Source organism: Mauremys mutica, chromosome 12 (assembly GCF_020497125.1).
Source record: "Mauremys mutica isolate MM-2020 ecotype Southern chromosome 12, ASM2049712v1, whole genome shotgun sequence".
In the NCBI taxonomy this organism is placed as follows: Eukaryota; Metazoa; Chordata; order Testudines; family Geoemydidae; genus Mauremys; species Mauremys mutica.
The window spans coordinates 7,185,238-7,323,647 of NC_059083.1; the positions used below are offsets into that span (position 1 = coordinate 7,185,238).

Consider the following 138,410-nt stretch of genomic DNA (forward strand, 5'->3'; position numbering starts at 1 on the left):
AAAGTTCAACATACAAAAATATGAAGTAGGAGATAAAACAGAAATGTATAAGTCAAAAAAGAAATGTTAAAAGTGTCCAAAGGTCTTAAGTAAGCATCACACACTTCAGCCGTTCAGCAGCCTCGGGGCCAGCACTTTGCAGTCTGGAAGTCCCCCTGGGATTTTTCCTTGCTTGTTGCAGATCAGAACAAGCCACCTACACTCCCTGATTGGTCCCTCGACAGGACCCGCGTGATCCGGATCCTGTGCGCCCTTGCCCAGCTCGGCCCAGCAGGTAAGTGGAGCTGCCAAGCGCCTCTCGGCTGAGTCGCTCGCCCCACCGCGGAGCCTCAGAGCCTGGCCAGGAAGGGTGACAGAGCAAGGCCCCAGCTCCCTGCCGTGGGGAGGGGGAGAGGCCTGCAGGGAGGCACTGACTGACGGGCTGGTGTTGCGTCCCGGGCCTCAGTGGCAGATTAGGAATCTCTTGCTGTATAATCTCCTGATTCTTCTATACTTACATATAAACTTAAAATATGGCTTTAATTGGTGTTTTTCTATATTTTTATCTTTCTTTACATAGGAATTAGGGCTGTGAAGTGATTAAAAAAATGTATTGCGCGATTAATCGTGCTGTTAAACAATAATAGAATACCATTTATTTAAATATTTTTGGATGTTTTCTACATTTTCAAATATATTGATTTCAATTACAACACAGAATACAAAGTGTGCAGTGCTCACTTTAGATTTATTTTTTATTACAAACATTTGTACTGTAAAAAAGAAACTACAATTCGCCTCATTTAAGGACTGTTGTGCAATCTCTTTATCATGACAATTAAACTTACAAATGTAGAGTTATGTAAAAAAGAATAACTGCACGTAACCATCAAACAATGTAGAATTTTAGAGCCTACAAGTCCACTCAGTCCTACTTCTTGTTCAGCCAGTCACTCAGAACACACATTCAGTGCTGGGGGAGGATGGGGAGTGGGGAAGTAAGCAATGACTTGTGCAGGAGGAGGGTTAGGGAGGTGTCTTGCTGCTGCTTCTGGAATGGTGGTTTCTGGTACTAAGCTCGCCAGTCTCGCCTCCTTTTACTGAGCTAGTTGGTCTCCCTTCCACTGAGTGAGCCCTTGTTTGCAAGGGTGGGTTTTACTTCAGGGACTTCCATACTGCAGGGGAGCAGAAGCTGGTGCAGAGAGGGTGAGCTCGCCAGGCCATGTTCTCTATGGGATACCCCGGAGCGAGCAGCCAGCTAGGGGCAATGGGGCACGACACAGGGGGGTTGGTCCTGGGAGTCAGAGGCTGACTGGGAACAACAGGGCCTGGCTGGGTAGGGTGACGATACGTCCCATTTTGGCCAGTACAGGGCCCTTTCCCAGCTCAGTCCCGGCCGTCCCTACTTCTTCACCAAACTGGGCATTGTCCCGGCGGCCAGGCAGAGCAGAGAGAGGCGGCTGCTGCCTGGGGGTCACCTGAAGGCAGCGATGCCCCTGCCCGCCAGCAGAACAATGGGGACATTTGCTGCTGGCAGGAGATGCTGGCTTCAGAGCTGACCCCTGGGTAGTGCAGAGTTTCGGGGGGGGGGGGTGTCAGCCCCAATCCCGGGCACCACGGGGCCTGAGGGGGGTGTCAGCCCCAACTGCGGGCAGCACGTGCTGGGGGGAAGTCAGTCCCAGCCCCGGGAGGCATGGGGAGGGGGGGTGAGCCCTACAAGTGTGTGGGGGGGGGCACTCCGGCGAGCCCCTGGCCGTCCTGTTTTTACTTTAAAAATGCGGGGATGAGAACTACCTCACTCTCTGTAGCCTCTTCTCTTACCGCCCTCTGGTGGCGGCTTGTGTTAGTGCCCCTGACCAGACAGGTTTTTCGGAGCCGCTCCTGCTGCTCTCCCGCCCAGTGTGTCTGTGATTAATGCACGTTAACAAATGTCACGCGTTAATTGTGCCGTGCATTATGGCAGTTAATTGACAGCCCTTATAGGAATTAGACACAGTGTCCTGTCAGCTAATTTCTAAGTAATAATCTGCAAAAAACCTCTATAGTTTTCAGGTGCCTAAGTAGCTCCCGGAATCACAGTTAAAGTTGCCCCCCCCCCACCAAAATCTGAAATGGCCCCTTTGGGCTCTTACCATGGCCTGCTTCAGGCCTGGCTGGGGGTGGGGCCTCGGGGAGAGAGGAGCAGCAGGGGGTGGGGCCCCGTGGCGAAAGGGGCTAAGGCCCACCTCAGCCCCGCACTGGGAAGATGCTTCCTCTGCCAATCCATGTCTGCCCCAGGTAGGGGTGACCTGATGTCCCGATTTTATAGGGACAGTCCTGATTTTTGGGTCTTTTTCTTATATAGGCTCCTATTACCCCCCACCCCCGTCCCGATTTTTCACACTTGCTGTCTGGTCACCCTAGCCCCAGGCTACTCCGCTTGTGTTAAGAAATGGGTTGCCACGAGGGGCCATTGATGAAATCACCCCACGCAGAGTATTTTTAAGAAGGTTGAGTTGTTGGACCCACACCACCTCCCTCATTCAGCTAAAGCTCTGATACCCCTTTCTGCTGGTGGCACAGGGTGTGGAGTGTGTGAAAGGGGAGGCCACATGGCCCTATCACAGGAGCGGAGACCTGAAGCAGTTGGCATCTCTGGGGGCTGTTTACAGTATTCAGTGACTCCCCTTAATCCCTCTCCCACCCACACACCCTTTCGAGTTCCTGGAGGACTTGTGGGACCCTCCCCCATGGAGTAAGACACAATCACACATAAACCTTTCATCAATGTCATACAGTGGTCACCAAAGATACTGCGTGGGGTTGCAATGTATGTCACAACATGATGTCTAATGGCCAATCAGAACACAGGACTTCCTAATGCTGTTTTTTAACTTCCCATAAATTATAGACTCACCCTTCTCCAAGAACAGGGGTAGGCTGGACTTCGGACATCAGATTAGCAGTGATACAGTTAGATAGAATTATAATACACATGAACTCTTGCCACACACTATGACAATTACTGATCATATTAGCTCCATCCTCAGAATGAAACCTCCCAACACAAAGTGGAAACTTGAGTGGCTTGTGTTGTTTTAACATTTGGAAGAGCAGCTCGGAGACCTCTCTCCTTAATTTAAGAATAGAAGCTTGTGGCAGCCTGCATGAAAAGGTGCTCAGGGCAGACAGGAAATTGCAAAGCACGACCTATGGGATCCCCCTAGAAAGGACAAAGCCACTCGAGTGTAGCACTATGAGCTACAATTCACCATAGTCAGTGTATCAAAGACGTCTGACAGATGTACAAGGGTCAGCGTGATTGACTTGATCTTCACCCATGATCTGGAGAAGGTCCATTACCAATGTAGTCTGTGCGCTAAACGCTGGCTAACAACCAGACTGACAGGAATCAAGGAAGTCTGAGGTCCCCCAACTAGCACTAGAGTGGCCTTGACAAAAGATTCTTGATGACCTTTCCCTTAAAAAGGAGATAATAGACAGGGCAATAACTGAGAACATTTTTACTGTCAAAAAAGGATGTCTTTAGTAAGGGCCTATTGGTCACTTTCTTGCCCTAAATCTCTTCAGATAATAGTCCCAATGTCTCCCAGCTGGATTTTATTAGTGTCTAACTCACGGGTTATAACCCAAAGAGCAGTAGGAACTTCCACTCCCTTGGCAAGTGACAGTGGCTCATACTCAAGCAGAGATGACAGTGTTTGTCCCCCACAGATAAGTCCACCGCTCTGGAGTCTGAAAACTTGGTCTGAATCTGCAGGTTATTTTCTGAGAAATGGGTTAAAACCCCCTCACAGTGAAAACTACTTGGTATCATATGTCACTGGAAGCAACACAGATCCACCAGGCCTTTTTGTCACTTGGAACAGCTTTGCTGATCAGGACTTTGTAGAAGTTAGATGGAGGCTAAGAAGCCCAGTGGTGCCTCATGCAAAGCCCTTGGCACAAGATATCAAAATGTTCTCATGCTGCAGTTGGTGAGAATCAGGGAGTGACTCCGGCCCCCATTGTTCCAGCCCCGTTTCCCCTCTTCCTCAGTCGCAGACCATGTGTCTATCCCCTGCTGACCTGTGAGAACATGGCTAGGAAGACGGTATTTAGAAATTATTGTATCAATTGCAGAGGGCAAATATTAAGCAGAAAAAAAGATGGTTAATGCCACAGTTATTGGATTGGAGGTACATGACTCTAGGATCCTCCCCTTCTAAAGGCTGGAATACCACCAGCAGCCCACAGTACTTTGTAAATTTTCCCAGAACCACCTGCTGCAGAGAGCTGTGCCATGAGCTAGGCTGTAGGTCCCTCTGGAGTCCCACAATACAGGGACACAGCAATGGCGGGAAGAAATGCTGTATAGAGCGGAGTGTGGATGTGGCAGGTGCTGTTTTTCAAACAACTGTCCTGCAGAGTGGCCAGGCTGCACCATTGCAGGGACTGACAGCGTCAGGTGCTGCCTCTCCACAGTCTTTCGTGGTAGAGCCTCCCCTTGCCAACTGAGACGACAAGGTGTTTCTGGACTCCCAAGAGTAACATGAAACAATAAATACACAGGAAGTGCCTGTTTGGTGTGCAACGTTCAGAATCAGCCCATTTCTGAGAACAGGAAAATGAAACTAAATTTGTCTCTTCTCTACAGAAGCAGCCATGGCTGCTGTGAATCCAGCAGAAAAGCTCCTAGCTGAACTGACTTGTTCAGTGTGTACAGATTATTTTAAAGATCCAGTGTGTCTAGATTGTGGCCACAATTTCTGCCAGGCCTGCATCACTCGCTGGTGGAAGGGATCGACTACAAACTTCCGCTGTCCTGAGTGCAGAAAAACCTTTTCCCAGAGAAACTTCAAACGAAACAGACATCTAAGGAATATTGTAGAAGCTTCCAGAACACTTACATTGGAGTCAGCAAAAGAACCAGAAGTTGAGAGAGTGGGTGAAAAACGCAAGAGGACTTTAGATGTCTTCTGCCAAGAAGATCAAATACCCATTTCTGTGGTTTACCATCTGCCCCGAGATCACAGAGAACACACTGTGGTTCCCATAGATGAGGCTGCCAAGGATTACAAGGTAAGAAATTAAGAAGACAGTGTAAAAGTTGGAATGGCCAGGAACGGCATTTTAATAAAAAAAAAATTGCAAAAAAGAGCGGATAATGTTAGAGACCCTTAAGAACAATATTTTAGCAATGAGAACAATCATATAAGACACTGTTATTAACCTGTTCTGGCCCCAAACCATTTTTAACACCAATAAGGACTCAGAAAAGTCAGTTCCGAACTGGTCACGGGCTGAAATTTATACATATTGCACAGAACTATTACATTGGAACTGCTGCTGACCTCGGACACATATTTTGCTAGAAATTATAAATACATCTTTTATATAGTTGCCCAATTTTGGTTGGAAATATTCCTGGAGGTGTCATAACCTAATCTTTAACTAATCCTGGAAGGTTGGCAACCCTATTCTTGTGTGCATGTGTTGTGCACATGTCATGAGTCGGTGTAGCCTCAGGAACGGCTGGATTTTCGTCCAAAAAAGGCACATCAATGGGGAGAGGAAAAGTTTCCTAGCTGAAACATGGCATATGAAAGAAGTGTAGTTGGCTTCAATATTGTCACCTCTTAAAAAATACCAGTAACTTCTGGAAGATCCAAACTTACAGAGATTTCAGGGACCTGAGTGTACTGACACACAAATCCTTCCAGAGCATAATGAAGGTCCTACTCACCACATAAATCATTGTGACTGATTCTGCTTTTCATGTTATTTTGTATTTGTTGTGTATTTTTGGGAAGAGTCACTCGCATATATGGAGGTGAGACTTTCGAGTCTGTTATTTTTCAGTGGTAATTTTTAGATAGGCCTAAATATTTCTGCTCCACAACTTTTGACAGTGTTAGAACGTGGTTCTAGGCTGAAATGAGTTAATATGCGTCTGCTACTAATTGGTTCTCATTCCGAAAATATTGTCCTCAAGGTAATATGCTAGATGGATACATTTAATCCTCTGGGTCACTTTGGAACCATGTGTTCCAGGTCCTATTTGGTGTTTAAAAAACGGTTCTGGGCTGGAATGGGTTGATGATAGGGTGCTAGAAATCAGTTCTCATTGGTAAGATATTGTCCTCAAGGTGTTTTTTGGTGTTTAAAATATGGTTCTGGGCCAAAACAGAGTATCACAATTCGTTATGAGTCTGTTCTCTTAAGTGTCTGTAACAGCACCTGCTGGTTTTTGCAACAATTTTATTGATTAAAATGCCATTCTGGGCGTTACTGGCTCGTTCCAGCTTTTACACCATCATCATCCCTATATTTCTGCCTCTGGGCATGCACCCTGCTGTCTCTTTCTAGGTATCCAGATGCCTATTTCTCACTTAAGCCCCAGACTGATTCACAATCTGGAGGAAGACAGACGTTTGGCTGCCTGGCTAGAGTGTGCGGTCTGACCTGGCAGGTGACCTCTGAGCACACCTCCCGGATCAGCCTCACCCTTCTAACTTTTAGCCCAGGGGTTGCGGTGCTCACCTGATATGTAGGAAACACTGGTTCAAGTCCCTCCTCCACCTGTTGGGAAGGGATTCGAATGGGGATCAGCCACCTCTCAGGTGAGTGCCCTAACCATGGGCTATGGTGATGTGGGGCTCCCTCCATCTCCTCTGTCAAAGCTGTTCCACTGGGGATAAAGAGTCATTTGGACCAGAGAGAGAGACCACAAGCATGAGAATGACTGTCTAGCCAGGTAGTTAGAGCACTCACCCATTTTATTATGTATTTAATATTCTTGAAAATATAAAAAATGTGGGGAAACCCTCCAAAAGCACCAAAACTAAACCAGTTTTTCTTTTTTTTAGGACCAAGTTCGGAGCCATTTGGAGATTTTGAAGAAAGAGAGAGAGGAGATTCGGTCATTTAAATTGAGTGGGGAAAGTAAAAGCCAGGAACTGCTGGTAGGTGCCATTATTACTGAGAAGCAAATGTGCCCAGGGACATTATCAACACACGGCTTAGCCTGAGGCCTGGTCCACACTAGGTGGGGGATTGATCTAAGTTACACAACTTCAGCTACGTGAATAACGTCGCTGAAGTCGATGTACTTACATCTACTTACCATGGTGTTTTCACTGCAGTAAGTCGACAGTTGATGCTCTCCCATTGACTCCGCCTGCACCTCTCGCCCTGGTGGAGTACCGGAGTTGATGGGAGAGCACTCGGTGGTCGATTTATCTTGTCTAGACTAGATGTGATAAATCGAACCCCACTTGATCAATCACCGCCCGTTGATCCGGCGGGCAGGGGCAGCTCTAGCTTTTTTGCTGCCCCAAGCACGGCAGTCAGGCTGCCTTCAGTGGCATGCCTGCGGGAGGTCCGCCTGTCCCGCGGCTTCAGCATACCTGCCGCCAAATTGCCGCTGAATCTGTGGGATCGGCGGCCCTCCCACAGGCATGCCGCCGAAGGCTGCCTGACTGCTGCCCTCGAAGCGAACAGCAGGGCACCCCCTGCGGCTTTACGCCCCAGGCACGTGCTTGGAGCACTGGTGCCTGGAGCCGCCGCTGCTGGCGGGTGCTGTAGACAAGCCCTATGTGTCATAAGAAGAATAGTGAGCAACATGTTCCCTTTTGAGAGAGACTATTACTTATTTATTGTCATTGTAAAGAGAAATTTCTAGTTTATGGAAAATAGAGCATTAAAGAAAGAGTTTTAATAATCCTAATATTTTCACTGATAATGTGAGCGTAATTTGTAATTTGGTTACTTAACAGTAGTTTCTCCTTTAGTCTTTCAACTACGTCTGGTCAACATTTTTCAACCAAAAAACCTTCCTGAAGATAGATGGGGTTTAGTAGAAAACAACTTTTTTCATGGAAAAAAAACATTTGCAACAAAATTTTCATTTTTGACAGGCAATTTCAAAATGAAGCAAACATTTTTGTGTCATTTCCTTCTGAAATTTTAATTTTGGTTTTAAAAAGCTGACAAACTTTCAAAATTTCAGATTTTTTAAAATCCTTTTCTTGCCCTTTTTATTCACTCCTTTTAGCCAATGAGTACACAAAAATGAATAAATTCCAGGGTTTTTTTTACCTAGTTTTTATTTTTGTCGCTTTTTGGAAAAAGGGAGAATTTTGAAGGGGTACAGAGAAAAATAAATAAAAAGAAAAAAGGGGGGAATGAACATTATTTTGTTGCATTTTGGGAAAAGAGAGGGAACGGGAGAAACAAAAATGTGAAAATTTTCAAAAGTTATTTTAAGGTATTTTTCAGAGAAATTAAAACTAGTTCCATTTTGAATATTGAGAAACAGAAACAAGTTTGAAATTTCAATTATTTTTGCAAATTCGCCCCACGCCCCAATTTTTTGGCCAACTTTACTTTCCACTGAAATAACCACAACAGGACAATCAGTGCAGCTGCTATAAGAATCGGCTGCCCCACAGGCTGGTCACTTAAGGCCTAAAACAAAGCACAAGGACGTCATTGGAACGACTCCGGGTCAGTTCAGTGAGCTTTGGAACAGCCCTTAATGGTATCACTGATAGACACTGACATGGAGAAGATCTGGGTTCCAAATCTGGTCTGATTTCCTTGCTCCTAGGGCATCAGGGGCCAGAGAGTGCTCCAGAAACAGCATGAATTGGTGGACATCTGTCCAGTTCACATGCACTCATTCCTAAGCAACCTGCAAACTCAGATTTGCATGTACAAAAAGGGGTCTTCTCAGCAGCCCAATTTGTGCTCAAGGTCACTGTGTGGCTTAAAATTCAAGATTTATGATTTGCCAAATTTTATGTATCCAAAACTGTTTTCAGAACTCATGAGAGCAAATGATAGAGCTCAAATTTTAGTACCTTTTTTTTTAAGGCCCTTTATGTCTATATGTATTTTGTGGACAGCTTGTGTTCCCCAGTTCAAGTCTAGTGCTTCTTAGTTTGGGTTCTGCTGTTTCCTCTACTAAAATTATCCTTGCCAGTCAGTTCTGAATCCCACACCTGCTGTGCTTCCTGTTACTAGAAGGATCTGGTTTTCTACAAGCCACAGATCACAGATTATCCAATTAATGCGAGAAAAATTCATATTCTAAACACCAGTTAGGACTCTTGAAAATCTATTGGAAAATCTTCTCTCTGCATAGCATAGAGTATGTTCTCCATAAAATGTCAGAAGTTAAATTCTGTGGGGTTGCAATGACATGCTACCATGTGCAAAAAATGTCCCATGGCTCACTCCGTATTCTTGTCCTTCACCTGTGCTTTTCCTGTTCGTATCTTGTCATTTCAGAAACAGCTACAAACTGAGAAGCAGAAGATTGTGTCTGAATTTCAGCTACTGCACCAGTTTCTGAAGGAACAAAAGCGACTCTGGCTGGCCCAGTTGGAAGAGCTGAATAAGGAAATTAAAAAGAGGAGGGATGAGTATGTTACCAAATTATCTGAGGAAATATCTTCTATCAGTTCCCTGATCCGGGAGATGGAGAAGAAGTGCCAGCAGCCAGTGAGTGAATTCCTGCAGGTGAGACGGTGTTAGAAACACCCCAGATCCTTTCACAGTTAAAGAAAGTCTCCTAACTCTTCACTTTTGGAGTGTACGAATGAATGGTCATAACATAGAGTATTGCTACAATATACATTATTTTTTCATTAAAGTCAATGGAAATATACTTCTTGAGTACAATGAGCATTGGATCGAGCCCTAAATGAAAAGAAATTCCTCTTTTGAATTCTACTGGGAGAAAACTCCTCCAAAAATGGCAAACTCCAAATTCTGTTCTCCCTGTCTCCTAATGCAAGAACAAAGGGACATTCAATAAAATTAGAATTCAAAATTGATCCAACTAACACTTTTTCACACATCACATAATTAGACCATGGAACTCATTGTCACCGGATGTTGTTTAGACAAAGCATTTAGCAAAACTCAAAAAGTGATCGGATATTTATATGGATAACAAGAATATGCAGAGTGATATTAAACCTCATGCTTCATTGCTTCAACTAGTCGCTAACTATTAGAGAGAAGGATGAGAATGTGGGAGGCAGATTATTTTACACCTTCCTCTGAAGCATCTGATATTGTCCTCTTTTGGAGACAGAATACTGACCAGATGGACCTCCTGTCTGATCCAGACTGGCATTTTCTGTGTTCCAAACACTAACTTCTGAAGATCTAAGATGGAACCTATCATTAATTATGGAAATAGCTAAGAAGCTGAGTTTCCATTTAAAGCCTCATTTTGCCACTCTTCCTACCTACCACAAAAAGGGAATATATTGGCCTTAACATTGATACATGAGGTCTGAGGCTGTGGTGATTTTTCTGACAGAACTGAAGTTTGTTAGGGAAGCTGTTCATTTCTTATGGTACCCTGAAAGTATAAGTAGTCGTTAGAATTCCAAAAGCCTTCTAATGACTTTAATTTTCAAAAAATGCCTCCAACTAGGAAAAAAAGAAAAAAAAGATGAGAAATAAAACAAATCATACTGGACTTCTGAGGCTGATATCTAGGGTCAAATTCTCTGTTGCAACCAATATCTGCTGTGGGCAGCATTCTTCACTCCTCAGGTTTCCTGCATTCATCCTGGGGCTTGGAATAGTGAATGGCCCTCTGTTACTCTGTACCCCACACCCATTGTTCTCAGCCAGCCCCAGCTTCCTGTGGATGTCAAGAAGCCCACAGGACCGGCCTTCAGAGTGTTTGTGGGCGAGTGGGTAGAGAGTTTACAGCATGGGGGCAGCACAGCACGGGGGCATCCCTCCCTCTGGACCCACTGGAGTCTGCAGGAGGGGATCTTCTCCACACCTGTGAGTGTTAGGAAGATCCTTGTTCAATACTGAGCCCTCTGATTCCGTGTGCCAGCTGATTATCCAAATGTCATTACACGAAGAGTTGGTGTGCCTCCTTATAGAAACTTTCTAGGCCCAGATCCTGCAGTCAGAGCACTTCTCCAAAAGAACAAAGGTAACACATTTAATGCTTTTGTTTGCATTAATAAATAACAAATAATTTCTCTTTGAACCTCAAACTGTGAAGACAGAGTGAGTCCCCTCCAGAGCAGGAGGGATCCTTGATATGAGATATGAGACTGAATTTCCTTTTATCTTTCTCCTCTAGGACATCAAAGGCACCGTGAGCAGGTAGGTGGCTCCTTCTCACTCTCCCTTTCACTTCCCAATGCAGAGAAGGGATTTTAAACATGAGACATTTCTCCCCATGGTCCAGCAGTGCAGAGTGTGGGGCTGGTTCCCAATCTCCCTCCCTTAAATCTAATCTTGGGGCTGTTGTCATTTTGACTAGACTCTAGAATAGAGCAGCCTGAGAAAAGAGTAATTGACCTACAGACGGGTATTGATTTGTAGTGTGGCTGGTGAAATGGAGACCTCAGAGGATTGGGGATGGAGAATGAGTCTTTCATTTCTAGGTCATAGATTCCAAACTCCACCCAGGTCGGTAGGGATGGAAAGTCAGTGCCATCTGATGACTATTCAATGAGCTGTTATTATGCAGTGAGCTCTAGCCATGTGCTGGGCGTGGCAACAGATCTGATGGAAGAGACGTTCCCTGCTCTGAGGAGTTTATAATGTGCTGTTATCAGTAGTGCTATGGCAGTGCCTGGAGGCTCAAGGCAAAATCAGGGCCCAACATGCCGGGTGCTGCACAGACACACAGACAGAGACAGTCCCTGCCCCAGGGAGGTTACAGTCTAAATAGACACAAGAGACACAGGGCGGAGGGAGGAAGGATTAAAATCAATTTAAGGGGACATTCAATAAAGTCAAAGTGCTGCACTTTGGAAGGAAAAATCAAACATACAACTATGAAATGGGGAATCACTGGGGAGGCAGCAGGACTGCGGGAAAAGCTCTGGGGGTTGCAGTGGGTCACACAGTGAAGGAGGCGGCAGTGTGATGCTCTTGTAAAAAAGGCAAATGTCATTGTGGGATGTTGTCCCAGGTTGCTGTATTCACCGCAGGTGGTGCCTCCTTCTGGCTGCTCTGGGGATTAGCTCTTCCAGGGCCAACCCCTCCCCTTGCGTCTCTCCGCCGTTTTCTCTCTCTCACTCTGCAGCCTCATCTCTCACTCCAGGAACTGCAGCTTCCTCTGCGTGACTCAGCCTCCAGCCAGGTCACTGAATGGTTTCCCCTTCTGGGGTGCAGAGTCTCACTGGTCCCATTGCCCAGGCAGGAGCGCTGCCAGCTTTTTTGCCGCCCTAGGCGGCGGAAGGTCCCGTCCCTGAAATGCCGCCCCCGACAGAGGTGGCCGAAGATCCGGTCGCCGCCCCCCAAATGTTAGTGCCCTAGGCGACCGCCTAGGTTGCCTAATGGGTTGTGCCGGCCCTGTGCCCAGGCATTGCCGCTCCATCCGTGGCTGGTAGGGGAACTCGAGCCCACCCACTGCTCCAGGGTCCAGCCCAGGGACCCTACCACACGCAGGCAAGGTCTGCTGTCTCCCTGGGCTGCTTCCTACTCACCTCCCATAGGCTTTCTTCTCCACCCTTCTCTCTTAGGCCTGGTCTACACTAAGGGGGGGGGTCGAACTAAGGTATGCAAGTTCAGCTATGCAAATAGCGTAGCTGACCTCGAACTACCTTAGTTCAAACTACTCACCCGTCCAGACGCCGCGGGATCGAAGTCCGCGGCTCCCCCGTCGACTCCGCCACTGCCGTTCACGGTGGTGGAGTTCTGGAGTCGACGGGAGCGCGTTCGGAGTTCGATATATCGCATCTAGATTAGACGCGATATATCGAACTCCGAGAAGTCGAACGCTACCCGCCGACCCGGGGGGGTAGTATGGACGTACCCTTACAGGGGTTAGGCTAGGTGACCCTGGCAGTCCCCTCTAGCCCTATGATTCTAAGTACGCCGTTCCCTCAGGGCCCAGCTTCTAGCATGCTATTCTTTCCCTGGGTTCCCTCCTTCCCTTTCGAATGCACAGAGGGGGGCTGCAGACTTCCTCACTGCAGCCATTTCTGTTGTCAGCTTCCGGGCTTTATACTAGACCAGCCCCCACCTGCTCAGCTGAGCTTCATCGTCCAATCAGGGGTTACTTCTCTGGCCTAAACCCCCCATGTGTGGCCTGTCTCACTAATCTCCTCTTCCTCTGCTTCCTTCACTTTTTTCGGGGGCTGATGTGGGGTGAACACCCCACCACATATGTATTAACAGGAGTGTCGTATGTAAGACACAGGAGGACATTGTTCCACCCTTCTTGCCACAGTGCGGCCTCAGCTGGAAAGCTGTCCGGTTTGGGGCATCACACTTTAAGAAAGATGTGGACAAATTGGAGAAAGTTCAGAGGAGAACAACACAAATGATCAGAGGCTTAGAATGGATGAGCTGTGAGGAAAGGTAGAAATAAATGGGTGTGTTTAGTTTAGAGAAGAGAAGACTCAGGGAGGGCCTGATAACAGTCTTTAGATCTGTCTGAGGCTGTTCTACAGAGAGCGGTGATCAGTTGTTCTTCACGTCCCTTGAGGGCAGAACAAGAAGTAATTTATACCCCACACTCAAGTGCTAGGGATCTCTCAGTGCAAGGCATTTTTACAAGCCCTCAAATCATTTTTGTGGGTCTTCTCTGCACCGTCTCCACTTTCTAAATGTCCATTTTAAAATGGGGACACCAGAACTGGATGCAGTTTTCCAATATCGGTCTCACCAGAATGAAGGGGAAGCTTGTAGTGTCAAAACTGGTTGGACCTATTCCTGGGGCAATAGAGGATTTAAACCTCCAGGGTCTGCTGAGCTACAGCCATTCACAAGAGTAAAATACATTTTAGTAAAACACAAATATGAACGAACTCCACACCGAGTAACACTGAGTTGTTCTTCAGATGCAAGAGGGAGAAGTTTGAGAACCCAGTGGCCTTTTCTTCTGACCTGAAATGGAGAATCTGGGAATCTTCTCAAAACTCTGCGGTTCTGGTGACCATAGTGAAGAAATTCAAAGGTAATAAACAGTCACCTGGGGAATTTTCTCACATATATTACACTGATAATTGACAGAGCTGGGGAAATCTCTGAGGGAAAATAACTGTGGATGGAGATAGTCAGCTAATCATTTGGAACCTATGAATTCCCTACTCAGCTCTCAATACAGCACATACACACTGGGTTAGAGTCCTAAATTCAGACTGCTTGGGGGTTTTCCTTTCTTAGCAGCTATGAACGTTAACCTGAGCTTGAGCTTCCTGCTGAATTAACTGTTTCTGGAGTATGTTTGTTTGGATTTTTTGTCTGCAAGTCCTCCTGGGTCATCACAGTCCCTCTCTTGCTTTAGAGCGGGTGGCGTGGGGAACCTTTTTCTGTCACGGGCCACTGACCCACAGAAAAAAAACAATGGCGGGCCACTCACCCACGGGGGGATAGAGAGGGAATGTGGAGGCTCATGGCTTCCCCCCCGCAGGAAGCCGAGCTGGTATTCGCGGCTCCAGCCCCGCGGAGGGAGCAGAGGAAATGGCACTAGGACAATTTTTACAGTGGGGGTGCCGAAAGCCAGTGGTCCCAAAACTTTTTCCCTGGCAGCCCCCTTACCCCTGTCTGTGCCCCCTCTCCCCAAAGCTGGTGCCAAGACTGGACCATGGCTCCGGGGTGGCGGGGGAGAGACGCAGACAGGGGTAAGGGGGCTGAGGCTGGGACCACAGCTGGGGGGCAGGAGCAGGGGCCCAGGTGCGGGGCCACCAGACAAGACCCCGCGTGTGGTGCTGGGGGCAGAGCCTGGGAGTGGGGCCGGTGGCTGGGACCCCCGCGCAAAACCTGGGCCTTCTAAAGCAGCATCCTCTGCACTGCTAGTTCCCGTGGCTAGTCGGCACTCGCGGCTCCAACCCTGCGGTGGGGGGTTGGTCCTGCGGGCTGGATGAAATTTAGCAACAGGCTGGATCTGGACCACGGGCCATAGGTTCCTCACTCCACCTTTTATTCTCCTGAGCTGGAGATAATGAGACATCAGTTCTGTCAGGAAGGATGAGCCAGATTTACTGAGTACTAGTGGTTCAGGGGCAGATTTAAAGGTGATTGAATGCTAATCAGTGAAAAAGTGTCTGTGTATTGGTCTGTCTGTGAATGATGTGTTGGTTTCAGAGGGTTTGTCTACACAGCAATTAAACACCCATGGCTGACCCGTGTCCGCTGACTCCGGCTCACAAGGCTCGGGCTGGAGCCTGGGCTCTGTGACCTTCTCCCGTCATAGAGTCCCAGAGCCGAGGCCTCTGCCCAAGCCTGAGCATCTACACCGCAATTAAACAGCCCCATTGCCCGAGCCCTGCGAGTTTGTCAGGTGTCAGCTGTCATGGGCCAGCCACAAATGTATAATTGCTGTAAAACATCTCTGGGTCTATCATGTAACCTTAGGTCATGTCCTTAGTTTTTAATGTTTGGGGTTTATTTTTTAGTGAGGTGTGTAATGGTGTGAATTGCACTTAGCCTCCTTAACTATAACTTAATAAAGTTTGTTTTCTTTTCATTTTGCTTTTGTGTTAGAACGTGAACAATGTGAATATATCCCTAAACATGACAACCTGACATTTCATCTTTTCCCCCCATTTCTTCCTCTAGACTCACTGTCGTCTAGACAGCAGTTGGACATAGGTAAATTTCTTGGATCAAAGGGGGAATGAAAACTTTCCTATGAATTATGGTGGCTCATTGGCAGCACCATAGTTCAGGTTTTGTTTCAATTTTGCATTTGACAGGAGCTGAACATGATATTAGTGGTGGCTACACAGATCTTTCCTAAAAACAGAAAAGTCGATTATTTTCTCTGTTACCATTTAGAATTAAGCCTCACTCATGATCTCGCAATAGAACTGTAGCTCATGAAAAATCCCGATATTTGACAGTTCTAAAAATGAGGCTTAATTTTGCTTATAAATCCTGTCAGCTGCCCTGGGTGCAACTGGGGCTCCCGCTGTCACCACCCCAGTGCGGCTGCTCCCCTGCCAGCCTGGGAAGTGGGAGAGGGGTAGCTCACTGTAGCCCCCAGGCCTAGGGAGGGTGAAGAAGGAGGAGCAGAGGTGAGGCTGGGAGGGCTTTATTATGGCCTGGGGGCTGCAGGGGGCCTGAAGTGATTCGGGGGGCTGATGGGGGCTGTATTGATGGTGGGTTCTGAGCAGAGAGGGTGAGTGCTGGGAGGGTGAACTGAGGGCAGTGGGGTAGGGGTGCTGAACTGACGGGGCGGTGATGATGGGAGCTGGGAGACTGAATTGGGGGGGTTGGATGGGGACAGAACTGATGGGGGCTGGGAAACAGGATTAATTGCTGGGCAGGAGACGGGCAGATGTGGGGTGAGAGCTCCTGCAGCAGGAGCCAAAATCCCCTTCTCCAGTGCATGTGGGAGAGTGGGCAGCACTGATTGTCACATGCGCAAACCTGGGGAGGGGCCAGGGGAGTTCAAACATCAAGAGACTGAGCTAAAACCCACAACAGAATCTTTCTTAAAATGTCATGATTTTGGGGCAAATCTCATGAGATTTGATCTCTTGAAGTTGGCAGTACTGTATTAGCCACTGCATAGCTTTGGGGCCAGCAGTGTGGGCTTTGGAAAGTCCCCCTGATAGACCAGCACAAGCCGAGCAGCCATGCAGGAAGTGTGCGGTGTCCTCAACCACACCGCAGCAACACAGAGTCATGGTGGGGCAGTGGTGTCTCTATAAAAGCAGTTTTTATATTGCTCAGCTGGCTGATCGTTAGGAGGGAGGGGGCTCTGCAAGGAGACGGGCTGTGCAGAGTTGCATCATTGGACAGGGGGACTTTGGATTCCCTGTGATCTGCTGGAAGCCTCCTATGATGCCAGGGTCTCTAATCACACCTGTGGGGCGAGGTGGGTGCAGGTGGGGAAAGATTCCATGGGCCTGATTGTCAGGCCCTTTTATGCTGCTCTGTCAGAGCAAAAGGGCCTTAATGTGCGTGGAAAAACTCCCAGAAAATAGCTCCGGTGCAAGGCTGCCCCCCACCCGTCCCCCTCACCCCCGTCCGTGTGAAGTTGGCATTGGAGCTCTTCAGCAACTCTGCTCCCAGCCGTTATTGTAGGAGTGGGTTGGGGCCATGCTGGGGGCCAGGGCCAGCCCTAGGGGGCTGCAAGGTCCAGGGTGGAAGTAGCAGATTAGTTTCTTCCGGGACCGACTGCGCCAGCCAATAGCACTGGCCTGGGGGCCCCCCAAAGCGCAGGGCCGGCACAGTCGCCCCGATTCGCCCTTCCCAGGGGGCGGCTCTACTGGGGGCACAGACAGGAGGCATCACACTCTGGCTGCTCTCTGCTTCGCAGCCCTGAGGCCCCTGGAGCGAGGGGCCAGGCAGACTGAAGGAAGGACAAAGGTGGCTTAAAACCAGCTCCCTCTGACCCCCCTCGTCTTCCCCCGCCAGCACAAGGATGGAATCACTGAGACTCAGACTCTGGGTCTGGGGCCTGGCTCAGCCGAGCTGATCCTTTCGCTCTGTCCCTGAACTGGCTCTGTCAGGGTGTGAATCCCTCCTGCCCATGGCTGAGATCTCAGCGCTGCTCCCCAGGCAGAGCTGGGTAAATCCGGGAGGGGGGAGGTTGCCTGGTTCACCCCCCAGCTGGGGCAGGTTCTGTCACTGACACGATCAGACCCTCCCCGAGGGCTGAGCTCTGCCCCTCACGCTCTGATTTTCTCTCTGCAGTGAACATGACTCTGGATCCAGACACGGCCCATCCCGACCTCACCGTCTCTGCAGATCAGAAAACTGTGAGATTGGGATGCACACGGCAGGCTCTGCCCGACAACCCTGAGAGATTTGACACTGCGCCCTGTGTGCTGGGCTTCGAGGGATTCACCTCCGGCAGACATTCCTGGGAGGTGGAGGTGGAGGAGATGGGAGTCTGTGCTGTGGGGGTGGCCAGAGAGTCTGTGAGCAGGAAGGGAGGGATCCAGGTTAACCCTGAGCAGGGGATCTGGGCTGTGGAGGGCTGGGGGGATCAGTACTGGGCTCTCATGTCTGCTGAGCAGCGCATCCGCTTGTCCCTGAGCCAGGCACCCCGCAGGATCCGGGTGTATCTGGACTATGAACGGGGGCAGGTGATGTTTTTCGATGCTGGTCACAGGGACCCGATCTTCACTTTCCCACCAGCCTCTTTCGCCGGGGAGAGAATCCGCCCGTTCTTCCAGGCTGGTGTTAGTGTCCCGGTCTTTGGGGTTCTTGGTACTGTGCGGCTCACACTGTGTCCCTGAAGTGCCAGGTCTGTCCCCATGAAACAGGCTCCTCTAGCCCCCACCCTCCTGATCTCTATGACCCTGGAGGACTCAGCCAGTCTCCCTCCGCACAGACAGGGCTGAAGGGGGGTGACTCTCTACCCTTAGCTCTATGGCTGTGGAGGTCTGTGTATGGCTCTAGGCTGGGTCTCTATGCTCCTAGGAGGCCAATTTAGTGTGGAGTGGGATGGGGGGAATCTCACCAAGGAAGGAGGGAGACCCCTGTGGGAGGGACCAAGCCGAGGGCCAGGGAGAGACCCCTCAACGGGGGATAGGGGAGAGCAGGGAGGAGACCTGGCTGAAGAAGCTGAGGGGGGGAGTGTTTAAAATAATTTTAGTTGATTGTTATTTAGCCACAACCAGCTAATATATACTTAAATACAACTGTTAGCGTGTGTACGAGGTGCGAAGGCTGGAATTTTCAAATGAACCGAAGTGACGTAAGACTCATTGATTTTCAGTGGAACTTGTGCTGCTAAGTAATTTCAAGTGGGATTTTCAAAAGCACCTAAGTCATGGAAAGCACCTTAACCTTATTAAAATCCCTCCGTAAATGGACCTGAGAGGGAAATTTGTCTGTTTAAAACTTTCTGGAAAACACTGGTTTGCTGTGTGAGGTGAATTTTGAGACAGAAACAAAAGGTCAGTTTCCATATGAATTTTACCAAAAGTTTTTTAAAATGAACAGAGCCCTGAAAGCCCAATCAATTCCCTTGTGTCTGCTGCCCAATATAGGATGTAAAAGCAAAACCAGATGAGAAATGTAGGATTGATGACAAATATACAAATGATGCTGGATTCCATCATACACTACATTTTCTGCTAGATCATCTCTCCCACCCCCATTATACTGTCAAGTAAATCATCTAAGGGTACGTCTACACTATTTAATTAGGTCGATTATATAGAAGTTGATTTTTAGAAATTGATTTTATACAGTTGATTGCGTATGTCCCCACTAAGCACATTAAGTCGGCGGAGTGGGTCCTCATGACCACGGCTAGCATCGACTTACGGAGCAGTGCACTTTGGGTAGCTATCCCACAGTTCCCGCAGTCTCCGCCGCCCATTGGAATTCTGGGTTAAGCTCCCAATGCCTGATGGGGCAAAAACATTGCCGTGGGTGGTTTTGGATACATGTCGTCAGTGAAAGCAATGGCAGACAATCGTTTCATGCCTTTTTCCTGGGTTACCCATGCAGACGCCATATCATGGCAAGCATGGAGCCCGCTTAGCTCACCGTCACCACTGCTGTTCTGGACAAGTCTACTGTGGGGAGTGCTGTGATCCAAGCAGCCAATGCAATCATTGACGTTCTGTTATCAAGGGCAGTGACTCTGGGAAATGTGTGGGCCTTTTTAGATTTTAGGTGCATCATCTTCCTGTCCTTTGTCACTGGTGAAGAAGTCTTGCAGCCAAACATTCCAGTCCAGTCGGTGCTGTAACACCCAATAGCACTTCTTTGGTTGACACATGTAACAGCTCCAGGGCTCTTGCTCTTTTGCCTTTTCCGAGGTACCTTGCCCTACCAGGACCGCCAAGCATTCGACACAGAAGCACCTGCAGCAGCTGGCATTGCTACACAGCAGCGGCTCCTTGCCTTTGCAGCAGACAGTGCAGTAGGACTGGTACCCGTCCTCGTCGGATATGTAGCTTGGCCGGGTTCTGGGAACATCTTCCCTGCCCAGCTCCTAGCAACCTCCAGGGCATGGTGTACAGCTCCACCACTTTCCCTGCAACTCAGTTCTCCCTCTCTCCTGCAACTCAGCTCTCCTGCTCTCCTGCAACTCAGCTCTCCTGCTCCCCAGCAATGAGCTCAGGGGATCCATTTTGGTCCTTTTGGGAGCTGCTGGCGGACATGGTACTGCTGCTCCGGGAGGACTCCTTGGAATCCCCCTCAGTGAGGTCGATCAGGGACACCTGGACAGACATGGCCATCTTCCTCTTAGAGCACCGAATGGCAGTCTTCTGTTGCTTGGGCCATCCTCTGGAGTGGAGTGGTTGGGTGCCCAGAGTCGTCTCCCCGCTCCCCCCACCCCGGCCGCGTTGTTGGGCATCTGGGTGAGGAGGGTATAGAACATGGGAAGGAGGGCAGGCGATTATACAGTGGATGCAGCAGGGGTCTGTGCTCTTGTTGGCTTTCCTGCGGCTCCAACAGACACTTCATCATGTCCGTTTGCTCCCCCATTAGCCTCAGCATCGCGTCCTGCCTCCACTCTTTACGCTCACTTAATTCTTTCCTGGCCTCTGCCACTGAATGCCTCCATGCATTAAGCTGTGCCCTATCAGTGCGGGAGGACTGCCTGAGCTCGACAAACGCGTCATCACGAGTGCATTTTTTTGCACTTCTAATCTGCGATAACCTCAGGGACAGAGATGACAGGGGAGCATAGAAATATTCTACGCTCGATGATTCTGGGGGGACTGCATGGTCACCTGTGCTGCTGAGTTCATCACGCTGACCAAACAGGAAATGAAATTCAAAAGTTCCCGGGGCTTTTCCTGTGTACCTGGCTAGTGCGTCAGAGTTCAAAGTGCTGTCCAGAGCAGTCACATTGGAGCACTCTGGGATAGCTCCCGGAGACCAATAACGTCCATTTGTGTCCACACTACCCCAAATTCGACCCAGCAAGGTCAATTTTAGTGCTACTCCCCTCATCGGGGAGGAGTACAGAAGTCGATTTTAAGAGCCCTTTAGGTCGACGGAACGGGGTTGGTTGTGTGGACGCATCCATTTTTAAATTGACCTAACGCGACTAAATTCAACCCAACCCCTTAGTGTAGACCAGAGCTATCTGTAAGGGTGGGAATTACTCTGGCAATACCAGGAATGTGAAATAAAAATGAACAGATCATATGGAAAACCCCTTAAGATGCACAGAGTTCAAACTAAAGTGTCCAGCATCTGTCACATCAGAGTTATTTTCATGAGGTGTATAAAAAAATTACCATATTTGTTCTTCATGTATCTCATTTTTCTTTTAGAAATCTCCCTGATTTTGCTGTCAGCAATTGATTGTATCTGACTTTCCTCCCAAAGTGGTCTTTCTAAAATGTGGATAAATGCATATTTGGATGGTGTATGTTCATATTATTAAATTTGCTGACAGTAGAATTGTCACTGGTGTGATTGTTGCCTGGTTTGAATCACCACTGAGAATGCCCAATTAGGGACAGGGCAGATTCACCCCAAAAACTGGTGGTTTATTCTGTAATTAGATTCACCAAAACAGTAACAGAATGAGCTTTTATATCCCCACACCAGTTAACAGGAAGCCAAAGCACAGTCCCCTCTCGGCATTCCAGCTCCTGGCTTGTCCACCCAAACTGGTCTTTTGTGATAAATGATTCCTAAAACCAGAAATCACATATAAAATTCTTTCAATCCCAAAGCCACTGTCCTCAGGTCAATATATATTTTAGATCTTATCAAAAATCACACTGCAGCCAATCCCTTAGTAACTAAAAACGAAAGTGATACATCTGATGAAGTGGATTTTAGCCCACGAAAGCTTATGCCCAAATAAATTTGTTAGTCTCTAAGGTGCCACAAGGCCTCCTCGTTGTTTTCACTGATACAGACTAACACAGCTACCACGCTGAAACCTAAAAACCAAAGGTTTATTAATAAAAAAGAAAAGGAGTTAGTAAATGGTTAAAAGAATCATCTACATTACAATTGATGTAGAGAGTCTGTAGATCTGGATCGTAGCAGAGATGGTCATTCTGCTACTTTGCAATGAGTATTTCTGGATCATCCAAAAGGTTAGATACCAAATGGCAGTTTAGATGTAAAAACAACAAGGAGTCCTTGTAGCACCTTAGAGACTAACAAATGTATTTGGGCATAAACTTTCGTGGGCTAAAACCCACTTCATCAGATGCATGGAGTGGAAAATACAGTAACAGGTATAAATACACAGCACATGAAAAGATAGGAGTTGCCTTATCAAGTAGGGTGTCAGTCTAACGAGACAATTCAATTAAAAGTAGAATATCAAGGGAGGAAAAAATAACTTTTGTTGTGGTAATGAGGGTGGCCCATTTCAAACAGTTGACAAGAAGGTGTGAGTAACAGTAGGGGAAATTAGTATGGGGTCACCCCCCACCCTCGAGCAGTCAGAGGCACTGCTCAACCCCTCCCTTTAGGTGTGGGAGGGGAATCCACGGGAATGCACCCCTTTATTTTGGGACTTTGCGGATTTTGGACAACCAGTTGCTAGTGGTTTGCAGCAGAGGGAAAGGGGAGTGGTGCGTTAAAGGGACATTTGTCTGTCAGACTTAGAGTGACCAGACAGCACATGTGAAAAATTGGGACAGGGTGTGGGGGGTAATAGGAACCTATATAAGAAAAAGACCTAAAAATCGGGACTGTCTCTATAAAATCGGGACATCTGATCACCCTAGTCAGACTGTCACGCTGCAATGTGGGAAACTGAGGCAAAGGACACTCCCCAACTGACTGTGAGGTGAGTGTTTCCTTATGATTTGCAAACTTTTGAATCATTGTTGTGGTGTCTTCCCAAATTAACACTGAGCTCTCTGTGTTATCACAAATCATAAACGTTGAGACCAGGACATTTAATCTCTTTCGCCTTTTTTTCCTCTAGACACACTGTCATCCGGGCAGCACGTGGACAAAGGTAAATGTCTGGGATCAAGTGAAAGTTTTCATATGAATGATGGTGGCTCAGCAGAAGCCCCACAGTTGAGGTTTTGTTTCAATTTTGCATTTGACAGGAGCTGAGCACCATATTACTGGTGGCTACACAGGTCTTTGCTAAAAACAGAAAAGTAGATTCTTTTCTCTGTCATGATTTAGAATGTTTTAATAGTGGTTGGGGCTGACCAGATGGCCTGGGGAGAGGAGGGCAGTGTGTCTCAGTAGGGATCTGAGGGTTTACAAATGAGCCTTTTAGAAAATCAGAGATGGACGTCTCACCTTTTTCAGAGCTCTTTATCAGGGCCGGCTCCAGGCACCAGCTTATCAAGCAGGTGCTTAGGGCGGCAACTCCGGACCGGGCGGCACTTTCAGGTATTCGGCGGCAATTCGGCAGAGGGTCCCTCACTCCTGCTCGGAGCGAAGGACCTCCTGCTGAATTGCCACAGATCGCGATCGTGGCTTTTTTTTTTTGGCTGCTTGGGGCAGCAAAACCCCTGGAGCCGGCCCTGCTCTTTATATGCATATCACATCCCCTGGCTACAATATTAGTGAATGCACAAGTGGTACAATAAAGATGGGAAAAAGTTCAACATACAAAAATATGAAGTACAGAGATAAAACAGAAATGTATAAGTCAAAAGAAGAACTGTTAAAAGTGTCCAAAGGTCTTAAGTAAGCATCACACACTTCAGCCATTCAGCAGCCTCAGGGCCAGCACTTTGCACTTTGCAGTCTGGAAGTCCCCCTGGGATTTTTCCTTGCTTGTTGCAGATCAGAACAAGCCACCTGCACTCCTTGATTGGTCCCTCTACAGGACCCGCGTGATCCGGATCCTGTGCACCCTCGCCCAGCTCGGCCCAGCAGGTGAGTGGAGCTGCCAAGCGCCTCCCGGCTGGGTCGCTCGCCCCACCACGGAGCCTCAGAGCCTGGCTGGGACGGGTGACAGGGCAAGACCCCAGCTCCCTGCCGTGGGGAGGGGCAGAGGCCTGCAGGGAGGCACTGACTGACGGGCTGGTGTTGCATCCCGGGCCTCAGTGGCAGATTAGGAATATCTTGCTGTATAATCTCCTGATTCTTCTATGCTGATGTAAGCAGAGTCAGGATGAGCTCTACCCTGACATCTGGTGGTAAATTATGAGGAGTGGGAAAAGGAATTTCAAGCATTTGCATTGGAGTGGGGAAAGGAATTTCAGGAATTTACATTTGCATTGGCAAACCCACCCCACTTAGCATAGCTAACAGCAGCCTGGGATGGTTATTTTCCCAGCCGTGGGATCCCCAATTTCTTTGTTATTGGGGCAGGAGGAATAAAATGTTGTCACCCTGATTAAGTAAATGAGGAACTATAAGACTGCTTTATGATAGAAATGACTCAACCTACATTAAATAGCACTTGCTAGACAAGGGACATGGGTTCCAAAACCCAGTAAATTGAGAGAGGTTGGAGATTGGTGTGTGTACTTGATGGTATGAGCCCCCTTTTGAGGGCCTGGTACACCAATTACACATCCTTCTCTCTCCACTGTTAAAGAGCAGAGCTAATTTTGAATCCTTTAGGAGTCCATCTAGAGGCTGCTGACCTGAATTCATGTTGGGCCAACGGTGCACCAGCACTGGGGCTCCCCTACTACAAGCTGAAATCACTAAAAGAGCTAAGCTTACTGAGCTGAGATCACTGAGTGCTGTGTTAGCTAGTGCGGGAGCCTGAAGATCTATCGCTAAGCGGCTGGCAGAGCGGAGCAGTTTGCAGTGTGTTGGAGCAGCCCATGGAACAGTGAGCAGTGTGGAGCGGTTTGTGGGGATGGCTGAAGCGGTTCACGGGTCGGCTGGAGGAGCGGCACAGCCGGTGTAGTGGAGCTAGTCGTGGTGAAGGCTGCAGCAGAACTCCACGGAGAGGCGGATCAGTCGGCTCTGGCCCACGTAAGGTGCCCCTTAACACCCTGTGTGCGCCCCCCCCATTTCCACCCAGGCTGGGGGGGTAAAACTCTGCAGATAAACTTTTGAACTCTGGGGTGGCACTGACCAGAGACAGAGACTTTTGGGTTGTTGGACTTTGGGGTGATTGGACTTAAGACCCTAAGGGGGAAAGGACAGTGCCAAACGTACTTGGAGGTGGGTTTTTTGCTTATGGTTTGTGTATAGTCCTGTTTGTGGTGTCTCTCCAATGTGATGCCGCATTGTTTCCCTCCTTTATTAAAAGGATTTTGCTACACTCGGACTCTGTGCTTGCGAGTGGGGAGGTATTGCCTCCTAGAGGCGCCTGGGGGTGGGGGGTGGGGTGGTATGTAATTGTCCCAGGTCACTGGGTGGGGGCACGAGCCGGTTTTGCATTGTGTTATTGAAACGGAACCCCTGGATACTGAACCCGGCCCTTGTTGCTGCCAACTCAGAGGGGCAGAAGGGCTACACTTACATATAAACTTAAAATATGGCTTTAATTGGGGTTTTTATATATTTTTATCTTTCTTTACATAGGAATTAGGACTGTCAAGTGATTAAAAAAATGTATTGCGTGATTAATCGTGCTGTTAAACAATATTAGAATACCATTTATTTAAATATTTTGGATGTTTTCTACATTTTCAAATATATTGATTTCAATTACAACACAGAATACAAAGTGTGCAGTGCTCACTTTATATTTATTTTTTATTACAAACATTTGCACTGTAAAAAAGAAACTACAATTCGCCTCATTGAAGAACTGTTGTGCAATCTCTTTATCATGACAATTGAACTTACAAATGTAGAATTATGTAAAAAAGAATAACTGCACGTAACCATCAAACAATGTAGAATTTTAGAGCCTACAAGTCCACTCAGTCCTACTTCTTGTTCAGCCAATCGCGCAAACACGCATTCAGTGCTGGGGGAGGACAGGGGAGGGGAGAAGTAAGCAATGACATGTGCAGGAGGAGGGTGAGGGAGGTGTCTTGCTGCTGCTTTTGGAACGGTGGTTTCTGGTACTGGGCTCACCAGTCTCGCCTCCTTTTACTGAGCTAGGTGGGCTCCCTTCTGCTGAGTGAGCCCTTGTTTGCAAGGGAGGGTGGATTTTACCTCGGGGACTCCCATACTGCAGGGGAGGAGAAGCTGGTGCAGAGAGGGTGAGCTCATCAGGCCATGTTCTCTATGGGGTACCCCGGAGCGAGCAGCCGGCTAGGGGCAATGGGGCACAACGCAGGGGGGTTGCTCCTGGGAGTGAGAGGCCGGCTGGGAACAATAGGGCCCGGGCTGGGTAGGGTGACGATACGTCCCATTTTGGCCAGGACAGGGCCCTTTTCCAGCTCTGTCCCGGCCGTCCCTCCTTCTTCGCCAAACTGGGCATTTGTCTCGGCTGCCAGGCAGATCAGAGAGAAGCAGCTGCAGCCCGGGGTCAGCTGATGGCAGCAATGCCCCTGCCCAACAGCAGGAAAGTGGGGACATTTGCTGCTGGCGGGAGATGCTGGCTTCAGAGCTGACCCCTGGGCACTGCAGAGTTGCGTGGGTGGGGGAATGTAAGCCCCAAACCCAGGCAGCACAGGGCTCGGGGTGGGAGGGGTGTCAGTCCCAGCCCCGGGAGGCATGGGGAGGGCAGTTCGGGTGAGCCCCACAAGTGTGCGGGGCGGGGGCACTCCGGCGAGCCCCTGGCCGTCCTGTTTTTACTTTAAAAATGCGGGGATGAGAACTATCTCACTCTCTGTAGCCTCTTCTCCTCCCGCCCCCTGGTGGCAGCTTATGTTACTGCCCCTGACCAGACACGTTTTTCGGAGCCGCTCCTGCTGCCCTCCCGCCCCCAGAGGGTCTGTGATTAAAGCACGTTAAAAAATGTAATGTGTTAATCGTGCCGTGCGTTAATTGTGCCGTGCATTATGGCAGTTAATTGACCACCCTTATAGGAATTAGATACAGTGTCCTGTCAGCTAATTTCTAAGTAATAATCTGCAAAAAAACCTCTTATAGTTTTCAGGTGCCTAAGTAGCTCCCGGAATCACAGTTAAAGTTGCCCCCCCCCACCAAAATCTGAAATGGCCCCTCTGGGCTCTTATCAGGCCTGGCCGGGGGTGGGGCCTTGGGGGGAGAGGAGGAGCAGGGGGCGGGGCCCCGTGGTGAAGGGGGCTAAGGCCCACCTCAGCCCAGCACTGGGAAGATGCTTCCTCTGCCAATCCGTGTCTGCCCCAGGTAGGGTGACCAGATGTCCCGATTTTATAGGGACAGTCCCGATTTTGGGGTCTTTTTCTTATATAGGCTCCTATTACCCCCCACCCCCGTCCCGATTTTTCACACTTGCTCTCTGGTCACCCTAGCCCCAGGCTACTTCGCTTGTGTTAAAAAATGGGTTGCCATGAGGGGCCATTGATGAAATCACCCCATGCAGAGTATTTTTAAGAAGGTTGAGTTGTTGGACCCACACCGCCTCCCTCATTCAGCTAAAGCTTTGACACCCCTTTCTGCTGACGGCACAGGGTGTGGGGTGTGTGAAAGGGGAGGCCACATGGCCCTATCACAGTAGCGGAGACCTGAAGCAGTTGGCGTCTCTGGGGGCTGTTTACAGTATTCAGTGACTCCCCTTAATCCCTCTCCCACCCACACACCCTTTCAAGTTCCTGGAGGACTTGTGGGACCCAGGGGCGGCTCTACATATTCGGCCGCCCCAAGCAGTCATGCGCGGGAGACGCCCCGGAGCCCCGGGAGCAGCGGACCTCCCGCGGGCATGACTGCGGAGGGTCCGCTGGTCGCGCGGCTCAGCTGGACCTCCCGCAGCTGTGGACGGTTGGCTGGTCCGGCAGCTCCAGTGGAGCTTCCGCAGTCATGCCTGCGGGAGGTCCAGCCGAGCCGCGCGACCAGCGAACCGTCCGCAGTCATGCCTGCGGCAGGTCTGGTCATCCCGGGGCTCCGGTGGACCTCCCGCAGGCATGACTGCGGCAGGTCCACCGGCCCAGCCTGCCACCCCTGCCGGCAAATGCCGCCCCACGCGCATGCTTGCCGCGCTGGGGTCTGGAGCCAGCCCTGGTGGGACCCCCCCCCATGGAGTAAGATACAATCACAAATAAACCTTTCATCAATGTCATACAGTGGTCACCAAAGATACTGCATGTGGTTGCAATGTATGTCACAACATGATGTCTAATGGCCAATCAGAACACAGGACTTCCTAATGCTGTTTTTTAACTTCCCATAAATTATAGACTCACCCTTCTCCAAGAACAGGGATAGGCTGGACTTTGGACATCAGATTAGCAGCGATACCATTAGATAGAATTATAATACACATGAACTCTTGCTACACACTATGATGATTACTGATCATATTAGCTCCATCCTCAGAATGAAACCTCCCAACACAAAGTGGAAACTTGAGTGTTTTAAAATTTGGAAGAGCAGCTTGGAGACCTCTCTCCTTAACTTAAGAATAGAAACTTCTGGCAGCCTGCATGGAAACGTCCTCAGGGCAGACAGAAAATTGCAAAGCACAACCTATGGGATCCTCCTGGAAAGAAAAGGACAAAGCCACTCAAGTGTAGCGCTATAAGTTACAATTCACTATAGTCAGTATATCAAAGACGTCTGACAGATGTAGAAGAGTCAGCATGATTGACTTGATCTTCACCCATGACCTGGAGAAGGTCTGTTAGCAATGTAGTCTGTGTACTAAACACTGGCTAACGACCAGACTGACAGGAATCAAGGAAATCTGAGGTCCCCACCAGGGGCGGCTCTACAAATTTAGCCGCCCCAAGCAGTCATGCCCAGGAGGCGCCCCCGAGCCGCGGGAGCAGCGGACCTCCCGCGGGCATGACTGCGGAGGGTCCGCTGGTCGCGCGGCTCGGCTGGACCTCCCGCAGCTGCGGGCGGTTCGCTGGTCCCGCGGCTGCGGTTGAGCTGCCGCAGTCCTGCCTGCGGGAGATCCACTGGAGCGGCCGGCCGAGCGTCCCCTCCGCAGTCATGCCTGCGGCAGGTCCGGTCCTCCCGGGGCTCCGGTGGACCTCCCGCAGGCATGACTGCGGCAGGTCCGCTGGCCCAGCCTGCCGCCCCCCCGGGAAAGGGCCGCCCCAGGCGGGTGCTTGCCCCGCTGGGCTCTGGAGCCGGCCCTGGTCCCCACAACTAGCACTAGAGTGGCCTTGACAAAAAATTCTTGATGAACTTTCCCTTAAAAAGCAGATAATAGACTGGGCAATAACTGAGAAGATTTTTACTGTCAAAAACTGATGTCTTTACTAAGGGCCTATTGGTCACTTTCTTGCCCTAAATTTCTTCTGATAATGGTCCCAATGTCTCCCAGTTGGATTTTATTAGAGTCTAACTCACGGGTTATAACCCAACGAGCAGTAGGAACTTCCACTATCTTAGTGAGTGACAGTGGCTCATATTCAAGCAGAGATGACAGTATTTGTCCCCCACAGATAAGTCGACCGCTCTGGAGTCTGAAAACTTGGTCTCAATCTGCAGGTTATTTTCTGAGAAATGGGTTAAAACACCCTCACAGTGAAAACTACTTGATTTCATATGTCACTAGAAGCAACATAGATCCACCAGGCCTTTTGTCACTGGGAATAGCTTTGCTGATCAGGACTTTGCAAAAGTTAGCTGGAGGCTAAGAAGCCCAGTGGTGCCTCATGCAAAGCCCTTGGCACAAGATATCAACATGTTTTCATGCTGCAGTTGGTAAGAATCAGGCAGTGATTCTGGCCCCCATTGTTCCAGCCCCCAATTTTCCCTCTTCCTCCGTCACAGACCATCTGTATATACCCTGATGACCTGTGAGAACATGGCTAGGAAGACGGTATTTAGAAATTATTGTATCAACTGCAGAGGGCAAATATTAAGCAGAAAAAAAGATGATTAATGCCACAGTTATTGGGTGAGGGGGGAGGGGCATGACATTAGGATCATCCCTTGCACTGGCAGCCCACAGTACTTTGTAAATTTTCCCAGAACCACCTGCTGCAGAGAGCTGTGCCATGAGCTAGGCTGTAGGTACCTCTGGAGTCCCACAACACAGTGGCACAGCAAAGGCAGGAAGAAATGCTGTATAGAGCTGGATGTGGATGTGGCAGGTGCTGTTTTTCAAACAACTGTTCTGGAGAGTAGCCATGCTGCACCATTGCAGGGACCAACAGCATCAGGTCATTGCCAATAAGAACATCGAAGGAGTTAGATGTTAACTCCTTCGATGTAGGAGTTAGAGGCTAAGAAGCCCAGCTGTGCCTCATGCAAAGCCCTTGGCACAAGGTATGAACATGCTGCAGCTGGTGAGAATCAGGCAGCAACTCCTGCCACCAGTGTTCCAGCCACCTGGTTTCCTTCTTCCGCTGTATGTACCTGGTGGCCTGTGAGAACATGGCTAGGAAGACAGGATTTAGAAATGATTGTATCATTTGCAGAGGGCAAACGTTAAGCAGAAATAAAGATTGTTACTGCCATCGTTGCTGGGTTGTAGGGGGAGGTGTATGACTCTAGGATGTTCCCCTTCTAAAGGCTGGAATTCCACTGACAGCCCACAATACTTCGTAAATTTTTCCAGAACCACCTGCTGCAGAGAGCTGTGCCATGAGCGATGCTGTAGGTACCTCTGGAGTCCCACAATACAGTGACACAGCGATGGTGGGAAGAAATGCTGTATAGAGCTGGGTGTGGATGTGGCAGGTGCTATTTTTCCAACAGCTGTTCTGCAGAGTGGCCATGCTACACCATTGCAGGGACCAACAGCGTCAGGTGCTGCCACTCCACAGTCTTTCGTGGTAGAGCCTCCCTTTGCCAACTGAGACCACAAGGTATTTCCGGACTCTCAAGAGTAACAGGAGACAATAAACACAGGAAGTGCCTGTTTGTTGTGCAAGGTTTAGAATCAGCCCATTTCTGAGAACAGGAAAATGAAACTAAATTTGTCTCTTCCCTGCAGAAGCAGCCATGGCTGCTGCAAATCCAGCACAACAGCTCCTAGCTGAACTGACTTGTTCGGTGTGTCTAGATTATTTTAAATATCCAGTGTGTCTAGATTGTGGGCACCATTTCTGCCAAGCCTGCATCACTCAGTGCTGGGAGGCATTGACTACAAACTTCTACTGTCCTGAGTGCAGAAAAACCTTCTCCCAGAGAAACTTCAAACCAAATAGACAGCTAAGGAATATTGTAGAAGCTTCCAGAAAACTTACACTGGAGTCAGCAAAAGAACCAGAAGTTGAGAGAGTGTGTGAAAAACACAAAAGGGCTTTAGATGTCTTCTGCCAAGATGATCAAATACCCATGTGTATGGTTTGCCATCTGTCCCGAGATCACAAAGACCACACTGTGGTTCCCATAGAGGAGGCTGCCGAGGATTACAAGGTAAGAAATCATGGGAAAGTGTAAAAGCTAGAATGGCCAGGAACGGCATTTTAATTAAAAAAAATTGCAAAAAAGAGTGGATACTGTTAGAGACCATAAAAGAACAATATTTTAGCAATGAGAACAGACTTATAACAGACTGGTATTAACCACTTCTGCCCCAAAACATTTTTAGCACCAATAAGGACTCAGAAAAGTCAGTTCTGAATTGGCCCAGAGCTGAAATTTATATATATATATAGCACAGAGCTATTACAGTGAAACTGCTGCTGACCGCAGACACATGTTTTGCTAGAAATTATAAATACATCTTTTATATAGTTGCCAATTTTGGTTGGAAATATTCCTGGAGGTTTCATAACCTAATCTTTAATTAATCCTGAAAGGTTGGCAACCCTTATCTTGTGTGCATGTGTTTTTCACTTGTCATGAGTCAGTGCAGCCTCAGGAACTGCTGGATTTTCCTCCAAAAAGGCACATGAAGGGAGAGAATAAAAGTCTCCTAGCTGAAACGTGGCATATGAACAAGTGTAGTTGGCTTCAATATTGTCACCTCTTAAAAACTACCAATAACTTCTGGAAGATCCACAGTTAACAGAGATTTCAGGGACCTGGCAGTACTGACACACAAACTCTTCCAGGGCACAGTGAAGGTCTTACTCACCACATAAATCATTGTGACTGATTCTGCTTTTCTGTTTTTCATGTTATTTTGTATTTGTTGTGTATTTTGGGGAAGAGTCACTCTCAAATATGGAGGTGAGACCTTCGAGTCTGTTATTTTTCACTGGTAAGTTTCTGCTCTACAACTTTTGACAGTGTTAGAAAGTGGTTCTGGGCTGAAATGGGTTAATAAGCATGTGGTACTAATCAGTTCTCATTCCTAAAATATTGTCCTCAAGGTAATATGCTAGATGGATACATTTAATCCTCTGGGTCACTTTGGAACCGTGTGTTCCAGGTCCTATTTGGTGTTTAAAAAACGGTTCTGGGCTGGAATGGGTTGATAACAGGGTGCTAAAATCAGTTCTCATTGGTAAGATATTGTCCTCAAGGTGTTTTTTGGTGTTTAAAATACGGTTCTGGGCCAAAACAGGGTATCACAATTCGTTACGAGTCTGTTCTCTTAACTGTCTATAACATCACCCACTGGTTTTTGCGACAATTTTATTGATTAAAATGCCATTCTGGGCCTTACTGGCTGGTTCCAGCTTTTACACCATCACCATCGCTATATTTCTGCCTCTGGGCATGCACCGTGCTGTCTCTTTCTAGGTATTCAGATGCCTATTTCTCACTTAAGCCCCAGACTGATTCACAATCTGGAGGAAGACAGACGTTTGGCTGCCTGGCTAGAGTGTGCGGTCTGACCTGGCAGGTGGCCTCTAAGCACACCTCCCGGATCAGACTTGCCCTTCTAACCTTTAGCCCAGGGGTTAGGGTGCTCACCTGATATGTAGGAAACACTGGTTCAAGTCCCTCCTCCACCTGATGAGAAGAGATTCGAACAGGGATCAACCACCTCTCAGGTAAGTGCCCTAACCATGGGCTATAGGATATTGTGAGTGGGGCAGGCTCCCTCCATCTCCTCTGTCAAAACTGTTTCACTGGGGATAAAAAGTCATTTGGACCAGAGAGAGAGAGAGAGAGACGAAGCATGAGAATGATTATATGGCCAGGTAGTTAGAGCACTCACCCATTTTATTATGTATTTAATATTCTTGAAAATATAAAAAATGTGTGAAAACCCTCCAAAAGCACCAAAACTAAACCACTTTTTCTTTTTTTAGGACCAAATTCAGAGCCGTTTGGAGATTTTGAAGAAAGAGAGAGAAGAGATTCAGTCATTTAAATTGACTGGGGAAAGTAAAAGCCAGGAACTGCTGGTAGGTGCCGTTATTACTCAGAAGCAAATGTGCACAGGGACATTATCAACACACGGCTTAGTCTGAGTGTCATCAGAGCAATAGTGGGCAACATGTTCCCTTTTGTGAAAGACTATTATTTATTGTCACTGGTTTATGGAAAATGGAGCATTAAGAGCTTTAATAATCCAAATATTTTCACTGATAATGTGAGTGTAATTTGTTTACTTAACAGTAGTTTCTCTTTTAGTCTTTCAGCTAGGTCTGGTCAAAATTTTTCAACCAAAAAAACTTCCTATAGATAAATGGGATTTAGTAGAAAACAACTTTTTTCATGGGAAAAAATCATTTGCAACAAATTTTTCATTTTTTGACCGGAAATTTCAAAATGAAGCAAACATCTTTATGTCATTTCAAATTGAAATTTTAATTTTGGTTTTAAAAAGTTGAAAAATTTTCAAAATTTCTAATTTTTTTATCCTTTTCTTTCCCTTTTTACTCACTCCTTTTAGCCAGTGAGTACACGAAAAATGAATACATTCCAGGGGTTTTTTTAATTTAGTTTTTATTTTTGCCGCTTTTTGGAAAATGGGAGAACTTTTGAAGGGGTACAGTAAAAAAGGAATAAAAAGAAAAAAGGGGGGGAATAAACATTATTTTGTTGCATTTGGGGAAAAGGGAGGAAAAGGGAGAAACAAAAATGTAAATTTTTTCAAAAGTTATTTTAAGGTATTTTTCAAAGAAATTAAAACTAGTTCCATTTTTAACACTGAGAAATGGAAACAACTTTGCAATTTCAATTAATTTTTTTTCTTTGCAAATTCACCCCACGCCCCAATTTTTTGGCCAACTTTACTTTCCACCAAAATAACCACAACAGAACAATCAGTGCAGCTGCTGCAGGAATCTGCTGCCCCCAAGGAGGTTGGTCACTTAAGGCCTTCTCCATAGCCTACTGAAGTAATTGGGAAGATGCCTGTTGACTTTGGTGAGCTTTGGAACAAGTACTTATTGATATCGCTACTAGACATTGCCATGAAGAAGATCTGGGTTCCAAATCTGGTCTGATTTCCTTGCTCCCAGAGTATGAGGGGCCAGAGAGTGCTCCAGAAACAGCATGAATTGGTTGACTTCTGTCTGGTTCACATGCACTCATTCCTAAATTAGCTGAAAACTCAGATTTGCATGTACAAATAGGGATCTTCCCAGCAGCCCAATTTGTGCTCAAGGTCCCTGTGTGGATTAAAATCCAAGATTTAAAATCTATGTATCGAAAACTGTTTTTAGAACTCATGAGAGCAAATGCTGGAGCTCAAATTTTAGAACTTGTTTTAGAAAACATGCCCCTATGTGTCTATGTGTATTTTATGGAGAACATCTTTTCCCCAGTTCAAGTCTAGTGATTAGTTTTACTGTTTTGCTTTCCAGAAATAATCCTTGCCAGTCCAGTTCTGAGTCCCACACCTGCTGTCCTGCCTGTTACTAGAAGGATCTGGTTTTCTAGAAGCCACTGATCACAGAATACTCTAATTATGCAAGAAAAATTAATATTATTGTGACCGGGATCCTAGCGGGGAGCCAGTTGTGGTCATTCAATTAGGATGAACTGCAAAGAATTGGGCAGACAATTCCCATAAAGCTGGTGGATATTCCAATACTTAGATTTACCAAGCCAGCAAAAAACAGCTTCTTTATTATCTTACTGGTTACTCAGAAGTCCAAACAACACAGTTCCCTTAAAGTGATCCAGCCTCAGGCCTCCATCCAGGTACCCATGTCAAACATGATGAAAATTTCTGTAAATCTTATTTCATCATATAAAAGAAAAGGTTCTACCAACCCCAAAGGATCAGACACATTACCTCCCAGGTTAACGAATGTTTCAGATCTTACCCAAATACACGCTACAGCTAATTCTTAAAATTTATTAAAAAACAAAAGAGAGAGAGTATGGTTAAAAGATCAATATACATACAGATGAGTTCAATCCATTGAGGTTCAGATTCACAGCAGAGATGGGGAGCTTTGCAGGTGCAAAGAGTTCCTTTAGAATTCAGTTCATAGGTCATAGTCCAATGTCCAAATCTCATATTCAGGGCGTACCAGCATAACTGGGACCTCAGTCTTGCGACTCAAACTTCCCCTAATGAAGTCTAAGCAGATCTGAGATGACAGAATCAGGACCCAAGGATCTTTTATACAATTTCATGTCTTTTGTTAAGTTGGAGTTCCTCAGGGAACAAAAGGTAATTAGGATGACTTTGAAGGAGGTCCATCACCTGTACTTAGCTATACGAATTAACATAAGGCCATTTGCTTGTTCCTCACCATTCACAGTACATTTCAAAGAGAGATGAATACTGAGATATCCCATGTTTACAATTCATTTACACGATAGGATGTTCTTTTGACCTCTGAATTATCAGAATACAGAACAGACAGGGACTGTTGACTACATTGTCCACTCTACTCATACATATGTAAATACACAAAAGCTCAAACATTATCTCCCATATGAGGAGAGGTTAAAGAGGCTAGGACTTTTGAGCTTGGAAAAGAGGAGACTAAGGGGGGATATGATAGAGACATATAAAATCATGAGTGATGTGAAGAAAGTGAATAAGGAAAAGTTATTTACTTGTTCCCATAATATAAAAACTAGGGGCCACCAAATGAAATTAATGGACAGCAGGTTTAAAACAAATAAAAGGAAGTTCTTCTTCACACAGCACACAGTCAACCTGTGGAACTCCTTACCCAAGGAGGTTGTGAAGGCTAGGACTATAACAGTGTTTAAAAGAGAACTGGATAAATTCATGGAGGTTAAGTCCATTAATGGCTATTAGCCAGGATGGGTAAGGAATGGTGTCCCTAGCCTCTGTTTGTCAGAGGGTGGAGATGGATGGCAGGAGAGAGATCACTTGATCATTGCCTGTTAGGTTCACTCCCTCTGGGGCACCTGGCATTGGCCACTGTCAGCAGACAGAACACTGGGCTGGATGGACCTTTGGTCTGACCCAGTATGGGCATTTTCTTATGTTCTTATGTTCCCCACATGTCTTCTGTGGGTTATTTATTTTGTGGGATGTTTAATCCTTTCTAGCCATGCACCACAATTCTAAACATCAGTTAGGACTCTTGAAAATCTATTGGAAAATCTTCTGAGCATAGAGTATGCACTCGATAAAATGTCAGAAGTTAAATTTGATGGGGTTGCAATGACATGCTTCCATGTGTATACATAAGTCTTTATAAAATATCCCATGATTCACTCCATGTTCCTGGCCTTGACCTGTGCTTTCCCTGTTTATCTCTTCATTTCAGAAACAACTACAAACTGAGAAGCAGAAGATTGTGTCAGAATTTCAGCGACTACGCCAGTTTCTGGAGGAACAAGCACGACTCCTGCTGGTTCAGCTGGAAGAGCTGAATACGGAAATTGAAAAAAGGAGGGAGAAGTATGTTGCCAAACTATCTGAAGAAATATCCTCTTTCAGTCACCTGATCAGTGAGATGGAGCAGAAATGCCAGCAGCCAGCGAGTGAATTCCTGCAGGTGAGACAGTTAGAAATACCCCAGAACCTTTCACAGGGAAAGAAAGTCTTCTAACACCTTCACTTTTGGAGTATAGGAGTGAAATATAAATTTTTTTAAGGGCTTGATCAAATGCCAATTAAAGTCAATGGAAATATTCTTCTTGACTCCAATGGCCATTGGATAGAGCACTAAATGAATAAAAAATTTCTTCTTTTGAATTCTAGTGGGAGAAGACTCTTCCAAAAATGTCAAACTCCAAACTCTGTTCTCCCTGTCTCCTAATGCAAGAATGAAGGGACATTCAATAAAATTAGAAGGTGGCAAATTCAAAACTGATCCAAAGAAACATTTTCACACATCACATAATTAGACCACGGAACTCATTGCCACAGGATGTCACTGATACCAAGAATTTAGCAAAACTCAAAAAGTGATTGGACATTTATATGGATATCCAGAGTTATAATAAATAACAAAAAAAGTGAATTGATATTAAACTTCATTCCTCATTGCTTCAGACTGTCTCTAGCTATTAGAGAGTAGCATAAGAATGTGAGGAGCAGATTTTCTTACACCTTCCTCTGAAGCATCTGATATTGTCCACTTCTTGAGACAGTATCAGAGGGGTAGCCGTGTTAGTCTGGATATGTAAAAGCAGCGAAGAGTCCTGTGGCACCTTATAGACTAACAGACGTTTTGGAGCATGGGCTTTCATGAGTGAATTCCCACTTCTTCGGAGGCATGTAGTGGAAATTTCCAGGGGCAGGTATATATATGCAAGCAAGAAGCAGGCTAGAGATAACGAGGTTAGTTCAATCAGGGAGGATGAGGACCTCTTCTAGCAGTTGAGATGTGAAAACCAAGGGAGGAGAAACTGGTTCTGTAGTTGGCAAGCCATTCACAGTCTTTGTTTAATCCTGAGCTGATGGTGTCAAATTTGCAAATGAACTGAAACTCAGCAGTTTCTCTTTGAAGTCTGGGTCCTGAAGTTTTTTTGCTGCAGGATGGTCACCTTAAGATCTGCTATTGTGTGAACAGGGAGGTTGAAGTGTTCTCCTACAGGTTTTTGTATATTGCCATTTCTAATATCTGATTTCTGTCCGTTTATCCTTTTCCGTAGAGATTGTCCACTTTGGCCGATGTACATAGCAGAGAGGCATTGCTAGCATATGATGGCGTATATTACATTGGTGGACGTGCAGGTGAATGAACCGGTGATGGTGTGGCTTTTCTGGTTAGGTCCTGTGATGATGTCGCTGGTGTAGATATGTGGGCAGAGTTGGCATCGAGGTTTGTTGCATGGATTGGTTCCTGAGTTAGAATTACTGTGGTGCGGTGTGCAGTTACTGGTGAGAATATGCTTCAGGTTGGCAGGTTGTCTGTGGGCGAGGACTGGCCTGCCACCCAAGGCCTGTGAAAGTGAGGGATCATTGCCCAGGATGGATTGTAGATCCCTGATGATGCGTTGGAGGGGTTTTAGCTGGGGACTGTATGTGATGGCCAGTGCAGTCCTGTTGTTTTCTTTCTTGGATATGTCGTGCAGTAGGAGGCTTCTGGGTACATGTCTGGCTCTGTTGATCTGTTTCCTTATTTCCTCATGCGGGTATCATAGTTTTGAGAATGCTTGGTGGAGATTTTGTAGGTGTTGGTCTCTGTCTGAGGGTTTAGAGCAGATGCAGTTGTACCTCAGTGCTTGGCTGTAGACAATGGATCGTGTGGTGTGCCCGAGATGGAAGCTGGAGGCATGAAGGTAGGCATAGCGGTCGGTAGGTTTTCGGTATAGGGTGGTGTTAATGTGAGACAGGATACTAACTAGATGGACCTCAGGTCTGATCCTGTTGATCATTTCCTGTGTTCCAAATGCTAACTTCAGAAGATCTAAGATGGAACCAGTCTTTAATTATGGAAAAAGATAAGATTGAACCTGAGTTTCCATTTTAAGACTGATTTTGCCACTCTTAATACATACCACAAAAAAGGAAAAATATTGGCCCCAAAATTGATACATAAGGTCTGAGACTGTGGTGACTTTTTCTGCCAGAACTGAAGTTTAGTTCGGGAAGGCGTTCGTTACTTATGGTACCCTGAAAGTGTAAGTAGTTGTTAGAATTCCAAAAGCCTTCTAATTATTTTAATTTTCGAAAAGTGCCTCTAACTAGCAAAAAAGGAAGTGAGAAATAAATGTTAGTCTACTGGACTTCTCTAGCTGATATCAAATTCTCTGTTGTGACCAATATCTGCTGTGGGCAGCATTCTTCACTCCCCAGAACTCCTGCATTGAACCTGGCATGTAGGATAGTGAATGGCCCGCTGTTACGCTGTACCTCACACCCATTGTTCTTACCCAGCCCCACCTTCCTGTGGATGTCAAGAAGTTCACAGGACAGGCCTTCAGAGTGTTTGTGGGCGAGTGGGGAGAGAGTTTACAGCATGTGGGCAGTGCAGCATGGGGGGCATCCCTCCCTCGGGACCCACTGGAGTCTGCAGGAGGGGATCTTCCCCAAACCTGTGAGTGTTAGGGAGATCTTTGTTCAACACATCGCAAGACTGAGCTCTCTGATTCCATGTGTGTCGGCTGTTTATCCAAATGTCACTACACAAAGAGCCTGTGTGCCTCCATATACAAACTTCCTGGGCCCAGATCCTGTAGTCAGAGCATTTATCCAAAAGAGCAAAGGCAACATGTTTAATAGTTTTAAATTTTTATTAATAAATAACAAATAATTTCACTTTGAACCTCAAACTGTGAAGACAATGTGAGTCCCCTCCAGAGCAGGAGGGATCCTTAGTATGTGATAAATGGGACTGAATTTCCTTTTATCTTTCTTCTCTAGGATATCAAAGGCACCTTGAGCAGGTAGGTGGCTCCTTCTCACTCTCCCTTTCACTTCCCAGTGATTTTGGACATGAGAGTTAGCTCCCCATGGTCCAGCAGTGCAGAGTGTGGGGCTGGTTCCCAATGTCGCTTGATTATATCTAATCTTGGGGCTGTTGTCATTTTGACTAGACTCCAGAATAGAGCAGCCTGAGAAAGGAGTTATTTACCTACAGATGGGGGTGTTATTTGTAGTGTAGCTGGTGGAATGGAGACGTCAGGAGATTGGGGATGGAGAATGAATTTTTCATTTCTAGGTCATAGACTCTGGGTTGGTAGGGATGTAAAGTCAGGGCCATCTGATGACTATTCAATAAGTTGTTTATTATGTGTTTCTTATTATGCAGTGAGCTCTAGCTGTGTGCTGGGCGTGGCAACAGATATGATGGAAGAGACATTCCCTGCTCTAGGGAGTTTATAATGTGCTATTATCAGTAGCGCTATGGCAGTGCCTAGAGGCTGATGGCAAAATCAGGTCCCAATATGCTGGGTGCTGCACAGATACGTAGTAAGAGACAGTCCCTGCCCCAGGGAGTTTACAGTCTAAATAGACACAAGAGACACAGGGCAGAGGGAGGAAGGATTAAAATCGATGTAAAGGGACATTCAATAAAGACAAAGCGCTGTACTTCAAAATGAAAAATCAAATGTACAGCTATGAAATGGGGAATCACTGGCTAGGCAGCAGGACTGCGGAAAAAGATCTGGGGGTTAAAATGGATCACGCATTGAATGAGTCAGCAGTGTGATGCTATTGTGCAAAAGGCAAATGTCATTGTGGGATGTTGTCACAGGTTGCTGTATTCACCGCAAGTGGTGCCTCTTCCTGGCTGTTCTGGGGATTAGCTCTCTTCCCAGGGCCAACACTTCCCCTTGCAGTCTGTGTTCCCCCCCCCCCCCCCAGCCATTGTCTCTCTCTCACTCTGTAGCCTTATCTCTCACTCCAAGAGCTGCAGCTTCCTCTTCATGACTCAGCCCTGCAGCCAGATCACTAAGTGGTTTCCCCTTCTGGGGTATAGAGTTTCACTGGTCCCACTGCCCAGGCAATGCCACTCCAGCAGTGGCTGGTAGGGGAACTCAAGTATGCCCACTGCTTCAGGTTCCAGCCCAGGGACCCTACCACACGCAGGCAAGGTCTGCTCGCTCCCTGGGCTGCTTCCTACTCACCTCCCATAGGCTTTCTTCTCCACCCTTCTCTCTTCTAGAGGTTAGATTACATGACCCTGGCAGTCCCTTCTAACCCTATGATTCTAAGTACTCCCTTCCCCCAGGGCCAGGGTCCCAGCATGCTAATCTTCTTCTTCGAGTGATTGTTCATGTCCATTCCAAGCAGGTGTGTGCGCGCTGCATGCACGCCAGCCGGAAGATTTTCCCCTAGCAACGCCATAAGGTCGGCCCATGCGCCCCCTGGAGTGGCACCTCTATGCCGCCCTATATAGAGGCCCGCCGACCCTCCACTCGCTCAGTTCCTTCTTACCGCCGGTGACGGCTAGCTGGAACTTTGATCGCTCTCGCAGCAAGCCTAGCAGTGTCTCTATTAAGTGTATATAGTTCATTTTTTCTCATATTTTAGAGTTAGTGTTAGTTGTAAGATAGTTAATAGCTGTTGGGGGGCTTCCCCCCAACGTAATCGTCGCCGTGCTGGGGCATGTCCAGGACCCCAGGGTTTAAACTCTGCGTGGACTGCGGGAAGTTTATGCTGAAGAGTGACCCTCCACCAAAGAGACCAGTGCAGTATCTGCAAGGGATTCTGCCCCAGGACTCTTAAGGACAGAGAGCAGAGACTTAGAGTGCTCCTGATGGAGGCGGCCTTACGGCCACACTCGGACCCCAAGCCTGCCGACCCGGCGCCCAGCACCTCATCCTCGGTGCGCAGTGCTCCAGCACCATTAGCAAGAGAGGAGGCCCAGTCTAAGAACTCTAAGCCCCGGCACTGGAGAGAATCGGGACATAGAAAATCGGCGTCCATGCAGCACCGATCACCATCTCCGATGCCCGTGAAAAAGAAGAGGCCGGTGAAGAGCCAATCACCCCACCAGGACCTTAAAAGGCAGGCGGCGTCCACAAGTGTGGTGGGACAAGCCATGCAACAACTGCACCCTCCCAAGATCCCACTGACTCCTGCCCCCGTGGGGGTGCAGTCAAATCTGGACCAGTCTAGGTCCCTGGACCTCAGCGAGGATGTGCGCCTCCCATCAACACTGGAGGCATTCGAGGTGGCCTCAGACTTATTAAGCCTCCCGGTGCCAGCTTCCCCATGCCAGAGGAAAGAGCCATCAGGCACGGCCTGACCCCCAATCCAATCAAGGGGCAAGCCGGCTATGATGATGCCCCAGTCCCCGCCCCACGCCACTCCGGTGGTACCAGTGCAAAGAGAGCATTCCCTGGCCTCGCAACACTGCTTGCCGGCGACAGTGGATACTGCCCCTCCTTGGTCTTCATATTCGGAAATCTCGGACTCGGAGGCGGAATCCTACCACTCCAGTAGATCAAGGAGCAGGAGGTCGGCTTCACAGGCAAGCCAACGACCTTATCCGGCGCCGTGGCAGCAGCAGTGGCAACCGCCCTCCCAGTGGCCGTTCTGGACTCCCTGAGCTTACCATCAGACCCTGGGACAGGTGCACGGTCCGTGCTCCAGGTCTGCGTCGGTCTCCTCGATGTCGGTGGCTCCGGCGCAAATGACTCCACCACCGGCACCTCTGTCCGACAGGAATGTGCCACAACAGAACCCGTCACCACCTAGTCAGACACTGCCACCAATGAGGACCATGTTTTCGAGGCCGCAGGCACTGTCTAGCACGCCTCGTCATTCGGCATCAACCCCAGTACTTGTCGCGGTGCTGCATCCTACATCCGCACTCGCCATGCAACCAGAGTACCATGTGCTGCAGGACCCTGCAGAGGCTGAGGGTAGAGAGGAAGGTCCCCTGCAAGTCATCTTCTCCTCTTCCTCGCCAGATGAGGCGTGTGACAGTGTACCCTGTAAGGCTTTATGGGAGAGGGCTGCTTATAAATGTATGTATGACATAATTGGAATATGTTTTGTGCTGCCTGTGCCATGTAACGTATCTCCGTAAAGGTTATGATCTACTATATCTATTCATCCTATTTGTACACATATATCATTTTCTATTTGAGGTTAAGAATATGGGCTATATACTTGATTGGTTTCTAAGTAAGCTTTGTGAGGCATTTGGTCAGTTTCTTTAGGAAGGAATTTGCAAGGTTAAGTACCTGATCAGGAAGCACTTGGGGAACAATGCATCTTGGAATGCTCCAATCCACATACAAAGTCTTCCTGGAGACATACAAGATACCATGTGGACAATGGCTTCAGCCTGTAAAGACTGAGTCATGCAGAGACGTCATACATCCCAGGTGACTCCAGAACTCCATCTTGAAGCTGGACTCTGCATAGGAGGAGGGGGGTCTCCACCCACAAGAGAAAGTCTGTTTAAACCAATGGGAGACCCCTCCATTTTGTCTTCAGCTGGCTAAAGAAGGTGCCTCTCCACCCCCAAGAATACTGGAAGGAAACTGGAACAAAGGACAGTAACTACAGGGGGGTGAGTGATTGCTGGACCCAGGCTAAAAGGAGATTAGCCTGTAAAAGGGAACATTCTGGAACTGGTGAGGATTTTATCTGTATTCAGTGTTGGATTAAACATAGATTTGCGCATTTTATTTTATTTTGCTTGGTGACTTACTTTGTTTTGTCTGTTACTACTTGGACCCCCTTAAATCCTACTTTCTGCATTTAATAAAATCACTTTTTACTTAGTAATTAACTCAGAGTATGTGTTAATACCTGGGGGAGCAAACAACTGTGCATGTCTCTATCAGTGTTATAGAGGGTGAACAATTTATGAGTTTACCCCGCATAAGCTTTATACAGGGTAAAACGGATTTATTTGGGTTTAGACCCCACTGGGAGTTGGGCATCCGAGTGTTAAAGACAAGCACACGTCTGTGAGCTGTTTTCAGGTAAACCTGCAGCTTTGGGGCAAGTAATTCAGACCCTGGGTCTGTGTTGGAGCAGATGGGAGTGTCTGGCTCAGCAAGACAGGGTGCTGGGGCCCTGAGCTGGCAGGGAAAGCAGGGGCAGAAGTAGTCTTGGCACATTAGGTGGCAGCTCCCAAGGGGGTTTCTGTGATTCAACCGGTCACAAGGCGGTTGTGGGAACTTCAGCGGTACTGGCTCTAGAGGACAACCGGGTGCTTCAGCAGCTACTTAAACATGCCGCACAGAGTCTGGCGATCCAGGCAGAGGAGATTGAGGTGGATGTAGATCCGATAGTGGACATCCTTGCTCCCTCGGGTCCATCAAGGGTTGCCCTACCATTGATCAAAACGATAGCTGACATGTCTCACACCCTGTGGCAGACACCAGCTTCTTTGGCCCCTACGGCCAAAAAGACAGAGAGGTGCTACTTTGTACCCTCCAAGGCCACGAGCACCTATATGCTCTCCCTCCCCCAGACTCTCTGGTTGTGGATGCGGCCAACCAAAGGGAGCATCAGGGCTTTCAAGGGTCTACACCAAAGAACAGGAAATCCAAGAAGTTGGACCTCTTTGGTAGAAAGGTGTACTCAACAGGGGGTCTGCAACTACGCATAGCCAACCAACAGGCTACAGTGAGCCAGTATGGCCATAACACGTGCTCAGCCTTGTCCAAGTTCGCTGAACTCCTTCCCCAGGAATTGCGAACGGAATTCTCCATAAGAACATAATAAGAACATAAGAATGGCCGTACCGGGTCAGACCAAAGATCCATCTAGCCCAGTATCTGTCTACCAACAGTGGCCAATGCCAAGTGCCCCAGAGGGAGTGAACCTAACAGGCAATGATCAAGTGATCTCTCTCCTGCCATCCATCTCCATCCTCTGACAAACAGAGGCTAGGGACACCATTCCTCACCCATCCTGGCTAATAGCCATTTATGGACTTAACCATCATAAATTTATCCAGTTCTCTGCTCTGCTGGAGGAGGGGAAGCTGATTTCCCGTGCATCCCTCCAAGCGGCCCAGGATGCAGCAGATGCAGCCTCCCGCACGCTGGCCACTGGGCTGGTGATGCGGCGGGGATCCTGGCTTCAGGTCTCGAGCCTTCCACATGAGGTCTAGCAGACTATCCAGGATCTCCCCTTTGAGGGACCCACACCGTTTTCCGAGAAAACGGACAAAAGGCTCCATAGCCTAAAGGATTCAAGAGCTACCTTACGCTTGCTGGGCCTGCACACTCCAGCCACCCAGCGCAGGCAAGTCACGGTGCAGCTGGTCCCGCGGCCATACCAGCCACATAACCGCCCAGAGCCCTCACATAGGCAGAGCACAAATGGCAGGAGGAGGCAGCAACAGCCCTCCGGACAGTCATCTGGCCAGCCGCGGCCTCCGTCGGGCCCTAGACCCCAAATTTGATGGTGCGGTCAAGGATGACCTACCAGTCAGGACTTTGGATCCTACCAATCCTACCTTTTCATCACGTCTGTCTCCCTTCTATCATGCCTGGTCCCGAATCATATTGGACAGTTGGGTGCTCCGCAAGGTAGAGAGGGGATATTCTATCCAGTTCTCCTCCCACCAGCCCCCCTCCCAGTCCCTCTTCAGGGACCCCTCTCACGAGCAACTTCTAATTCAGGAAGTGCAGTCCTTCCTCATTGTAGGGGCAGTGAAGGCAGTTCCTCAGGAACTCAGGGGCAGGGGTTTCTACTCCCGGTATTTCCTAATACTGAAGGCGAAAGGGGGCCTCAGATCTATTCTGAACTTGCGGCATCTGAACAAGTTTGTGAAGAAGCTCAAGTTCCGTATGGTCTCCCCGTCCTCCATCATTCCCTCCATGGATCCAGGAGACTGGTACGTCGCCCTCGACTTGAAGGACACGTATTTCCATATTGCGATAATCTCTCAACACAGACGTTACCTCAGATTCATAGTCGGCAACACCCATCTCCAGTTCACAGTCCTGCCTTTCGGCCTGTCAATGGCCCCGAGGGTCTTCACAAAGTGCATGGCAGTCATAGCAGCCTTCCTGTGCAAGCATGAAATTCAGGTGTTTCCCTACCTGGACGACTGGCTCATCAAGGGCCGCTCCAAGGCACCAGGTGGAGGCTCAGATAGTCTTTATCAGACAGAGATCTTCCTCAAGCTCGGCCTCCTGCTGAATGAGGCCAAGTCCACCCTGTCTCCCATCCAGAGGATAGAATTTATAGGGGCAGTTCTGGACACGACGCACACCAGAGCATACCTACTGGAGTCCAGGTTTCGGTCCATGTCCGACATCATTCTCGGTCTCCGGAGTTTCCCGACCATCACAGCAAGGAATTGCCTCAAATTCCTGGGGCATATGGCTGCATGCACCTACGTGGTGAGCCACGCCAGGCTCAGGCTGTGCCCTCTTCAGTCCTGGTTAGCGACTGTGTACTGTCCATCCAGGGACACACTGGACTCTGTGGTGACGCTTCCCCAAACAGTGCTAGATTCCCTCCAGTGGTGGCTCAACCCGCGGGAGGTCTGCGCGGGAGTACCCTTCGCCAGCCCTCAGCCAGCCCTATCCTTGGTGACAGATGCGTCAGATCTGAGGTGGGGGGCACATCTGGGGAATCTCAGGACCTAGGCCTTTGGTCCCCAGAGGACCTTTCCTTGCACATCAATGTCAGGGAGCTACGGGCGGTTTGCCTCACTTGCCTGACCTTCAAATCTCGCTTGGCGGGCAGGTGTGTTACAGTCCTCACGGACAATACCTCGGCAACGTTCTATATCAACAAATGGGGGGTGCACACTCCTCTCCCCTGTGCTGGGAAGCCCTCGCGTTATGGGACTTTTGCATACAGAATGCAATTCACCTAATGGCATCCTACCTCCCAGGGGTGCAGAACGGCCTGGCAGACGCCCTCAGCCACTTGTTCCATGGTCACAAGTGGTCCCTCCGCCAAGACGTGGCACTCTCAATCTTCCGTCTCTGGGGCTATCCCCAGATAGACCTGTTTGCCTCGCAGGACAACAGAAAGTGTCAATGGTTCTGCTCCCTCATGGGGCGCAGTCCAGGGTCCCTCACGGATGCCTTCCTCCTCTTCTGGGAAGGTGGCCTGCTTTACACCTTCCCTCCGATTCCGATGGTCCACAGGGTTCTCCTCAAGATTTGCAGGGATCACGCTCAAGTCATATTGATAGTGCCGGTGTGGCCGTGCCAGCATTGGTTCATGTCGCTACAGCAGATGTCTGTACAGGCGCCCCTGGCGTTGCCCCTGCTCCCAGACCTGATCACACAGGATCGAGAGCGCCTCCGGCACCTGAACCTAGAATCGCTCCATCTCACAGCCTGGATGCTCCATGGCTGAACCCGGTAGAAATGCAATGCTCACAGCAGGTTAGACACATCCTCCTTGGCAGCAGGAAACCCCCCACCAGGGCCACATACACGGCCAAGTGGAAACGTTTTTCCATCTGGGCAGAACAGCAGGGATAGGCTCCATTGCTTGCCCTGATCCCACTCATCCTGGACTACCTACTTCATCTAAAACAGCAGGGCCTTTCCCTCTCTTCAGTTCAGGTCCACTTGGCAGCCATCTCTGCATTCTACCCAGGAGCTGACGGTGGTTCATTCTTTGCAAACCCACTGGTTGGTTGCTTCCTCAAGGGCCTGGATAGGCTTTTCCCGCATACTCGACAACCAGTCCCAGCTTGGGACCTTAATTTGGTACTTTCTGCCCTCACGGGCCCCCCCTTCGAGCCCCTGGCTATATGCTCATTACTATATCTCTCCTATAAGGTTACATTCCTCGTGGCTATCACCTCAGCCAGGAGGGTTTTGGAGCTCAGAGCCCTGACGTCCAAGCCTCCATACACTGTTTTTCACAAAGTCCAACTCAGACCACACCCGGCGTTCCTTCCTAAGGTGGTCTCCCAATTCCACATGGGTCAGGAAATTTTTCTCCCTGTGTTCTATCCTAAGCCATACTTTTCCAGCAGGGAGCGTAGACTGCACTCCCTGGACGTTCGCAGGGCCCCGGCATTCTATATTGAAACTGTTCAGGAAATAATCCAACTCTGTGACCGACAGGATGAAGGGGCTCCCCATCTCATCACAGCGTATCTCCTCATGGATCATGGCTTGCATCCACGAATGCTATGTTAAGGCTAAGGTGCCTGCCCCACTGATCACAGCCCACTCCACAAGGGCACAGGCCTCCTCCGCGGCGTTCCTGGCTCAGGTCCCGACACAGGAAATATGCAGAGCTGCCACGTGGTCTTCAATCCGTACATTCACGTCGCACTATGCCATCACGCACCAGGCCAGAGACGATAAAACCTTTGGCCGGGTGGTGCTCCAGTCCGCAGTGAACTCCGACCCCAGCGCCTAAACTCAGGCTTGTGAGTCACCTGATTGGAATGGACATGAGCAACCACTTGAAGAAGAAAAAACGGTTACTCACCTTTTTGTAACTGTTGTTCTTCGAGATGTGTTGTTCATGTCCATTCCAATACCCACTCTCCTGCCCCTGTGTTGGAGTGCCGGCAAGAAGGAACTGAGGGGGTGGAGGGTTGGCGGGCCCCTATATAGGGCGCCATGGAGGCGCCACTCCAGGGGGCACACGGGCCGACCCTACAGCTCTGCTAGGGGAAAATCTTCTGGCTGGCGTGCACGCGGCGCGCACACACCAGCTTGGAATGGACATGAACAACACATCTCAAAGAACAACCGTTACAAAATGGTGAGTAACCGTTTTTTTCCCTGGGTTCCCTCTTTCCCTTTCGAATGCACAGAGGGGGGCTGCAGACTTCCTCACTGCAGCCATTTCTGTTACCAGCTTCCTGGCTTTATACTAGCCCAGCCCCCACCTGCTCAGCTGAGCTTCATCGTTTAATCAGGTGTTACTTCTCTGCCCTAAACCACTGGTGTGTGGCCTGTCTCACTAATCGGTTTTTTCTCAGCTTCCCTCACTCTTTTTGGGGGCTGATGTGGCGTGAACACCCCACCACAGCTGTATTAACAGGAGTGTCATATGTAAGACACAAGAGGACGTTGTTCCATCCTTCTTGCCACTGTGAGGCCTCAGCTGGAAAACTGTGTCCAGTTTTGGGCACTACACTTTCAGAAAGATGTGGAAAAATTGGAGAGAGTTCAGAGGAGAGCAACAAAAATGACATATGGAATGGATGAGCTATGAGGAAAGGTAGAAATAAATGGGTGTGTTTAGTCTAGAGAAGAAAACACTCGGGGAGGGCCTGATAACAGTCTTCCTGTATTTGGCTTTTATACAGAGAGCGGTGATCAATTGTTCTTCAAGTGCACTGAGGGCAGAACAAGAAGTAATTGGTTTAATTTGCAACATGGGAGATTTACATTAGTGTGATGGGTTCCCTTGGTGCAACCTGGACTGTGGCACTGCTGAGCCCTCCAAATCCCCAACCTGGGCTGCCTCTCGCCTCGTGATGCTGATGTCAAGCTACAAGCCTGACAGGCCCTGTGCTAACACAGACACCTATGGGCAGGAACATGCCCAGCCGTGTTACATGAATAATCTCACAGCAATAGAAAGGTGCCAGCCAGTTCCCACCAGCTCCAGCCCTGCACCCCAGAACTATACCGCCTTTGCGCCTTACACTGCTCAAGGCTCCCTTGGGCAGTGCAAATTCATTAAGTAGTTTCCGTCCCTCAGTGTGGAGTGGACACACACTAGCCTTTGTAAGCTGAGAACCCCTGTGCTAGTGAACAGACCATTGCATGTATCCAAAGAGCTAAATAAGAACATAAATTATCTTTGAAATGGGTTAGTGGGTCACACTCCAGGCCTTGGTACAATGGGTATCTACATCTGTGATGGGTTGGGTCATAGAAACCCCCTTGGGACTGCTACTTGATGTGCTGAGACTACCTCTGAGCCCGTTTTCCCTGGCAGCTTGGCACTTCAGTACCCTGTCTTGTTGAGTCAGACACACTAGCTTGCTGCAAACACAGACCTAGGTTGGAACCACGCCCCCACAAGCTGCAGCTTTAACTGAGGGCTTGGCTACACTTACAAATTTGCAGCGCTGCAGCAGGGTGTGAAAACACACCCTCTGCAGCGCTGCAAATTGCGGCGCTACAAAGCGCCTGTGTAGTCAAAGCCCCAGCTTTGACCGTTATTCCCCACAGGGACAGCCCCAGCTGTCCGTTATTCCCCACAGGGAAGTGGAGTACGGACAGCGCTGGGAGAGTTTTCTCCCAGTGCTGGTGCTTTGATTACACTTAGCGCTTCAAAGCGCTGCCGCGGCAGCGCTGCCGCGGCAGCGCTTTGAAATGCAAGTGTAGCCAAAGCCTAAAAACAGCTTAAGAAGTGCTCCTGTCTCTAGCACCCAGACACCCAGTTCCCAATGGGATCCAAACCTCAAATAAATCCATTTTACTCTGTATAAAGCTTATACAGGGTAAACTCATAAATTGTTCGCATTCTATAACACTGATAGAGAGATATGCACAGCTCTTTGCTCCCCCAGGAATTAATTACTTGCTCTGGGTCAATTAATAAGCAAAAAGTGAATTTATTAAGTATAAAAAGTCGGATTTAAGTGGTTCCAAGTAATAACAGACAGAACAAAGTAAGTTACCAAGTAAAATAAAACAAAAACACACAAGTCTAAGCCTAATACAGTAGGAAACTAAATGCAGGTAAATCTCACCCTCAGAGATGTTCCAATAAACTTCTTTTACAGACTAGATTCCTTCCTAGTCTGGGTCCAGCAATTACTCACAGTCCCATAGTTACTGTCCTTTGTTCCAGTTTCTTTCAAGCATCTCTTTGGGATGGAAAGGCTATCTTTTGAGCCAGCTGAAGACAAAATGGAGGGGTTTCCAGGGCCTTATATAGTCTTTCTCTTGTGGATGGAAACCCCTTTGTTCTCCTGTTTAAAATCCCCTCCATGAAATGGAGTTTGCAGTCCCCTGGCCAAGTCACATGTCTATGAATGATTCAGCTTTTTGCAGGCCGATGCCATTGTTTACATGTTAGTTTGAACATTCCTCGAAAAGCTTAGATGTGGATTGGCATCTCCCAAAGTCCATTGTCAGTTAAGTGTTTCTTGATTGGGCACTTACTGAGAATAGTCCTTTCTCAAGAAGCTAACCAAATGCTTCGCTGAGGCTACTTAGAATCAAACAAGTACATAGCCAATATTCATAACTTCGAATACAAAAACGATACACACATATAGACAGCATCATCATAACCAGCAAACTACAACCTTCCCATAGACACCCCACTTGGCCTCCTCTGTATAAGAACTGGTGCAACCATAGGACCCTGGTTGCAACAATGATCTATACGGTCACAGTTTATGTCAATAATATCACAACATCACCACAAGGATTGTCACTAATTATCTCCCTTAAATGGTGTACAGGATGTAAGTCAGGTGATCCTGCTTCCCACACTCACAATACAAGAACAAGGGGACGTTCAGTACAGTTGAAAAGCAACTAGTGTAAAGTTGAGAAAAGGAAATATTTTTTTTACACAATTCATTATTAAGCCATGGAAATCACTTCCATGTGGTATTACTGAGTTTCATAGATGCATAAAGTTGAAGGCCAGAAAGGACCATTTGACCTCCTGTATATCATAGCACAGGCACAGGCACCGATTTTCTCATTCCCCCGGCCCTGCCCCCAGTCCACCCCTTCCCCCAAGGCCCTGACCTGCCTCTTCCCGCCCTTGCTCGACCCCTCTCCCCCGCAGTGCCTCCTGCCCATTGCTAGACAGCTGATTCCCAGTGGGTGGGAGGTGCTGGGAGGCAGGGGGAGGAGCTGATTGGCAGGGCCTACTAGTGGGTAGGAGGCACTGGGGAGGGGGGAGATGATCTGTTGTGCTGCCATTTTTTTCATGGGTGCTCTAGCCCCAGAGCACCCATGGAGTCAGTGCCTATGTATCACAGCTCCTTGAATTTCACCCAGTTATTCCTGTATTCAGCCCAATAACTTGTTTTAGACTAAATCCTAACATGTGTTGACTAAAACACCTTCCAGAAAGCCAGTCAGTCTTGATTTAAAGACATCAACAGACAGTAACGCCTGGAGCTCCCTAGAAGTGGGAGAGCCACCGGTGCCTAAACCATGGCACCACCCCTGCTCCGCCTCTTCCCCTGAGACCCCGCTCCCTGCTCGCTCCTCTCTGCCCCCTCCCCCCAGCACTTGCCTGTAAGGCAGGTACCAAGGCAGAGAGCAGAGCTCTCCCACCTTTAAAAGTGATGGGGCCATGGCCCCCCTGTTCTGGCGCCCCTGTCAAGAGATGGAGAATCCACCACTTCCCTTGGCAGTTTCTTCCAATGGTTAATCCACCCGCACTCTTAAAAATGTCTGTCTGATTTCCCATGGGAATTTCTCTGGCTTCAGCTTCCAGCAATTGGTCCTTGTTGTGCCTTTGTTTGCTAAACTGAGGAGCCCTTTAGTACCAAGTCTGTTCTCCCCATGACGGTGTTTATACCCCACACTCAAGTGCCAGGGTTCTCTCAGTGCAAGGCATTTTCACCAGCCCTCAAATCATTTTTGTTGGTCTTCTTTGTACCGTCTCCACTTTTTCAACATCCATTTTAAAATGGCGACACCAGAACTGGATGCAGTTTTCCAATATCGGTCTCACCAAAATGAAGGAGAAGCTTGTAGTGTCCAAGCTGGTATTGGACCTGTTCCTGGGGAAATAGAGAATTTAATCCTCCTGGATCTGCTGAGCTACAACCATTCACTAGAGTAAAATACATGTTAGTAAAAACAAATATGAACGAACTCCACAACAAGTAACACTGGCTTGTTTTTCAGATGTGAGAGGAAGAAGTTTCAGAACCCAGGGGCCTTTTCTTCTGAACTGAAATGGAGAAGCTGGGAATCTTCTCAAAGAAATGCATCTCTGGAGACCATAATGAAGAAATTCAAAGGTAATAAACAGTCACCTGGGGAATTTTCTCACATGTGTTACACTGATAATTGACAGAGCTGGGGCAATCTCTGAGGGAAAATAACTGTGGAGGAAGGTAGTCAGCTAATCATTTGGAACCTATGAATTCCCTACTCAGCTCTCAATACAGCACATACACACTGGGTTAGAGTCCTAAATTCAGACTCCCTGGGGGTTTTCCTGTCCTAGCAGCTATAAACGTTAACCTGAGCTTGAGCTTCCTGCTGAATTAACTGTTTCTGAAGTATGTTTGTTTGGATTTTTTTCTGCAAGTCCTCCTGTGTTGTCATAGTCCCTCATAAGAATGTAAGAACATAAGAACGTCCATACTGGGTCAGACCAAAGGTCCATCTAGCCCAGTATCCTGTCCTCCGACAGTGGCTAATGCCAGGTGCCCCAGAGGGAATGAACAAACCGGTTATCATCATGTGATCCATGCCCTGTCATCCAATCCCAGCTTCTGGCAAACAGAGGTAGGGACACCTCTCTTGCTTTAGAACAGAAGTAGGGAAACTTTTTGAACCTTTTTTCTCCTGCTGATGATAGCTCATATCTCAATTGATTAGACTTTTCCTGTTGGTATGCGTGCTTCCACCTTTTCATGTTCTCTGTATGTATAAATATCTCCTGTCTATGTGTTCCATTCTATGCATCCGAAGAAGTGAGCTGTAGCTCACGAAAGCTCATGCTAAAATAAATTTGTTAGTCTCTAAGGTGCCACAAGTACTCCTGGTCTTTTTTCTATCACAGGCCATTGACCCACAGAAAAAATCAATCCTGGGCCACTCACCCATGGGGGGACAGAGAGGGGGCATGGAGGCTCGTGGCTCCCCCCTGCAGCAGGCCGAGCCGGCGCTGGCAGCTCCAGCCCCGTGGGGGGGTGCGGAGGCAGTGGCGCTGGAACAGTTTTTACAGTGAGGGTGCTGAAAGCCAGTGGTCCCAAACTTTTTACCTGGAACCCCACCAACCCCTGTCTGTGCCCTCTCTCCCCAGAACTGGTGCCAAGCCTGGGCCATGGCTCCGGGGGGTGGGGCGGGACGTGGACAGGGGTAAGGGGGCTGAGGCTGGGACCACAGCTGGGGGTGGGACCTGTAGATGAGACCACACGTGTGGTGCTGGGGGCAGAGCCCCGGGCTAGGGTCCAGCAGCAGCTGGGACCCCACATGCGGGGCTGGGGGCAGAGCCCCAGGAGTGGGGCCGGCACTTGACAATCCACACAAAACCTAATTCTCGCAGCACTGCGCAGAGTCGGCACTTGTAGCTCCAGCCCCGTGGCGGGGGAGGGGAGCGGTGCTGTGGACGGATGGAATTGAGCAACAGGCCGGATCTGGACCACAGGCCGTAGGCTTCCCACCCCTTCTTTAGAGATTCTCCACCTTTTATCCTCCTGAGCTGGAGATAATGAGACCACCAGGTCTGTCAGGAAGGATGAACCAGTTTTACTGAGTACTAGTGGAACAGGAGCAGATTTAAAGTTGATTGAATGCTAATCAGTGAAAAAGTGTCTGTATATTGGACTGTCTGTGAATTGTGTTGGTTGGTTTCAGAGGGTTTGTCTACACAGCAATTAAACACCTGTGGCTGGCCCATGTCCGCTGACAGGTATTTAATTGCTGTGTAAAACATCTCTGGGTCTGTCATATAACCTTAGGTAATGTCCTTAGTTTTTAATATTTGTGGTTATTTTTTAGTGAGGTGTGTAATGGTTTGTATTGGTCTGAATTGCACTTAACCTCCTTAACTATAACTTCATAAAGTTTTTCTTTTCATTTTGCTTTTGTGTTAGAACATTAACAATGTGAATATATTCCTAAACATGAGAACATGACATTTCATCTTTTCCCCCCATTTTTTCCTCTAGACTCACTGTCGTCTAGCCAGCGGTTGGACAAAGGTAAATTTCTGGGATCAAAGGAGGAGTGAAAACTTTCATATGAATTATGGTGGCTCATTGGCAGCACCATAGTTCAGGTTTTGTTTCAATTTTGCATTTGACAGGAGCTGAACAACATATTTCTGGTGGCTGCACAAATCTTTCATAAAATCAGAAAAGTAAATTCTTTTCTCTATTATAATTTAGAATTTTTAAATAGTAGTTGGGTTAACCAGATGGGTGGGCTGCGGGAGAGAGGGCGAGCAGTGTATCTCCGTAGAGATCTAAGAGTTTAAAAATGAGCCTTTTGGAATTTCAGAGAGGAACATCGCACCTCATTTTCAGAACTCTTTATGCACATACATCACATCCCCTGGACATATTATTATTAGCAAATGCACAAGTGGTACAATGAAGAATGGGAAAATTCAACATACAAAAATAGACATTTCTGTTTTATCTCTCCACTTTATAAGTCAAGAAAAAATGTTAAAAACGTCAAAAGGGGTTAGGTAGACATCACCTATTAGCAGACATGCCAACTCTCATGAATGAATCACGAGAGATGCGATTTCTGAGTAAAATTACGCCTCACTCGTGCGATAAGGCTGTGGCTGAAAAAAAATCCCAACATTTGACAGCTCTAAAAATGAGGCTTAATGCTACTTAGAAATCCTGTCAACTGCCCTGGGTGCGGCTGGGGCTCCCACTGTCAGCCACCCCAGTGCAGCTGCTCCCCTGGGAAGTGGGAGAGGGGACCTCACTGTAGCCCCCAGGCCTAGGCAGGGTGAAGAGCCCTAGGAGAAGCAGAGGTGGGGCCGTGAGGCTTTATTATGGCCTGGGGGCTGCAGGGGGCCTGACGTGATTGGGGGGCTGATGGGCTGGGGGGGCTGTATTGGTGGTGGGGTCTGAGCAGAGAGGGTGAGTGCTGGGAGGGTGAACTGAGGGCGGTGGGGGAGGGGTGCTGAACTGATGGGCGGTGATGATGGAGCTGGGAGACTGAATTGGGGGGGTTGGATGGGGACAGAGCTGATGGGGGCTGGGGGAAAGGATTAATTGCTGGGCAGGAGATGGGCAGATGTGGGGTGAGAGCTCCTGCAGCAGGAGCCAAAATCCCCTTCTCCAGGACATGTGGGAGAGGGGGCAGCACTGACTGTCACATGCGCAGCCCTGGGGAGGGGCCAGGGGAGTTCAAACACCAAGAGACTGAGCTAAAAACCACAACAGAATCCTTTAAAATGTCCTGATTGTTGGGCCGATCTCATGAGATTTGATCTCTTGAAGTTGGCAAAACCGTATTAGCCATTGCATAGCCTTGGGGCCAGCAGTGTGGAGTTTGGAAAGTTCCCCTGATAGACCAGCACAAGACAAGCAGCCATTCAGTAAGTGTGTGGTTTCCTCAACCACGCCCAGGGCCAGATCTAGGTTTTTTGCCGCCCCAAGCAAAATAAAATTTGGCTGCTCCCACCTCAGCCCTGGGCTCCCCCCCGCACCCCGCTGCTGCCCCAGCCCTGGGCTCTCCCCCCCACCTGCACCCCCTGCCGCCCCAGCTCTGGGCCTCCGCCTCCCCACACTCCCCTGCCGCCCCAGCCCGGGCTCTTCCCCCCGACCCGCACCCCCCTGCTGTCCCAGCCCTGGGCACTCCACCCCCCCTGAACCCCCTGGCACCCCAGCCCTGGGCTCCCACACACACACACCCTGCCGCCCCAGCCCTGGGCTCTGCCCCCTCCACCTGCATATAATAAGACTGTCCTCCATAAATCAGGAAAAGTTGAGGTGCCTTTATTATTCTTTCGTTTCACTCTTTGTTTCTATGGGGAATTTGCCAATGCAATATCACTGTCTTCCTTTTAAACAAACAAAAAGGCAATGGCTGTTGAAAATAGCAATTCCAGTCCTAATAAGCATTTCTTGCTCAGTTTTATCCTACTTTTTCTACAGCAAGTTACAGTGGATCAGTATATTTGATTTGGGAGAAATGAAGTAACAGGTGCCCAAATTGAGCTTGAGCACTCCTGAATTTTGAGGTGTTCAAATCTGGAAGGCAGGTGCTAGATTCGCTTTCTGAATATTGGCTAAATCTGGAACGGAAAAGTCAATTTCTGCTTCCATGGCTCATAAGTGGAAATCCTCCTACGTGCCTGATACTGTATCTAAAGCTGCCCAGGTCCAGAGCCTCCCTCCCTTACCTATCATTTTAAATTCTAGTGGGATCCATGTACCTCCCTTGCTAGGCTTCAGATAGAGAGGGGCACTGTCCACCCAATTCTTTCTATGGGGGCTGCAAGGTGAGGTCACACCAGTATCCCTAAGCCAGTCTGAGGATGTCTTCTGAAGGGGATATCTGAGCCAAAGGCTTCTACTCCTTGGGCACACTTGTTCCCCATTCACAGTGCCATCCCGCTCTAGCAGTGAGCTCAAGCTGCAGCATGAGGTTTCACTTTACCATACTCCCGCTCCCCCTTTCCTGTTGGTAGTGGCCAAGGGAATGCTGGGAAATGTAGTTCTTTCCCTGCTCCAGGGCTGGTTCTATAGGCAGGGAGCTAACCAAGGAACTACAGCTCCCAGGGCCCCCTGTTAGTTCTCCGCTCCCAGACTGGATCCCTGCCAGCTGCCACCTCTGCAAATGGGCTGCCCCAAGCAGCTGCTTGCTTTGCTGGTGCCTAGAGCCGCCCCTGACCACACTGCAGCTACACAGAGTCATGGAGGACCAGTGGTGTCTCTATAAAAGCAGTTTTTCTATTGCTCAGCTGGCTGATCTTTAGGAGGGAGGGGGCTCTGCAAGGAGACAGGGTGTGCAGAGTTGCATTATTGGACAGGGAGACTTTGGATTCTTTGTAATCTGCTGGGAGCCTCCTATGCTGCCAGGGTCTCTGATCACATCTGTGGGGAGAGGTGGGTGCAGATGGGGAAAGATTCCATGGGCCTGATTGTCAGGCCCTTTTGTGCTGCTCTGTCAGAGCAAAGGGGCCTTAATGTGCCTGGAAACAGTCCCCAGAAAATAGCTCCGGTGCAAGGGAGTCACCCCACCCCGTCCATATGAAGTTGGCACAGGGGCTCCACAGCAACTCTGCCCCCAGCCGTTATTGTAGGAGTGGGTTGGGGCCATGCTGGGGGCCAGGGCCGGCCCTAGGGGGGTGCGGGCACTGGGGTGGAAGTGGCAGATTTGTCTCTTCTGGGACCGACCAAGCCGGCCAATCGCACCAGCCTGTGGAGCCCCCCAAAGCGCAGGACCCGGTGCGGTCACCGTGATTCGCCCTCCCCAAGAGACAGCTCTGCTGGGGGCACAGACAGGAGGCATCACACTCTGGCTGCTCTCTGCTTCGCAGCCCTGAGGCCCCTGGAGCGAGGGGCCAGGCAGACTAAAGGAAGGACAAAGATGACTTAAAACCAGCTCCCTCTGACCCCCCTCGTCTCCCCTCCCAGCACAAGGATGGAATCACTGAGACTCAGACTCTGGGTCTGGGGCCTGGCTCAGCCGAGCTGATCCTTTCACTCTGTCCCTGAACTGGCTCTGTCAGGGTGTGAATCCCCCCGGCCCATGGCTGAGATCTCAGCGCTGCTCCCCATGCAGAGCTGGGTAAATCCGGGAGGGGGGAGGTTGCCTGGTTCACTCCCCAGCTGGGGCAGGTTCTGTCACTGACACGATCAGACCCTGCCCCAGGGCTGAGCTCTGCCCCTCACGCTCTGATTCTCTCTCTGCAGCGAATGTGACTCTGGATCCAGATACGGCCCATCCCGAACTCACCGTGTCTGCGGATCGGAGAACTGTGAGATGGGGACGCACACGGCAGGCTCTGCCCGACAACCCTGAGAGATTTGACACTGTGCCCTGTGTGCTGGGCTGTGAGAGATTCACCTCGGGCAGACATTACTGGGAGGTGGAGGTGGACGGGAGAGGAGCCTGGTCTGTGGGGGTGGCCAGAGAGTCTGTGAGCAGGAAGGGACAGATCAACTTTAACCCTGAGCAGGGGATCTGGGCTTTGCACGGCAGAGGGGATCGGTACTGGACTCGCACGTCCCCTCAACAGTTCATCCCCTTGTCTCCGAGCCGGGCACCTCACAGGATCCGGGTTTGTCTGGACTGTGAATGGGGACGGGTGATGTTTTTCGATGCCGGCAGTGGAGACCCGATTGTCACTTTCTCACCCTCCTCTTTTGCCAGGGAGAGAATCCGCCCGATCTTCTGGCCTGGTGTTACTGTGCGGCTCACACTGTGTCTCTGAGGTGCCCTGTCTGTCCCCGCGAAACAGGCTCCTCGAGCCCCCACCTCCTGATCTCTGTGACCTGGAGGACTCAGCCAGTCTCCCCCACGCAGACAGGGCTGAAAGGGGGTGACACTCTACCCTTAGCTCTATGGCTGTAGAGGTCTGTGTGAGGCTCTAGGATCGGTCTCTGTGCTCCTAGGAGGCCAACTTGGTGTGCAGTGGGGGGAGTCCCACCAAGGAAGGAGGGAGCTCCTGTGGGAGGGAACCAGGTGAGGGCCAGAGAGAGACCCCTCAACTGGGGAGGAAGGGAGCAGTGGGGAGGCCTGGCTGAAGAAGCTCGGGGCAGGGCAGGGGGTGTTTAAAATCATGTTAGCTGGTCCTTATTTGGCCACAACCAGCTAATATATATTTAAATACAACTGTTAGCGTGTGTATGAGGTGTGAAGTCTGGAATTTTCAAAAGAAACAAAGCGACGTAAGACTCATTGATTTTCAGTGGAACTTGTACTGCTAAGTAACTTCAGGTGGGATTTTCAAAAGCACCTAAGTCATGTTTAGCATTGTGTTAGTTTTAATGTGTTAATATATTTTCTAGAATAATGCATTTTCCCTGTGTAGGCAAACTGCTTCTGTGCTCTTGTTCATCTTATTAAAGTCCACCAGTAAATGGACATGAGAGAGTAATTTGTCTGTTAAAACTTTCTGGAAAGCTCTGGTTTGCTGTGTCAGGTGTATTTTGAGACAGAATCAAAAGGTCGGTTTCCATATGAATTTTACCAAGAGTAATTTAAAATGAACAGAGCCCTGAAAGCCCAATCAGTTCCCTTGTGTCCGCGGCCCAATATAGGATGTCAAGGCAAAAACAGATGAGAAATGTAGGATTGATGATAAATATATGAATGACACTGAATTCCATCAAGCACGACATTTCCTGCTAGATCCTCTCTTCCACCCCCGTTATACCATCAAGTAAATAATGTAACTGTAAGGGTGCGAATCACTCTGGAAATACCAGAAATATGAAATAAAAATGAACGGATCATATGAAAAACCCCCTTGAGATGCACAGAGTTCAAACTAAAGTGTCCAGCATCTGTCACATCAGAGTTGTTTTCATGAGGTGCAAATTGTGTATAAAAATTACCATATTTGTTCTTCATGTAACTCATTTTTCTTTTAGAAATCTCCCTGAGTTTGCTGTAAGCAATTTATTATATCTGTGACTGTTGCCTGGTTTGAATCACCACTGAGGCTGCCCAATTCAGGACAGGGCAGATACACCCCAAAAACTGATAGATAAATAGATTCACGAAAACAGTAAGAAAATGAGCTCTTATATCCCCACACGGGTTATCAGGAAGCCAAAGTGCAGTCCCCTCTCGGCATTCCAGCTCCTGACTTGTCCACTCAAACTGGTCTTTTGTGATAAACGATCACTAAAACCAGAAATCACATATACAGTTCTTCCAATCGCAAAGCCACTGTCCTCAGGTCAATATATACTTTAGATCTTATAAAAAATCACGCTCCAGCCAATCCCCTTAGTAACTGAAAACGAAAGTGATGCATCTGGTGAAGTGAGTTGTAGCCCAGGAAAGCTTATGCCCAAATAAATTTGTTAGTCTCTTGTTTTCTAGGCCTCCTCATTGTTTTCACTGATACAGACTAACACAGCTACCACGCTGAAACCTAAAAACCAAAGGTTTATTAATAAAAAAGAAAAGGAGTTAGTAAATGGTGCAAAGAATCATCTCCATTACAATTGATGTAGAGAGTCTGTAGATCAGGATCATAGCAGAGATGGTCGTTCTGCTACTTTGCAATGAGTCTTTCTGGATCATCCAAAAGGTTAGATACCAAATTACATTTTAAATGTTAAAAACAATGAGAAATCCTTGTGGCACCTTAGAGACTAACAAATTTATTTGGGCATAAGCTTTTGTGGGCTAGACCCCACTTCATCAGATGCATGGAGTGGAAAATACAGGAGCAGTACATAGTACATGAAAAGATAGGAGTTGCCTTACCAAGTGGGAGGTCAGTCTAACGAGACAATTCAATTAACAGTAAAAGCAGCAAAGAGTCCTGTGGTGCCTTATAGACTAACAGACGTTTTGCAGCATGAGCTTTCGTGGGTGAATACCCACTTCGTCAGATGCATGTAGTGGAAATTTCCAGGGGCAGGTATATATATGCAAGCAAGAAGCAGGCTAGAGATAACGAGGTTAGTTTAGTCAAGGAGGGTGAGGCCCTCTTCTAGCAGTTGAGGTGTGAAAACCAAGGGAGGAGAAACTGGTTCTGTAGTTGGCAAGCCATTCGCAGTCTTTGTTTAATCCTGAGCTGATGATGTCAAATTTGCAGATGAACTGAAGCTCAGCAGTTTCTCTTTGAAGTCTGGTCCTGAAGTGTTTTTGCTGCAGGATGGCCACCTTAAGACCTGCTATTGTGTGGCCAGGGAGGTTGAAGTGTTCTCCTACAGGTTTTTGTATATGGACACAAATCAGATATTAGGAATGGCAATATACAAAAACCTGTAGGAGAACACTTCAACCTCCCTGGCCACACAATAGCATCCGACGAAGAGGGTATTCATGCACGAAAGCTCATGCTCCAAAATGTCTGTTAGTCTATAAGGTGCCACAAGACTCTTTGCTGCTTTTACAGATCCAGACTAACACGGCTACCTCGCTGACAATTAACAGTAGAATACCAAGGAAGGAAAAATCACTTTTGTAGTGGTAATTAGAGTGGATCATTTCAAACAGTTGACAAGAAGGTGTGAATAACAGTAGGGGGAGATTAGTAGGGGGTCACCCCCCATCCCCCGAGCAGTCAGAGGCACTGCTCAACCCCTCCCTTTAGGAGTAGGAGGGGAATCCACGGGAACGCACCCTTTATTTTGGGACTTTGCTGATTTTGGACAACCAGTTGCGAGTGGTTTGCAGCAGAAGGAAGGGGGAATGGTGTGTTAAAGGGACATTTGTCTGTCAGACTTAGAGTGACCAGACAGCACATGTGAAAAATCGGGACAGGGTGTGGGGGGTAATAGGAGCCTATATAAGAAAAAGACCCAAAAATCGGGACTGTCCCTATAAAATCGGGACATCTGGTCACCCTAGTCAGACTATCACGGTGCAATGTGGGAAACTGAGGCAAAGGACACTCCCCAACCAACTGTGAGGTGGGTGTTTCCTTATGATTTACAAACTTTTGAATCATTGTTGTGGTGTCTTCCCAAATTAACACTGAGCTCCCTCTTCTTTGCAATGAAAGTTTTCTTTTGTTAAACACAGACTCAGTGCTTGCGAGTGGGGAAGTATTGACCAGGGGCGGCGTTTAGTTTTCCCAGATTACTGGGTGGGGGTTCAGGCTGGTTTTGTTCTTTAATGTGAAGAGGAAGCCCTAGATATTGACTCCAGCCCTTGTTGCTGCTGACACCACCTGGCAGAAGGGTTACACTACAGCTGGCTGAAAAACTGCAGCAGAACCATGTTCCACAAGAGAAAGCAGTTCTGCAGAAGTTGAAAAACTACACAAAATAGTGTCGAACGGCAGATATTTCATTATGGAGAAAAGACAGGGAGAAAAATTTCCAACAATGTCAAATTGCTCCCTTTTGACATTTTTCTGAAAGAAAAGTTTCAATGTTTCATTTTTTGCAAAAGACTTTTCGTTTTGACTTTTTTCTTCATTGTGTATTATACAATATAAAATAAAAAGGCAAAATCGAAATGAAGTCATTTCAAAATAAAACGTTGAAACCGTTCGTTCTGAGAATGTCAAAATGGGATGTTTTGAGATTGAAAGATTTCCCCTTCGGTTTTCTCCTAAATAAAAGTATTTTGTGGAAATGAAACACTTCCAATTAATGCCAAACAATTTTTTGTAAGTCTTTCACTGACAATTTTGAAATTTACAAGTTTTGTTCCTAAGTAGAATGAAGACAAATGTCAAAACCTCAAAATCCGTCATGAAATGGTATTTCTGTCCTCCCCAGAGCTTTAGATGGGATCCCAGTAATGAGCCAGTGTTGCAGGAATGCAGAATTAGTCATCTCTATGCTAGGTTGATGTGGCAACTCATGGTATCAGGTTGCACCAGGTGGACAAGGGACATCTATTTAGAACACATCACCGAACATCAGCAATACCAGGAGAAATGCGGGAGCGCCACTGAGAAGGGAAGTCAGGAAAGTAACCAAAATACTTCCCTGATGGATTGTCTTTACTGAGGGACAACCTAGCCTAAATTCTCAATTTCCGAGGGATAATCTACACACATTTCAATATTTGCTTTCCACAAGCTACTGTTAGTGTAACCTTTTATGAGTGATGTATCCGAATAATTGCATGCTAATATCTAAACTGTATCATTAAATTGATTAGCCTTAATTTTGGACATTGCAGATTATGGACTATATTTATTTTAGGACTTTTAAATCAAACTTTGTTCTTTTGGATAATTTAAGCATTATGCCCAGATAGATAGACACTCTTTCCTTAACCTGTGTATTAGATAATGTTAACATTAGTTCTCCTGGTAATTAATTTTCTCTTTCTTACCATTAGGGGTTTCATCCATCTTTATCTTTGTTCCTACTGCAGAAATAATATTGTTCCTTGTAGCATATTGTCTATCCTTCTGCTACAGTAGATGTCCATGTCTAGCCACATTCCATTAATCAAACCTATTTATTTATTTATTTAGAGGAAAACATTATTTGACCCAAAATGGCCCTCTTTCTCAACATTTTCCAGTTTTCTATGCAGATTTGGTTTGTGTTTTCATTTTCTACTGCCAGGTTTGACAGGTTATCTTAATCCCAAGCTTTGTGCCTTTCCAAATCTATTTTTTATAAATGAATACATTAAAATAATTGCAAAAATGCAAAAACAAAAAATTGATGATGTGCAGGATGAAACAATTTTCAATTTTTTTGTGAAAAATTTCTGTTTCTAACCTGATAAATTTAAAAAAAAAAGAGAGAGATTTTGTTTGGTTTTGAAAATTGATGGGATGAAACTAGGGGCAGTGGGCATTGTAGGCAGGGGGGAGGCTGTGCCTCCCCAAAGAGCCTAGCATGGCCCCGCCCACGCTCTGCCCTCACGCCAGGCCCCCTCCTGCTGTTCCCAGCACTCTGCCCGAGCTGGCCCAGGGACTCCAGGCAGCTGGTGCTGGGGCCACACTACTCACCCAGTGCACAGACCTCACCACCTGGCGCTTTGGGGGCTCGCCGCCTGGAGCACCGGTGCTGGGGGGCGCTGCAGCCATGCTGCCCAGGGGTGGGGGCACTGTCACCAGGTCCTTGCCCCCCAGTTGTGCTCTCCAGGCAGCCGGGTCACCCGCCACCCATGGATGAAACCATTTTTGTATTTTAAGCCATTTAGTAAAAGGGCCCTGATCTCAGCGGGGGCAGGGACTGGCTCTCCCTGTGTGTCTGTGCAGCGCCTAGCACAGCATGGCCCTGATCTCAGCTAGGGCAGGGACTGGCTCTCCCTGGAGATTGATTAATGCTTTACAATGCTTTTGTGCTCATATCCCTCCTCTAGGCTCTGAGACCTGAACACCAGATAAACGGCACATCACACAGCTAGAGGCCTTCCATATGCGGTCTCTGTGCACCATTACAGGGATCCACTGGCAGAATAGATTCTGCAAAAGTCCAATGCCACAAGCATCAAGGCCATGCTGATAAAAGCCCAACTACGCTGGGTTGGGCACGTCATTCAGATGCCTGAACATCGACTCCCCAGAAAAATGTACTCTGGAGAATTGGCACAAGGACACTGGAATCAAGGTCACCCCAGAAAGCGTTACAAGGACGGCATCAGGAGCAGCACACACTTCAGTGCAATAAAACTGGATGATCTCGAGAAGGCTGCGTTAAACAGATCAGCCTGGCAGCACACAACACTCAGAGCTTCCCAAGCCTTTGAAGAGGACAGAAATGATCGATTGTTAGCTGCCAGGGAAAAGCATCACATTACAGCTGTAGCTACCAAGACTCTCACCAATAACTCCATCTGCCCAATCTGCTCACGATCCTGCGTGTCACACTTTGGACTTGGGAGTCATTGATCCTTAGAGAGAACAGTGGCAGTATCTGAAGTAGGGATTGTGTCAGTGTGAGAAGGTGATGTGTGTTATGTAGCTGTCTGGCTTTACTCCTTATTGCCTGGCTTTTCTAGTTCTAAATTGGGAATTATTTGCTCTTAGCAACTTCAACTGGTTTAAACTACGTTTTTTGTTTGTTTGAATAATGCAATGGGTTGCCAGGAGTGGCCACTGATGGAATCACCCCACCCAGAACATTTTTAAAAAACTTAAATGGTTTAATCCACTTGACCTTCCTCATACAGTTAAAGCTTTGACACCCCTTTCAGTTGGCTGCACAGTGTGTGGTGTGTGAAAGGGGAGGCCATGTGGCCCTACCCAAGAAGCACAGAGCAGAAGGGGGAGGTGCCTCTCAGGTTGTTTACAGTTTTAGTAACTCACTTTAATCACTCCCCCCCTCCTCTTTTTTTAGTTCCTAGAGGAGCTGGTGTACCCTCCCCCCATGGAGTAAGACACAATTATACATAAAAACCATTCATAAATTTAATACAATGGTCCCCAAAGATACTTCATGGGGTTCCAATATATGTCACAAGCATGATGTCTAATGGCCAATCAGAACACAGGACTTCCTAACACTGTTCTGTAATTTCCTTTAAATGATAGATTCACCCTTCTCCAAGAGTAGGGATGGGCTGGACTTTAGCCTTCAGATTTGCAGTGATAAAGTGAGATGAAATCATAATGCCCATAAGCTCTTGCCACGCAAGATGTTGGTTACTTGTCATATTAACTCGATCCTCAAAATGAAGCCTCCAAACACAAAGTACAAAGTTGAATGACTTGTTTTAAAACTTGGAAGAGCAGCTCAGAGACCTCTCTCCTTAACCTAAAGAATAGACGCTTGTGGCAGCCTGCATGAAAAAGTCCTCAGAGCAGACAAAAAATTGCAAACCACTACCTATGGGATCCTCCTAGAAAAAAAAGAACAAAGCCACTCACCAGCGGGGCTATGAGTTACAATTCATCATAGCCAGCGTATCAAAGGCATGTGACAGATGTTAAAGAGTCAGCGTGATTGATGTGATCTTCCCCTTTATCAGTGTAGTCTGTGTACTAAATGCTGGCTAGCAACCAGATTGACAGCACTCAAGGAAATCAGCTGAGTTGCCTTGACAAAAAATTCTTCATAAAGTTTCCCTTAAAAAGGAGAATGTGGACAGAGCAATAACAGAGAAGATTTTTACTGTCAAAATAAATTCTTTAGTAAGGCCCTAATGGTCACTTCCTTGCCCTAAATCTTTTCATATTATAGGCCCAGCTGGATTTCATTAGACTCCAACTCACAGGTGATAACCCAAAGAGTGGTAGATACCTCTATTACCTTGGCAAGTGACAGTGGCTCATACACAAGCAGAGATGACAGTGTTTGTCCCCCCAAAATAAATCCCTCTGCTCTGGAGTCTGACAATGTGGTCTGAATCTGCATGTTATTTTCTGAGAAATGGGGTTAAAAAACCTTCACAGTGAAAACTATTTGATTGCATACGTCACTGGAAGCAACACAGATCCACCAGCAGTTTTTGTCACTTGGAACAGCTTTGCCGATCAGGACTTTGCAGAACTTAGATGGAGGCTAAGAAGCCATCTGTGCCTCATGCAAAGCCCTTGGCACAAGATATCAACATGTTTTCGTGCTGCAGTTGGTAAGAATCAGGCAGTGACTCTGGCTCCCATGATTCCAGCCACTTGTTTTCCCTCTTCCTTTGTCACAGACCATCTGTATATCTCTGGCTGACCCGTGAGAACATGGCTAGGAAGACGGTATTTAGAAATTATTGTATCCATCACAGAGGGCAAATATTAAGCAGAAATAAAGATGGTTACTGCCATGGTTACTGGGTTGAGGGGGAGGGGCATGACTCTAGAATCCTCCCCTTCCAAAGGCTGGAATACCACTGGCAGCCCACAGTACTTTGTAAATTTTCCCAGAATCACCTGCTGCAGAGAGCTGTGCCATGAGCTAGGCTGTAGGTACCTCTGGAGTCCCACAACACAGGGACACAGCGATGGCGGGAAGAAATGCTGTATAGAGCTGGGTGTGGATGTGGCAGGTGCTATTTGTCAAACAACTGTTCTGCAGAGTGGCCAGGCTGCACCATTGCAGGGACCGACAGCGTCAGGTGCTGCCACTCCACAGTCTGTCCTGGTGCTTCCTCCAGGTGCTAACTCAGATCAAAAGGAGTTTCCAGCCTCCCAAGAGTAACATGAGGCAATGTATACACAGGAAACACCTGTTTAGTGTGCAAAGTTCAGAGTCAGCCCCTTTCTGAGAACAGTAAAAGGAAACTAAATTTGTCTCTTCCCTGCAGAAGCAGCTATGGCTGCTGCGAATCCAGCAAAAATGCTTCTAGGTGAACTGGCTTGTTCGGTGTGTCTAGATTATTTTAAAGATCCAGTGTGTCTAGATTGTGGGCACCATTTCTGCCAAGCCTGCATCACTCAGTGCTGGGAGGCATTGAGTACAAACTTCCACTGTCCTGAGTGCAGAAAAACCTTTTCCCAGAGAAACTTCAAACCAAACAGACAGCTAAGGAATATTGTAGAAGCTTCCAGAAAACTTACACTGGAGTCAACAAAAGAACCAGAAGTTGAGAGAGTGTGTGAAAAACACAAGAGGGCTTTAGATGTCTTCTGCCAAGTGGAAGAAATGCCCATTTGTATGGTTTGCCATCTGCTCCAAGATCACAGAGAACACACTGTGGTTCCCATAGAGGAGGCTGCTGAGGATTACAAGGTAAGAAATCACGGGACGGTGTAAATGCTGGAATGGCCAGGACTGGCATTTTAATTAAAAAAATTATGGCAAAAACCAGCGGATATGGTTAGACACCCTTACGAACAATATTTTAGCAATGAAAACAGACTTATAGCACACTGTTATTAACCTGTTCCAACCGAAAACCATTTTTAACACCAATAAGGACCCAGAAAAGTCAGTTCCAATGTGACCTGGGGGTGAAATTTATACCTATAGCCCAGTACAATTACAGTGGAACTGCTGCTGACCTGGGACACATATTCTGCTAGAACTGGGCTTGTGTTGTGCACTTGTCATGATTCAGTGCAGCCACAGGAATTGCTGGATTTTCCTGAAAAAAGGCACATTAAGGGGAGAGGAAAAGTCTCCTAGCTGAAATGTGGCATATGAACAAGTATAGTTGGCTTCAATATTGTCACCTCTTAAAAATGCCAATAATTTCTGGAAGATCCAAACTTACAGAGATTTCAGGGACCTGGCAGTACTGAGACACAAACTCTTCCAGGGCACAGTGAGGGTCATACTCACCACATAAGTCATTGTGACTGATTCCGCTTTTCTGTTTTTCATACATGATTTGTTGTGTATTTTTAGGAAGAGTCACTCTCACATGAGACATTAGAGTCTGTTATTTTTCACTAATAATTTTTAGAGAGGCCTAAATGTTTCTGCTCCACAACTTTTGACAGTACAGATGGCATTGTACGAACATGAGATCTCAAAGGATATTTTCTCCTATTCCTATGGGGCACATGTGGGTCAGGTGTTTCATCTTGTCCCAAAAAACGAACAATCACTTTGTCCACATTACCATCAAGAACTTCATATCCGTATCTGTGACACAAAACTTCATCTGTATTGATCAGTCTTCGAAAATATCTCTTCCTTACCAGAGGATCCCCTGTTGGGGAAAGATGTCTTCCTCTGTGGACCCATTTGTATCCATCACACCTCCAGTCATCTTTTTTGTCCTTTTGCCCTTTATATCTGTATGCGAGCAGCTGTCCGGTTTTTGGCTTAGAAGCTGGGAGAGGTGATATTTTGTCTTTTATAGGATTTCTTAAAATATCCAGTGCTTCTTGCAGTGAAAGTGGTCCCAATTTATACATATAAACTAAACTACACATACTGGAGGAAAAAAAAGACTAAACAATCTATTTTATTGTACTTGTGCACCTGTGAACTTTAGGTTTTGTTAAATCTTCTGTGCAGATCAGATTAGAGTTACGAGTGAGACACACACCGACTGGACAACTGTCGAGACGCAACTGATGATAGAGTAGGATGATTAAAGTAGAATAATGTATTGCATTGAAGCAACACACACTACCAAGTCAGTGATTGGCAACAATGATAGGGACCTAGGAGGTTTGTTGCCTATTCTGAGCCTACTTACGTGCAATGGTGAGCTGGAGCCTGTTTGCACAGGTTCCCGGGAACCAGTTGTTAAATTTAGAAGCCCTTTTAGAACCAGTTGTCCTGCACGGGACAACTGGTTCTAAAAGGGCTTTTAAATTTAACAACCATTAAAGCTCCAGCAGCTCTCCCCCTGCCCCCGGCCCCAGCTCACCTCCTCCTCTGAACGCTCCACCCCTCTTCTCCTCCCCCTCCCCTGCTTCCCACCAATCACCTGTTTGCGCGGGAAGCCTGGGAGGGCTGAGAAGCAAGCGGAGGCTTCGCGCAGGTGAGCTGGGGTAGGGAGGCACGAGGAGGGTTCCAGGGAGGTGCGGCCCGGCCTGGCCCGGCCGAGCGGCTCTGACCCAGCCCCGGCCCCGGCCGACCTGCTCTGGCCCTGGCCCAGCGGCCCCGGCCCAGCGGCTCCGGGCCTGGCTGACCTGTCCACATGCACCACAGTGGGGCTGCTGGTAAACAGCGCCAAATCCACATTGGTACTGGTGCAACGCATAGAGTTCATTGGTGCGATTCTGGACGTGACATCAGCCAGAGCCTCCCTCCCACCAGACAGATCTGAAACCTTGAGGGAGCTCATCGGGTTGGTCATGAGGTTTCTGTGGTGACTTCCAGGGCGTGCCTCCAACTCCTGGGTCATATGTCGGCGTGCACGTATATGGTTTGTCACACCAGACTCAGGATGCGGCCACTGCAGTTCTGGTTGGCCTCAACATTCTCCCAGTCCAGAGACAGGATGGACAAAGTCCTCACTGTGTCAAAACCTGTGCTAACCTCCCTCCGCTGGTGGTACACCCCGGAGAACATGCCCCACGGGGTCCCATTCAGGGGGCGGCTCCCGTCTGTGGAATTGGTGTCCGATGTGTCGGACTTGGGGTGGGGAGCCCATGTGGGAAACCTCCAGACTCCAGGTCTGTGGGCCGTGCAGGAACTAGCCCTGCATATAAATGTTAAGGAGCTCAGGGCGGTCTGTCTAGCCTGCGTGGCCTTTCGCTCGTGCCTAGCAGGCAGGGTGGAAGAGTTCTCACGGACAACACGGTCTCGATGTTCTACATCAACAGGCAAGGCGAGGCTCGCTCCTCAGCCCTGTGCCAGCAAGCCCTCAGGTTGTGAGATTTCTGTATAGCCCACAATATCGACTTGGAAGCCCACCACGTACCGGGCGTCCAAAACTCTCGGGCAGATCGGCTGAGCTGGGACTTCTCCTTTCAGCACGAATGGTCGCTGCACCCGGAGGTGGTGCACAGGATTTTCCGAACATGGGGCACTCCCCAAGTGGATGTTTGCAACCAGGCAGAACCGCCAGTGTCCCCTTTTCTGCTGCAGAGGAGGGCTGGGCATGGGCGTGATCTCCGACGCCTTCCTTCTATCTTGGTCGGGTCAGCTTTTGTATGACTTTCCCCCGATTCTGCTGAGCAGCAAGGAGAAGATCAAGACAGACAGGGCTCGCATCCTCCTGATCGCCCCGGCGTAGCCCAGACAGCATTGGTACGGGACTCTCACGAGCTTGGCAGTTGCCTCTCTGTGGCAGTTGCCAACCCACCCGGACCTTCTCGCCCAGGACCAGGGCTGCTTCCTCCACCCCAACTTAGCAGCCCTCCACCTCACGGCATGGCTGCTCAATGGTTAGGCCAAGAGGAGAGGACTTGTTCGGAGGGAGTCCAGTGAGTCCTCCTGGAGAGAAGGAGGCCCTCCCATGTCTGGCCTACCAGGCAAAGTGGTCTCAGTTTTCCCAGCGGGCTGCTGATAGGGGCGTCTCGCCAGTGGCTGCTCCAATCCAGCTTATACTGGAATACCTCCTTCATCTCAGAGCCCAGGGCCTCGCGCCCTCATCCATCAAGGTGCATCTGGCAGCCATATCGGCCTTTCACCCGCCAGTACAGGGCCACACAATATTCTCTCATGCCATGACCGGTCGATTCCTTAAGGCCTTGGATCGCTTCTTTCCTTACGTTAGACCCCCGGTCCCTCCGTGGGACCTAAACTTGGTGCTGGCCAAGCTAACAGGATGTCCATTTGAGCTGCTTGCTACATGCTCCTGGTCCCACCTCTCATGGAAAGTAGCCTTTCTTGTGGCAATCATGTCTGCTAGAAGGGTCTCAGCACTCCGGGCCCTGATCTCCGAAACTCCGTACACGGTATTCCATAAGGATAAGGTCCAGCTCTGCCCACACCCTTTGTTCCTCCCTAAGGTCGTCATATGGACCAGGACATTTTCCTGACGGTGCTTTGTCCCAAGCCTCATGTGTCCAGTGAGGCGCGCCGCCTCCACATGCTGGATGTAAGATGGGCTTTGGCCTTTTACCTGGAACATACGAGACCCAGACACTATGTCTCCAGAGCCCAGGGATCCAGAAGGAGAAACAGCCTGATGCTGGATCTCAGCTTGCACAGTTTCCTGCTTGCTGCTGCCCCCTTCCTTCCCTCAGGGCGTGCTGGCAACTGCAATAGCTGCTGGCAACACTCCAGTTCCCTCCCGCTGGCATTGTCTTTCATTTGCGAGCTGGGCTCTGCCAAGTCCAGCAGTCCCTAGTGGCAGCCAACATCTCTGCAGCCCATTTCTGTGGGGAAAAACAGAAATTCTGCGTGCCCAACGTTAATTTCTGCAAAATTCTGCATTGCCCAGTGGCGCAGAATTCCCCCAGGAGTACAATGTGTTATGAGTCTGTTCTCATTACTAAAATATTGTTCTTAACTGTCTATAACAGTAACTGCTGGGTTTTGCGACAATTTTATTGACTAAAATCTTGTTCTGGGCCTTTCTGACTCGTTCCAGCTTTTACACCATCCCTATATTTCTAGGCATGCACACTGCAGTGCTGCCTCCCTCTAGGCATCCAGATGCCTATTTCCCACCTAAGCCCTAGAGCAATTCAGTCTGGAGGAAGATAGGCATTTAGCTGCCTAAGTAGAGTGTGGGACCCAACCTGGTAGGTGGCCTCTGAACAGACCTACCAGATCAGGCCCCCCAAGCTAGTACACACACAGAGGCAGCCCTCCCTGCTGACTTTTAGCCCTGAGGTTAGGGTACTCACCTGGGAAGTAGGAAACACTGATTCAAGTCCTTCTTCTACCTGATGAGGAGAAGAGATTTGAACAGGGATCTGCCATCTCTTGCGTGACTGCCCTAAGCATGGGCTATTGTGATGTGGGGCTCCCTCCCTCCCTCTCCTCTGTAGAAGCTGTTCCGCTGGGGATAAAGAGTCATTTGGGCCAAAGAGGAGAAACCACAAGCATGAGAATGACTGTCTAGCCATGTGGTTAGAGCATCCACCCATTTTATTATGTATTTGATATTCTTGCAAACATAAATAAATGGGGGGAAAATCCTCCAAAAACAACCAAAACTAAACCAGTTTTTCTTTTGTCAGGACCAAATTCGGAGCCGTTTGGAGATTTTGAAGAAAGGGAGAGAAGAGATTGGGTCATTTAAATTGAGTGAGGAAAATAAAAACCATGAACTGCTGGTAGGTGCCGTTATTACTCAGAAGCAAATGTGCACAGAGACATTATCAACACACAGCTTAGTCTGAGTATCGTAAGAGGAATAGTGAGTAACACGCTCTCATCTGTGAAAGGTGATCACTTATTTCTTCTCATTGTAAAGAAAAACTTCTGCTTTAATTGAGAGTCAGCAGGAAAATGCTTCATTTAAGAAAGAGTTTTAATAATCCAAGTATTTTCACTGATAATTCTAGTGTAATTTGTTTACTTAACAGTAGTTTCTCCTTTAGTCTTTCAACTAAAGCTGGTCGAAAATTTTCAACCAAAAAAATCTTCCTGCAGATAAAAGGGGTTTAGTAGAAAACTTTTTTCATGGGAATAAGTCACTTGCAACAAATTTTTCAATTTTTTGACAGGAAATTTCAAAATTAAACAAACATTTTTGTGTCATTTCAAACTGAAATTTTCATTTTGCTTTTTTTTGTCTCTTTCTTTCTCTTTTTCATCCTTTTTTCTACTGAGTGCACTAAAACTAATTTCCAGGGGTTTTTTCCCTTCGTTTTTTCGTTTTCTTTTTGCCACTTTTTCAAAAATGGGAGATCTTTTGAAGAGGTACAGAGAGGAAGTAATAAAAAGAAAAATGGGGGGATTATTTTGTTCCATTTTGGGGAAAGGGAGAAAGAAAAATGTGACATTTTTCAAAAGTTATTTCAAGATATTTTTCAAACAAATCAAAAGAAGTTCCATTTTAAAAACTGAGAAATGGAAATAACTTTGAAATTCAATTATTTTTGCAAAATTCTCCCACCCCCCATTTTTTGGCCAGCTCCACTTTCAACAGAGAGAACCACAGCTGGCCAATCAGTGCAGCTGCTCTAGGAATCCGCTGCCCCAGAGGAAGAGGCTCACTTAGTGCCTAAAACAAAGCACAAGGACGTCTTTGGAAAGACTCCTGTTCAGTTCATTGAGCTTTGGAACAGCCCCTTAATGGTATCGCTGCTAGACATTGCCATGAAGAAGGTCTGGGTTCCAAATCTGGTCTGATTTCTTTGCTCCTAAGGCATCAGGGGCCAGAGAGTGCTCCAGAAACACCATGAATCGGCGGGCTTCTGTCCAGTTCACATGCACTCATTCCTAAGCAACCTAGAAACTCAGATTTGCATGTGCAAAAAGGAGTCTTCCCAGCAGCCCAATTTGTGCTCAAGATCCCGGTGTGGCTTAAAATTCAAGATTTATGGCGGGCCAAATTTTATGTATCCAAAACTGTTTTCAGAACTCATGAAAGCAAATGACAGAGCTCAAATTTTAGTACCTGTTTTTTTTAAGGCTCTTTGTGTCTATATGTATTTTGTGGACAGTATGTGTTCCCCAAGTCTAGTGCTTCTTAGTTTGGGTTCCACTGTTTCCCCTACTAAAATAACCCTAACCCTAACCCTAACCCTAACCCTTTCCAGTCAAGTTCTGATTCGATCCCTACACCTGCTGTGCTTCCTGTTATTAGAAGGATCTGGATTTTTTGGAGGAACCAATGATCACAGATTATCCACATCATGCAAGAAAAATTCATATTCTAAACACCAGTTAGGGCTCTTAAAAATCTATTGGAAAATCTTCTGTCTACTGAGCATAGAGTATGTTCTCCATAAAATGTCAGAAGTTAAATTCTGTGGGGTTGCAATGACATGCTACCATGTGCAAAAAATGTCCCATGGCTCCCTCCGTACTCTTGTCCTTGACCTGTGCTTTTCCTGTTTGTATCTTGTCATTTCAGAAAGAGCTGGAAACTGAGAAGCAGAAGATTGTGTCTGAATTTCAGCAATTGAGCCAGTTTGTGAAGGAACAAGAGCAACTCCTGCTGGCCCAGTTGGAAGAGCTGAATAAGGAAATTGAAAAGCGGAGGGATGAATATGTTGCCAAGTTATCTGAGGAAATATCTTCTTTCAGTTCCCTGATCCGGGAGATGGAGCAGAAGTGCCAGCAGCCAGCGAGGGAATTCCTGCAGGTGAGACAGTGTTAGAAACACCCCAGAACCTTTCACAGTTAAAGAAATTCTCCTAACTCTTCACTTTTGGAGTGTAGGAGTGAATGGTCAGAACATACAGTATTGCTAAAATATACATTATATTTCCTTAAGTGCTTGATCCAATGTCCAGTAAAGCCAATGGAAATATACTTCTTGAGTACAATGAGCATTGGATCGAGCCCTAAATGAAAATAAATTCTTCTTTTGAATTCTAGTGGGAGAAAACTCCTCCAAAAATGGCAAACTCCAAACTCTGTTCTCCCTGTGACATTCAATAAAATTAGAATGTGACAAATTCAAAACTGATGCAATGAACACTTTTTCACACATCACGTAATTAGACTGTGGAACTCATTGCCACTGGATGTCATTGAGACCAAGCATGTAGCAAAACTCAAAAAGTGAAGGGATATTTATATGGATAACAAGAATATGCAGAGTGATATTAAACCTCATGCTTCATTGCTTCAGCCATTCGCTAACTGTTAGAGAGAAGGATGATCATCTTCCACCTTCCTCTGAAGCATCTGGCACTGTCCACCTGTGGAGAAGAATACTGATTAGATGCACCTCCGGCCTGAGCCAATCTGGCATTTCCTGTGTTCCAAACCCTAACTCCAAAAAATTAAAGATGGAACCAGTCTTTAATTATGGAAATAGCTAAGGTTGAAGCTAAGATTCCATTTAAAGCCTGATTTTGCCACTTTTCCTACATATCACAAAAAGGGAAAATACAGGCCTTAAAAATGGTACCTGAGGTCTGAGGCTGTGGTAATTTTGTCTGCCAGAACTGAAGTTAGTTAGGGAAGCTGTTCATTACTTATGGTAGCCTGAACATGTAAGTAGTCGTTAGAATTCCAAAAGCCTTCTAATGATTTTATTTTTCAAAAAATGCCTCTAACTAGCAAAAAAAGAAAAAAAAGGTGAGAAATAAAATGTAGCATCCTGGACATCTCTAGCTGATATCTAGAGTCAAATTCTCTGTTGCAACCAGTGCCTGCTGTGGGCAGGATTCTTCACTCCTCAGGTTTCCTGCATCGAACCTGGGGTGTAGGATAGTGAATGGCCCTGTGTTACTCTACACCACAAACCCATTGTTCTCACCCAGCCCCAGCTTCCTGTGGATGTCAGAGCACTCATCCAAAAGAACAAAGGCAACACATTGAATGTTTTTGTTTGCATTAATAAATAACAAATAATTTTTGTTTGAACCTCAAACTGTGAAGACAAAGTGAGTCCCCTCCAGAGCAGAAGGGATCCTTGATATGAGATATGAGACTGAATTTCCTTTTCTCTCTCCCCTCTAGGACATCAAAGGCACCTTGAGCAGGTAGGTGGCTCCTTCTCACTCTCCCTTTCACTTCACAATGCAGGGAAGGGATTTTGAACATGAGACATTTCTCCCCATGGTCCAGCAGTGCAGGGTGTGGGTCTGGTTCTCAATCTCCCTCCATTAAATCTAATCTTGGGGCTGTTGTCATTTTGACTAGACTCCAGAATAGAGCAGCCAGAGAAAAGAGTGATTGACCTACAGACAGGGGTGTTATTTATAGTGTAGCTGGTGGAACAGAGACCTCAGGGGATTGGGGCTGGAGAATGGATCTCTCATTTCTAGATCATAGACTCCAAACTCCACCTAGGCTGGTAGGGATGGAAAGTCAGGGCCATCTGATGACTATTCAATGAGCTGTTTATTAATTGTTTCTTATTATGCAGTGAGCTCTAGCATTGTGCTTGGCTGGCAACAGATCTGATGGAAGAGATATTCTCTGCTCTAAAGAGCTTATAACGTGCTGTTATCAGTAGTGCTATGGCAGTGCCTAGAGGCTCAAGACAAAATCAGGACCCAACATACTGGGTGCTGCACAGACACACAGACAGAGGCAGTCCCTGACCCAACGTGTTTACAGTCTAAATCAGAGGTGGGCAAACAACGGCTCGCGGGTCACATCCAGCCCGTTGGACCGTCCTGCCCGGCCCTTGAGCTTCCAGCCGGGGAAGATAGCCCCTGGCCCCTCCCCTGCTGTCTCCCTTCCCCTGCAGCCTCAGCTCGCTGCGCTGTCAGTGCTCTGGGTGGGGGGGCTGCGAGCTCCTGCTGGGTGGCATGGCTGGCTCTGGCTGGGTGGTGTGGCTGCCAGTCCTGGTACTCTGAGCATTATGGTAAGGGGCGGAGAGCGGGGGGTTGGATAAGAAGCAGAGGGTCCCGGGGGGCAGTCAGGGGACAGGGAGCAGGGGGTGGTTGGATACAGGGTGGGGTCCCGGGGGGTGGTTAGGGGTGGGGGGTCCCGGGAGAGGGGTGGTCAGGGGACAAGGAGCAAGGGGGGTTGGATGAGTCGGGGTTCTGAGGGGGGCAGTCAGGGGGTGAGAAGTGGGAGGGGGCAGATAGGGGATGGGGGCCAGGCTGTTTGGGGAGGCAGAGCCTTCCCTACCCGGCCTTCCATACAGTTTCGGAACCCTGATGTGGCCGTCAGGCCAAAAAGTTTGCCCACCCCTGGTCTAAATAGACACAAGAGACAAAGGGCAGGGGGAGGAAGGATTAAAATCAATTTAAGGGGACATTCAATAAAGACAAAGTGCTGCATTTTGGAGGGAAAAATCAAATGTACAGCTATGAAATGGGGAATAACTGGCTGGGCAGCAGTGCTGTGGAAAAACATCTGGGGGTTCAAGTGGATCACACAGTGAAGGAGGCGGCAGTGTGATGCTCTTGTGAAAAAAGGCAAATGTCACTGTGGGATGTTGTCCCAGGTTGCTGTATTCACCGCAGGTGCTGCCCCCTCCTGGCTGCTCTGGGGATTAGCTCTTCCAGGGCCAACCCCTCCCCTTGCGTCTCTCCCCCCGTTGTCTCTCTCACACTCTGCAGCCTCATCCCTCCCCCCAGGAGCTGCAGCTTCCTCTGCATGACTCAGCCTCCATCCAGGTCATTGAATGGTTCCCCTGCTGGGGTGCAGCGTCTCACTGGAGCAGGCAATGCCACTGTTGCCGGCCCAAAAAGGCCTGAGGCAGCAAACAGTGGTTCGTTGCCCGGTGTGCGTCGCACTAATTATCACACCAGGGTGGAGAATGCAGAAAAAGTTTATTTGAGCTCAAGTAAGGTGCCAGGGAGATATTACAATCTCAGATCCTGCACACAGATGCAAGCTGTGTGTCTCTTCTTATACATGATTTCAGTTACACATCTCTATTACCCCCCACACTCCTCCCCTTACTACCCCCCCCCTTCCTCCTCCCATATAGTAGACACATTGTATAGCTAGCGTTTACATTAACAGGTTAAATCATTCTTGACAGCAAACAATCTATCTGCTAGTAACTTTTCAAGGCTGTTAGCCTGGTTCACTTCGGAATTTATTATCTTGTCTCCCCTCTTTATAAACTAAACACAAGTAATAAAAGGGGCCTCTTTTTACTATCTCCTGCTGTCCGTGTTGTACTGATAAGAAGCAGTTACACATTCCATTCTCACTTCTAACTTGGGAATTCAACTAGAGTTTAACATAAAGGGACTCTTAGACCAGCATAAAATAACTTTGGTTCAATTCAGGCCTAGTACAGAAAGACTTCATTAATACTGTGGTTTTCCATCTTCCTGAATTACCTAGGAATATGCCTAATGGCACCAACAATTCCCCCCTTTGAGAATACTCAACAAACATTTGGTTGAGTTTTCTCATACTTTGAAGACAAAAAACAATTAAACTCTAGGGAGCTGGGGTATTCAGTCCCACATTCATCCTCCCTATGGACCCGGTAGGATTCGGTATGTGGAAGCCCACACCCACCCTAACCGGTCCTCATGCCTGGAAGGAGCATTGTGAATGTTCATACTTCCATCCAGAAAGTGTCCAAGTATGTCATCCCCCTGACCACAGATCAGATGGTTCCTGATAGTCTGTAAGGGCAGTGGGCCAAGTCCGGTGCTCAAGATCCATCTAAATATACCAGATCCCACTGCAATACCTTCCCAGTCTCAGTGATTCTCAATACCATCTCTGTCAGCAACTTCTGGGTCATAGAACTAAGGGTGGAAATGACATGTAACCCACCAACTCCAGCCTGTATTTGGGATAGCTGAGCTCTAAAAATAAGGCTAGTGGCCCCTTCTAGTTAGCCCAATTTCTTATCATGTTCCCAGCTTGTAAGAATATTTCAAATGGCTGCTGTATTATTGGCCTGAGTCCACAGAGATCTGATCAATTCCCTCTTCTTGCAGAGGAAACAACCCAGGCTCTCTGTTGTGTTAATCGTATGGCAGCCCCTTGTGAGCAATACATGCTGAAGGATTTATCCAAACCACAGGGCGCAGCCTGTAGAATAAACCCCAAAATCTAATCAATACCACAGTCTCAAACAGGGGTCCCACAAATTTCTTCCTGCCAGTGTATAATTCTTGGTTTCTACACCAGGGTCAGTCCTTAATGTCCATTTTGGTCAGGAAATCCTGGATTCTGACACTTCACAACGCTGTTGGTGGTCACCAGGACTTAATAAGGGTCTTTCCAGCATAGAGCCAAAGCAGTCTTTCGCTGGTGGAGCTTTACATCGATCCAGTTTCCTGGTTCCAAGGGTGGCAGGACTCCTAGGGTCTTTGTGTAGTTTGTCTTTACCTGTGAAAAAAGAAACCTAACACATTTCATTAGTGCCTGTCAGCGATTTGCAGACTTTACAGCTGTGTGGGCACATTTAAGCCTCCCTTGTCTTGGTTGTTAGCTAAGTCTTAGCTGAGAGCAGTGTCCTGAAATGGGGCTAATGCCCTATTTTTAAACTCAGCATGTTAGCTATTTTTCCTCAGTTAACTCGTCCTTCTTCCTTTTTCCTTTTTGGCTTCTTTTAACCTACAAAAGAAACTTAGCCTTCACTTATACATCTTTTTCTAACAATGAACACATATACATTGCCTTTATACAGTACATTAGTCTTATTATTTAAAGTTTATCACATCTATCCTTTCACTAAAATAACTTTTTCCAGAGCTTTGGGACAACAAGTTAGGACAAGCACACCCACTTTGATGAGTTTATTTCATAGAGCCTCTAGTCCAATAGTTTCCCACCATCCCCAGCCCTCTGGCTAGAAATCTGAGATAGCCAGAAGGATCCCATGTACAATATGGGGAGTGGGTTAACTTTCCATGTCCTTGCTTCCAAAAACTATTAGTATGCAAGTTTTATTAACAATTTTCAATTAAAAGATTTGGCCAATAAAGTTTCTCTTTCTCTTACTTAAGGAGATGTATTAGACTTTAGTATACCATATTTTTCCCAATTTATCCAAGCACTTTGTATTCCAAGTTGAACAAAACAAGTATCTGTATTCCAATCCAGACCATCCCATAAACAAAATAATTTTGGCCACCAGACAGACACCACAAGACAGAACATAAAACATAAAACATAATTTTTACTGTGCCATCAAAGGCATGGTATGTTGAATGCTGTTCAGCTAGCATCAGTTTTCTCTGATTATCTGAAAGGCAAAAACAGAAGTCTACCCTTTCTGGGCAATCAATCATCACTGAAAATATACAAATACCTTCGTTGATTTCAGGCAAAACAGGGGAATTACCCCATATTTTCATATATATGTTTCATAGGCAGCTTTGGTCTCAGTGACTTCTACTTTATCAGTTAGATAACTTGCATCAATACAGATGCTTCCTGACTTGCTTTGTACTTTTAACTCCTGCTTTTAAACACTGAAAGAAAACATCATCACTTATAGTGCCTTTAGAACCTAATAAGATTTCAATTACATAGCACTATATAAACATTTTTAGATAATTCAACTAAATGGGTTATAACCAAATGATTGCAATCTAAAAATTTCTTTGCCTGAATTTATTTACAAACATTTCAAAAACACCAAGAATTTTTCTCTTTAGCATTTTTACAAAGTTCAACTGCTGTTCCCTCCAGCAACTACGGAGTTAACTTTTCACACTGCCTTAAATCACTCACTTGTTTTCTTCAACAACCATTTTTCTCAACTTAAATCACTATTCCAAGTATCCTCCTGGGTATTTGAAATCCCCATGTTTATACCTATTTACTCCTTTCTTCCACTAGACCCTCAAAAGTTTCCAACCCGTTTTCCAATCTCTCCGTCTGTTGTTTGCCTGCCTAGGCCCGATCCTTCTTTTCTAGCTGAACCGTTCTTTCCCTAGACACCAATTTGCTCCACTGCCAGTTTTAACTAAGGGGGGGGTTGGCTTCTCAACTAGCCCCCACCCTTCTGGTCTTTTTCCCTAAAACATTTTAACTCACAAGACTACCTGAGTCTTCCCTTGTGAGGCTTGCCACCTGGGCAAAACACATGGCCCACTGGTGTTTAATTATTTAATTTCCCCTTGTAGCAAACACACTACTATTACGGTGTATGCTGAGCACAAATAGTTAAATTTTGGCAAGTCCCTGAAGGACTGGTACTTGCTTAACCAGGGCTTCCTTTTCTAACTGGAAATCCTGTCTCAAAGCCTGCAACTTGCCCTGAGCGCAGGTTTGAGTTGCTGTCTGGGTCATGATCTATGCTCTTAATTGCTCAATTCTAGTTATCAAGTACATATTTGTTCTTTTTCTCCAACTACTCTATTGCCCAGTCCTGCTGCAACTGGGGGTAGAACCCCTTTCTAGTTCTCAGACTTACTGCAGCTGAGAGTAGGCTCACCTTTAATCATGCAATCCTCAACATATAACACCAACAGTTCCAAACAAAAGAAACACAACATAACAAAGGTAAAACAAATAGATGGTGTAAATTCTATAGGGCTTCCCCCATTCTCAATTACTCACCAAACTCTGACAAATCTGTTACCAATTTATCTACTGCAGGACGTTGGGGGAGGACAAAACACACCATATAACCAAACCCCAAAGCTTCCCCAAGCCTTAAGTCACTTTAATACTCACACATATCCAGACTGACCACGTCTGTATATAACATTCAGAAAAGGGGAATAGGTGGACGGGAGATTATTCTGTATACAGCTTATCCAGTATTTCCAACATGCTTCCACTCTTGGGAGAGCTGTTCTTTTACACCCTGGAATCTCCTGCAGTGTCTCTTTCAGAGATCCCAGTTCAGGTCACCAAGCCATACCAGCTCTGGGATTGCAAAGACTGTTAAATCTCACTGAACAGTTAAGCTTTGCAAATGCAATCTCAGTTCTGTAACTTAGATTACCTTTAATTTACCTCTGTCTATATTTTCCCACAGCCAGCTGGGGCTAAAAGCAGTTTTCCTTTGTACTTAACATAGCCTGTGTTGACTCAGAGCAGCTCTCTCTTTATCTCTGGGCGAGTTTCAAATTAACCCATTCCTAGACAGATTGCTCACACTGTGTCAGAGGCTTTTCTTTTGGTGATTAAAAGCTCCTCTGAGATATATGATCTTATCTAGATTGAAGATACCTTCTAATGGACATTGTTTAGATGGATTTTCACGCGTGTAAAGATTCCAATTCTCTAAATACCTGCAGGTTTCAGAACCATAATGTACGTACATGTACTATACTGGGGTACCCTTAGGGGGTGAGGTAGAACGTTTAGACTGTCCCTTCCCCCCTTTTCCACTTACACACACAAAGAGGGGGGCCCTGTCCGCGCTAGCGGCTCATAAACTAAGAATCTCTCCCTACAGGACACTCACACAGGAGAGATTAACGAGGATGACTGACTCTTCTACATCTCCTTTCAGCAAAGAGCGTCGGCTAGTCTCTGGGAGACACAACGCCGTATACTCTAATTGCATTCAATGAGATGATCAGACTGTCAGTAGCCCACACGGAAAGGAAGTGGGGGGAGGGAAGATGGGTTCACACATTCCTAGACCCAGGCAGCTTCCTCGCCGGACGATGCCAGGCTGAGTCAGCCCACCGTGGGTCGGATCTCCTAAAGATCCACTAGTTACTGGGCTTGCGTTAGACTACTCCTGATCATTAGCATTTGCTTCACAGGTTAATCTGGGCGTCTTCCAGCAATGGGGGGGGGGGTGCACACACACACACACACACACACACACCCCAAAGCCATTATTTCCTATTACCACGATGCATCTTATCTTGCTGCACAGTCAATAAATTCAGATGGCATGAGCCCAACAGAGACAGACATCCCCAGGGACAGTTCTCCTCCCAGTGCAGCTCTGGGGCATATGATGGGGGATTTTTACAAGAGCTCTTTATACAAAGAGTTTCAAAAGCTACCCATTCGCTAACAAAACAAAAGTAATTGAAGGATCATGTTGTAATTAAGTGATCCTTCTGGTGGCCACCTTTCCTGGCTCTCTAGTTGATATTGAGGCCAGTCTACTGTACAGAACCTTTTTAGTTTACCCTTAATCATTGGATCCAAACCAAACACTTTCCAATTTGCTAGAATGCATTCTGGGGGCATACACCGTGCCCTGCCTGTACTCTATCCCTGCCCCATACCTATGGGAAGACACTGGGCGTCCCCAGGTCTTAACAGGCAAACAAAAGGTTAACAGCACTGAACTGTTCCTACCTTTTCCACAGGACCGGTTCCTCACCGTCGCCCGCAGCTGCTTCTCCACTATCTGAGTGCGTTGCACCGTTGTGCCTTCCAAGGTCGGTCTGACACGTCCCTGCCGAGGCCCCCGGTAAAAGCACCGGTGCGCGCTGGCATCGGCTGTGACTGTCGTCCACCGGCCATTGGAGGAGTCCGGGCAAGGCATAATTTTGCCTCGAGCCCACCCAGGGACGCCAAGACTGTTGCCGGCCCAAAAAGGCCTGAGGCAGCAAACAGTGGTTCGTTGCCCGGTGTGCGTCGCACTAATTATCACACCAGGGTGGAGAATGCAGAAAAAGTTTATTTGAGCTCAAGTAAGGTGCCAGGGAGATATTACAATCTCAGATCCTGCACACAGATGCAAGCTGTGTGTCTCTTCTTATACATGATTTCAGTTACACATCTCTATTACCCCCCACACTCCTCCCCTTACTACCCCCCCCCTTCCTCCTCCCATATAGTAGACACATTGTATAGCTAGCGTTTACATTAACAGGTTAAATCATTCTTGACAGCAAACAATCTATCTGCTAGTAACTTTTCAAGGCTGTTAGCCTGGTTCACTTCGGAATTTATTATCTTGTCTCCCCTCTTTATAAACTAAACACAAGTAATAAAAGGGGCCTCTTTTTACTATCTCCTGCTGTCCGTGTTGTACTGATAAGAAGCAGTTACACATTCCATTCTCACTTCTAACTTGGGAATTCAACTAGAGTTTAACATAAAGGGACTCTTAGACCAGCATAAAATAACTTTGGTTCAATTCAGGCCTAGTACAGAAAGACTTCATTAATACTGTGGTTTTCCATCTTCCTGAATTACCTAGGAATATGCCTAATGGCACCAACACCACCACATCCGTGGCTGGGTGGGGAACTCGAGCCGCCCACTGCTCCAGGGTCCAGCCCAGGGACCCTGCCACATGCAGGCAAGGTCTGCTCGCTCCCTGGGCTGCTTCCCACTCCCCTCCCACAGGCCTTCGTCTCCACCCTGCTCTCTTACAGGGGTTAGACTAGATCTGGGGTTCTCAAACTGGGGGTCGGGACCTCTCAGAGGGTCGCTAGGTTATTACATGGGGGGTCGTGAGCTGTCAGCCTCCACCCTAAACTCCGCTATGCCTCCAGCAGTTATAATGGTGTTAAATATATAAAAAAGTGTTTTGAATTTACAAGGGGGGTCGCACTCTGAGGCTTGCTGTGTGAAAGGGGTCACCAGTACAAACATTTGAGAACCACTGGAGTAGAGGACCCTTGCAGTCCCTGCTAACCCTACGATTCTAAGTACTCTCTTCCGTCCGGGCCCAGCTCCTAGCATGCTGCTCTTTCCCTGGGTTCCCTCCTTCCCTTTCGAATGCACAGAGGGGGGCTGCAGACTTCCTCACGACAATCAAATTGCATTCGCAGGTCCTTAAATTTCACCCCGTTATTCCTGTGTTCAGCCTAATAACTTGTATTTGACTATATCCTAGCTTGCTTTGACTACAGCACCTTCCAGAAAGCCAGTCAGTCTTGATTTAAAGACATCAACAGATAGTTATGCTTGAAGCTCCCTGGAAGTGGGGAAGCCACCGGTGCCCAAACCATGGCCCCACCCCTGCTCCGCCTCTTACCCCGAGACCGCACTCCCTCCTCACTCCTCTCTGCCCCCTCCCCCCATCACTTCCCTTTAAGGCATGTACAAAGGGAGAGAGCAGAGCTCTCCCACTTTTAAAAGTGATGGGGCCATGGCCCCCGTGTTCTGGTGCCCTGTCAAGAGATGGAGAATCCACCACTTCCCTGGGCAGTTTCTGCTAATGGTTAATCCACCCGCACTGTTAACAATGTCTGTCTGATTTCCCATTGGCATTTCTCTGGCTTCAGCTTCCAGCAATTTGTCCTTGTTCTGCCTTTGTTTGCTAAACTGAGGACCCCTTTAGTACCAAGTATATGCTCCCCATGATGGTATTTATACCCTACGCTCAAGTGCCAGGGATCTCTCAGGACAAGGCATTTTTACCAGCCCTCAAATCAGTTTTGTGCGTCTTCTCTGCACCGTCTTCACTTTTTCAACGTCCATTTTAAAATGGGGGACACAGGAACTGGATGCAGTTTTCCAATATCGGTCTCACCAAAATGAAGGGGAAGCTTGTAGTGTCCAAGCTGTTATTGGACCTATTCCTGTGGCAACAGAGAATTTAATCCTCCAGGGTCTGCTGAGCTACAACCGTTCACTAGAATAAAATACATTTTAGTAAAACACAAATATGAATGAACTCCACAGCGAGTAACACTGGGTTGTTCTTTAGATGTGAGAGGGAGAAGTTTCAGAACCCAGTGGCCTTTTCTTCTGACCTGAAATGGAGAATCTGGGAATCTTCTCAAAGACATGCATCTCTGGAGACCATAATGAAGAAATTCAAAGGTAATAAACAGGTACCTGGGAAAGTTTCTCACATATATTACACTGATAATTGACAGAGCTGGGGAAATCTCTTAGGGAAAATAATTGTGGATGGAGATAGTCAACTAATCATTTGGAACCTATGGAACCAGCAGCTGTGACCCAACGCAAAAGCTGGGGGTGCTGCAGCACCCTCCGCACTCCTAGTTCCCACAGCTCTGCGCAGAGACTCAGGGCTTCCCCCCTGTGAGAGGGGGAGTCAGCACTTGCGGCTCCAACCCCGTGGTGGGGGAGGGGAGTGGTGCTGCCGGTCAGATGAAATTGAGCAACAGGCCGGATCTGGACCGTGGGCTGTCGGTTCCCCACCCCTGCTTTAGAGATTCTCCACCTTTTCTGTGCATTGGTCTGTCTATGAATTATGTGTTGGTTTCTGAGGGTTTGTTTACAAAGCAATTAAACACCTGTGACTGGCCTATGTTCTCCCATCACAAGGTCCCAAAGCCCAGGCTTCTGCCCAAGCCAGAGCATCTACACGGCAATTAAACAGCTCCGTTGCCCAAGTCCTTAGTTTTCAATGTTTGTGGTTATTTTTTAGTGATGTGTTTAATGGTTTGTATTGGTCTGAATTGCACTTAACCTCCTTAACAGTTTGTTTTCGTTTCATTTTGCTTTTGTGTTAGAACATTAAGAATGTGAATATATTAATAAACGTGACAACATGACATTTTGTCTTTTTCACCCTTTTCTTCCTCTAGACTCACTGTCGTCTAGACGGCGGTTGGACAAAGGTAAATTTCTGGGACCAAAACGGGGAGTGAAAACTTCCCTATGAATTATGGTGGCTCATTTGGCAGCCCCATAGTTCAGGTTTGTTTCAATTTTGCATTTGACAGGAGCTGAACATGATATTACTGGTGGCTGCACAGATCTTTCCTAAAAACAGAAAAGTAGATTCTATTCTCTATTATAATTTAGAATTTTTAAGTAGTGATTGTGTTACCCAGATGGGCTGGGGTGGGAGAGAGGGGACGAGCAGTGTATCTCCATAGAGATCTAAAGTTTAAAAATGAGCCTTTACGAAAATCAGAGAGGAACATCACACCTCATTCTCAGAACTCTTTATGCACATACATCACATCCCCTGGCAATATTATTATTATTAGCAAATGCACAAGTGGTACAATGAAGAATGGGAGAATTCAACATACAAAAATATACTTGTCTGTTTTATCTCTCTACTTTATAAGTCAAAAGAAAAAATGTTAAAAATGTCAAACATAAGCTATAAGCAGACATGCCAAATCTCACGAATTAATCATGAGAGATGCGATTTCTGAGTAAAATTGAGCCTCACTCATGATCTCGCACTAGAGCTGTGGCTGGAAAAAATATCCCGACATTTGAGAGTTCTAAAAATTAGTCTTAATGTTACTTAGAAATCCTGTCAGCTGCCCTGGGCGCGGCTGGGGCTCCTGCTGTCACCACCCCAGTGCGGCTGCTCCCCTGGGAAGTGGGAGAGGGGACCTCACTGTAGCCCCCAGGCCTAGGCAGGGTGAAGAACCCCAGGAGGAGCAGAGGTGGGGCTGAGAGGGCTTTATTATGGCCTGGGGGCTTCAGGGGGCCTGAAGTGAGCGGGGGGCTGATGGGCTGGGAGAGGGGCTGTATTGATGGTGGGTTCTGAGCAGAGAGGGTGAGTGCTGGGAGGGTGAACTGAGGGCAGTGGGGTAGGGGTGCTGAACTGATGAGGGGTGATGATGGGGATTGCAGGACTGAATTGAGGCGGGTTGGATGGGGACAGGATTAATTGCTGGGCAGGAGACGGGCAGATGGGGGGTGAGAGCTCCTGCAGCAGGAGCCAAAATCACCTTCTCCAGTACATGCGGGAGAGTGGGCAGCACTGATTGTCACATGTGCACACCCTGTGGAGGGGCCAGGGGAGTTCAAACATCAAGAGACTGAGCTAAAAACTACAATAGAATCCTTTTTAAAATGCCATGATTTTGGGCCGAATCTCATGAGATTTGATCTCTTGAAGTTGGCAATACTGCATTAGCCATTGCATAGCCTTGGGGCCAGCAGTGCGGGGTTTGGAAAGTCCCCGAGAGACCAGCACAAGCCGAGAAGCCATTCAGTGATTGTGCAGTGTCCTCACCCACCCCACAGCTACACAGAGTCATGGGGGGCCAGTGGTGTCTCTATAAAAGCAGTTTTTCTAGTGCTCGGCTGGCTGATCGTTAGGAGGGAGGGGGCTCTGCAAGGAGACGGGCTGTGCAGAGTTGCATCATTGGACAGGAGGACTTTGGATTCCCTGTGATCTGCTGGGAGCCTCCTATGATGTCAGGTCTCTAATCACATCTGTGGGGAGAGGTGGGTCCAGGTGGGGAAAGATTCCCTGGGCCTGACTGTCAAGGGGGCCAGGACCATCCCTAGGGGGTTGCAGGGTGGAAATGACGGATTCGTTTCTTCTGGTACCAACTATGCCAGCCAATCGCACTGGCCCACAGGGCCCCTGAAAAGCGCGGGACCTGGAGCGGTCACCTTGATTCGCCCTCCCCAAGGGACGGCTCTGCTGGGGGCACAGACAGGAGGCATCACACTCTGGCTGCTCTCTGCTTCGCAGCCCTAAGGCCCCTGGAGCGAGGGGCCAGGCAGACTGAAGGAAGGACAAAGGTGGTTTAAAACCAGCTCCCTTTGACCCCCCTCGTCTCCCCCCCCAGCACAAGGATGGAATCACTGAGACTCAGACTCTGGGTCTGGGGCCTGGCTCAGCCGAGCTGATCCTTTCACTCTGTCCCTGAACTGGCTCTGTCAGGGTGTGAATCCCCCCGGCCCATGGCTGAGATCTCAGCGCTGCTCCCCGTGCAGAGCTGGGTAAATCCGGGAGGGGGGAGGTTGCCTGGTTCACTCCCCAGCTGGGGCAGGTTCTGTCACTGACACGATCACACCCTGCCCCAGGGCTGAGCTCTGCCCCTCACGCTCTGATTCTCTCTCTGCAGCGAACGTGACTCTGGATCCAGACACGGCCCATCCCGACCTCATCCTGTCTGCGGATCGGAGAAGTGTGAGAAGGGGAGACACATGGCAGGACCTGCCCGACAACCCTGAGAGATTTGACACTGAGCTCTGTGTGCTGGGCTGTGAGGGATTCACCTCAGGCAGACATTACTGGGAGATAGAGAGAAAGGAAGGTGAAGTCTGTATTGTGGGGGTGGCCAGAGAGTCTGTCAGCAGGAAGGGAGATATCGATTTTAACCCTGAGCAGGGGATCTGGGCTGTGCTGTGCAATGAGGATCAGTACTGGGCTCTCACATCCCCTGATGATCTCAGCCCCTTGTCCTTGAGCCAGGCACCCTGCAGGATCCGGGTGTATCTGGACTATGAACAGGGGCGGGTGGCGTTTTTCGATGCCGGTACCGGGGACCCGATCTTCACTTTCCCGCCAGCCTCTTTCGCCGGGGAGAGAATCCGCCCGCTCTTCTCTGGCCCGTTGCTTTTCATTTCCCTTTCCTCCCTCCCGGGCCCATGCTCTTAGTGTGGGGTTCACACCGTGTCCCTGAGGTGCCCTGTCTGTGCCCGTGAAACAGGCTCCTCTCGCCCCCACCCTCCTGATCTCTATGACCCTGGAGGACTCCGTCAGTCTCCCGCCGCACAGACAGGGCTGAAGGGGGGTGACTCTCTACCCGTAGCTCTGTGGCTGTGGAGGTCTGTATGAGGCTCTCTAGGCTGGGGTCTCTATGTTCCTAGGATGCCAACTCTGTGTGGAGTGGGGGGGTCCCACCAAGGAAGGAGGGAGCCCCCTGTGGGAGGGACCCAGCCCAGGGCCAGGGAGAGACCCCTCAACTTGGGGGAGGGGAAAGCAAGGGGGAGGCCTGGCTGAAGGGGCTGGGGGGGGGGACGGGGGGGGTGTTAGTGTGTGTACGAGGCGCGAAGGCTGGAATTTTTGAAATTTTCAAAAGAACCGAAGTGACGTAAGACTCATTGATTGTCAATGGTGCCTTCTATTGCTGGTTCATTAGCTGGAACCGTCCCAATAGAATGGAAAACTATTGAATGCTGCTAAGTAACTTCAGGTGGGATTTTCAAAAACAGCTAAGTCATGTTTACCATTATGCTAGTTTTAATGTGTTTGTTACAATATCAAACTGCTTCCCAAGTGCCGAAAGCCCCAAGTATCCTCTGCCCAGCCCCCAAAACCTGCAGCTTTCCTCAAATTCCATTTGATAACCAATATCCACAACGCAGTCACCAATCAATAAAATACTGCAGTTCTTTGAAAGCAGGAAATTTAGCATCAAAATAAATAACCCAAAGGAAGTTTCACCAGACTGGATTACACGTGTTTATGTTGTTCAATGAAAAAGTGTTTTTAATGTACAGACTCTGCTGCTGAACTTTCACCTCACCCACTGCAGTGGACGCTGCAGAAACCAGAGGCCCTTGCGGCACCAGTTAGATCCAGTCTGCTGCTAAGTGCTGGGGATCTTGGAATGCAGAAGCACAGAGAAGTGAGAAAAGCAAAATTTATTGAAGCATGACACATATTTTTCCTTGAAGGACCTTTTATACAGTGTTGGGTATTATGGTCTTTATTTCATTGAACCAAATCAACCTACCATGCCACTGCCACCAATATACACCATCTTCTTACAGTCTCATGAGGGTTCAGACCAGAGTTAGAACTTGACTTCATTATGCTGGTGCTTGTCCTCTTCTACCCCAGACAGCTGTTTGTAGTTTTCCCTGAGAAGACCTGATGACATTTACTCAGCGCTATCTTGGCTTGCAGGTCAAGTCTGGTGAGAATGTCCTTTGTTGCCACCATCATGCTGTACACACTGCATAGCAAAAAGTTCCTGCTGGCTGTTGTCCAACCCTGCTCTCTCTCCATTGTACCGCTGACCTGAGTCTGTTCATGGCTGCACTGCTACATGATGGACAGGACATGAAGGTCTGAAACAGGAGCTATGGCTCAGTGAAGAAGGCACTTTAATGGCACTCAGGAGTCTGGTGATCTGTTCCTGGTTCTCAGACTGACCTGCTGTGTGATGTTGGTCAAGTCATTTCATCTCTCTGTGCCTGTATCCCCATGTATAAAATGCAGCTAATGGTGGTTCACAACACCCCTGTGACAGAGGGCAGTATTGCAAAATCTGAGGGGATTTTATATCAGTAGTCAATAATTAGAGAGCAAAAGGTCCAAATTTGATGGATTTTATATCAATATTTGAGAATTAGGATGGAAATGGAGTAAAATCTAAGGTTATTTGATCATTAGAATAGTGGTGGTATTTGCGGTAGGGATTGTGTGGGTGTGAGAAGGTGATGTGTGTCTGTCTGGCTTTAGTCTGTATTCCCTGACTTTTCTAGTTCTGAGCTGGGAATTATTTGCCCTTAGCAGCTTGAACTGGTTAAAACTGAGCTTTTTGTTTGTTTGAATAATGCAATGAGTTGCCACGAGGGGCCCCAGATGGAATCACCCCACCCAGAGCATTTTTAAGGCTGTTAAGTGGTTGAACCCACTCTACCTTCCTCATACAGTTAAAGATCTGACAGCCTTTTCTGCTGTACAGGGTGTGGGGTGTGTGTGAACGGGGAGGCCATTTGGCTCTAGCAGAGGAGCGTGGACCTGAAGCAGCTGGTACCTCTGGCTGTTTACAGGATCAGTGACTCACCTTAATTCTCCTCCCACACAGACACACACACTCACTCTTTCTAGTTCCTGGAGAAGCTGTGGTACCCTCTACCATAGAGCAAGACACAATCTTACATAAACCATTCATAAATGTAACACAGTGGTCCCCAAAGTTACTGGATGTGGTTGCCATATATGTCACAAGCATGATGTCTAATGTCAATCAGAACACAGGACTTCCTAAGACTATTTTGTAATTTCCCATAAATTATAGACTCTCCCTTCTCCAAGAATAGCAGTGGGCTGGACTTTAGCATTCAAATGTGCAGTGATAAAATTAGATGAAATCATAATGCCCAGGGGTGGCTCCAGGCACCAGCGCATGAAGTGCACGCCTGGGGCGGCAAGCCGTGGGGGACGGCCTGCCCGTCGCTGTAAGGGCAGCAGTCAGGCAGCCTTTGGGGTGTGCCTGCGGGAGGTCTGCCGGTCCCGCAGCTTTGGCGGCAATTCAGCAGCGGGTACACCGAATCTGCGTTACCAGCATACCTCCAGCATGCAAGCCGCTGAAGGCTGCCTGACTGCCATGCTTGGGGCGACAAAATACGTAGAGCAGTCCCTGATAATGCCCATAAGCTCTTGCCAAGCAATATGATGGTTACTTGTGTCCTCAAAATGAAACCTCCCAACACAAAGATAAATGGCTTGTTTTAAAATTTGGAAGAGCAGCTCATCGACCTCTCTCATTAAACTAAAGAATAGAATCTTGTGGCAGCCTGCTTAAAAATTCCTCAGAGCAGACAAAAAATTGCAAAGCACTACCTATGGGATCCTCCTAGAAAGACGCCCATCTATGCCTCATGCAAAGCCCTTGGCCAAAGATCTCAAAATGTCGTCATGCTGCAGTTGGTGAGAATCAGGCAGTGACTCCTGCCTACCAGTGTCCCAGCTGGGGCCGGATTTTCAAATAAGTGCCGGCGTCCTAGGGCTGTGGGTTGCCAAATATAAGCTTTTCTAGCCCAATTGGGCTATTTTTAACTGTCAGTTGCAGGGTGGGGGGGTAGCAGTTGTGAGTTGTGGTATTTGGGGCTATTTTGCTGCCCTGCTGCCACTGGCCGCACTGCTCGGGACTTCTCAGGAGGGAGGGAGCCTCCTGCTCTGCCCCGCCTCCTGCCGAGGTGCCGCACATGCTGCTTGTCTCTCGCAGGGCCGGTGCAAGGATGTTTCGCGCCGTAGGCGAAACTTCCACCTTGTACCCTCCCCCGTCCCTCCGCCCTGAGGCACCCCCCCCCCCGCAGCAGCTCCCCAACCCCCACCTTCCGCCCTGAGGCACCCCCCTTCGCCCCAGCTCACCCCTGCTCTGCCTCCACCCTGAGCACGCCGTGGCTGCTTCACTTCTCCCGCCTCCCAGGCTTGCAGCACCAATCAGCTTAGGTGCCACAAGCCTGGGAGGCGGGAGAAGTGAAGCAGCCACGGCGTGCTCGGGGACGAGGCGGGGCAGGGGTGAGCAGGGGAGGGGAGTTCCCCTGCGTGCCGCCCCCCCCTTGCTGCAGGCGGCCCTCCCCGCGCTCTCCTGCCCCAGCTCCCTCCGCCTAAATGCCGGCGGCGACCGGGGTAGCCGAAGATCCAGCTGCTGCGGTCACTGCCGAAGAAAATGCTGCCCCCCAAATCCTAGTGCCCTAGGCGACCGCCTAGGTCACCTAAATGTTTGCACCGGCCCTGGTCTCTCGTTGTGCCTCCCCCCAGGTGACATTTGCAGCCACCTATTTTCCCTCTTCCTTTGTCACAGACCATCTGTATTTACCCTGAGGACCTGTGAGAACATGGCTAGGAAGACGGTATTTAGAAATTATTGTATCGGTCGCAGAGAGCAAACATTACGCAGAAAATAGATGGTCACTGCCACAGAGATTGGGGTGGAGGGGTCTGACGCTAGGATGTCCCCCCTCAGAAGGCTGGAATAGCGCTGGTAGCCCACAATACTTTGTAAATGTTCACAGAACCACCTGCTGCAGAGAGCTGTGCCATGGGCTAGGCTGTAGGTACCTCTGGAGTCCCACAACACAGGGACACAGCGATGGCGGGAAGAAATGCTGTATAGAGCTGGGTGTGGATGTGGCAGGTGCTATTTGTCAAACAACTGTTCTGCAGAGTGGCCAGGCTGCACCATTGCAGGGACCGACAGCGTCAGGTGCTGCCACTCCACAGTCTGTCCTGGTGCTTCCTCCAGGTGCTAACTCAGACCAAAAGGAGTTTCCAGCCTCCCAAGAGTAACATGAGACAATGAATTCACAGGAAATGCCTGTTGGGCTAATTCTGAACTTTGCACACCACTTTCTAAGAACAATAAAAGGAAAATGTGTCTCTTCCCTGCAGAAGCAGCCCTGGCTGCTGCGAATCCAGCAAAAATACTTCTAGGTCAACTGACTTGTTCAGTTATGTAAAGATTATTTTAAAGATCCAGTGTCTCCAGATTGTGGGCACAATTTCCGCCAGGCCTGCATCACTCAGTGCTGGGAGGGATTGCATACAAACTTTTGCTGTCCTGAGTGCAGAGAAACCTCCTTCTAGAGAAACTTCAAACCAGACAGCTAAGGAATATTGTAGAAGCCTCCAGAAAACTTGGACTGGAGTCAACAAAAGAACCAGAAGTTGAGAGACTGTGTGAGAAACACCAGAGGGCTTTACATGTCTTCTGGATCAAACACCCATTTGTTTGGTTTGCCGTCTGTCCCAAGATCACAAAGAACACACTCTGGTTACCGTAGAGGTGGCTGTTGAGGATTACAAGGTAAGAAATCACGGGACGGTGTAAAAGCTGGAATGGCCAGAAGAGTTTAGCAAAAAACAACAGATACTGTTAGAGACCCTTAAGAACAATATTTTAACCATGAGAACAGACTTATAACACACTGTTATTAACCTGTTCTCGCCCAGAACCATTTTTAACACCAATAAGGACACAGAAAAGTCAGTTCTGAAGTGACTCGGGGTGAAATGTATACGGATAGCCCAGTACTATTATAGTGGAACTGCTGCTGACTTGGGACACACATTTTGCTAGAAATGAAAAAGGTAAAAAAATCTTGTGTGCATGTGTTGTGCATTGGTCATGAGTCAGTGCAGCCACAGGTATTGTCGGGGTGCCCAGCATCACAGGCACTGGAGGATACTAATATGTAGCATGTGGGGAAACCTTCTGCTCCCTGCAGCAGCCAGGCAGCCTGGGCTGCTGGGCCTCAGCTCCCTGCCTGGCTCGCTCCTCACCTGTGCAGGGGAAGTGAACAGGGCGACAGTGAAGGGCCAGGGTTGGGACTGGAGAGGAAAGATGCACCCATGAGTACTGGCCCGTGCTAGACAAGGCCCCCTGCTGACTCCAGTCTGCTGTCCCTCCACAGGCTCTGTCTGGAAGGGCCAGTGCCCAGAGCTGGGTGCCCTGGAGGTGGGCTGCAGGGCCAGGGGCAGGAAGGGGCTCTGTCTGTGAGCAGGGTCAGTACTCCCGGAGTGCAGCCTCCCCACTCGCAGAGTCTCTGCCCAGTGTCCCCGGGAGAGGTCTGGTCCTGGCAGCCGAGCCCACCTGCAGGGAGCCCTGCCTGCTTCATGTCCCCCGACAGCCGTATCGCACCCTACCCCACAAGGCCGCGCCCCATTGTTTGGGAACTTCCGCCCTATAAGTGCATCGGTTCAGTAAATCATGGGACCGACGCTGCATGACGACATTGTCTAGTTTTACAACTTTATATCACTGGAAGGTGAGATAATAATAAAACTGGCTTTGCATCGTGATAATATTTTTAATATGTTAAAATGCAAGATAAAAGGCACCCTGCACTGATTTAGTACGGGACAGGCCATTCTCTATTTAAATAAGGGACGTCCCTTGTAATATGGGACTGTTGGCAGCCCTAGTGGGGGTGGGGGTGGTGCAGATAGGCTGGTATTTAGTCAGGGACTTGAGGGTGGTGGAAAGTTCTGGAAGCCCCACGGCAGTTGGGGGTGGGGAGCAGGGGGGCAGATGGACCAACAGACAGACTGGTATTTAGTCAGGGACTTGGGAGTGGAGGAAGGTTCTGGAAGCCCCAGGGTTTCTCTGAGGACAGGGGAGCAGACTGGCAGCTGTATAAGGATGTGAAGGGGGATTCTGGCAGGTCTGGGACAGGTAGTTTTAGGGCCCAACAGATGTCCCAGGGACATGGGGGAAGGCTGTGGAGAGCCAGGGTCTGCCAGTGAGGGGTGGGCATGTTTTCAGCAGGGATGAGTTGGGGTCTGGGAGGAAGGTTTGTTCATACAGAGCCTGGCACAGCAGGGTCCTGGTCCCTGCCTGGGGCTCCTAGATGCTGCAGTGACACAAATAATTACTAATGTTAGTACTAGGTCAGCTAGTGAGGGGGACCAGACTGCCTGCCAGAGAGACATGGGGCTAGTTATTGTGGAGGTTTTGGTAGAGCTGGGGGGGAGTGTCTGTGTGAGGGGGGACAGAGGCAGGGCAGTTACTCAGAATATGGAGGTGGGTGGGGTATGAGGTACTAGTTTCCTGGGGGTTGTAACACTTTGGTCTCATTTCAGTTGTTGGGTGCGGGTGCTGGCTGGTGTTTGTGGCCTGTGACATACAGGAGGTCAGACTGGATGATCTGGTGGTGCCTCCTGGCCTTGAACTCTCTGACTATGATTTCGTGAGGGGCAGACAGACTGGCAGTTAGTCCAGGACATCTCAGGAGTCTGGGGGAGCTGAGGGGAAGTTTATAGCAGACCGTGGCAGTTAATTGAGGGGACAGACTGGCAGTTGGTCAGGGGTGGTGGGGGAGTTTGTGTCACAGCTGGAGCAGTTAGTGGGGAGAGGAGGATCAGACTGGCAGTTACTCAAGGGTATTGCAGGGGTCGGGTGGGAGGCAGTTTGTGGCAGAGCTGAGGGCTGGGCAGACAGGCCAGCATCTTAGTTTAGCCCCTTCCACTCACTGTGAGAGGTTCCCTCCACCTGTCAGCCCAGCACATAAATCCCAGTTACCTCCCTCGGACCTGGGATGCCCTTCAGGCTGTGGTGACCCTCCCTCTCCTCCCCTCTTTCCGGCCCTGCATTGTTAAGTGACCTCTCTGCCCCCTGCAGTACGTGCACAACACAGCCGAGAGGGGCAGCTGAAGAGCAGCTCTCCAAATGGTGAGCGGGGAGGGCAGATGGGACCTGGCTCTTGGCTGCGGGGGTCAGGCAGGATCAGGGTTTGGATCTGGAATGGTGCTCGGACTGGCGAGCTGGGTGTGCAGTGCAGAGTCACCGCTGGGGCCCACTCAGGGAGATGAGAAAGGGTGAGGGAAGGGCCAGGAGGAGATGGCAGCTGGTCAATCAGGGCCCATCTACACTGCACCTTCCACCAAGCTGATGCTGGTATTTTACTCATGAGTTAATGGGGTTGTTATGGTGGTTTGTGTATGAACTTCTAGTGTGGGGGAGAGGGGGGAAATGGGGATATGGGAAGGGGATAATGTGAAGTGCACAGTGTCCCCCATTCTCCTGCCATGCCATGGGCTCTGTGGTATGGGGGAGGGGGTATGGGAGACACAGAGCCTGTGGCATGGGGGAAGGAAGCTCCAAGCTAGGGGGGGACACGGGGCTCCGAGCATGAGAGAGTATGAGGTGGTTGCAAGGAGTCCCTGAAGTAGAGACGATGGGAGGGCAGCTCACAGGGAGCTCATGGGGGGAATGGAGGAATGGAAGAAGCCCCTGCTGTGTGCAGTGAGCTTGACCTACAGAAGCAAAGTGTGTGACTCTCTAGTTTATCATTTCTTCCTGGTCCTGGGTCACTAGGATTTGCGAATTCTTTGCTGAACAGTCATCCTGGCTCCGACTGCAAGTGTTACTCACTTCCAGAGGAAAACTGTGTGTGAGGTGACACTAATTGTTCTGGGTGTAATGAATAATAACAGTCACTTGCCTTATAGTAACATGAGGTGGAGTCATGCAACTTAACTTGGACTGGATACAAGAATTAATAGGTGAAGTTGCATGGCCTGTGTTATGTCGGATGTCAGATTAGGTGATCAAAGTGGTCTTTTCTGGCCTTAAAAAAATCTACAAATTCTCTAAACAGGATGTTTCACTAGTTTTATTTTTTTGCTGTAAAAAGGCTGCATCTAAGGAATAGGGAAGGGGTGTGGGAGCAACCATGGGTACAGAGATTTTGCATTTGTAGAACTTGTAGAGTGTTCTGAGATCCATAAGGGGAAAAGATCTATTAATACATTTCCATACTGTTGTATGTATTCAGTGCTATTATTCACACTTGTGGTGATACAGAAATAATAATAATGCAAAATCTATAGCCACCAATGCTTACCCTATCTGCCCACTAGATGTCGCTGCTGCTGCTCCAGATAGTCATTGCTCAGTGTATTTATCTAGTATCAGAGGGGTAGCCGTGTTAGTCTGGATCTGTAAAAGCAGCAAAGAGTCTTGTGGCACCTTATAGACTAACAGATGCATTGGATGCATCCGAAGAAGTGGGTATTCACCCACGAAAGCTCATGCTCCAATACGTCTGTTAGTCTATCAGGTGCCACAGGACTCTTTGCTGCTGTATTTATCTAGTGACCCAAACAGAACTGACAGGGACAGAGAGAGAGGTCTCACTCCACTGATGCTATGTCTACACTGCACTTTCATCGGTAAAACTTTTGTCAATGCGAAGAGTAGGGGAGACCTGTAGTGAGATTGTCCAATTTAGGGCACAGGCCTGCACGGTGGAAGTGATGACACCTCCATAAGGGTCAGCATGGAGAAACCATCCAGGAAGCTCAGATGCTGCCATGGACACAAGTAGAAAGGCAATAATTCAATGTGTCAAGTAGACTGGACCTCTCAGAACTGTTAGATGCAGGGAGATTATATGGTGGTTATAATAGTGCCTAGGATCCCCCATCACGGACCAGGACCCAATGGGGCTAGGTGCTTTACAAACAGAACAAAAAAAACATTCCTGAAGAACTCACAATCGTGGTACAAGGCTCTCACGGATCCACAGGATCGGTGTTGTGCCCCCTGCTTTTGAACAGTCCCTTGGAGGAATCCCTTTAGTATGCCAGACCCCCAAGGGGTCTCACTCTTAATTCACGGTAGGCCATGCTGCCTCACAGCCTCCTAAGACTGAATTTCTGGGGCTTCACACCATGAGCTCTGCTCAGTGAGTCCAACTCCTGGTGAGAGACTTGTACGCTCTTCAGGAACTAATGCAGCCCAGCTGGTATTTGCAGTGAGACCCCAAACAGCGTTTTCAAAACAGAGTAGGATTTATTGGTCACCTGGAACACAGCATTGTAAGTCCTTAGGTTAGCACAGAGAAATAAAGGTTAACTCACAGCCCATTGTGGTCAAGTCACAATTCACCAGCCAAGCTGTAGTGAGCTCTATTTTCAGGCTTTGTGTGTCTTTGATTTCCTTAGTCAGTCCTAGGAGAGAGAGCTCCAAGCTTCTTCCAGAGCTCATCCTTATTCCCTGTTGGCACGCCTGCCCTTTGTTCTGCAGGCAGGGCCATGCTGCGTTCACAACTCCCCTGGCTGGAGCTTCCCACGCTTGAGTGTCAATTCATGAGACACTGGATCTTGCTTCGGAGAATTTAGTAGCCAAAATTTGAAATACTCTTGAGCATGAGCCTTTTTCAAAGTCCCAGAACTTGGCCAAATTCTGGGTAGGTTTTCACAAAAGCAACAGACAGCACATACCTGACACCAGATGACACCCCAGCCAAATTTCACATTCCTGCTCCAAAGCATGGAAATGCCAGAGCTTCCAAATAAGTAAATACATTCACATACCCCTTGTTAATGTGAGCTGAACAATGTGTTCCCCTCATTCTCTGAGACTGCTAAGCCACTTTTGTTGCAACTTTAAAATAATCATAATCATCATCAATAATAATTCAGATTGAGGCAGGCACCTGGCATGGGAAATTTTAGTCCAAACAGCTAGCTTGGCAATGATGTAAGCAGCTGAAAAGAGGGTCTTAGAATAGAAAGTGTCAGACAATATGGATATAGGTGGTGCTATAAGCTCCACCATAACAATAATTTTACATCCACTTTGCACTTGTGTAAATGAGTGCGTGTGGCATAGGGCAATGGAGAATCAGGCCTTTAGAATTCAGGATCCTTCTATATAGTTGTTGCTGGCTCTGCAGTGCAAATAGTAGCAAAATCTTGTTTTAATCCCTGTTGTCAGCAGCTCTGGTTGATATACATGATGGGGAGCAGATCTTGCTGAGTGCAAAGGGGCCATTCTACGTTATAGCGCAGCTCTGCTCTGAAAAGTGACTCTAAGGGTATCTCCACACTTGGAGTTAGGGGTGTGATTCCCAGCTGAAGGAGATGTATTTGCACCAGTTCTCATTCAGCGAGTGTGCTAAAAATAGAATGCAGTTGCTGAAATGCAAGCTGCAGGACAGGATAGCAGCCCTGAGTATGTGCCCAGCCCTGAGTAGGTGCCCAGAATTTCTGATGGGCATGTTCTCGGGGTGACTAGCCCATCCTGCAGCTCGTGCTGCTGTGGCTACATTCTAGCATTACCTTGAGTATGTCTCCTAGAGCTGGGAATCTCACCCCTAGCATCATGTGAAGGCATAGCCTAAAAATGGCCCCTTTTCGTTGGATGGATGTATTCACCCACGAAAGCTCATGCTCCAATACGTCTGTTAGTCTATAAGGTGCCACAGGACTCTTTGCTGCTTTTACAGATCCAGACTAACACAGCTACCCCTCTGATATTTTTCTTCTGCACAGTAAAGTTTCAAAGCTGTATTAAGTAAATGTTCAGTTGTAAACTTTTGAAGGAACAACCAGAATGCTTTGTTCAGAGTTATGAAAAACTTCCATTCCTGAGGTGCTCGTAACTCTGAGGATCTACTGTATATTGGTATTAAAGGTGCTTATATATGGATAGCTTATTCTTATACAGGAAGGGAGATAAGCTATGCCATTGTAAGATATGCCTTTTTTCTGGTAATATTGCATCTACACTAGGGTTATACTAGCATAACCGTATTGATAAAAATATATGTATTTACCCCAAACTGAAATAGATATACTGATAAATAAAACTGTGCAGAACAGTCCTTATTATGGGACACTGATGCACTTATGAGAATCCCACCACTAATTAGTACTAAGTGCTTTCAAAAATGTTAAGTGCTAAGTACAATGATTATTCTACCTTGGATTCCACTTGAGGTGGGCAGCTAGTGTTTCTCCTTTGCAGCTGGAGATTTAACCATCTTCAGCCTGCATGTCTGTTTTGGGTTTTGTCTCCTAGCAAATGATTAGAAGATAGGAGCAGTGCTAGCCGCACCTGTACTGCGATGGTCCAAGTTAGGGCATAGGCCCATAGCAGAAGTGATGACACCTCCTCAGGGGTCTGCAGTGAGAAACCACACAGGAAGCGTAGAGACATGCAGAGACACAAACAGAAGGGCAATAGTTCAAGTGTTAATTAGACTGGACACCTCAGAACTTTAAGATGAGGAAGATGATATTGTGTGGCCAGAAAACAAAGTTAAACCGAAGAATCACGGATGCAGACCATGTGCTGAAACAAACTATGGCCCCATCTTTTATTCACTTTTAAATGTGGGTGTCTAAGGACCACTTCTCTTAGTTCTCCATCTGTAAAATGGGGATAATCCTCCTTTCCCATCTTTTTGTCTATTCATATTGTTAAACCTTTGCGAGATAAACTGTCACACATGCGTGTGTGCGTTTCAAATTTTGTCATTATATATTTCAAGGAAACATTTAAAAAAGGAATCTGATTTTTATTTTGGAAATAATAGCTCAGTGGTTTGAGCATTGGCCTGCTAAACCCAGGGTTGTGAGTTGAGGGGGCCATTTAGGGATCTGGGGCAAAAATCTGTCAAGGGACAGTACTTGGTCCTGCTAGTGAAGGCAGGGGACTGGACTCGATGACCTTTCAAGGTCCCTTCCAGTTCTATGAGATAGGTATAGCTCCATATGAATGAAAAAAAATGAATGAAAAACTGTGTTCAGTCTTAGTGAGGGAAAAATACTTTTATTTTCTCCCAGTAGAAAGAGGTATGGTGGAAGGGAGATTAAAAAGTGAGTGGGATTTTTTTCCATCAAAACCAAGCACAAAATATATCAATTTTTCTCAAGCAAAAAAAATCCACAAAAAGTGTTCATTTTTGTGAATATTATCATTTTGGTTGAAATGTCGTTTTTCGCAGAAAAGCCGTTCAAGAATTTTTTTTTGACCAGATCTAGTTCAAAATGGCTTTGCAAACTGGTCACTAAACTTAAGCCTGCAAACATTCCATGTGTAACTGTGCAGAAGTAACTCATGCTTACACGGTGGCACGCTGAACCCCTTCAGTGGCTGCCACCACAGATGTTTGAGGCCATTACCACCCAGAAGCATTGTTTTACAATTACAGACCACATCTGTGTGTACAAACAGCCATTTTGTACACAGTACGTTTGTTAATAAATGCAAATGCCTTTTGCACACTATGCATTTCTTGTGCATAAATAGTTACATATAAAAATAGTAAGTTTAGAAGTTTGAAATAGCGGCTCTACATTTACTTTTCTGTGAGTTTTATCTGAATAATTAGTGCAGGTTCAGGCCCTCTGGTGTATTGTCTCATCAGCCGCTGAAATGCAGCTGTTCTGGGATGAACCATATTGGCTGTTTAACAGCAACACTTTAGAATAAGAACTACAGAAGAATTCTATAGCTACAGTGCTAGAGATAGGTGGAGTTTGTGTTGCCATGCTAATCAGATCAGACAACAAAATAATGTAGGTCCTACCTTCTTCCAGTAATACCATTTCTAAAGACAACTAAGGGCTATTTGATATTTATTTAATTGACATTTAAAGTTCTTTATCTGACTACAGTAATTTCAACCCCTGATCTTCTGCCTGAACTTCTTAACTTTGTCTTTCAGTTCTTTCAGTCAGTACTTTCCATTAGAGAGTGTTACAGCCCACACTGAGTTAAATATAGACTTGCAAAGCACTCTGCTGTTTGCTTGTTTGCTTGAGAAAGGAAATGGAGGGTTTTCAGCAATTAAGCTGTCCACTTCAAAACTCTCACACCGCAAGGCCCCTCAGCTCCTCAGCCCAACTGCATTTTTTTGCAATGCACAGAGTAAACTTGAAAACCTAGTGGAGAAAAACAAGTCATCTGAAGGACATCCGGATTCCTAACACTGTTAACCGGGTTTAGGGCCTTGTTATTTGCAGAGAGGTCTTTGCTGTCTGTTACCTGCATAGCTCTGTTACCACTTGTTAACCAGTATTGCAGCACCCTTGTTCAAAGCCAACAGACCAATGTTTTCCACTAACTGCTCTGTTCAAGTTCACAAAATTCATCTTCACAGAGTAAATAGGTCTTTGGGACAACTGTTCCTCCTACAGTAGTATCTCCCCTGGTATATAAAATCAAACAGGAACACGTATTTTGTGGTAGCATTTTGGAATTGTTATGGAAACAGGTGCTAATGTCATACACATTATGAATTAGTTCATATAAGCACTCTGAATGGAACTCTGTATTGACAGACTTAGTTATACTTTGAGTCAGTGTGCACAGACCCATTCCACTGTAGGTGTATATGCACCCAATGCACTCCAGTCGGAGACTTTTGCCAGCAGTACCACTAGTCAGAGCATGTGCCTCTGCTATCCTTGTGCACAGAGCCAATGGTATAAGGAGGCACGTCTGTCACCTCCCTCTCAGTTCCCTCTTACTGCCCATGGCAAGAGTTGGAGTTTTCTGTCACTCATGGACTTTGGTTAGCTGGCTTTAAGAAAGAGTTTTTCTCTTGTTGCATATAGTTCACTTTAGTGTTAGTCCTAGTACAGTTTAGTTAGTCAGTTAGCTGTTTGGAGGTGGGGGAGTTTGCCATGCAGAAATCACCAGGATTTCAACAACGTGCCACATGCAGGGCCGAGATTCCTGTCAGTGACAGGCACAAAAGTTGCCTAATTTGCTTAGGCAGGGGACAAATGTCCTATTTGCACCTCATCTCCAGTGAGGACGAAGAAGCAGAGGGATTTCCACCTTGAAATTCATGTTATCGAAAAGCTGAGGTGTCCCTCCTCGGAGCCTGACCCTGACCATTGACGAGAGGAGAGCTTCTCCATGGAGAGAGCCCCTCCAGCTGCCCTGGCTCTGAAACAGGATTTGGATGAGAAACATCACTCGTCTTTCTCTCCTGTGGTCTCCTCAAAGCACTCAGAACCATCTGAGACTGATAAACTGTTGAAGTCTCGCTCTCCACCTCACAAAAAGGCACTAAAAAAAAGTCCTCTAGTGTCTGGTCATAAGTACTGACACCTCAGAGGAGGCTCATCAAGACCAGTGCCTTCACCTTTACTAGAGTGATCTTTGACCCCCAGCACAATCAGGTCTGGTACCAGTGTTGACAGCTGTGCACTCAGCTCTGCTGTCAGTGCCATCGACTCCACAAGCATTTGTCTCTCTCTGCGAGTCTCACCTTTGCTCTTCTCCAGCTCCTGTAGCTCCCAGAGAACATTCTTCTTTAGAATCTCAGAGTCCCTTCTCACTGGAGTGTAAAGTAATGCACATTGGAAAAAATAACCCCAACTATACATACAGTATGATGGGGGCTAATTTAGCTACAACGAGTCAGGAAAAAGATCTTGGAGTCATCGTGGATAGTTCTCTGAAGATGTCCACGCAGCGTGCAGAGGTGGTCAAAAAAGCAAACAGGATGTTAGGAATCATTAAAAAGGGGATAGAGAATAAGACTGAGAATATATTATTGCCCTTATATAAATCCATGGTACGCCCACATCTCGAATACTGTGTACAGATGTGGTCTCCTCACCTCAAAAAAGATATTCTAGCACTAGAAAAGGTTCAGAAAAGGGCAACTAAAATGATTAGGGGTTTGGAGAGGGTCCCATACGAGGAAAGATTAAAGAGAATAGGACTCTTCAGCTTGGAAAAGAGGACACTAAGGGGGGATATGATAGAGGTATATAAAATCATGAGTGATGTTGAGAAAGTGGATAAGGAAAAGTTATTTACTTATTCCCATAATACAAGAACTAGGGGTCACCAAATGAAATTAATAGGCAGCAGGTTTAAAACAAATAAAAGGAAGTTCTTCTTCACACAGCGCACAGTCAACTTGTGGAACTCCTTGCCTGAGGAGGTTGTGAAGGCTAGGACTATAACAATGTTTAAAAGAGAACTGGATAAATTCATGGTGGCTAAGTCCATAAATGGCTATTAGCCAGGATGGGTAAGAATGGTGTCCCTAGCCTCTGTTCGTCAGAGGATGGAGATGGATGGAAGGAGAGAGATCACTTGATCATTGCCTGTTGGGTTCACTCCCTCTGGGGCACCTGGCATTGGCCACTGTCAGTAGACAGATACAGGGCTAGATGGACCTTTGGTCTGACCCGGTACGGCCGTTCTTATGTTCTTATGGAGCCCACAGAGTAGGAGGCAGCAAAGGAGGAACCCCCAGATATTTCTTCAACTTCCCCTGATGATACCATCACACTGGAGTCAATATCATTTCCTCACGAAGACTTTAATGTCTTTCAAGACCTCACGAGGTGAGTGGCTGCTTCACTAGGACTGCAGACAGAACTTGGTCAAGACAAGACACACAAGATTTGCTATCCTGTAGTCTCCTGCTCTTCCCATTAATGGAGCTTTGCTGGAACCTGCTAAGACGTTTTGGCAGATACCAGTCTCTATTGCACCCGCTGCTAAAGAGGTGGCTTAGATCAGTGGTCCTCAAACTTTTTTTCTCGCAGACCACTTGAAAATTGCTGAGGGTCTCAGCGGGCCACTTAATGATCTTTCCAAATGTTGTTTGTACCGTTAGCTAACTTTTGTAAAGCCCTTTGGATAAAAGTGCTATATATAAAAAAAAACTTAATAAAACTCCCTCTCTCCCCTGCTGTGGCAGCCCACGAGCTGGGACTGAGAAGAAGGGGGGGTGTCTCTCCCCCCCACAGAGCTGAGGCTGGGAAGGAGGGCCATCTCTCCCCAGCAGCCGCAGCCCCGGAGCTGGGGAAAGTCACCTCTTTCTCTGGCCATTGCAGCCCTGCACATCCCAAATCCCCCCTACCCCCTCTTCTCACCCCACTCTCCCACCACCTCACCCCACTGCCCCCTCTCACTTACCCCCTATTCCCCCCAAGGCCACCACTTCACCTTACACATGCATCTTCTTCAGGGTCCAGGCACCTAATTAGTGGAGCCACACCTGCGTGACTCTACTAATTAGGTGTGTGGCCCTTCTTTTGCTCATGTGTGGTCGCCCAGGCATGTACCTTAGAGGGAACTATCTGCTGACCACCTGAATGGAGCGGACCACAGTTTGAGAACCTCTGGCTTAGACAATATCAAGTTCCACCCACCCTGCCCCAGAGTCTCTAGTAGTCATGGTGGCAAATGAATGATTGAGGCAGTTACACTTAATCATGGAATATCAGGGTTGGAAGGGACCTCAGGAGGTCATCTAGTCCAACCCCCTGCTCAAAGCAGGACCACTCCCCAACTAAATCACCAAATCCCTAAATGGCCCCCTCAAGGATTGAGTTTAGCAGGCCAGTGCTCAAACCACTGAGCTATCCCTCCCCTCGAAGGGCTAACCCAAAAGAAAAGGAGTTTAAGAGAATGGACTTGTACAGGACAAAGGCCTATATCACTGCGAGCCTGCAAATTAAGATGCAAATTATCAGGTATTATTGGCCAAATACATTTTTATTGGCCAGTAGTTTCAAATTTCACATACAAGTTGCTTGAAGAACACAAAGAACAATTCTTGGCCATAGTCTCCAAAGGACACTTCACTGCCCGGATGTCCCTCCAAACAGCTATTGATGCATCTGACCTGGCTTCATGTTCTGTGGCAACAGCCATCTTAATGAGACACATTTTTTAGTTGCAAGCTTCTAGTATTCCAAGAGAGTTACAAAATCGTTTGAGGGAACTCAGCTATTTTCTCGAAAGACCAATGATGCCATGTGCACGTTAAGTTTCCTGTGCAACTCTTCATTTGCTTTTTGTATACACTCCAGCACCAAAGAGGAAACCGTTCAAACCACAGGTGCAATACAGACCTTATTACCAGTGGAGCCTTCTCATTCACTTCTCTCCCATTCACCAATCCACCTTCCTGGTCCCATTTCAGGGACCCATCTCACGCGGCTGTGTTAATCCAGGAAATACAGTCTCTTTTGGGCTTCAGAGCAATAGAGGGAGAGCCTTACCAACACAGAGGCTTCTATTCCCACTACGTCCTGCTTTGCAAAAACAGAGGTCGTCTTCAACCCATTTTGGACTTATGAAAGTTGAACAGATTTATTAATAAAACAAAATCCAGGATAGTTACCCTTGCATCTACCATCCATTCCCTGGAGATGGGAGACTGGTGCTGCCCTTGATCTGCAGGATGTTGACTTTCATGTGGCAACACATCCCAGCCACAGAAAGTATCTTTGATTTATGGTAAGGAATATGTACTACCAGTACATGGTAGCACTCTTCAACTGTGAGACTGCTCACCAAGCATATGGCAGTGGTAGCAGCCCATCTGCACTCTTCAGAGATTCAGCCATTTCCTCATCTGGATGATTGGCTAGTTTGGGGAAGATCAAGGTCCCATGTCTAGAACAACATCCTGGCCATCAGACACCTGTTTTCTCATCTTGGTCTAAAATTGAATGTAGACAAATCTACATTACAACCAACACACAGAATAAATTTTGTAGGGGTGGATCTGGCCTCTGTGACCCTAGTGGCTTATCTTCCGATAGACAGATTCCATTCCATAGTCTCTCGTCTTAAACCCCCTAGTGCAACCCAAGGACTACCTGCTGCATTTGACATCTTCTGGTCTCCCCATCAGTTCTGTGAGGGTCCATTTAACTTCCATCTCTGGAATATATCTAACAGTAGATGAGTTTCCTGTCTTTATCTAGATTTTTAAAAGGTCCTCATTCACATGGAACCTTTGGTTTCAGATCCAGTACCTTCGTGGGACTTGAATTAAGTTTTTGTCTTGTTTAATGGGTCCCCCCTTCAAAACATTACTGACAATTTCCCTATCATTGCTATCAATGAAAAGTGCCTTTTTGGTAGCAATTACTCCTGCAAGGAAGGTATCATAGCTCCAGGCACTACTAGCTGACCCCCCTTTCACGATATTTCACAAGGACTTGGTCTCCCTTTGACTACACCGTAAGTTCATGTCTAAGGTTGTATCTGCATTCTGCATTAGTCAGAACATTCATCTTCCAATTTTCTTTCCTAAACCTCATTCTAGCAAAGCAGAGGAGAAATGTCATACTTTAGATACTTTAGATGTTTTTGGTATGCTCCGTCCCTTTACCTGGTCATCACAAAGTCTTTCAAGTCTTCGCCTAGACTTTCTGTAGTCTTCTCTGAAAGGATTAAAGGGCAATCAGTTACAGCCCAATATATCGCATTAGATTTCTGACCATATCAAACTCTGCTGTAATCTAGCAAAGGTTTCTCCTCCTCAGAGGGTAACAGTCCATTCTTCTAGAGCTCCTTCCACTTTGTCAGCCTTCTTGAGCAACATACTGGTAGTGGCCATTTGCAAAGTGGCAATGTGGTCATCTGTACGTACCTTTTCTAGACATTATGTTATCACTCAAGCTTCCTGGAATGATGCCAACTTCAGCAAGTCAGTGGTGCTGTCTCTCTTCAAGTAATGCAAAGTCCCACCACCTGTAAAGGAACTGCTGGTGACTTACCTACAGTGTAATGTCTACAGTCCCTGAAAGGAGAAAAATGGTTACAGTACAGTGTATAGTAACTGTTCTTCAAGATGCGTTGTGCTTATATACATTCCCCAACCCTCCCACCTTCCTGCTACTTTGGGTATGGGATGGTGATGCAAAGGAATGGAGAGGGAGATGGGGGCCCTGCCTGTTTATACCCTCCGCTCCACGCATGAGGATATCAGGGGCACATTCACTGCCTAGTGGTACTGCTGGCAAAAGTCTCTGACTCGGGTACATTGGGCGCACATATACCTACAGTGGAATGTGTATGTGTATGTGACACATTTTGAAGAACAGTTACTGTACAGGTAAGTAACCGTTTTTTTACCCCATGTAGTAGCTTCACTCAGACAGTTGTTAAGGAGATTGCGTGGATAAAAGCACTCTGCTTTGCCTGGGTAGGCAGCCAAACCTTTTCTGAGGATTCTTCGTGTGGCAGGGCAGTGGCACAAAAGGAAGATTAATGACTAGGCAATGTGATCCTAGGTGAGCAACTTGTACTAGGGGATTTTCCAGGTGAAAGCCCAGGGGTTGAGTCAGGAACAGGGGACTATGTGTTAAGCATTTAAATTCCAGGGGAGTCCATGAGAGACGGGAACACAATAGAGCTGGTGACAGGGCAGCAGTGCTTTAGCTGGGGCTTCTACAAAAGGGGGTGTCATGTGCAGTGTTTGACCCCCTCTCTTCAGGAAACAGGGCATGTGCACATTCTGTAAATAAATGAATGGCACTAGGAAATAACCTGTCTACCATTGATTTCTCCTCCAGACAGGAAGCTGTCCTGAAATACCTACTAAAGTGGTTTGAGTCCTTCCTGGAGGGACTCAGCCGATGAGTAGTGATGGGAAATTGCACTTCCACCACTGGACCCTTCACCTAGAGTCGTACGAGGACAAATTCTCTCTGTGGGCCTTTTCAGCATATACATGCAGCCACAAGGTGAACTGGTTAGATGATATGGACTGAAATGTCAGCAATATGCAGATGATAAGATGATACACAGCTCTACCTATCCTTCAGCACCTACAACCACACCACTACCACCAAGATGGCCCAATGCTTGGACGAGATCAGCTTGGATGAAGAGCAGCTGGCTGAGCTGAACCCGAGTAGGACACAGAGGTGATGCTGGTGGGCAGAGGAAAGTATTTTGAAGAACTTACAGCCATGGTGCTGTCTCCATTGGATGAAGGTACATACCCACAATTGGTCAATTGGGTCCGTAATGTCGGAGTACTCTTGGATTTCTTGCTGATACTGAACACTCGCATAGCAGCATCTGTGTGTACGTTTTCTACCATCTCTCCTTGGTTAGGGACTCCCTCCCGCCCTGGCAGATGAAGACCTGGCCTCAATTGTTCACACTTTTGTTACATCTCAGCTGGATTACAGCTATATAATATATCTGGGTTTGAAACCTTCAGCGCTTAGGAAACTCTAACTGGTACAGAACCCACGCTGCAGTGTTAATACATCAAGCTTGTCTTCCGCTCTCTACACTGGCTTCCCATAGAACTTTGTATCAAGTTCAAGGTCTGTCCTTGTCTTCAAACTGCTTCATGGCTTGGGCCCAGGGTATCTAAATAATCATCTAAAGCTCTGGGATGAAGACTGTGGTCAACAACTCCATGCCTCTGGCTCAACGGAACTCAACAATAAGGGCAAAGCTTGTCTGTGAAGGAGACAGAACTTTCTCTGGAATGAACTCCCCCAAGAACTAAGGATCATCACAAGCTTCACCATCTTGCACGCCAGCTCCTTTCCTTGACTTTGTCATCTCTAATATAAACACATTGCAACAGGTATATTTGTATGAAAGAACAAAAAATAAAAAAACCCACACCCGACCAAACCAAGACATTCCACTGCCCGTTTCTGCCTCTGGGGAGGTGATGAGAGAACAAACACGTGACAGACGTTAGTCACATTGCTTAATGCACTACTAGAAGTCTCACAGATGCTATGACGATGAGCGTGGTGTAAGATCCTGCATAGAACAGAACAGAAATATGCTAGTGCTCAGCAGAGGGCAGACATACACATGAGACTGCTCTTAGGCACAGACCCCCTTCTGTACGCTCAGACCTTCCTCTGTACTTGCCATGGCTGGAGAAATAGTGTATGCTGATCTAAACATTCTTGGAGTCAGTTCTTCGAGGCCACCACAACGATCTCAGCACCTCAGTAAGTGGATTTAATTTCTTATTTTTGTACCAATATGGTCAGTCTTTGGCTAAGATTCCATTTTTCTAAGATATTTTTTGTTTGACTTGCAGCAGAGATAGCTTAGAAAAACTGTGTCCAGAGCCAAGGAACAGCTCTGTGCTTTATGTATGGTGCCACTCTCAGCATTTGGCAGCTGAATTCCGTTAAGGTCATATAGTGCACTTTAGTTTTTTAGTACAGTGTCATAGAAAACTTCTTAGCCTCTGACAGTCTAAACGTGCAAATGCAAGTGTATTACAATATAGCTGTATTTTGTACAACACCCTCGGTGCTTAATTTATAATGACAGAGCTGCCGGGGTTCAAGCAATTTTTTACATCCATAACTGATGCAGAAAGCCCAGAGGTGCCAGGGCTATGAATTGCCAAGCCAAGAGGTGCTGGAAATTAAGCACTGCCCTTCCTACTTATTTCATATGTATCCGGGGCATACCAGCAAACTATTGAGGTAACACTACATAGTATGGGAGGTTAGAGTTGCGGGGCAGAGAGCAGTACATTGGGTGAGTCTGTGAAGAATGAGCACAAGGAAAGTGGAAGGCTCATAGAATAGAATTTAATTGTTTTTTAGTTAGCGAGAAGGTTAAAATCCACATAGCTCTGAGAGAACAGGTGGAACCTGAAATTTGGTAGTGAGCCAATTATGTGCAGAGGGTCACGAAGACTGTGGCAGATGGTAGGTACTGGGCGGGGGGAAGAGGGTCTACTAACCTCTGTAGTGATATAAGTAGGAAGAGGGAAGCCCCATACCTGAGGAATGTGAGAAATGGTAGGTACTGGGCGGGGGGAAGAGGGTCTACTAACCTCTGTAGTGATATAAGTAAGGAGAGGGAAGCCCCGTACCAGAGGAGGAGAAGAAGAAAGATGAAGAACCTGGCCAAGGGGGATGGGTGAGTGGGAATGACAGAGACAATGAAAGATATTTTTCTACTGGATGCTGAAATGGACAGCAAACCAGGAAAGCTTTCCAAGGGCAGAGATGCTGTGTTCGGTGCCTAAGTGCAGGAGAGACAGCGAGTTATTGCTCAGTAGCTCAGCTGGAGCGTGAAGAGTCAGGAGTTAGGGGAGACTATCAAGAAGACGATGGAGGAAATGAAGACAATGAAGAGTTATCAATATTTTAGGAATATTGAAAATACATGGAGCCATGTGTTAGAATGTAACTTAAAGGATGTAAAGTGAGTATCATAAATAATTTTTGTTTCCCCTGGAAAATGATATTAAATACGTTTAAAATCTTGATACTTTGGAGTCTGTTTGGGAAAAAATTTAAATATTAAATAGCTATTTTTAGAGTATATTTTCCATAAGTGCAGTAAGGTTACAAATTTACATCAAGGGTAAAATTTTCAGACATGCCTAAGTGACTTAAGTCTTTCTACAAATCCCACTCTAATAGCCCAGATATTTCACCAAGCTTTATATCAAGTGTGACATGCTATAGTCAAAGATACCTTACGTTTACTACCTTCATTTATACTTGGATATTGCCAGTGATTCTGGCTTGCTCTAACTCATAAGTTTTCCTTCTTTAAGTACAGCTACAAATGTATTGTACTTAAAAAATTCTTGCTGCACTCTTACACCTTGTGAACATCACTGACCTCCTGTACAGTTTCTGAAGTGGTTTTGTACAGAAGCGCCTAATAGAATTTTATTAACAGTTGATATTTTCCAACAGATCTTCCTTTGGTATCTATTTATATCATACTAAGATCTAGCATAATATGGGGCTGTCTAGTTAAATTTAGTTCTTGTTGTGAACTTTCATTATATTGTATCCATGCATTTTAGTTATTATTTTCAGTCAGGATCTAATCTACTCTTGAAAAATATTTTAGGGGTTAGATTCTGCTTGTTACATCAGTGTAAACACCATAGAGTGACACCATAGAGGTCACTGAAGTTACTCCAAACTTACACCAGTGTATCCAAGAGCTGAATTTGAGTTTAAATGGTTTATTTAACCACAGTTATATAATTTTGTTATGTTGAAGACTGGCGCTGTGTTAATTAATGGATATTTAGGCCCCAATCCTGTGATCTAATCTGATCCTTTATGAGCGGACCTTCATTCACACCTGTACAGAACCCCGTTGAAGTCAATGGGTACAAGGGCCCACCCACATGGATCCAATTGCAGGATTGGGGCCTTAATTCACAGAGTCCAAGACCAAAGGGACCATTGTGATCATTCTAGTCTGATGTCCTGTGTAACACTGGCGGTAGAATTTCCCCAACATAATTCCTCGAGCAGATCTTTTAGAAAAAAAATCCAGTCTTGATTTTAAACTTGTCAGTGATGAAGAATCCACCACAACCGTTGGCAATAATGTATTTTCTGTCTTACAGCTAGGGGCCTAGTCTTACAGCTAGGGGCCTAGTCCTCCAAATGCTTTGTGCTGTGGGTCGTCCCAAGGCCCGAACCTGCAGACGCTTATGCACGTGTTTAACTTTACTCAAATGAGTCATCCCACTGAAGCAGTCACTCACAGGTTTAACATTACACCCGTGCTGAAATCTTTGCAGGATCTAACGCTGAAATTAAAATGAACTTGTCTCATAAGTTGCTGTTAAAATCCTGAAGTCACAGTATTGAGTTCATATAGTAGTTAAATTGGAAGACAGATTCCAATATAAGAAAGACTTTGACCTTCCCACTTCCTTTTTCTAAAACCCCACTCTCCTTTTAGCCTGAAATAATTCATGTTACTCAGAAGCTACAAGATAATTTTCCTGAGAAAAGCCATACAGCTTCGGCCTTCCTGGGTCTGACCTCGGAGCATTCAGCACCCCTGTTCTCACCATGCATTTCCCGCAGCGAGTTTGTCTGGATGGGACTCCTGGGGAAGCCAGAGGTTCCTGCACGGCACCCCAACTTTGCAGTCAGCAATGACTCTCAGCCAGCGTGTAAAACAGAAGGTTTATTAGTCAACAGGGACACAGTGTAGTTAGCACAGAAAGCAGGAACATTCAGTAAAGTCCATCTTGGGGGAAGGGGAGCCCAAAGCCAGGGCTCTTGCTCTCCCCTGGCACCCAAGCCAGCAGAGACTGACTCGCTTCAAGCTGCCTGGCCCAGGAAACCCTGTTGCCCCTCCTCCAGTCTTTGTCTCACTTGCTAGGCAAAATGTCACCTGTTCGCATCCCCCTCCTGGTTCTCAGGTTATGCAGCTGGAGCTGCCTCACCTGCCCCAAGGGTCTCAGGAAAAGTCCCACCACTTAGGCATTGGTGCAGTACAAGGAAACTGAGGTACACACAGTATGTGAGACTCACGTAGGCTCATGTACAACATAATAAGGAGTAAAACCCCACTTTGTCACAGGCATTAAAGATGGTAATAACTGTCCTTTTTAGGGAAAAGAGAAAAGGTTAATTGGGATGGGCTGGAGCTGTTGCTGCTGTTTGAAGTCTGATCCTGTTTCTCTAAAAGAGAAAACAAGACAAACAAAAGGGGAGAGAAAAGAACAGCAAAGATAGAAAATGCAACTTCTGTTTTTGGCGTTAACTCGCAGATGTAATCTGGCTGCTGCAGAAACACAGGCAGGGCACACAATCTTATCAGTCACTCAGAGTCCTGGCAAATCTGTACCACAATCGGGCTGCTTAGGGCATTATGGCTAGTTGCCTTTTTCTCGTCACAGGCTTACAGCAGTGTTGCAAAATATACAAGTCTTGGCCGGCTAAGCCAGACTGTTATCACACAGAAGGCAAAAGGAGAGAGGGCTAGGAAAGGAAAGAAAGAAGGTAGAGGAAAAAAGAACATTCAATGGGGGAATGACAAAGTCTCACATCCCAGGCGGTGTTTGGAATTTAGCCAGAGCAGGTGGAAGTAGCAATGTCCTCTGCGCTCCTCTCTCTGGGGCCGGCTGGTCAGGACATCGTACAAGATCAGGATGACAAAGGCCTAGTGGTGTAGCAGTGGGTCCCAGGAGAAGGTAGGGGTGGCAGCCATGATGGTAATGCTTGCTGCAGCGGTTGTTAGCAGACAGCTTCTTCTCTTGTTTATTTCTCCCCCAAAAGTCTGTTTTTAATTACCCCGAAAAGGAGTGATGGATGAAATAGCCCATCCCCTCATTTTATTCACCAATTAAGTCCACTTTCTGACACACCAAGTTTCATTATTTTCCAGTCCCATGCTCCTCTTGTTAAGATCATGCTTGGTAAACACAGGCCTTGATTTGTATCAGTGGGCCTTTTTGTTTGGATTAGTTCAGTCTTCCTGTCTCCCTCTTGCACCCTTTCCTATCAACATTTTTATTACAGGTTATTGTGGCATGTAGTGAACTTTCACTCACTTCCAGTGATGAGCTGCCAGACTCTTAACAACCGGTTCCCTATAAAAAGTTCTGATTTAAGTGGGGGGAGGGGAGCAGGGGCTGGGGCGGGGGGAGACATACCCGTGGGGCTGGGGGCAAATTGCCCCACTTGCCACCCCCCCACACCCCCCGGCAGCCCTAGAGCTTGCAGCCCCCTCCCCCCCTTACCTTGCCGGCAGCTCAAAGCAGCAGGACGACTCAGGAGCTCAGCTGAGCTGCCCAGCTGCTGGCCATGCTGCGGCTCTTCGGGGTGGGGGAAGTGGGGGAGGGACCGGGGAAGACATCCTCATGGGGCCAGGGACCCCTACAGGGCCCGGGCCAATTGCCCCACTTGCCTCCTCCCTTCCCTTCTGGCCAGCCCTGGCGCTTGCAGCAGGAACCCACCTTGCCGGGCCTCTCAGCACTGGTGAGGCCTCATTTGGAGTACTGTGTCCAGTTTTGGGCCCCACACTACAAGAAGGATGTGGATAAATTGGAGAGAGTCCAGCGGAGGGCAACAAAAATGATTAGGGGGCTGGAGCACATGACTTATGAGGAGAGGCTGAGGGAACTGGGATTGTTTAGCCTGCAGAAGAGAAGAATGAGGGGGGATTTGATAGCTGCTTTCAACTACCTGAAAGGGGGTTCCAAGGAGGATGGATCTAGACTGTTCTCAGTGGTAGAAGATGACAGAACAAGGAGTAATGGTCTCAAGTTGCAGAGGGGGAGGTTTAGTTTGGACATTAGGAAAAACTTTTTCACTAGGAGGGTGGTGAAGCACTGGAATGGGTTACCTAGGGAGGTGGTGGAATCTCCTTCCTTAGAGGTTTTTAAGGTCAGGCTTGACAAAGCCCTGGCTGGGATGATTTAGTTGGGTTTGGTCCTGCTTTGAGCAGGGGGTTGGACTAGATGACCTCCTGAGGTCCCTTCCAACCCTGAGATTCTATGATTCTATGAAAAAGCGGCAGCAGGACGGCTCGGGAGCTCAGCTGAGCTGCCCAGCTGATGTTGGTGGCTGGCCACGCTGCAGCTGGAGGGAAGAGCCGGGGGAGCCTCAGCCTCAGCAGCTGGGAATCCTGGGAGCAGCAGGATGGTCCAGCCCGCGGACCGGAGTTCTTTGCCCACTCCCTGGCCCTTTAACAACCAGTTCTCCACGAAGGTCTAATTTTAGCAACCGGTTCTTGGGAACCTGTGGGAACTGGCTCCAGCTCACCACTGCTCACTTCTCACAATTGAGCTCACAATTAGGATAAATTAGTAGGCTCAATTATCACAGCAGCACTCACATGGCCACGATGCATCATGAAAGATGAAGTCTGGCTGGGGAGCCTGGTCCATCAGGGCCACACAGAGGTTTCTGAAACTGAGACTCCCCACCCTTCCGTGTTTCATCCAGTAACCATATTGTTCCACGGCTTTGGGGACACCCTTAAATGGGAGGCCTGGGGCAAACTCCCCTTTCTGGCATCCCCTCTGGGTGGCCCAGCAGCCGATAGAGGAGAACGGGGGAATAAGGCACCCAAACTACAGTTCTGTGAGACACCACAGTGGTTGGCATTTCAGAATCAGAAAACATCATATTTGGGGGTAGTCCGCTTTTTGACCAAAAAAAGTCCAAATTTTCTGCAGAAAGCAAACACTTTTAGCAAAAGATAAAATAAAACAAAATTTTAGTCCCAAACTCCATTTTCTATCAAAAAACAGTTTTAATGGAAAATTTATCCAGCTTGTATCCATTGTATGTAACGCCTGCCCTCACTGACACATAGGCAATAAAGCAGCATGTGTGTAACTGATTGTAATGTAGAGCCTAGTTCTCCACTGCCTGACTCCTCTCTCTGCTAACAGTGCTGATGCAGCAACACCAGAGATTTACCATGCAGCCATATGGTCAAATACCATTGATAATTTATCTAGTTAATAACTGGTATCATTAGTAAAGATGGTTAGAATTTTGAAATTTCACAATTTGAAGACTGAAATTGGGAAAAAATTTCAACAAAAGATTTGCAGACTTTTCAATCTTGGGAGTGTGTGTGTGTGTGTGTGTGTGTGTGTGTTTCCCCTCCCAACTATAGAACTAGGCAAAAACTTTAAAATTTCAAAAAATTGGGAACTTGTTTTGAAATTTTATTAATTCTCTCCCTTCTCCCCAAACCCTCTAATCATTAGTTCCTTCTTCAACTTTCAAAAATGATTTGATTGGCAGGGGTGTCACAGAGGTGACAGGGCCTCTAATTGACAGATTTATTATTATTTGTATTACAACAGCACCTAGAACTTAGCCCCAGTCATGGCTGAGGCCACATTGTGCTAGGCACTGCACAAACATTAGGTCTGTCAACCAAATAATTTACAAACTAAGGCCCCATCTGCTAACACTTAGACACATTACTTTTCTTTGAAGTCAATGGGACTACAAGCATGCTTAAAGTGAAGTGCAGGCACAAATATTGTCACGTTGTGTTTAGTGTTAGTAGACATTGGAACCTGGCCTGTTGTTTTCACATTGGAAAAGAATTCAGTGACATAGAGACTGGGTATTTTTCTTAGTGTAATTTGCTTATTTACACTGTATACACCAGTCCTGGAACAGAGGTGGTCACAAATGGCATGCAAACAAACCCCTCTTTCAGGAATCTCAGCCCAAACACCCTGCCTGATTCCCAGGAAGCAACTCTGCTCCAAGATGTGACTCTAGTTAGAGAAATTAAGGCAGAGAGCAAACTCCCCTGCTGATGCAACAGCACCCCCACAAAGAAACTATACCACAAAATGAGCAATAATATAACATTTCTTCAAAGACTGACCAGTGCTCACACACACTAGGAAAAAGAATGTATATGACTGTGTGTAACAGCATCACCTGATGACTCCTGTTGTAACAGGATGGGGTCTAAATAGGGTCAAAGCACAACAGGTGTTAGAACATGAAGGGAGGGGTAGGAGAGAGAGAGGACAAAGGGGGTGGTCACAGAAACACAAGGTCACATGTATTAACTAGGTGAACAATTTGGAGACGTCATAGTTGTTTTTAAATGAAGTAATCTATATTAATGAATCATTAACAGGTCACTTGCCTAGCCATTATTACGAGGCAGTTTACCGTGGGTGTCATGTTACAGGGAGAACTTAAGAAAGGATCTGAAGCAGGACAGAGCAGTGGCTGTGTAGAATGATTGCAGGGGGGGGCATCCATGCATAAGGGACACTGTGGGAAAAGGTGTGAATGTGTTTCTGGGAGAAATGGGTGAAAGAAGCTGCCATTGGTAAAGCCGCCCCTAGTATTATATGAAGAGGAGAGGAACTCCCAGGTAAGGAGGCTGAGAGAAGCTCCAGAGAAGAACAAGTTTCATTGTTATTTCTCACACTGGGGGCTGATGATGTTTCTCCAAACATTGCTTCTTACAGGTTCCCCTCCATGTCCCCGGTGGCATCGCATCGCTGTAGGGGTCGGATGGGCTGGGAACATCGTCCTGACAATAGCTGTGATAGCACTGGGAGTTTGGGGTAAGTCGTTTCAATCTATTTATCCATTTGGGAGTAATGGTGCTCCATGAATTACCATATCCGAATGATATTCTCTTCTCATTCCCAAATCCGAATGATATTTCATTCCTGAGTCCACTCCGCTTACAAATGAAATCCTAGACATTACATCACTACCAGGTGAAAATGTTACAGAAACAAGGTGCACTTAAGAGCTGGATGCATGAAACTTGTGTGGTCCAGCTAAGGCAGGTTCACTGTTACACGTGGATGGAAGACAGAAATGCACCTATACCGTGTAGTGAATGGGATTCTCTCTTCCTCTGTCCTCACCCTAGCTGTGAAGGATACTGCACTGTGTGATGATTTGACATCCCGCTCAACTGTTTTTTTAATTCCTAAATGGCTGCTATAGAAATTATTTTCACTGATACTGATGCTCTTTTGAAGTTTCCCAGTTGCTTGTCTCTTGTGAAGGACAGACCAGAGGAGCTCTGAATACATCAGAGAATAATGATACCAGATTCGTCAGTAGCACTGAAAGCAGCTCCGGCCCGGAAGATTTCCGGTCTCGCTTGAAAGCAATACTGTGTGCACCCCACCATGGCAGCTTGGCAGGTAATCACGGCTCCTTCTGTCCCAGAGCCATGAGTCACTTTCCTTTAAAGAGTTTGCAGCACTCTCGCTGTCCCTGAAAACCCAGTCACTATATTACAAAGACACTGTCTGCTTGAAATACAATGGACTAGATTCTCATTCATACTGAGGCCCATTTATATACATAACTCCAGTGTTGCGATCCCCAAGCATTCAAAAACCATGAATCAAGCCCTAAAAAATCATGAGATTGGATTATTATGGAGAAATTATACATGTTTGGTTCTTTATATTTGCCTTCTGGTTTCTGAGCCTTTAGGTTGTACTTGAGTCCTGCTGTCAAGCATTTTTGTGCAATGAAGGCTAGAAACTTTCTTTTAATGAAACTGAGATTCTCACATAATCCCAGGACTCCAGGAGCTGAGGCTTAAAAGAAAACACCAAACTTCACAAGACGTGATAAAAATATGCGAGGTGACAACATTGCCAAAGTGACAGTGTAAAGGGGGCTAACCATGGAAGCTAACTTTGATTTTTTAGTCCAAGTGTTCGGGAGGAGGAAGGTTTTTTTTTAAATAAAAACTAGAAAAGGTCGAATGAAACAAGTTTTCTGTTGTTTGCTGCCCTGCCATGACCCAGGGCCTGGGCTTGCTCTGGAACTATTTGCTCAGCCCCTGACGGAGGGCCTGAGCCCTTAACTGTTTCCTGCCCCACCAGGCTAATTCCCCGACTCACCGGAACTAAGAAGTGAGGCAGCCTGGCTCCCAGCTGCCCCAGAGAGGGGCGACCCCCAACAGAACCCCTCTACAGGGGGAAATGTTAAGAGTGTGTTTATTTCCCCTCCAAAATGGAATTAAATCCTCCCCCCGACACTCCTCTCTGCCCCCTCTCCCCCCCAAAAATCAGTATTTCCATTTTGAATCCACTCCCTGCATCAAAAAATGTCAACTAAAATAAAAACCTGCATTTTGGTCAAAATGGCGTTTTCCATTAAAAAAAGAACTTGGACATGAATTTTCAGCCAGCTGCAGTTTGCATGTTCAGAATGAATGACACCTTGTTCCCATCTCTCCCTCCAGGGGGCTCTGGGTGCAAACTCTGCCCCAGGGACTGGCGGCTGCGTGGGGACAAGTGCTACTGGCTGTCTAAGGAGCGTAAAGACTGGACTGGGAGCCGTGACGACTGCTGGGGGAAGAGCTCCCGCATGCTCGTGATCCAGAACCAGGAGGAGATGGTAACACAAAATATAGAATCATAGAGAGACGTGTGTCACTAGTTACAATCCCAGTGCAGCAGGTTCATCCAGCCAGGTGCTACTACCCCCCTTCCCCATTTCTCCACCAGTTAACCAGACATCACACTGGGGTGTCTTCTCCCCTGCTGGGGCATCTGGCTGGTTAACATACAATTCAGAACAAGACCCCCACAGCTTTCCCACACCAGACGGCCCAGCTGGCTCCTGCAGGCTTTGCCCCCCTGAGCCCTGTCTGGGAGCTCAGCAGAGCCCTTCTGCATAGAGCTACTCGCACAACCCCCCTACACCATCAAATCTCGCCCTGCCTTGACCGGCCTCATACTGCCCTTGTGGCCCCACCACCTTTACCTCCCAGTCCAGGACACCTAGTCCCAGGTGAGGCTGAACCCAGGACTCCCTTAAAGGGCCAGCTCACCCTGTGACACCAAGGACTGGTGCTGGTGTTACCATGTCTGCACAGAGAGAGCCACATTTCCCACCCCGGAGCTGGGACTCTGCCCACCCAGGGGCGAGGGTGAATTAGTTCAGAGCTGATGGATTCTCCTGCTGGCGTTATGGGCAGAGCCACTGAAGCCAAGAGCAAGTATTAAACAAGAGCTGTAAGGAAGTTCTAGTGTCCTGTGGCATATTCACCCCTCCTCCTTTTTACCTCACAGGATTTCATACAGGATGTTATACAAAGTGCAGGTTACTTCTGGATTGGACTTAACATGACACCCCCAGGGAAGAAATGGACCTGGGTGGATGGTTCCACATTAGATCCAGCGCGGTGAGTGCTGCCTGATGTCTCCTGTTTGATAGATGTTTGAGAAAAGCTCCACTGTATAACTTTCTGAGTGGTAGCTGTGTTAGTCTCTTTCAGCCAAAACAATGAGGAATCTTGTGGCACTTTAAAGACTAACACATTTATTTGGGCATAAGCTTTCATGGGCTAAAACCCACTTCATCAGATCCATGGAGTGAAAAACACAGAAAGCAGATGTATGAAGTGGAAATTTCAGTTTGGCAGATATCTATACACATGCAAAGATGGGTGTGTACATTACCATGCGGAGGACCAGTGCTAACGAGGTCAATTCAGTCACGGTGGATGTGGCCCACTTTCAAGTCTGTTACTGGTGTCCAGGGAGATTGAAGTGTTCTATTTCAGTCTTCTATTTCACTTTGTTGGGCCTGTCCTGTAGTAGGTGATTTCTGGGTACTCTTCTGGCTCTGTCAATCTGTTTCTTCACTCCCCCAGGTGGGTATTGTAATTTTAAGAATGCTTGATAGAGATCCTGTAGGTGTTTGTCTCTGACTGAGGGATTGGAGCAAATGCAAAAAAATAAATGGACACAAATCAGAAATCAAGAATGGTAGCATTAAAAAACCAGTAGGAGAGCACTTCAATCTCCCTGGACCCTCAGTCACAGTCTTGAAAGTTGCCATACTTCAACAAAAAAATGTCAAAACCAGACTTCAGCATGAAATTGCTGAGCTTGAATTCATATGCAAATGTGACATTATCAGACTGAGTCTGAATAGAGACTAGGGGTATGGCTACACTGGCGATTTGCAGTGCTGGAAAGCCTCCACCAGCGCTGCAATTAGTAAGTGGCCACACCTGCAGGGCACTTCCAGCGTTGCAACTCCCTGGCTGCAGCGCTGGCCGTACACCTCACTCGGCATGGGGAATAAGGATTCCAGCGCTGGTGCTGCAGCGCTGGTCATCAAGTGTGGCCACACACCAGCGCTGTGATTGGCCTCCAGGGTATAAGGTGTCTCCCAGAATGCTTTTATAAATTACTCTCTTTGTTTTGTTATGCAGCCTCTCTTTGTTTTGTTGTGAACGTGCTCCCTGGAGCTCCGTTGCCGCTTATCTAAAAAACAAACAGAGCTCCTGTTTGCTGTGATCAATCTGTACCTGGCTGTAAACAATCAAATGAGAGGCAGGCAGGGAGCGAATGAAACAGCGGGGAGTCGTGTTGGCTGCAGGCTGTTTGCAATTAAGAGTTAAGACTAAGGGGTCGGAAAAATGTTCTGATTTTTCAAGGCAGGAAGCTAAACACACAGTGTTGGCTCCAAAAATCCACTCTCTCTCTCCCCCCGCTCCCTGTCACACTAGACCCCACTCCACCCCCCTCTTTTGAAAAGCACGTTGCAGCCACTTGAATGCTGGGATAGCTGCCCATAATGCATCACTCCCAACAGCACTGCTAATGCTGCAAATGTGGCCACACACCAGCGCTGGTAGCTGTGAGTGTGGCCACACACCAGCGCTGCTCCTACACAGCTGGATGACCAGCGCTGCAAACTACCAGCGCTGCAAACCGTAAGTGTAGCCATACCCTAGGAGTGGCTAGCTCCCTCTTTTGGTATTCACACCTTCTCATCAACTGTTGTGAGTGAGCCACATCCACCCTGATTAAATTAACCTTGTTAGCACTGGTCCTCCACATAGTAATGCCACACATCCATCTTTGCATGTGTATATATATATATATATATATATACCTGCCAAACTGAAATTTCCACTTCATGCATCTGAGGAAGTGGATTCCAGCCCACGAAAGCTTATGTCCAAATAAATGTGTTAGTCTTTAAGGTGCCACAGGACTCCTTGTTTTTACTGTATAACTTACTGATGTAAATGTACATCTGTCTAAGGCCTGGCCTACACTTAAAAGTGTTACTAGCGTAACTATATTGGGTAAAGATATTTTTGCTGTGCCAGCAAAGGCCCTAGTGTAGCTGCAGTTACACCAACATACCTGGGCTTATGGCAGTGTAGCTTTCACTGATCTGCGGATCTGGCATAAACTGTAGTGACAGAAGCACTTACATATGGATATAGCTGTGTCCACACTACAGGGTTTCCAGTATAACTGTACCAGAAACACCTCCGAGTGTAGACAATGGCTAAGGTCTTCTCTGTTCTCCCATTACCATAGTATCTGAGCACCTCACTACCTTTAGTGTATTTATCCTCACACCCCTGTGAGGAAGGGCAGGGCTATTAACCCCATGCTACAGATGGGGAAACTGAGTCACAGAGATCCTAACAGTGGGATCCACAAAGGTATTTAGGTTGCTAAAACACATTGCCTTCAAGGAGAGTTAGGTGCCTACATATCTTTGTGAATCCTGCTCTAAGTGACTTGCCCAGAGTGTCACAGCAGCCAGGGCAGAGCAGCAAATTGAATCCATCTCAGGGCCTAATCACTGAACCATCCTTCCTGTCACACATCATCTCCTCTCGGCTGGCAGCTGAAGCTGTGACATGTAATCAGCGGTAAGAATGTGGACACTACTCCTGCCAGTGCAAAGGGGACCCTGATAAGAGGTTGTGCAGGATCCACAAAGATATGTAGGCACCTAACTCTCCTTGAAGGCAATGTGTTTTAGCAACCTAAATACCTTTTCTCAAATGTCTTCATTCAGGCTAAGATTTTGTCATGCATATTTTTAGTAAAAGTCAGAGACAGGTCATGGGCAATAAAGAGAAATTCAGGGAAACCCGTGACCTATCTGTGACTTTTACTAAAAATATCCATGACAAAATCTTAGCCTTAATTAAGACATTTGGGACTCTGAGCCTACTTTTAAGAGCCTAGAAAATCCCTGGAATTCACAAAGCCTGAGTTAGGAGCCCAGGCTCCCTATATAATGAATGGGGAATAACAGGTGCCTCAGAATGGATTCACAGAAGCCAGCATGCGACCTGGGGAACTGCTTACGCCAGCCAATGGGAGATGCCAAGGTGAAGGGTGTGTGTCAAGTCTTGCCCCACTCAGGGAGTTTGGTGCTTAAGTCCACGCTGCAGGGAGGCACCTCTCCCTGGCCCCATTGCCAAAGTATCTGAGTGCCTCACAAGCTTTATTGCATTTATCTTCACATGCCCCTTGAGGCAGGGCTATTATCCCCATAGTACAGATGGGCACACTGAGGCAAATGCATTCTTCCACTTAGATGGGCTGGCAGGGGGAGTGAACCAGGGTCACCCATATCCCCGGTGAGTGCTCTAACCCCTGGGCTAGATGTTATGAGGAGGGCAGCCTCCTCATTTCCCCACCCCACACTGGTTGTTTTGTGTCAGCTCATGCATGGGGCCCAATCTAAGCACAGCTATCTGAGCGCGCCCCACATGTGAGTGAGGTGGAGGGGTGCCGGTCTTCCCCTGGTTCATGCAGCATGCTGGGGCTTAGGCGCCCGGATATCTAGAGGGAGGTGCCAGTGCGCAGGTTCAGAGGCAAAAACAAAGGCACTAAGGGAATTTAGGTGCCCACAGGAACAGGTGGCAGCTATGCAGAGTTATTGTGAATAGCAGTGGGCCCTGATGCTGGATTCAGGCACCTAGAGTGGCAGTTAGGTACTTATGTTCTGTTGTGACTCCAGCCCTAACTGTTCATCTAGACAAGCCCTTAGGCTCTCTGCAGACTCAGGCAGCAGTCGGTTACTCGGCTCACATTCTGCAGGTTTTCCTCACAGCCATGAGACCCAGAGACTTTGTTTTTAAAGGAAAGCCGAGATGGGGGAACTCAAGGTGGCTGCTCCCAATGAACAAGTACCAGGTCACTGACTCCATGAGATCCAGGCAAGTTTGTTCCTTGCCAGAGACCCCTTAACTCATCTCACCTCCTGTGATGTCTTCTCCACTGACGCTCTGCAGGAAAGATACAGCGATGGTGGACAATACCAGAGCCAAGCTTCCCATTACAGTGAGGGGAAGGAAACATATCTGCTATGGGCCTTTTCTTGTTAAAGGGAACCCCAGTGACACTGACTCTCTCTTTAATTCTGCAGCTTCCCAGTCCAAGGCTCTGCTGATGGGAAGAGCTGTGGTCGGATAAAAGGCAGCTGGATTCACTCTGAGACGTGTAGCGCTGAGCAAAAATGGATCTGCCAGAAAGAAGCTGCTGTGATATAAATGCTGGAGCTGAGAATCCACCTTCGTGTCTCTGTAACACGTAGCACATACTGCGTTTAGTCTCATGGGGTGGGCTTGTGGCTTTAGGCAGAGCTCTAAGCAGGGCAGACTAGAACTCCGGGAGGTGCTGGGACGCAGGTGCCCCTCGCAGACACAGTTCCTCCCTTCGGTCCGTCTCACTGTGCTGGGGTTTTGATAGGTCCCCTAAACCAGTAATAAATTACTAGGCTGTGACGCTTCCCAGAGGTACCCAGGGCTGGGAGGCACCTCGCTACCCTTGCCTCGAGCATGAGGGAGCCTTGTCTGTGCCTGCCAGGGGTCAGCTCACCAGCCACAAGCAACACAAGCACTGGCCTCGTAGACTGTCACTCTTCAGGTTAGCGATAGGCACAGCCCAACCCTTGAGCTAAGCATGCCCCTGGAGTGTCCAGCCCCTGGGCTACTGGACACGTGCAGCATTCACAGAGCCCTGAATTCCAAAGAAGCAGTACCCCCCGCTGATCAGTTCCACCTCAGATCAATTCTGTGCTTCACACACAGCACTTAGCTGTTTCTAGTGAAAGCACATGTAATTTTATTTAACACAGCAGAGAGACTGAAGTAGCAAGTAGAAGTGTTGGAAACAATAAAGACAAAGGCTTGGTCTGGTCTACCCTGGAGTGAAAAGGGACACACACTGGGTTTGAGTTAGATCAATGGTCCATCTAGCCCAGCATCCTGCCTTCCAATAGTGACTAATGCCAGGTGCTTCAGCGCGAATGAACAGAACAGGGCAATTACCAAGTGGTCCATCCCCTGTCATCCAGTCCCAGCATCTGGCAGTCAGAGGTTTATGGACACCCAGAGCATGGGGTTGTATCCCTGACCATCTTGGCTAATTGCCATTGATGGGCCTATCCTCTAGGGACTTGTCTAATTATTTTTTTAATCCAGTTATACTTTTGGCCTTCACAATATCCCTTGGCAAAGAGTTCCACAAGTTGACTGGGCGTTGTGTGAAGAAATACTGCCTTTTGTTTGTTTTAAACCTGCGGCCTATTAATTTCATTGGTTGACCCCTAGTTCTTGTGTTATGTGACAAGGCAAATAACACTTCCTTATTCACTTTCTCCATCCACACCATTCATGATTTTATAGACCTCTGTTATATCCCCCACTCCCTCCCCATAGTCGTCTCTTTTTTGAGCTGAAAAGTCCCAGTCTTTTAATCTGTCTCTCCTCATATAGAAGCAGCTCCATACCCCTAATCATTTTTGTTGCCCTTCCCTGTATCTTTTCCAATTCCAAAATATCTTTTTTGAGATGGAGAGACCAGATCTGTGCACAGTATTCATAGTGTGGACGTACCTTATTTATATAGTGGCATTATAATATTTTCTGTCCTATTATTGTTCCCTTCCTAATTGTTCCTAACATTCTGTTCACTTTTGTGACTGCCGCTGCACATTGAGCAGATGTTTTCAGAGAACTATCCACAATGACTCCAAGATCTCTTTCCTGAGTGCTAACAGCTGATTCAGACCCCATTGTTGTATATGTATAGTTGGGCTTATGTTTTGTGAGATTCCCTTTGTAACTCTGCACAGTCTGTTTTGGACAAAGCAAGCTTGAGTAATTTTGTATCATCTGCAAATTTTGCCACCTCACTGATTACCCCCTTTTCCAGATAATTTACCCAGCACAGGTCCCAGTACAGACCCCTGGGGGACACCACTATTTACCTCTCTCCATTCTGAAAAGTGACCGTTTATTCCTACCCTTTGTTTCCTGACTTTTAACCAGTTACCAATCCATGAAAGGACCTTCCCTCTTGGACTCATAAATTTTAAGGCCAAAAGGGACAATCACAATCACCTAGTCCAGGGGTTCTCAACCTTTTTCTTGCTGAGGCCCCCTTCAACATCCTATAAAAACACCAGGGCCCAGCCGGGGAGGGGAGGGGGGAATGTGGGGCTCTGGGCCCAGGGGACACCCTTGGGCATAGGCATAGTTTTACTTCTATTGAGGGGTGGGAGGCAAGGGCTGGCGGGGCTCAAGCCAGCTCCACACAGCAGGGTCCACGAAGGACGTGCCACCTCCACCCTGACTCACCCAGGAGGCCACTGACCTGTCTGGGTAGTGGGGGGATGCGACCAAAAAAATATAACTCAAAGGGGGGACTCAGTTCAAAAAGTTTGAAAACCGCTCAGGGTGCAGGCGGGGGGGGGGGGTAGTTGGGGCTGTGTGAAGTGAGGGGAGTACCTCAGGGTGCAGGGAGGGCGTAGCTAAGGGCTGTGTAGTGGCAGGGGGGCTCCCAGTACAACTCCCAGCTTCAGGTGGCGGGTGTTGGGGCTCCCGGCTTCAGCCTCCCCACTTCAGCCTCCCCGCTGCTCCCGGCTTAGGAGATGGGGGGGCCCTGCCGGCTTCAGCCCCACACTGCTCCCAGATTCAGCGCTGGGGCTCGCTGTGCCGGGTTCCAGCTGCGGGGCTCCGCGGCCCCCCTGAAAGGGCTCCGCCACGACAACCGCTGATCTTGTCAGCCCTCCTGCACGATGCAGGCCACAGAACCTTGCCGACCCACTCCTGTAGGAGACCCGTAGCCTCTGGCTGAGTTACTGGTGTCCTCAAAACATGATTTAAAGACTTGGAGTTACAGAAAGTCCATTTATACTAGTTTAAACCTGCAAGACAAAATATCAACTCTCCCAGCCTCTAATCCAAAAAACGGACAGCTCCTCGTATAGAGTTATGAAGGGCAAAAGGACAAAAAAGATGACTGAGGGGTGTGATCAATACAAATGGATCCACAGGGGAAGACTTCTTTTACTAAGTTTCCAAAGATTGATTAATACAGATGAAGTTTTGTGTCACAGATACGGATATGAAGTTCTTGATGAAGTGTGGACAAAGTGATTGTTCATTACTTGGGACAAAACGAAATACCTGACCCACGTGTGCCTCATAGGGATATGAGAAAATATCCCTTCAGATCTCATGTTTGTACAATGCCAGCTCAGCTGTGGAGCAGAACCATTTACGCCTCTCAAAAAATTACCAATGAAAAATAACAGACTCTAATGTCTCACCTGCCTGTATGAGAGCGACTCTTCCCAAAAATACACAACAAATTAAAAAAAAAAAAAGGATGAAAAACAGAGTCAGTCACAATGACTTATGTGGTGTGTAGGAGCTTCAGTATGTCCTGGAAGGGTTTGTGTGTCAGTACTGCCTGGTTCCTGACATCTCTGGGGGATCTTCCAAAAATTATTGGTATTTTTAAGAGGTAACAATATTGAATTCAACTACACTTCTTTCATTTGCCACATTTCAGCCAGGAGACTTTTCCTCTCCCCCTTCATGTGCCTAGTTTGAGACAAGTCCAGCAATTCCTGTGGCTGCACTGACTCATGACTAATGCACAACACATGCACACAAGATTTTTTTTCCTTTTTCCTTTCTAGCAAAATGCGTGTCCCAGGTCAGCAGCAGTTCCACTGTAATAGTACTGGGCTATACGTATACATTTCACCCCCTAGGTCACTTCGGAACTGACTTTTCTGGATCCTTATTGATGTTAAAAATGGTTCTGGGCCAGAACGGGTTAATAACAGAGTGTTAGAAGTCTGTTCTCATGTCTAAAATATTGTTCTTAAGGGTCTCTAACAGTATCTGTTGTTTTTTACAAAACCCTTTTTATTAAAATGCTGTTCCTGGCCATTCCAGTTTTTACACTGTCACATGATTTCTTACCTTGTAATCCTCAGCAGCCACCTCTATGGGAACCATGGTGTGTTCTCTGTGATCTCAGGACAGATGGCAAACCAAACAAATAGGTTTTTGATCCACTTGACAGAAGACATGTAAAGCCCTCTGGTGTTTCTCACACACTCTCTCAACTTCTGATTCTTTTGTTGACTCCACTGTGTGTGTTCTGGAGGCTTCTACAATATTCTTTAGCTGTCTGTTTGGTTTGAAGTTTCTCTGGAAGGTTTCTCTGCACTCAAGTTTGTACGCAATCTCTCCCAGCTCTGAGTGATGCAGGCCTGGCAGAAATTGTGCCCACAATCTGAAGACACTGGCTCTTTAAAATAATCTTTACACAACTGAACAAGTCAGTTCACCTAGAAATATTTTTGCTGGATTCACAGCAGCCATGGCTGCTTCTGCAGGGAAGAGACGAATTCAGTTTCCTTTTACTGTTTTCTGAAAGGGGCTGATTCTGAACTTTGCACACCAAACAAGCATTTCCTGTGTATTCATTGTCTCATGTGTCATGTTACTCTTGGGAGGCTGGAACCTCCTTTTGGTCTGAGTTAGCACCTGGAGGAAGCACCAGGACAGACTGTGGAGTGGCAGCACCTGACGCTGTCGGTCCCTGCAATGGTGCAGCCTGGCCACTCTGCAGAACAGCTGATTGAAAAACTGCACCTGCCACATCCACACCCAGCTCTATACAGCATTTCTTCCCGCCATCGCTGTGTCACTGTGTTGTGGGACTCCAGAGGTACCTACAGCCTAGCCCATGGCACAGCTCTCTGCAGCAGGTGGTTCTGTGAACATTTACAAAGTATTGTGGGCTGCTGGTGGTATTCCAGCCTTCTGAGGGGGAACATCCTAGCGTCAGACCCCTCCAACCCAATCACTGTGGCAGTGACCATCTATTTTCTGCATAATGTTTGTCCTCTGCAATTGATACAATAATTTCTAAATACCGTCTTCCTAGCCACGTTCTCACAGGTCCTCAGGGTAGATACAGATGGTCTGTGACAGAGGAACAGGGAAAATAGGTGGCTGGGACCAGGGCTGGATTTAAACCTTACTCACCCCGTGGCACAGCATCTTCGGCGCCCCCCCCCCCTGCCTCCCTCCCCATGTGGCCCTGCCTGGAGCCCCCATCCCGTATCCCCATGTGGTCCTCTGACGCCCCCCGCAGCCCTGTGTGCCCCGCTCTGCCTGCTAACCTGGCTCCAAGGAGGCTGCAGTGACTTTTCACTTGAGAAAAAAGTGCCCCTGGCCCCCCCGCCTGCCAGCTGTTCGCTGCTTCCCCCCAGACCTGTCAGACTCAGGCAGCTCAGGCTGTTCTGGCGCCACAGCGTCCCCTGGTGGGAGAAAGGTGGAACTGCCGCACACTTTCTGCAGAAAAACTATTTCTGCCTTCCTGGGAAAATAATTATGCACATGCTGCAAATGTCACCTCGGGGGAGACACAATGAGAGACAAGCGGCATGTGGGGCATCTCGGCAGGAGGCGGGGCAGAGCAGGAGGCTCCCTCCCTCCTGAGAGCTCCCGAGCAGTTCAGCCAGTGGCAGCAGGGCAGTAAAATAGCCCCAAATACCACAACTCACAACTCCTACCCACCCACCCCGGCAACTGACAGCTAAAAATAGCCCAACTGGGCTAGAAAATCTCAGACTTGGCAACCCACAGCCCTAGGACGCCGGCACCCATTTGGAAATCCGGCCCTGGCTGGGACACTGGTGGCAGGAGTCACTGCCTGATTCTCACCAACTGCAGCATGACGACATTTTGAGATCTTCGGCCAAGGGCTTCGCATGAGGCACAGATGGGCGTCTTTGCCTCAGTCTAACTTCTGCAAAGTCCTGACAGGCAAAGCTTTTCAGAGTGGCAAAAAGGCCTGTTTCCAGTGACGTACGCTGTTGGAGAAAAACTTAGTTTTTGCTTTTTGTTTGGGTGCAGCAAAATTAAATACTTTATTATTTTTTTAGTAATTACAATGGAGGGAGAGAGTGCCATAGGACACAGGGTCACCCCAGTCCCGGACAGGTTTTTTAACTGGTAAACAATTACATTAAACCTTTGTACCTTTGTTACAGACAATTTTTAGCAATAATACAGACGGTAAAAAGCAACAAATACATTTTGTTTATACATAAGCTTTTTTGCTATTTTATTTGTTTTACTACTAGAAAAAAGCAAGACTGCATATTGCAAGGTTGTAATAACTTTTACACAGTTTACTTTGTTTTACATTATTTTGCTTTTACAAATTTTACGTTATTAGGGTTACAGCTAGCCTAACTTATGCTAACTAACATTTATTAAGATTTTTTTAAATTTTTGTTAATTATTAATTGGCTTTTACACTTTTTTCTTTTGTACTTTTAGTACAACAAATATTTTAAATTTTAATTTGCATTAAACCATGGATTTTAGATTTTACAGCAGATATGTTAACCTTAGGGGTTTTTATGGGATGTAATGACAATGCATGATTAGCATGAACATGAAAGGTATTATTACTATTATTACGTTTTTTACAACAACAACAACATAATTTTAAACTAACTAATAACACTACAAACAATAACATTTTCATAGGAATAAAATAATGGGGTTGTTGTACAGTTTTGGTTACAAAGCACAATACATTATACTTAGTACATAAAGTAGACACTTTATAAGCTGTATGAAAGGCATTTTGTTTAGCATGATATATATTTTGAAGCATATGAATTTGCCCTTGCAATTCAGAGATTTTTTAAACCTCTGGTAACAATGAAAGAAAATTTTGAAACCGATTAGGCACTACTTTAATTTAATTAAAATATACCTGAAATTTAAAAGCTACGTGCAACATTTTATTTGCAGGCCAGTAAATGATATGATTGCCTGCAGCAGTGGTAAGATTAAGGTATATTTTGTAAAGTGGTGGCATTAACATACACATAGCTATTATTAGCTTGAAAAAGTGGGTGTTCTGTTAGGGTAGTTTTTTGACCTTTACCCTTTCAGCAAATATTGGCATAAACAGTGACAACATTTCCTGGCTTTAGTTTTTGTACACACTGAAGCCGTGGTGGTTTTAACGGCCAAAATGTTTATAGATTTTTTAACCCCATTTAAATATTAGCTGTAATTTCAGGAGCACTAACTAAAAATTGATTAGGAGAATTAGGCGGTGTTACTTTTTAGATATTTCGGTGAATTATTTAATTTTACATGCATTTTTTCCATGGACCCGGCAGGATTTGGTATGTGGGAGCCCACACCCACCCTAACCGGTCCATATGCTTGGAAGGAGCACTGTGAATGTTCACACTTTCATTTAGAAAGTGTCCAAGTATGTTTTTATGACCACAGATTAGATGGTACTTTTGATGTGTCTGTAAGGGCAGTGGGCCAAGTTTGGTTTAGATTCCACTGCAATGCCTTTCCAGCCTTAGTGATATTTAATACCATTGCTGTTAGTAACTTCTGGGTTATAGAACTAAGGGTGGAAATGACATGTAACTTACCAACTTTAGCCTGTACTTAAGATAGCTGAGCTTTAAAAATAAGGCTAGTGGCCTTTTTTAGTTGGCCCAATTTTTTATTATGTTTATGGCCTTTAAGAATAGTTTAAATGGCTACGACACTATTAGCCCCAGCCCACAGGGATTTGCCCAATTTTTTTTTATTTTAGGTTTTTTGTTGTGCTAATTTAATGGCAGCCCCTTGTGAGCAATTTGGGTATGTAAAAGTGATTTGAAAACTGGATAAGGGCAATGTTATTTAAAATTCAATTAGGGAGGGCAATACATACTGAAGGATTTATTCAAAACACAGGGCGCAGCCTGTAGAATAAACCCCAAAATTTAATTAATACCACATTTTTAAGCATGGGTTCCACAAATTTTTTTTTGCCAGTGTGTAATTTTTTGTTTATTTACCATGGTTAGTTCTCAATGTCCTTTTTAGTCAGTAATTTCTGGACTATGGCAATGTCAGTGGAGTGAGTGTTTTTGTTTTTTTTTGAAGCAGTTGTGGTTTAGCATTTTACAGGGGAGAGTACCAGGACATTATTCTGTAATGATTTGCTTTTTTTACAAAAGTTCAAAGGCACAGTAGGTCTGTTAGTGGACAAGGGAGAGGTTGCTAGTACGTTACCTTGTTGTTGTTTTTTTGCTGTCCAGAAGCACAGTAAAACTAGAAAAAGGAATAGGCTAATTATTAGTAGGAGAATTTTTTTGAGGTGGAGGGGTTTTTTTACAGTAAGAATTATGGGTCCAAGCAGCCAGTCTTTGGCACTTTACAGCGTTGTTGGTAGTCAGCAGGACTTGGAAAGGGCCTTTTTAGCGTGGAGCCAAGGCAGTTTTTTGTTGATGGATTTTTATGTAGACCCAGTTTTCTGGTTTTAACGAGTGGCAAGGGTGCACAGGATTTTTTGGTAGTGCTTTTATTACCTGTGTATAAAAAAGACTTAACACATTTTATTAGTGCCTGACAATACTTAAGCATTATGTTAATATTATTAAATGAATGTTCATTTGAGCTGGGGTTAGTGGGGGTGCAGTTGGTAGTTAGCATTGGGTGTTTTGTTAAAATTTTATGAGGGCTGAGTCCAGTTGTTTGATTGGGAATGGCTTTTATACTTATCAGTGCCAAAGGAAGGGCATTTGGCCACTTTAAGTTTGTGTCAGCACAAATTTTGGCCAGTTTATTTGTTTAAAATTCCGTTTTGGCGTTTTACTGTTTCAGCAGACTGTGGGTGGTGAGGGCAGTGAGCTGCACATAACTTTTTTACAATTTGTTCAGTAAAATGAGTTTCACGATCACTGTTGATACTCACAGGGATGCCAAAACGTGGCACAAAATGTTTAAGCAAAATTTTACAACAGTCCTGACATCTGCTTTCCTGCAGGGAAAAGCTACAACCCAACTGGTAAATACATTAACTAAAACTAATACATATTTATAACCACAACATTTAGACACTGAAATAAAATTAAGCTGAATATTTACAAAAAGTTCCCAAGGAGGAGGGTGGGCTGCCCGCTGCACACCAATTTTGTTTAACTGCAGCAACCATTCCCCTCTTTCCTTGGTAGTTAGCCGTGAGCGGTGTCCTTGACTGGGGCCAGCGCATGTTCGCTATTTTTTTTTATGGCTTTTTTTTTTTAACCTACAAAGGAAACTTTTACTTTTTATTTATACACCTTTTTTTATACCATGAACACATAAACATTACTGTTATACAGTACATTAGTCTTATTATTTAATGTATGCCACATATATTTTTTTATTAAAATAACCTTATTACAGAACTTTGGAACAACAAACCAGGACAAGCACACCCACTTTAGTTTACTTAATATAACCTTTAGTTTAATAGCTTTTTACCATCCCCAGCCCTCTGGCTAAAAGTCTGAGGTAGCCAGAAGGATTTTTTGTACAATATGGGGAGTGGGTTAACTTTTTATGTTCTTGCTTTTAAAGACTGTTAGTATGCAAATTTTAACAACAATTTTTAATTAAAAGATTTGGCCAATGTAGTTTTTTTTTTTACTTAAGAAAATGTATTAGACTTTAGTATATTACATTTTTTTGATGTAACCAAACACTTTGTATTTTAAGTTGAACAAAACAAGTATTTGCATTTTAATGCAACACTTTCGCTTGATTTTAAATTAGACCATTTTATGAAAATATTAAACACAACAATTTTGGCCACGAGACAAACACCACAAGACAGAACATAGAACACACAACATAATTGTGACTGTGCCAGCAAATTATGGTACGTTGAATGCTGTGCAGCTGGCATTAGTTTTTTTTGATTATTTGAAAGACAAAAACAGAGGTCCACCCCTTCTGGGCAGTTAAATACTTAAAATATACAAATATTTTTGTTCATTCTAGGCAAAACAGAGGAATTACCCCATATTTTCTTGTATGTGTTTCTTAGACAGCCCTGGTTCAGCGGCCTCTACCTTAACAGTTAGTTAATTTGCATTAACACAGACGCTTTCTGGCTTGCTTTTTTTACTTTTAACTCCTGCTTTTAAACACTGAAAGAAAACATTACCACTTATAGTGCCTTTAGAGCCTAATAAAATTTTTATTAAATAGCACTGTATACATTCTACAACTGATTTAACAAAATTGTTTATAGCCAAACGATTGCAATCTAATAATTTTTTTGCCTGAATTTATTTACAAACATTTTAAAGACACCAAAAACTTTTTTTTAGCATCTTTACAAAGTTCAACTGCTGTTTCCTTCAGCAGCTACAGAGTCAACTTTTTACTTTTCTTAAAAATTACTTGCTTGTCTTCCAACAGTTACTTTTATTAACTTAAATCACCATTTCAAATATCCTCTTGAGTATTTGAAATCCTTATGCTTATATTTACTTACTCCTTCTTTCCACTACACCCTTAAAAGTTTCCAACCTGTTTTTTAATTTTTTTGTGTGTTGCCTGCCCGTCTGGGCCCGATCCTTTTTTTTCTCGCTGAATCGTTCCTTTCATTTGCACCAATTTGCTCCACTACCAGTTTAGCTAGGATGGTGAGCTTTTTAACTAGCCCCCACCTTTCTGGTCTTTTCCCCAAAACATTTCTACTTACAAGACTACCCGAGTTCTCCCTTGAAGGCTTGCCACCTGGGCAAAAATACATGGCCATTGGGTAAAGGCCAATCCAAACCCCTTTAGGGGGTCTACCCAGAGACCCACCCATTTGTTTGCTGACACTTAAACAGAAAAGAAAATTACACAGAAAGCAGAGAGAATTACAGTCTAAGCCAGATTTTTCTACTTCTATTACATTGTCCGTTACAGGGGGCGGGACAGAAAGATCTCAATACAACCTCAGAGCTTCATCGCACACATGGCTTCCACTCTGAGGAATTACGAACAAGAAGTTCAGTTCCGCTCACACACCCAACGCCCAAATGAATAGAGCAGAAAAACAACAGTAATCAGTTAAACAAAACAGAACAAAACCAGATAGTGTTTCCATATTCTATTAGGGCTTACCTTTAATCATGCTATTCTTAACATATAACACCAACAGCACCAAACAAAACAAACATAAAATAACAAGGGTAAAACAGATAGATGGTGTAAATTCTGCAGGGCTCCCCCATTCATAATTGCTCACCAAACTGTGACAAATTTCTGTTACCAATTTATCCCTCATGTCAGGTGATCAGACTGACACTGCAGGAGGTTGAGGGAAGAAAACACACCATATAACCAAATTTTAAAGCTTCATTAAAAATAATAAAACAACAATGGAGAGTGTTGGGAATGCTGCCACCTCACACAGGAAAAATATGAATGCCCCAAGCCTTAAGCCACTTTAATACTCACACATGTCTCACTGGAAAGTTAAGCTTTGCAAATGTAATTTCAATCCTGTAACTTGTATTGCCTTAGGTTTGCCTCTGTCTCTATTTTCCACAAGCAGCTGGGGCTGAAAGCAGTTTTTCTTTGCACTTAGCATAGTCCGCACTGATTCTTGACCTTGAACACAAAACAACTTCTCTATCTCTGGGCTAAGCTGAATTTCAAATTAACCCGTTCCTAGACAAATTGCTCACACTGTGTCAGAGGCTTTTCTTTGGTGATTAAAGGCTCCTCTGAGATATATGATCTTATCTAGATTGAAGGTACCTTCTAATGGGCACTGGTTACATGGATTTTCACACGTGTGAAGATTCCAATTCTCTAAATACCTGCAGGTTTTAGGACCATAATGTACGTACATGTAATATGCTGAGGTACCCTTAGGGGGTAAGGTGGAATATTTAGACTGTCCCTTACCCATTTTCCACTTACACACACAAAGAGGGTGCCCTGTCCGCGCTAGCAGCTCAGAAACTAAGGATCTTTCCCTACAGGGCACTCACACAGGAGAGACTCACAAGGAAGACTACGACTCTCCTACACCTCCCTTCAGCAAAGAGCGTCGGCTAATCTCTGGGAGACGGCGCCGCTTACTCTAATTGCATCCAGTGAGACGATCAGATTGTCAGTAGCCCACACGGAAGGGAAAGGGGAGGGAAGATGGGTTCACACACTCCGAGACCCAGGTAGTTTCCTCGCCGGACTACGCCAGGCTGAGTCAGCCCACCGTGGGTCGGATCTCCTAAAGATCCACTAGTTACCGGGCTTGCGTTAGAGCAGTCCTGATCATGAGCTTCCGCTTCACAGGGTACTCTGGGCATCTTCCGATAACGATCACTCACACTGGTGTACACACACACCAAGGCCTCTTTTTTTCCTTTTTTTTAACCCTTTTTTAACCTTTTTATCTCTTTTTAAATTTTTTTTTTTTAACCTCGATGCATCTTTACCTGGTCCGGACCAATACCATGAGGCGGTATGACAACCCCTCTTGAGGCGGTAAAAACCCCTCAGCACCGGTGCATTCTAATGCATTTACCTATGCATTACCTTATGCATTTACCTTGGCCAACTCAGCAGTTCCCAGTACTGCTATAAACTAACCTTATTGGGGCCTCTCCCCAATACCACTTTGCATCTGATCCTGCTGCACAGTCAATAAGTTCAGATGGCGTGAGCCCAACAGAGACAGACGTCCTCACGGAAAGTCCTCCTCCGATACCCCAATAGAGATTTCAAAAGGTCTCATACCTCTCATGTGGCGCCATGGGGTTCGAAGGGGAATGATCCGTAGTAGCCGTCTGTGGGTCCGTGGGCGTTGCCATCCCGGACGAGCCCCCAAATTGTCGGAGAAAAACTCAGTTCTCGCTTTTTGTTTGGGTGCAGCAAAATCAAATACTTTATTATTTCTCCAGTAATTACAATGGAGGGAGAGAGTGCCATAGGACACAGGGTCACCCCAGTCCCGGACAGGTCTCTCAACTGGTAAACAATTACAGCAAGCTTTATACCTTTGTTACAGACAATTTCTAGCAATAATACAGACGGTAAAAAGCAACAAATACATTATGTTTATACATAAGCTTTTCTGCTATCTTATTTGTCTCACTCCTAAGAAAAAGCAAGACTGCATATTCGGTTATCTGAATTGCAAGGTCATAATAACTTTTCACACAGTTCACTCTGTCTCACATTATCTTGCTTCTACAAATCTCACGTCATTAGAGTCACAGCTAGCCTAACTCATGCTAAGTAACTGACATTCATTAAGATCCCTTCAAATCCTTGTTAATTATTTCCCTGCTTCCACATCGGAGATACTGTTCTCTGCTCTTACTCCAGTGAAGCCACCAACAGCCTCTGAGGCACTCTGCTTGATCAAAGCCCCTGCAGGCTCCCAGCAGCATCTCCTGGTATGGACAGAGCTCCACAGGAGCAATCTCACTCCTCTTTCCAAAATTGAGTCCACCACCTGTTCTCCCTGCACAAGGAAGTATCTTCCCCTTTCCCCAAGGCATCATGGGAGCTGTAGTCTCTAAGGCTAGATTGCAGCACTCAGGATCTTCCCCTGGAACACTCACAAAAAAAGTTCAGAGGCCCCTCTAGTAAAGGGTGCCTACATAAGGATCAAGGGTAGGTACTAAATGTAGGTGTCTGTGTTTACCTACATCCTGTAGGAAGTGTATCACTGCAACCAAATTAGTTGGCAGTTGCTAAATCCTTTTCATGTCTTAATACGCTATATTACTGCACTCAATTGTCTCCATGATCAGAAAGGCTGGTTAGCATTTAGATGAAGTAATAATGTTATTGTCCTCATCTCTCTTTGAAACTTGTGATTCCATATTGTGAACCAACTTTAAACCATCTTGGTAGTTTAAGTGGCTGTAACTAAGGGCATTAGCTTTGAATCACCCATTGAATAAAGAAGCCTATTGGTGTTTGTTCTCATCAAAGTCCACTGGTGAACTTGCCTCATCAGCTTGCCAGCCTGCTTCAGTTACAGAAGAGAGACCTTGGGCCTGATCCTGCCATCTCTACTCTGCTGAATTTTAAACAGGGACAGTTTAAGCCGGGGGAATGAGATCCCCAAGTGATTACACCTCTACCTCGATATAACACGACCCAATATATCACGAATTCTGATATAAGATGGTAAAGCAGTGCTCCGGGGGGGGGGGGGGGGGCGGGGCTGTGCACTCCGGCAGATCAAAGCTAGTTTGATATAATGCTGTTTCACCTATAATGCGGAAAGATTTTTTTTGGCTCCCAAGGACAGCGTTATATCGAGGTAGAGGTGTACTTGAATTCCCTGGAAAAACTCATGGAAAGACTCTAATAGACTCTACATCTTAACTGTCATTTGGTATCTAAGCTTTTGGATGATCCAGAAAGACTGGATTGCAAACTAGTAGAACTACCATCTCTGCTATGATCCTGATCTACAGACTCTCTACATCAATTTTAATGTACACGATTCTTGTATCCTTTTACTAACTCTCTTCTTTTTATTAATAAATCTTTCGTT

General features: G+C 46.9%; 4 protein-coding genes across 4 annotated transcripts; all 4 read left to right on the forward strand.

The window, feature by feature from the left end:
• The first annotated feature begins 4,622 nt into the window (after nucleotides 1-4,622).
• On the forward strand, nucleotides 4,623-19,081 carry LOC123346385 (zinc finger protein RFP-like). Its single transcript, XM_044983753.1, has 7 exons — nucleotides 4,623-5,040; nucleotides 6,828-6,923; nucleotides 9,253-9,483; nucleotides 11,084-11,106; nucleotides 13,800-13,915; nucleotides 15,520-15,552; nucleotides 17,605-19,081. The coding sequence occupies exons 1-7, from the start codon at nucleotides 4,624-4,626 to the stop codon at nucleotides 18,150-18,152; spliced, it is 1,464 nt and encodes a 487-aa protein (XP_044839688.1). The 5' UTR covers nucleotide 4,623; the 3' UTR covers nucleotides 18,153-19,081.
• Nucleotides 19,082-30,723: 11,642 nt separating this feature from the next.
• On the forward strand, nucleotides 30,724-59,077 carry LOC123346386 (zinc finger protein RFP-like). Its single transcript, XM_044983754.1, has 7 exons — nucleotides 30,724-31,140; nucleotides 32,931-33,026; nucleotides 36,330-36,560; nucleotides 39,377-39,399; nucleotides 52,207-52,322; nucleotides 54,204-54,236; nucleotides 57,921-59,077. The coding sequence occupies exons 1-7, from the start codon at nucleotides 30,724-30,726 to the stop codon at nucleotides 58,439-58,441; spliced, it is 1,437 nt and encodes a 478-aa protein (XP_044839689.1). The 3' UTR covers nucleotides 58,442-59,077.
• Nucleotides 59,078-66,800: 7,723 nt separating this feature from the next.
• Nucleotides 66,801-88,762, forward strand: LOC123346387 (zinc finger protein RFP-like). Its single transcript, XM_044983755.1, has 7 exons — nucleotides 66,801-67,274; nucleotides 72,080-72,175; nucleotides 73,924-74,154; nucleotides 75,483-75,505; nucleotides 84,985-85,100; nucleotides 85,835-85,867; nucleotides 88,076-88,762. The coding sequence occupies exons 1-7, from the start codon at nucleotides 66,858-66,860 to the stop codon at nucleotides 88,609-88,611; spliced, it is 1,452 nt and encodes a 483-aa protein (XP_044839690.1). The 5' UTR covers nucleotides 66,801-66,857; the 3' UTR covers nucleotides 88,612-88,762.
• A 28,493-nt stretch (nucleotides 88,763-117,255) lies between these two features.
• Nucleotides 117,256-124,597, forward strand: LOC123345849 (killer cell lectin-like receptor subfamily F member 1). Its single transcript, XM_044982909.1, has 6 exons — nucleotides 117,256-117,295; nucleotides 117,438-117,536; nucleotides 117,966-118,133; nucleotides 119,192-119,346; nucleotides 120,024-120,136; nucleotides 124,150-124,597. The coding sequence occupies exons 1-6, from the start codon at nucleotides 117,256-117,258 to the stop codon at nucleotides 124,271-124,273; spliced, it is 699 nt and encodes a 232-aa protein (XP_044838844.1). The 3' UTR covers nucleotides 124,274-124,597.
• Nucleotides 124,598-138,410: the final 13,813 nt, after the last annotated feature.

What these genes read in the sequence shown, in the direction of transcription:
- LOC123346385 (XM_044983753.1), top strand. Translation starts at nt 4,624, where the DNA reads ATGGCTGCTGTGAATCCAGCAGAAAAGCTCCTAGCTGAACTGACTTGT. An exon ending in CAGTGAGTGAATTCCTGCAG is followed by an intron (nt 9,484 to 11,083) that starts GTGAGACGGTGT and finishes TTTCTCCTCTAG; the next exon opens with GACATCAAAGGCACCGTGAG. An exon ending in TAGACAGCAGTTGGACATAG is followed by an intron (nt 15,553 to 17,604) that starts GTAAATTTCTTG and finishes TTCTCTCTGCAG; the next exon opens with TGAACATGACTCTGGATCCA.
- LOC123346386 (XM_044983754.1), top strand. Translation starts at nt 30,724, where the DNA reads ATGGCTGCTGCAAATCCAGCACAACAGCTCCTAGCTGAACTGACTTGT. An exon ending in CAGCGAGTGAATTCCTGCAG is followed by an intron (nt 36,561 to 39,376) that starts GTGAGACAGTTA and finishes TTTCTTCTCTAG; the next exon opens with GATATCAAAGGCACCTTGAG. An exon ending in ATCAAAGGCACCTTGAGCAG is followed by an intron (nt 39,400 to 52,206) that starts GTAGGTGGCTCC and finishes CTTGTTTTTCAG; the next exon opens with ATGTGAGAGGAAGAAGTTTC.
- LOC123346387 (XM_044983755.1), top strand. Translation starts at nt 66,858, where the DNA reads ATGGCTGCTGCGAATCCAGCAAAAATGCTTCTAGGTGAACTGGCTTGT. An exon ending in ATAAAAACCATGAACTGCTG is followed by an intron (nt 72,176 to 73,923) that starts GTAGGTGCCGTT and finishes TTGTCATTTCAG; the next exon opens with AAAGAGCTGGAAACTGAGAA. An exon ending in TAGACGGCGGTTGGACAAAG is followed by an intron (nt 85,868 to 88,075) that starts GTAAATTTCTGG and finishes CTCTCTCTGCAG; the next exon opens with CGAACGTGACTCTGGATCCA.
- LOC123345849 (XM_044982909.1), top strand. Translation starts at nt 117,256, where the DNA reads ATGTGTTTCTGGGAGAAATGGGTGAAAGAAGCTGCCATTG. An exon ending in GGTGAAAGAAGCTGCCATTG is followed by an intron (nt 117,296 to 117,437) that starts GTAAAGCCGCCC and finishes TGCTTCTTACAG; the next exon opens with GTTCCCCTCCATGTCCCCGG. An exon ending in TCCAGAACCAGGAGGAGATG is followed by an intron (nt 119,347 to 120,023) that starts GTAACACAAAAT and finishes TTTACCTCACAG; the next exon opens with GATTTCATACAGGATGTTAT.